Source organism: Pygocentrus nattereri, chromosome 6 (genome assembly GCF_015220715.1).
Source record: "Pygocentrus nattereri isolate fPygNat1 chromosome 6, fPygNat1.pri, whole genome shotgun sequence".
Lineage (NCBI taxonomy): Eukaryota > Metazoa > Chordata > Actinopteri > Characiformes > Serrasalmidae > Pygocentrus > Pygocentrus nattereri.
In genome coordinates, this window is record NC_051216.1 from 11,502,548 (window position 1) to 11,614,773 (window position 112,226).

The 112,226-nt window shown below is 40.7% G+C and overlaps 4 protein-coding genes across 5 annotated transcripts in view; 2 read left to right on the forward strand and 2 right to left on the reverse strand.

Annotated features, from left to right (window-relative positions):
- Positions 1-5,113: 5,113 nt before the first annotated feature.
- pofut2 (protein O-fucosyltransferase 2) lies at positions 5,114-16,823 on the reverse strand. The gene is made up of 9 exons (XM_017713519.2): positions 16,665-16,823; positions 14,324-14,574; positions 13,961-14,105; positions 13,342-13,452; positions 13,037-13,103; positions 10,897-11,022; positions 10,229-10,409; positions 8,963-9,086; positions 5,114-6,861 (listed from the first exon to the last, which is right to left on the reverse strand). Exons 1-9 carry the CDS (start codon positions 16,817-16,819, stop codon positions 6,708-6,710), a joined length of 1,314 nt encoding a protein of 437 aa, XP_017569008.1. The 5' UTR covers positions 16,820-16,823; the 3' UTR covers positions 5,114-6,707.
- Positions 16,824-17,096: 273 nt separating this feature from the next.
- hibch (3-hydroxyisobutyryl-CoA hydrolase) lies at positions 17,097-71,150 on the forward strand. The gene is made up of 14 exons (XM_017713518.2): positions 17,097-17,222; positions 17,878-17,920; positions 18,036-18,167; positions 18,407-18,491; positions 20,537-20,617; positions 20,703-20,755; positions 38,273-38,351; positions 51,899-52,044; positions 54,628-54,714; positions 58,674-58,732; positions 64,480-64,561; positions 69,507-69,626; positions 69,726-69,759; positions 70,211-71,150. Exons 1-14 carry the CDS (start codon positions 17,191-17,193, stop codon positions 70,324-70,326), a joined length of 1,149 nt encoding a protein of 382 aa, XP_017569007.1. The 5' UTR covers positions 17,097-17,190; the 3' UTR covers positions 70,327-71,150.
- A 17,419-nt stretch (positions 71,151-88,569) lies between these two features.
- On the forward strand, positions 88,570-91,963 carry mstnb (myostatin b). Its single transcript, XM_017713514.2, has 3 exons — positions 88,570-89,082; positions 89,601-89,971; positions 90,432-91,963. Exons 1-3 carry the CDS (start codon positions 88,572-88,574, stop codon positions 90,810-90,812), a joined length of 1,263 nt encoding a protein of 420 aa, XP_017569003.2. The 5' UTR covers positions 88,570-88,571; the 3' UTR covers positions 90,813-91,963.
- Positions 91,964-104,838: 12,875 nt separating this feature from the next.
- Positions 104,839-112,226, reverse strand: part of pms1 (PMS1 homolog 1, mismatch repair system component) — a 36,219-nt gene continuing 28,831 nt past the window's right edge. For both annotated transcript variants that reach the window (XM_017713512.2, XM_017713513.2), the window contains exons 11-13: positions 112,069-112,199; positions 107,367-107,527; positions 104,839-105,211 (exon numbers count right to left, since the gene is read on the reverse strand). In XM_017713512.2, the coding sequence (XP_017569001.1) occupies positions 105,014-105,211; positions 107,367-107,527; positions 112,069-112,199 (490 nt within the window). In that variant the 3' untranslated portion in view covers positions 104,839-105,013. The remainder of the gene's footprint in view (positions 105,212-107,366; positions 107,528-112,068; positions 112,200-112,226) is intronic.

Genomic DNA, 112,226 nt, shown 5'->3' on the forward strand with positions numbered 1-112,226 from the left:
AAATAGTGATGTGCATTAACCTTTTTTGTGTTTTCAATGTTTTGAACCAAATATTAATGTTTCATTTTGCTTATTTTGAGAGAAACTCTAGACAAACACCAGTGAACTAGCCAGCTAGCATCCTTGTTAGGTCTGCTGTCATGTTAATGGGTACAAAAGGTAGATTAAATAAACAATGGGAGTGATTTAATGTGACGCTGTATATAATGTATTCCATTAATATCCAAATCAACAGTTCATGGTTTTTGTAACTGCAGGTGACCTCAAATGTTTGTGAATTAAGATGGATTGTCATTTAATACATTTAGACAGGACAAAAGACAGGAATGGAGCCCACCAAAGGGACACTTTTAAATTAGTGACACAACTTTAAACTTTATCTACAGTGTAAAAAGTAAACCTAAAAAAATCGACTTCATGTGGTAACAAGAAACTGACCTAGTTTTATTCAACTAAAAACTACCTAGATTGAAAGAATCTTTCATTCAAAGTATTTATTTAGGTTGAATAAGACTAGTTAATTTACTTGTTACCACATGAAGTCCTTTTTTTAGGTTGATCTGACCAGCCGCCTTTTACAGTGTACAGCTTTCATCACAGTCAGACAGACGTGCTGAGATGTCAATGTGTTTGAAATGCATTTGTGTGAACAGACAGGTAATGTACTGTAAATGTACAAGAGGGGCCACACGTGAGCCTAAGTTCACCACTACAGCATAGCGTAACCAAAAGTGGCTCGACTGATCAACCTAAAAAATGACTTCATGTGGTAACAAGTAAAATAACTAGTTTTACTCAACCTTTGAATAAGCAATTCTTTCAATCAGTGTAATTTTTTTGAGTTGACAAACTAGTTTAACTGCTTTTCACCACATGAAGTAATTTTTTAAGTAGAACTGACGAGCCACTTTCTACAGTGTAGCTCTATTCAACCTAAATAAATACTTGTGTATGCATATAATTGTATGTGTTTAACTAACTCTACACCTGTAAATTCTACACAATTCTGACTTGTGGCTTCTTTATAAACTTAAAATTATTGTGTCATGATTGGTTATTTTGAGTTCTGCAAAAACAGGTTTATAATGAAGCAGTATTTCCAGTGGTATTAGGCATCTGAGGCATTTGGTTAAGAGCCCTGCAAGGGTTTGGGAATGTGTTACATTTATATAAGAGAGGGTGTTTTCCCTTTAAGAGTGTTTTTCCTTCCCATCATGAACAAATGACAATTTACCAGAAAGAGGCCAGGGGGAAACGGGTAAAAGATTGTAACCTATAACCCACTCACAAAATACTACACAATGGTACTCACTGTAAAAAAAGTGGCTCATCAGATCAACCAAAAAAAACAAACTACTTCATGTTGTAACAAGCAATTGAACTGGTTTCATTCCACTGAAAACTACGGTTGAAAAAATCGCTCATTCAAAGTATTTATTTAGGCTGAATTAAACTAGTTTATTTACTTGTTACCACATGAAGTCATTTTTTAGGTTGATCTGACGAGCCACTTTTTTTTACAGTGAATTTACTTTTAGAAATTTCCCTTGTTCATCCAAAACTCCACACTTTGATTAATATTAAAGTTTCATTAAACATTTCAAATATTGGTTGAATACAGGTTGTCCGGATACCAAAATTGAGCCATACAGTGAACAATTAGAATAAGATCTCATTGTTCTGAAGTGAACAGGTCTGGAAATCAGTGTGTAACAAAAAGTCTCATTATTGAAACACTTTGTCCATAATTCAAGAAACTTTTGGTAAAGTTTGAGCAATGTTATGATAGTTTAGGCAGAGAAAAAATGGAAAATTCAGTCATTGATTTTAACAGAATAAACATTGTTAAGGTAAAAGAGTTCAGTCTAAAGTCCAAGTCAGTTAAAAGCACTTGACTCTGATTTTGAGCCAGTTCGGTAAAATGACTCCTATAGTTTTCAACAGGTGTTTTTGCTAAAAATAATTAGGGAAATAAATAATAAAATAATGAACAAAATTCAATTAAATAAGGTAACTTTAATGTAACGTCAAGGTAACAAGGTCAAGTCAAATCAGTTTACAGAGCAGCAATAACAGAGGGTTGGGAAATGAAAGAAATGAAATGAATAGAACAAATAAAAGGAAACGTTACATAACAATTATGGATGGGTAAAAGAAAATGGTCAAAAAATACCTAAAAAAGAAATGGACAGATGTGTGATACAGATATTGGGCAGTTAGTTTAGTCATTGTGTGATGTAGGTCACTTTTCTCCATACCCAAGATGTTCTAGTTACAGCCTTGTTTTCTGGTGGATCACCTCCTTGTTCACCCAGAAACCACTGTGTTTGGTTTAAATCAAGCCAAATCATATATTAAAACTAAAAATTGGCAAAGCCCTCAAGCCCATAACATAAGAATTCAATCTAAAACACCTTCCCTGACTTTCAGTAGACCACTGTAACGGTAGACCAGGTGACCACACACTGCCCACTCACAATTTTCTCTGTGGAAAGCTCACATTCATTCTTTCAGGAATGACGAGGCTAAATGACAGCCAACGCTCACACTTCTAAAGCATTCACTCTTAAACTGTAAGCATTGTTCTGGCTGACTGTGTCACAGAAACCACCTTGACACGCCCAGCGATGTCTCGTGGTGCTCACATCCAGCTTGTGCACCATGTAATATGAGCACATAACTTTGTGAAAAAAAACTCTGTTCCATTTGCCAGCAGCCCAGACTTGCATTCAGTCTACTGGAGATACACAGAGGCTATATTGCTCAAATAAATGTGTGAAAATTGAGATGTTCTTGGTCGTGTCATTATGTTGAGGAAGTATGCATCTAATGCGTGTTTATGTTAGCTCTAGTCATGCCTGTTTGCTTGGAAAACTCCCTTAAGCATTTCTGTGCTGGAATGAGAGAATGTGCATAAGATTATGTGACATATGAGGAAGTTCTGTAGATCCCTGTTTGTTTGGATAACTTTCTTGAGCGTTTGCTTGCGTTTGAGACCTGAGAATATAAAACTGAAAATAATAATAATAAAGCATTTTTTGTCAGCTGCCATAAAATGTTCTTTCAGCCTGTTTTAGTGGTCATTCAGTTCAGCTTTGATTTTTTGTTATTTAATTAGAAACTAATTTTTTTTTAATGAAACTATTTTAGTTCAGTCATATTAATAAAAATATCTGACAAACTGATTTAATGTCCATGAGAGGAATGGACTCTAGGAGGCCCACCAAAAACGGATTGACTTGAAGGCACAATTCATCATTCTTTCTTCTCACGCATAGGGGAGAGCAGGGCTGGTCAACATGCAACGAGGATATTTATATGTAGTCAAACAGGTTCAGTCAGTATAATGTAAATTAGGTCATCTTCTTGTTTTAGATTAGCAACATTATCTGCAAATGCAGCAATCAAGCGCATATTTCTCTGGATTTACCCTGAAGGCTTTTACCAGTATATCAAGACCATCTGTACGAGACTGGCTCTAGACTTTTAGGGGACTCAGCAGATTTTTTTGGGGGGAGGTTCCCATCTTGCTAGCTGATATACTCTAAAATTAGAGGCTAAAATAATGACACAAGCTGTCATATGATTGGAAAGGAGAATCAATAACAGCCTAAGTATCTAAACAGAATTAACCACAGCCTGAATATCTAAACCTGGACTAATCACAGCCCCAGTATCTAAACCTGAAATAATCACAGTCTGAGGATCTAAACCTGGACTAATCACAGTCTGAGTATGTACACCTGGATTAACCACAGCCTGAATATCTAAACCTGGACTAATCACAGTCGGGGTATCTAAACCTGAATTAACCTTAACCTGAATATCTAAACCTGGACTAATCACAGCCTGAGTATATATACCTGGATTAACCACAGCCCGAGTAACTAAACCTGGACTATTCACACTCTGGGTATCTAAACCTAGACTAACCACAGTCTGGATATCTAAATCTGGAGTAATCACAGGATGATTATCTAAACCTGGATTAATCACACCCTGATTATCTAAACCTGGACTAATCACAGCCTGAGTAATCTAAACATAGATTAATCACAGCCTAATTATCAAAACCTGGATTAATTACAGTCTGAGTATCGAAACCTGAATTAATCACAGCCTGAATATCTAAACCTGAACTAATCACAGCCTGAGTATGTATACCTGGATTAACCACAGCCTGATTATAAAAACCTGGACTAATCGCAGTCTGGGTATCTAAACCTAGACTAATCACAGTCTGGGTATCTAAAACTGGATTAATCACAGCCTGATTATCTAAGCCTGGATTAATCACACACTGAGTATCTAAATGTAGAGTAATCATAGCCTAAATATTTAAACCTGGATTAATCACAGTCTGAGTAGCTAAACCTGAATTAATCACAGGTTGATTATCAAAACCTGGACTAATCACAGCCTGCATATCTAAACCTGGGCTAATCACAGCCTAGTAACCCAGTAACCCTGCCTGTGGAGTAAGTTGTAATATTTGCACTCATGCCGCTGTCTGCTAAACTGGTTTAAAAAGGAATGTTCAAACTGTTACATTCTCCCCTTAAATTCCCCTTAACTTTAAATCAGTTTCATAGCAGCAACTGAAGAATCCACAGTTGTTTCTGTTAATTACATGAATAATTAAGAATAATAACTTAATAATAAACAGTTTAAGAGGTTAGAATTATCATTCATTTCAAGTAATTAACAATGAATATACAAAAACTGACCATTCAAAAATTAATATTTACAAGAGTATTATATGTATTAATAATAACAATAATCACAATAAGAGTACGTAAAGAGTCATAATACAACGTCAGGGGCCTTAAAGACAGTCATATGACTTTGCCAGCCATGTTCACACCATTCTGGATCTGACTAGGCAGTTTTTACATGTGGCAACAGGGAACCTGGGATCTCAACTTGTGCTGATCACTGTTTAAATGGTGTTTACGTTGGTTATGCCCTGAGGAGCAGTGTGCAATCCCTGTGCTAGAATATTACAGTTCACTACTTTGTTAGTGAACTTCGATGCAGTCTATATTTATATATTCACCAGCCTTTGAATATGATTGCAACGATTTATGCAAGAAGGAGAAACGACTTAAAGAAAAGCTGTAAAAAGATATCTTTATCAAAAAATACACATATTGAAAAATGTACATCTTCCAGGTGTAACAGAAGGTTAAAAAAAATCACAGTAAGGTCATAGTCGTGATCAAGTCCAAAACCAAGAACACAGATACAATGATAAAACACAATCAACAAAAGCTTATGTAGACAGAAAACAACACTGTGGCTCCAGATGACTGGCATCGTTAAATGTTTTCCTGGTCACAAACATTTGAACGCAGCTTTTAGTGAAAGTGAACATACAATACTGTGCAAAAGTCAGAAATCAGCCTCCATTTCTTTCATTTTCAGTGAAAAAAGCACACATTTAATTTCAAAGGCAATAAAAAAGCAAAGAAAACATGTAACAGAACTATATATAACTAAATATAATATCAAATAACATTAATATTTCAGTATTAATCTTCCATTCTTTCCTAAAGTGTTACATTTTCCAAAGAAATCTGCAGAGATGTTTTTCCACACCCCCAAAGTTCAGTCTTAGAAGTTGGTTATTTTCTGTCTCTGACCATCCAAGTAATTCCAAACATATTCAGGGATACTGAGGTCTGCACTCTGGGGTGGTTCTTCATGACAGCTACACATCCTTTCAGACCCAAAGCACTGAGGTGTCTTCTCATAGTGGAAGGATGGACAGAAACACCTGTGGATGTTTTCAGATCTTTATTTTTTTCCTCTGTGTTGTTGATAGAAGCCCATTTTCTCAGTAGCTTTTGATCTTTTTTTTGAACTCCAGTTTTGGAAACTCCTGTCTTTTTTCCTTGGAATTTCTGTGGATTATCTCCCCAAAAATGAGTAGCTTGTACCTAATGACCATTTTGACTGTAAATGAAAAAAATGAAGGATGGTCTGGCTTTGGCATAGTACTGCACCACATTATTGAAACAGTAAATCAAACACTGCATACTCATTCGGTTTTGTTATGGTTATCAAATCCAACTTGAAATGTTTTTTCAGTCACATCTTAAATTTTCTAAACGAAAAAGGCACATAATGTAAGAGTATGTAAGAAAAATAAGAAAGCAACACAGTGTGAATACAACACTATCAAACAGGAGCTGATTTGTCAAACAGTACACACAGAGCTCCCTATTGTACACTTCCAAGACACAAAGTGTCCTGAAATAATCCGATTCATGAAAGAAAAGGAAAAGAACTGAACATCATCTCATATTACCTGAAAAACACGTTTGTAGATTGCAGTACACTGCAATTCAAAAATACTGTTGACCTCTTATCAAGTAGCATCATTAAGGAAAAAAAAAAAATTCCATTCCAAGATCAGCTCCAGAAGTGCTGGGGGGTTCCCACACTGTACATTATATAATACAGCCAAAATAAACCCAAAATGCAAAAGTTAAATAAAGCATAGCAGCATTTTAGGACTCACCTAGGGAAATGACTGTGCTTCATATAAACTTTATAGCATCCTTAATAAACTATAAATAATCTGTAATATGGAACCACAGTCTCAACCAGCAACGTTTCTTGAAATCTTCCTCCTGAAGTGGAACTGAATCCAACCCAGTGCTGTACAGAGCTTTTGTGTTTGGCACTTTGCATTCTGAGAGTTGTCAATACACTATTTTCCAGTGCGTAGGCTGCTCGCATTCTTTCTCAGAGTCACCACAGAAGCGGTTATATGTTGTTTTAGGGTCAAAGCCCAAGATCTCCCTTTCCTCATGGATTCGGAAGGAGAAGGTTGAAACTGAAGTCCCGATAAAATATCTGAAAAAGAAAAAAGGGAAGAAATAAAGAAAACGCAAAAGCAGGAAAAAAACAGAAAAAGAAAAGCGTGATGCCAGATTATTAAGAACGTTTAGGTAGGAATGTACCAAAATGGCCATAATTCACTTTTACATTCCCATTTTCTAGCCTCTCTTTCTTGGTTAGATTTAAACAAGCTGGGCTGGGTTGGCTGCTGATGAATTGTAAATGGTAGAGCGAGCAAAAGACTGACCGCTCTCTCTACCTCGCCCTGTTTCTGTGGCTGTGCCTTTAAGACTGATATGTAAATGACCTCTGTTCTGATTGACACTGTATTGATCGAAACACTCCTTATAACGTCAGTGTGAATGGGCGGGGCTAACTGCTGTAAGCCGAATAAGTGGATAACTGTAAACAAGTTGGCTTCCATGACATCATAAAACAATGAAAACAGCTTGTTTTTGCAGCTGAAGTCACTTTTCCACTGCATGGTAGGAGCTCGATTAAACTCGACTCTACTTGGTTTTTCATTAGGCAAAAGATGGTACCTTTTTTGGGTACCATCTCTGTCATGGTTTCAAACGAGCTAGGTCGACACAAAAAAAGTGATATAAAAGCACTATACACTACTGAAAGCATATGCTAACAGCAGCTCCCAGGTTAGTATAGCCTCTCATCTCGTCATCTGAACTCTCCTCTTCTGTCTTCCTGCCATCAGGCTTTGCTGAACAAAATAAGTTTCCTTCACATCTCGGCAGTTTCATTTGCTGTTGCTATGACGACCAGCTACACTGAAGGGATACTGTACGTGTATGACGTAGCTGGTACCAAAAGCAAGTCGAGTTGAGTCGAGCTGCTATCATCAGTGGAAACGCGGCTTAGTTTCCATATATGGACTGCAGGGACTGAAGAGTGAATGGCACATTTTAAAATTTTACATACTACATGAAACTTATATCAAAACAGTGAGGAAATTTCTATTGATGAAAAACCTACAGTACACATTAAAGCGGTGGACACCAATTTTTTAATGGAGGTAGGTTTACATTCCAATCAAGCAGAAACTATTTGTTTCCTCTTTTTAAATCAGTCAGTCTCAGTCTTCAACTAACTCATTATGTATATTAAGTGCTATTCTGCTTGATTGAAATTAAAAAATACAGCCACACCTGCTCTCTGCAAATATGACAGGTGATGCCTGTATTATGCCTGTATTATGCAACTAGAACGCACCCCTACAACATGTGACAAGGAGTGCTACAGGTAGGCCTATTGCAACAAAGGGCTTTGCTGGGTGTTTTTCCAGTTCTGCATGGAAAAAATTTTGACCATTCAGACTTAAAGTGGTGGCCTTTCAAAGCACTGCGACAATAATCAGCTGTAGCTTTAAGTGAAATCATTCACTCATCCACACCAACAGACTCGCTCTGATCTTACTGCACCTTCAATCTAGCAAATCTGTACTTACACATGTAGATTGACGTCTTGTACATCTTCTATCCATATCCTGTACAATCTGGAAGATTTCTATATCAGTATCCTATGAGTACCTGCATCTCATTTATTATATACCTCAGACTAACTGCACATACGGAATGTGTACAGCAGCACATTTCATAGTTATAAATTATATATTATTTCATATATATACACATACTGACTCTATATATTGTAAATATATATAGATATATATATATATTTTTTGTATTTGAATTCTATAAGGGGGCTACACACCTAAGATTTTCACTCACTTTCCACCCGTGTAAATGTGATGTGACAATAAATGTCATTTTATTTGATTATAATGACAGAAAATTCAAACTAATATAAAAGGCAATTTAGCCCAACTTACTGTACTGTCATTACTTCATTACTACTGGACGTACCAGTTTTTAGACTTAAATAAAATTCAAACCATTACGAAATGAAAGGGAAAATGTACTTCAATTATACAGACAAAAGTGACTTGGTAATTATACTCGGAAATGTTTCTAATTCCACCAGTCACACTGCCAAGAAGAGGTGATTACTTCCTCAAAGAACAAGAAGATTTTATCCCAACACTCTCCTCCTGTATGCGACAAAAATGCGTCTTAGGAAATGCCAGGGTGTGGCACTCTACCTGGAGTGAGCACAGATCCACTGATCTATGATGGCGACGCCTCCGTCTTTCAGGAGCTCCAGGTCCTCCCAGCTAGGCTCGTACCGCACCATCTCCGGTAACATTTTCCTCAACTTGGCCATCTCTGTAAGCAATCATAAACAATTATGATATAAAAGTAGTTCTAACATTTAAAACTCCTGTCCTACTGTGAAGAAAACCTCTCAAAATATAAAAAGTAAGCAGGTCTTCATCAAACACAAAGGAAAATGTATATAACAGTGATCCAAGTCAACAGTACATACACTTGAAAGCAGTGCTAACCTTTTCAAAATAAAGCTCTTTTTCCGGCAGATAATGGACAGTAATTTGTTTATTAGCAGTGATGTATCCGCTGATGTTGGTGCATATATATTTAACAAAATGTAGAAACGGGGACCAAATCCACTTGCATGTCAGAGACATAAAACATTTATAGTCAAATGCAAAAATTTGGGCATTCTTGGTCCAATTAACGTTTTTTTTTTTTTTTTTACATTTTCTCCCAATATGTTAAAATTAAGTTGTGCGTGTTACCTTAAGAACTGGAAAATGTTAAAATCGTGCATTAAAATTAGCTGAAAATGCCATTTTTTTTAAGCCATACTTGCAGATATTTTAACACAGTGCCCCAAATACACCTAAACATTCCGCTCTTCTGGAACACAATAAACACATCATCAATATCAGTTTGAAATATTGGTCAAATCAAAACATGAGTCTGATGCCAATATTTTTTTTAAACACCTATATATGTTTTGAAGAACACCCATTTTTTTGACTTAATGTGTGCACAATGTGCAGCTAACAGATTCTTCTGGAGATTCTCCTTGTGAATTCTGTTTCAGCTCTAAATAGACCAAACCTGATACTCCCAATCTGATGCCCCTGAAGGCTTAATCACCTGCAGTGTGTTTGTATTCATATACACGTGTGGTTATGAAGGGAGACCCTATGCAAACATTTGTCATGAGGAAAGTCATTAACAGAATTGTGTTAAACAATAAAGAAACATTATGATTGGTGACTAATCATATGATATAAAATATGCCATAACTTTTATACAGGACACATTTTATGTTTTAAATTCAGCAAAGTACAATAATTGTAGGTTTAAACAAAAACTTATTTTCACTTAGAAAATCAACAAAACATTGCATTTGGCATTGCACTGCATTTGACCCTAGGAATTAAAAGTAACCTTGCAAACCCAAACTATCACTACTGCCCTCTTCGGGTCATTTATACCTTCTTCATCAGCATCGGTGGCAACAAACACGTTCTCTAACTTGTTCTTCTTCATAAGGCTGCGGATCTTTTTAACCGCTCCTTTCAGGCTGGGCACGTCATCCCGATGGCCCCAGATGAAGTCCTTCCTGCGCAGGTGGACCCCCAGGTATGGACCTCCCTTAGCACTGCCCAGCTTGGCCTGCCAGAGACAGTCAGTTAGTGGTCAGAGTCTTTGACAGAATGTAACCTTATGATGTAAGGCGAAATGTTGACTGGTGTTAAAGTCAACAGGCATAGCTGATCACTCAAACCAGTGAAAAACAACAAAAGTCAAACATCTATCTTCAGAGCTGTTATTTAAAAGGACATCCCCCATAATTCAACCTAAGTAAGCAAAACATTGTGTCAGTCATGTTGCCTTTCAATGGAAACAGCTGTCTTCACTTCTACACACCAAGCAGGTCTGGTACTGTATTTGAAGCGTGTGAAAGAGGTTTTAGAAGACATGCATCACATTTTTCAAATATTTCAAATGTCACGGAAAGTCTCCTGTGGCTATGCTTTGCAAAGGATTTTCCATGGTTTACTGTCAAGGACCAAAAAGCTTTGGAAAAGACCCTCACTAAAATTTGACTCCTATGCAGGAAGAATTGATAACCACAGGGGAGTGTGTGTGTGATATTCACCCTCATACGTGTCCAGTCCTCATTGTACGGGGTGTGGTCCTTCTCGTCAGTGGAGTTGAGGTACTTAGCTCTGAACTGGTCCCCGATAACGCGCAGGTGCTTGGCAAACACCATACTGCGTCGAGTCTGAAAGACACAGCGGTTCTAAAACACTGACACAGGGGTTTCAAGCCATTGGAGAAAAATAGAGGTCAGCTTTTTTTGCTTATTTGAACACCATTTTTCGCACAAGTAGCTCTTGTAATTATACCCAAAAAGGCACAAATGTGTAAATAAACCATGCATTACAACATAAATCATATCAAACAACTTTCAGCAAAGTCCAGCAAAAACAAAAATCGGGATATATGCTATATACTCCAACCAGCCACTTAATAAAAACCACCTCCTTGTATCTACAGTCATTGTACGTTTTATCAGCTCCACTGACCATATAAGAGCACTTTGTAGTTCTACAGTTACAGACAGTCCGCCTGTTTTTCTACTTACTTTGTTACCCTGTTCTCAATAGTCAGGACCCTCACAGGACCACCTCAGCACTGCAATGACACTGACATGGTGGTGGTGTGTTAGTGTGTGTTGCACTGGTGCGAGTGGGTCAGACCCAGCAATGCTGCTGGAGTCCACTCACTGTTCACTTTATTAGACACTCCTTCTTTGTTGGTCCACCTTGTAGATGTAAAGTCAGAGACTATAGCTCATCTGCTGCTGCACACTTTGTGTTGGTCATCTTCTAGTCCTTCATCAGTGGTCACAGGATGGTGCCCACAGGACGCTGTTGGCTGGATGCTTTTGGTTCTCAGTCCAGCAGCGACATGGAGGTGTTTAAAACTCCAGCAGCACTGCTGTGTCTGATCCACTCAGACCAGTCTAACACACACTAACACACCACCACCACAACAGTGTCACTGCAGGGCTCAGAATGATCCACCACCCAAATAATACCTGCTGTGGGGCCCTGACTAGTGAGGACCCGGGTGAAAATATGTTGAGAAAGAGATGGACTAAAGACAGTGAGTGTAAATATAAGGAGGTGGTTTTAATGAAGTGAAATGGTTAAACAAACATATCTACAAATAAAACTTACTTATTGTATTAATATTATTTGCATTTTTGTGTTTATCATATATTTTCTAGCTTATTTGCACTAGCTAGAGATATATTTGAGCACACAACAAAGCACTATTTTGAGTAACTCTGGGTAAGAGTGTCTGTTAATTGCCATAAATGTAAATGTAAATAAAGCAGTTCACACACAGACTCTCACACACTCTCACACTCTCTCACACACTCTCACACTCTCTCACACACTCTCTCACTCACTCTCTCACTCACTCTCTCACTCACTCACTCACACACTCACTCACACACTCACTCACACACTCTCTCACTCACTCACACACTCACTCACACACTCACTCACACACTCACTCACACACTCACTCACACACTCTCTCACACACTCTCTCACACACTCACTCACACACTCACTCACACACTCACTCACACACTCACTCACACACACACTCTCACACACTCTCACACTCTCTCACACACTCTCACACTCTCTCACACACTCTCTCACTCACTCTCTCACTCACTCTCTCACTCACTCACTCACACACTCACTCACACACTCTCTCACACACTCTCTCACACACTCTCTCACACACTCTCTCACACACTCACTCACACACTCACTCACTCACACACTCACTCACACACTCTCTCACACACTCACTCACTCACTCACACACTCACTCACACACTCACTCACACACTCACTCACACACTCTCTCACACACTCTCTCACACACTCTCTCACACACTCACTCACTCACACACTCACTCACTCACACACTCACTCACACACTCTCTCACACACTCTCTCACACACTCACTCACTCACACACTCACTCACTCACACACTCACTCACACACACTCACACAGACACTCACAGACACTCACAGACACTCACACACATTCTAAGCTGCCTGGCCCTCAGGGTCGCAGTGGGGTGCTGGAGCCCAGCGGTCATCGGGCGGAAGGCAGGATACTAAAGCAGTACAAATAAATTATTTCTAAAATGTCAGTGGACAGTGGTTTGTATGAAACAGAGTAACACAGAAGTGAACTTACATCCCAGTAGTCTTTTCCTGCATAATGATCATGTAGCACGGTCTCAGCTCTGTCCAACAACACGGAGCTGTAGCAGAATGAAAGTACACGTATTACATTTTCTCCAGCCATTGTAAGGATAACCTGAGAAAACTACACCCAGGATCGGTGCTAAAGCATGACAGCTTTTGAGAACAATCCAGAAACACTTCCATTAGTAAATATTCAGTTAAAACAGAAACATGCTACAATCTTAACGATATAAGCAAGTGGTGGTCTACTTTAGACTTCCTTAAACTAAAAAGCAGGTCTCGTCAGTGACTCACGTAGCTGTGATATTTTCCTGCAGGAAAGGGGCTAATATGGAAGCATGGCCCTGAGCAGATAAACAGGTCACATTGAGCGCACGAGTCTCCTCGTAACCCCAGAACCAGCCTCTAGTGGGAGCAAGCGGAATCAATGGTGCATTTCTGAGATACTTCATTTACATTTTGCATAAAGTCACAACACAACATTGACAATTTATACAGACCAAATCTAAAAAGCTTTGAGCTGAACTGCTGCTTTACATTTCAAACACAAACAGCATGAACCATCAAGACCTATAAAAACACGGGGAATAGATTACTTGAACCCTGTTACATAACACTGAAATAATAGTGCCGAAACCATGTCACAGCAGATGACATTTGCTGTCATAAGGAGTCGATTTTGTTCAGTAATATAACAGTGTCATGACCATTACCGGTAACTGTCATAATACATGCATAAATGTTTGAGGTCAAATCACTGGAGAAAATCTCTCATGATAACTTTTGACAGATTATGGCATAAGCTACGACACATTTAGGGCACAGTTATGTCAATGTTATGTAGCAGGGTTCCAGTCAAGTGTTACCTAAACATGACTGTAAGGTTGCATGGCCATTGAGACCCTACCAGTACCTGTAGTAGCCTTGTTTGTCTTTGGTGTACATGAGGCGGTCAATGCAGGGTCGCTCATCCACTTTTTCCTCCCATTTCCCCTCAGTCCAGCCTTCAGCGTAGTTCTGCATCACTAGCACCTGATCAATGAAGGGCCCTCCAGACTCTAGAGCCACACACAGCATAAACATACAGCATACAGACAAAGAACGCATACAAACACAAGAAAGAAGACGAACAGAGAGAGAAGCACATACAAACTTCAAGAAAAATGCCAATGGACCACAATAATAATGAAGAATGAGAACTGCATATGATAAGTTATCATGAACAGCTGTCTTCTCGCTGGCCACCAACAGCAAAGTAATCAGACATGGAACTAACCTGCAATGAACTCTTCATATTCAATGACAGGCACATTAGTCTGCAGGCTGGTCAGGCTGAAGAACTCGGCCCAGGGGATCCGCACCTGGTGGACATCAGGGCTCTGCCAGTGGTACAGGCGCCCCCACGGGGGCAGCACCAGCACCCAGTCTCCCTGCTTGCGCAGGGTCTTCAGCAGAGACGCCATGCGGATGTATACATCACGCCGCAGGTTGAAGCCCTCTGGAGGGTTCACGTCATACAGCAGATAGCTGCGGATAAACAGAACAGGTAAAGTGAGGAGAAAATGAAAGTAAAAAAATTAAAATATAAGCATTTACTTACATTTGTACAATATTTAATGACAGTCTTACTTGTATGCATTCTGCACAGACACAGACACAGTTTAGCAAGACTCACACAAACAGTTGGACACTTTGTGAAGAAAAATTAGCAGGAAAATCGAAGTCTTTTAAATCAGGCCGGAAGCCAGAACCAAACTGTAAGTGCTGCATCCTTAACCAAGGGTGTCAGGGAGGAGAAATCTATGGTAGGTCAATACAGCAGTCGTCCTGACTACCTTTTCCAAATGCTCCACACGTTCAGGGGAGAATCAACAGCCGCATTTAAAGCAAAGAAAATGTGTCCGCTTGTCTTCCACTAGTATCCCTAAAATGGAGCCAATATAAATGATGCATTCAAACCTTCCTATGTTAGTCAGTGTAGCCTTTTATAACGGGGACACGCAGCTGCACAAAATGCAGTTTCACTTCTATTCATAAATATGTGCAGATATATATTAATGGCATATGATGACAATACTGACTAAATATGTGCAGCACCACCACACTGAGCACCGGCACTCCTCAGGGCTGTGTGCTCAGTCCACTGCTGTTCACTCTACTGACTCATGACTGTACTGCAAAGCACAGCTCAAATCACATCATCAAGTTCGCCAATGACACGATTGTGTTGGGTCTGATCAGCAAGAACGATGATTCAGTGTACAGAGAGGAGGTACAGCGGCTAACGGCCTGATGCAGAACCAACAAACTGTCTCTGAATGTAGACAAACTTAAGGAGATGGTGGTTGACTTCCGAAGAGTGTGAGGTGACCACCCCCCACTGAACATCACTGGCTCTGCTGTGGAAATCGTCAGGAGCACCAAGTTCCTTGGTGTCCACATCACAGAGAACCTCACCTGGTCCCTCAACACCAACTCCATAGCCAAGAGAGCCCAGCAGCGCCTCTATTTCCTACAGAGTCTGAAGAAGGCTCATTTCCCCACTCCTATCCTCACCATGTTCTACAGGGGGGCTATGGAGAGCATCCTGAGCAGCTGCATCATCGCTTGGTTTGGGAATTGTATTGCCTCTGACCGCAAGACCCTACAGCGTATAGTGAGGACAGCTGAGAAGATCATCAGGGTCTCTCTCCCCTCCATCATGGACATAGACACCACACATTGTATCCGGAAAGCCACTAGAATTGTGAACGACCCCATCCATCACTCACATGGACTTTTTTCACTGCTGCCGTCTGACAGAAGATACTGAAGCATCCGTGCCACCACTGCCAGATTCTGCAACCGCTTTGTTATGCAGCACTACACACAAGTTACTGTTTACAGGCTCTCTGTCTTTTTCATGATGTAGCAGAGACGAAATGAGAAGAGCAGAGATGAGCAGAGATGAACAGAAAAGAGCAGAGACGAACAGAGATGAGCAGAGATGAATAGAGATGAACAGAGATGAGCTTAGATGAACAGAGACAAGCACAGAACAGCAGAGAAGAGCAGAAATGAACACAGACGAACAGAGGAAGAGAAACGAGTAGAGACAAACAGGGATGCACAGTGATGCACAGAGATGAGCAGAGACAAGCTGAGATGAACAGAGAAGAGCTGAGATGAACAAAGAAGAGCTGAGATGAACAAAGAAGAGCTGAGATGAACAAAGATGAGCAGAGATGAACAAAGATGAGCAGAGATGAACAAAGATGAGCAGAGATGAACAAAGATGAGCAGAGATGAACAGAGATGAGCAGAGATGAACAGAGATGAGCAGAGATGAACAGAGATGAGCAGAGAAGAGCTGAGATGAGCTGAGATGAGCAGAGAAGAGCTGAGATGAGCAGAGAAGAGCTGAGATGAGCAGAGAAGAGCTGAGATGAGCAGAGAAGAGCTGAGATGAACAAAGAAGACCTGAGATGAACAAAGAAGTGCTGAGATGATAAAAGAAGAGCTGATATGAGCAGAGAAGAGCAGAGAAGAGCTGAGATGATCAGAGGTGATCAGAGAAGAGCTGAAACAGCTGAGCGGGTTGATGTTGGATCCTCTAAGCTGTGTTTTCAGAAACCTACCGCACATCTCGAGCTGTCGCCGCTACCGGAGACGAGGTCGGATTTCCAGCACGAAAGGCGTCGTGCTCTGATCCCAGAGCGGAGGCGGAGGAGAACAGCGCGGAATAAAACAGTAAAGCGTTAAAACTCAGCCCGGGCTGCTTCTGCTCCGCCATGACTTTAAGGCCACGCACTTCCGGAGAGCGCGCGGCGCGTCCTCAGTTGCCAGGCAACCGTCGGCCGCCGATGACGTTGATCTTTCCCCAGTTGAATTCGTTCGTTGACTGTAATTTGGATTATTATATTATGTTTCACCTGCTTTACAGTGACATTTTACGAGATAATCGTTTTTATTTTCTTTCGATGTTGGAAAATATTTTTAATAAATAGAGGGGTGAGGTGGGCAGCGCGGTCTCAGCCAGCGCTGTACCGGGAGGTGGCAGTAGTGAGGTTTCAGCTCCCGCCTACCAAAATAAGCCGGAGCTCGTCTCAGGGGCAGTCCTGCGACCGCTTTGCAGAAACAGTTGCTGAGACGCTTAAATCAGCGATGGCTTTGAGCGCCTTAAAGACTGCGCTGAGGTGAGCCGAGTTACCGCCTTTTCATTTGGCCGAAGTGTGAAATCCGTCTTACCTTCCTTTGAAATTACAGCAGAGGTGAAGTCACCCAGATGGTCTCCACTCTGCTCCAAAAGTATCCAGACGCCCCTTCCAATGTGTGAACTCAGCTACTTTCAGGTGCACCCATTGCTGTCGTTCAATTGCCCCAGCAGAAAGGGGCACGCTGGAGCAGCCGCACACGAGCCCGAGGTCACCGTGCCCGGTGCCAAGGCGTCAGGAAGAGGGGCAGCATTGGGCTGTGGAGCTGTGTTCTCTGGGGTCACGAAGCTCAATACAATACCTTTGGGATAAGCTCGCGATCCAGAACTGAGTCAGTACCTGACCTCACTAATGCTCTTGTGGCTGAATGCAATCAAACCCTCACAGCAATGTTCTAACATCTGCTGTAAAGCCTTCCCAGAAGAGTAGAGGCTGCTGCTACAGCAAATGAAAGGCAAACTGTCTACAAACGTCTAGAACGGGATTTTAGTTTTAGAGTAAGGATTGGTACATGCTCACTGAATAGTCTCTCATCTTAGCCTTGGGGATCATATCCTTGATTCAGCGGTTATGCTTTTAGAAGTGATGGATTAAAACTTGCAGAGAAAGTAACATAAAATGTTCTCCTCCCATTTAGTCTGAGATCTCTCTACAGATTGCAAAAGATACAAGCACACATGGTAAGTCCACGACTGCATGCTAAACACAGTACTGTAAGTAATATACTGCTTCAGTAATATTGTTTCTAGTCAAACCTAGGACTGTTTGCTTAAAGAATTTTGTCCACTTGACCAGATGTCCAGCAACACAGGAAAAGATGTTTTGTTGGAGAGAGTGGGGAATGCAGGTGTGATCACCCTGAACAGGCCCAAAATTCTCAACGCACTGAGCCTGGACATGATCCGACAAATCTACCCTCAGCTGAAGGTGAGAGGAGGCCTTTATTTCAGCTGCAGTTTCTTATTGATCATAGACTACAAAGACACCTATTCACAATGTAGAGATTATGTAACATATAAAGTTATGTCAGGTTTATAACCCTTTAAGAATAAGTGTCATTATTCTGTTAGTAATCATCATTAAATAGAGCTTGGCAAGAAAACTGAATCATTTATTGCACTGTAATTTGGTTTACCTTTACCAAGAAGGCTATCTTTTCTGTCTAGAAATGGGAGAAAGATTCAGAGACGGATATTGTGATCATCAAGGGTACTGGAGACAGAGCTTTCTGTGCCGGAGGGGACATTCGATGTACGTGAGTGAGAAAACTTCAGATAGGATGTTCTTAGTTGTGAAATGAATAACGGATGATGGAAAGGAGGTTTGGTGACCTCAGGGTCACATCAGGCCGCGAACTTCAGCTTTCGTTTGCAGCCGAGTGTGAGGCGGCCGGGTTGAGGATCAGTACCTCCAAATCTGAGGCCATGGTTCTCAGGCGGAAAAGGGAGGAGAGCCCTCTCTCTGGCTCTTTCCTCAAGTGGAGGAGTTTAAGTATCTCGGGGTCTTGTTCACGAGTGATGGTACAAGGGAGCGGGAGATTGACAGGCGGATTGGTGCTGGGTCAGCAGTGATGCGGGCTCTTTACCGGTCTGTTGTGGTAAAGAAAGAGCTGAGCCATAAGGCAAGGCTCTCGATTGACCGGTCGATCTACATTCCCACCCTCACCTATGGTCATGAGCTTTGGGTAATGACCGAAAGAATAAGATCGCGAATACAAGCGGCCGAAATGAGTTTCCTCCGCAGGGTGTCTGGACTCTCCCTTAGAGATAGGGTGAGAAGTTCGGTCATCCGGGAGGGACTCGGAGTAGAGCTGCTGCTTCTCCACGTCGAGAGGAGCCAGCTGAGGTGGTTCGGGCATCTGGTTAGGATGCCTCCTGGACGCCTCCCTCGGGAGGTGTTGCAGGCAAATCCACCCAGGAGGAGACCCCGGGGAAGACCCAGGACACGCTGGTGTGATTATATTGCCCAGCTGGCCTGGGAGCGCCTCGGAATCCCCCCTTGGAGAGCTGGTGGAAGTGGCTGGGGAAAGGGAGGTCTGGGCTTCATTGCTTAGGATGCTGCCCCCGCGACCCGAACCCCGGAGAAGCGGAAGATAATGGATGGATGGATGGATGGATGTATGGAAAGGATCATAGATGACATCAGATCCTCTGTAAATAATGGCCATGTTGTTTGAGTGAATTAAAGGGGAATTCCAATGTTTGTTTTTTTTATTCAAAATTTCTGCCTAATTCAGTCATAACAACATGTAAACAATCAACAAACATCCACTTTGACCTGTATTTAAACAAAATAATACAAAGAAAGAAGATACGTATTGTTTTATCCTTTCCCATTCATTTTTTGTGAAATACACACTCGCTCTGAAATGGATGTCTGAAGTTTGAGACAGGGCCAGTTTAAGACTAGGACCGTTGTGAAATGTTCAGAAGACACTTTGAAAGAAGTTAGGTAATCAAGACTTTGGTATAAAAGGTGCATCCAGAAAAGACGGAGTCCTTTATGAGCAAGGACGGGTTGAGGCTCACATCTTTGTCAAAAAATACACCAGCAAACAATCCAACTGTTTAAGAACAACATTCTTCAAGTGTTTGCAAGGATTTTAAGTGTTTCACCCTCTACAGTGAACAGGATTATCAAAAGACACCTCAGACAGTATTGAACTGTCAGAAACACTGCTGACTTCTCTGGGCTGAAGCTCATCTGAGATGGACTTGTGTACAGTAAAAATGTGTATTGTGGTCTAATGAGGCAAATTTTCATATTATTTATGGAAATAATGGACAGTTTGGGCCAAGGCAGTAAAGTACCATCCAAACTGTTCCCAGTATAAAGTTCATAAATCAGGGGTCTGTCATGAAATTGGGGTGAAAACATTGTTAATGCTGAACACATATTGGAGCAGCATACAGTGCTGTGCAAAAGTCTGAACCAATGACCTTAGCAGTGTGCATTTTACCAGTAAAAGCATCACCTATCATTAAGAGTAGATCCAAATAAATGTAAGTACAGTAAAAAGTAATGTGCATTTCTAATTTTGAAAGAAATTATTCTTTTAATCTTAAAGGAACGATTTTGAAAAATGTGTAGAATCCCTTTTTAAAGATGGTGCCAGTTTCACTACTGATATAAGGAGCATAGCATAAGGAAAAGTGGTGCAAGCCGTCTTGCAGTTACACATTGTCATAACGTTGCATGAATTTCCTGTTATGTTGTTTTAGTGAAGCAGTTACATTGTCAGAAACGTGTTGTCATTCACACTGAATGTGTTTAATGCCATCTCTGCTTGTTTCTAGCTCTCGCAGATGCTGGGAAAGTAGGAGATCCTTTAACACAAGACCTATTCCGTGAGGAATACACTCTGAACAATGCAATAGGTACATTCAGACTCTGAACTGTTGGCCACATGTACTGCTGATATCTGATTAGATCTGGTTATTTAATCCCTCTTTTGATTTTTAGGTACCTTTAAGAAACCATATGTGGCCCTCATCAGTGGAATTACAATGGGAGCTGTAAGTACTATATTAATATATTTTTTTTTTGTTTTTTTTTTTTAAACAGTATGCAGTCTTTTGTCTCCCCTGTTACCCTAAAGCACTACTGATCAGGAGGGCAGAAGCTGCGTGGTCCTCCTGGCCACTGCATCTTTTCAAACCACTGACCTCTCAGAATTATAAGGTGTCTGAATGTGCTCAAAGATGAAACTCTGAGCATCCAGCTGTGCCACAAGGAATGTCAGTTGGTGGGTATGGTGCTTGGAGATGGCAGAGAGCGGATTCTTGGTTCTTTTTCCTTTCAAAGTAAGCTTGTGAAAACAGGTGGCACAAAGCTCAGCTGATGCTCAGATTTTACCCTGTGTTATGCTGCTTTTTGGGCACTGTAGACTAAGCACTGACTATATTTATCATGGGCAGCACGGTGGCATGGTGGGTAGCGCTGTCACCTCACAGTGAGGAGGGCCTGGGTTCGATACCCCAGGGTCCTCTTTGTGTGGAGTTTGCATGTTCTCCCTGTGTCTGCGTGGGTTTCCTCCCACAGTCCAAAGACATGCAGTCAGGCCAATTGGACTTGCTAAATCGCCCCTGGGTGTGAGTGTGTGAGTAATTGTGTGTGTCTGTCTGTCTGTCTGCCCTGTGATGGACTGGCGACCTGTCCAGGGTGTATCCTGCCTTCTGCCCAATGACCGCTGGGATAGGCTCCAGCCAAAACCATTATTACTCTTCCACCAAACTTTACTGTTGGCACTATGCATTACGGTAGGTAGCATTCTTTTGGCATCCACTAAAAACCAGATTCATCCATCAGACCACGAGAATCAGCACTGCAGAGAGCATTTCCACTGTCCCAATGTTGCTTTGCGCCAGTCGTGCTGCCGTTTGACATTGCACATGGTGCTCTTATGTTTGTGTGCAATTGCTCGACCATATAAACCCAATTCATGAAGCTCAGTTCTTGTGCTGATGTTGCTTCCAGAGGCAGTCTGGGACTATGCACTATGCTCTCCAGCATTCGGCAGTCTCGCTCTGTGAGTTTGTGTAGTCTCCTAATTTGTAGATGAGCAATTCCTAGATGTTTCCCTTTCACAATAATAGCACTTACAGTTGATGGGGCAGATCTAGCAGGGCAGAAATGTCACAAACTGACTTGTGGCATCCTATCACAGTTCCAGGTTTCAAGCCACTGAGCTCTTCAGTACGACCCATTTTACTGCCAGTGTTTGCACAGCCTTGTGCTTGATTTCACCTGTTAGTAATCAGTGTGGCTAAAATACCTGAAGTCAATAAATAGGAGAGGTGTCCACATACCTCTGGCAATACAGTGTATTTCTGAAAATAACATATTTTCATGTTGTACCACTTTACTGCCACCAGGTGGCTGTCAGAGTACAATATTGGAGTCTGCAGTCAAGCATCCTGAGGGATTTTAGGCTGGATTCTCATGTTTTTTCCTGCAGTTTGTCTCTTCTAATCCCTTTAGAACAAATCTCATGGAAACTAAAGTGCTCGGCCAGCTTATCTTAATGGCTTGCTTTATAATGTTCTCACTTGAACAGAGATACGGGTCCAGTTAGAGCCTTAGGTCGTTTTTATTCATACTGATGTGATATTGTTGCTGTAAATATCTACAGTCCGTCTTCTTATCTGAAAGGCACTTAGCATCCTGTCCTGTCAGTGTGAGTGTAAGTATTTTCCCTGTTGTCTTTTCTCCTCTTGTACCAAGTCTTCGTGCTAGTTAACACTTTTAACTTGGGAAGTAATATGCAGTGCAAACTACATATTCAATTGGCCTATAGATGTAGTTCTCTGACATCTGCGTTGTAGTCTTTATGTAATATAAAATCTTCTTTGTTGTTTAGATTGCACTATATTGTGACGTCCATGATGTGCCATGACTCATAAACCCTCACTAATCCCTCAGATCTGCGATCTGCACTGTGTAGATGATCCAGTAGGTGGAAGCAGTGAGCTACTTTCAGCAAAAACACCTTGGTTTGTTATGAATTAGACGCTCTGTGGCCTCGGATTGGTCAGAAGGCCATACGACGTCAGCAGAACATGTTGCTGCCTATTTTTCTTTTTTTTTTCCCTTTTCCCCTCAGACCTCTGTGAGATTTGTGTGAAATTTGAACTGAAACATGATTTGTCTTTAGCTCGCCCACTATACACACTGTGCGTGCACTTTGGGTCAGTTTTGCTTTTTTTGTGTCATGTTTTTAACACAATAAATTCTAATCCAAGCAGTGCGATGGGGGCCTCAGCCACGTCTCAGGCAAAGCAATCCATGCTGTTGTAGCCTCATCTTAGCTGTGAGGAGGCTACCCTAGTCCAACACATGCTCAACTTCAGACATGCTGCTGCTCAGATTCGTCATTGCTCCCGTGTTTCTTCTTGGTTGAGTGATGCTTCTCAAGGTCAAGGAGCGCTAGGCTGGGTGGACTAGGCTTTGCTCGCCTGCCCAGGAGCTCAGGGCAGATGAGGATGAGGATGTGGAACTCCACGTTAGTGATCGTTTCCAAAAGCTCTTGCTGTACAAATCGCTGCATGATTCAAACACTGTGCTGAGACTAATTACTTGAGGTGGCACAAATCAGATACCAGGTATCAGAATCAGGCCAATATCTGCAGAAACTGGTGGATCTGGTAATGGAGGGATAGCAGAATGACTTTCGTCCTATTCTGTAACAAATCTGTCCTGAAATAGCACTCGCTCATGCTGTGTAATGTTTTAGGTGCATAGTTTTTCATGTGGTGTGGTAGTGTTTGAGTAAGTTTGAGCATGAAAGCCTACTTTTAGATGATAAGCTTAGGTGATGCACTTCAATTAAAAGTAGCGAATTTTTAAAGAAGTGGTTTTTGGTGAAAAATCTAATCTACACCGTTTTCCCCGATACAGTCAATCAGCCAAAACATGTTTAGTGTCCAAATTGTACTGTTTGTTGTCCAAATTATGTACAAGGTTGACATTGCTGACAAATTGTGAGAAGTAGAAATTGCAACCAACTTCTAAGACTTGGAGAACTTTGGAGGTGTGGAAAAAATATCTCTGCAGATTTCTTTAAAAAACTAAAAGCAATTCTCCCCAAAAGATGAAAGCTGTAATAGATGCAAAGAGTGGACACACTAAATACTAAACAGTTTGATATTATATTTGGTTATTGAGGCTTCTGTGTACAACTGTGCAATATGTGTGTGCTTTTTTCCTAAAAATGGATAACTTGATAACTTGGTCTCTGATTTTTGCACAGTACTGCAGCTGTTTACACATCTGCCCTACCTGTTGCCGTATGTGGTGGGAATGTAAGAATGTGCTGGATGTTCTCTGCTAAGGCATCACTGCAAATCCCAAAATAATGCACCACATAGTAAATAGGGCATAGTTTTGCCAAGAACATCAAAAAAGAGGCTCAACTGACCAGACGCACTAGCCAATGATGCAGAACAGAAGCCCTTATAACGGTGGCCTCTAACTGTCAGGTAACATATGAGCGAGCGCACATGACGTGAACACACTGTTGGGGTCATCGAGGCCAATGTGAGCAGAAAAGTCTTTGCGATCTAAAACAGGCTTTTGTTGTTTACTGAAAAGGCATGAAAGAGAGTGAGCTGAGTCTGGGTCAGGGGCTGCAGACGGTGGTTCGTTAGTGTCTTTAGCCTGGGGTTCAAGCTGATCTCAGGTGAGTGAGTATGCCCTAAAGTTTATATAGCCCCATATACGCACATCTCTACAGGAGCCGAAGTTTTCAGGTGACCTTCAGCAGGCTTCCAGTCCAGATAACCTTTGTGTGTTTCTATATGCTGCAGGACACACAGGCATTAAGGAGAGTGTTTATTGAAAAATCAAATATATTCGTTTGAGCCCTTAGCTCAGCTGTAATAGATCCTCCAAGAACAACTTTGTGCTTTTGTGTCTTTTTTAAAAGTGACAAGCTGCCAAAAGCCATAAAAGCATGTGTATTTGCCATTACTTGGGTGCTTTTTTAAATGTAGTTTAGGCAGGTTTAACTAGCACGACTCATTTTAATTACTGGCACAACTGGCTGATTTGTTCCCCATGGGTGGTGATATGACCTTTAAAGAGGAGTTTTTCAACATTTTGCACATCTTGCACATCTGGACACTTTATTTGGTACAATATATGCACATATATATCTGTGGTCATTATATGCCATCACCTGTAAATTGTTATACAGTCATTATTGCACTGTATTTCTCATCTCAGGTTATAGATATCATCACAGACTGTTGTGTGTATATATATTTTCTTTTTCTGTTTGTATATATGCCTGTAGATAGGATCTGGTTCATTTATTGTTGTTATATGTCTACACCCGTTTATGGTTACTGTACAGTGTTGTGTGTCTGCTACTGGCTGCCATCCATCCATCCATCCATCCATCCATCTCTACATAATTCATAATTAAGATGTAAACATAGTCACTCAGAGTGGTTCTGAAATCCTTAATTGTAGAGAAACTTACAGACTCAGATTGCTTTAGTGGGGGTGATAGAAACCAGGGATCACAGTGTCTACAACACAAATGCAGCCATTATACTGGATATTACTATCCAAAACCACCAGTGAACCTACACCTGTCTTGAGTTTTTATACGTAATGTTAATAATACTAACTTTGTGGTAAATTAAAAAAAAAAAGTTTTCCTTGGGGACTGTTTGGCATTGCAACACCCTGCATGTACTTCTCTTTTTAAAATATTTGTTTTCCAGCCACAAGCTTCTCTCAGAGCTATTCTAATGCAGTGTAGCACAGGCAGGGTATTCATAACAACTTCATATAATACCTTTCTGTGAGGGAGCCTTTAGAGGTATGCAGTGCTTCAGACGTCTGCTTCCTGTCACTACCACTGTGAACAATTCTGACTCGGCTGGTTTCTCTAAAAGAGCATTTCACATCAAACCACTCGGAATTACTTTCTGTGCATCCTAACGTTTTAATTACGTGTTTTGAAAAATGAGTGGGATTCTGTTTTATGGTGATTTACTGTTCATTTCTAACTTTTAGTTGTCATTCATTGTACAATCTAATTGGTGCAGGTAAGTTTGCAGAGTAAGAGAGTGACGTTAGAAGTTTTCCAAGGAGTAACCAGTTAAGTAATCTCATTTCAATTTGAGCAAAGTAGTGTCACGATTCGAGGGTCGGGGGCTCCCGAGTGGCACAACCATCTAAGCGTTGGCCCTATCATCAGGAGATCACAAGCTCGATCCCTGGTGATGCGAAAGCCGTCTGTGGCCAGGAGTCCTAGTGAGCGCAATTGGCCTCGCTCTCTCTGGGTGGGTAGGATGGCGATGGTAGTCAGTGCAGGCGTCTGTTAGCTGATGTAACAGATCTGGCGGTTGGCGCTTTCCTCCGAGCGCGTCTGTCCAGTGACGTTGCGTGAGCAGCAGTTCAAAAAGATGCGGTTGCTGGTTTCACAAATCTCGGAGGAAGCCTGTGTTAGCCTTCACCCAGCTAGCGCTGGTGGTGCCATGTGATTGGGGAGTCCTAACTAGCGGGTGGAATAGGAGACGAATAAATTGGGGAGGAAATTGGGGAAACGCCCCCCCAACACACAAAAAAACAAGTGTGTAGTAAAACTTTGGGCCTGGCCGTTTCAGGGGTTAAAGGGTTCTTTGCATTGAGAAATGGTTCTTCAGATTGATGGAGAGAGTGTTGTATATGATTCTATATAGAACCTTTTTGACAGGGGTTCTATATAGCACCAAAAAGGGGTCCTCTGTCGTTAGCACCCGCTAGAACCCTTTTCAGAAAGGATTTGTATAGAACCATCTACAGCACTTTCTTTACCGATCTGAAGAACTGTTTAATGATGCAGAGAATGCATTAATTATACAAAGGGTTCTTTTGAGTGTTCATGGTTCTATGTAGAACAGTCTATACCAAAGAACCCTTGAAGAGCCATCATTTTTAAGAGTGTACATTTGGGGTGATGGAGAAAATTGTGTCAATTTTGGCAAACATGTTGCGTTAAAACACAGAAGCATCATAAATTACAGTGATAAATGTCATTTTGTAACATGCACTGAATCATCAGGATGGCATGGTTTATTCTAACTTCCACTCACATATGAACATCAGGAATGAAAGAAGTGATAAATCTCGTGAGCAGGGTGTTGGATCAGACAGCAGGCTATTGGAGCACCAGCAGAGGGGCATGCCTTTGATCCTTGTCTCTTGTGAGTGAAAGGAGGCCACAAATGCTTCTCAGACACCTCCCTCCCATCACTCCTCAAGGGTTCCTCCTGGGCCTGATCGCCTCTGCATATTTACAGCCTTGGTCAGATGATGTTCTGGATGGAAAAGTGAGGAGACTGCAGCATGTGGGCGCTTGATTGGCACTAGAAGCTGTGATTTAAGATCTGAACCAGCTTTCAGCCAGAAACGTTCCACATTGGAATGAGCGTTTACGTAGCGTCTGTTTTGTTAGAGATGGATTGTGTTTTCTGGGTTTACTTCCAGAGGATGACCTGGAGCTTTCACCGCATCCATCAGACCAACAGGGTGCTTTGATGATCACAGTAATCTCTGAAATGCAGGAACAGGTGTGGAGCTCTTCTCCCTTTAGGATCTATGCTTTTAATAATGCAGTTACTGGTGCAGTTAGTGGAATTCTTATACGCTAACGGTTTTTGTCGACTGTCTCTTTGTGTAAGTTTGTCTGTTTTGTTGGTGTTTGTATCGGTATGTGTTTATTGTGCTGACTTAAAGGGGAATTCCACCAGTGTTTTGAAATTTTGTATAATTCAATGGTTCAGATGTAAGCAAAGAATATTTTTTTATAGTGGTGGTGATTGGAACCAGGGGTCATGATATCTACAACATATAGCCATTTACATGCTATACAAAATGATCCCGCACGTTTTACATGTGTTTAGGACAATGATCTACATACACTTTCTACCGTGAATGTGTTTAAAAAAAGTCTAAACATTCTCAAAATATCTATCTTAAATCATTGTTTCAGGCAGCATATTCATTTCCATTTCATGTTATCGCATTCTGAGAAGGAGATTTTAGAGGCATGCTTCAGACATCTGGTTCCTATCACCACTGCTGTGAACAGAATGAAATATTTTGAAAAATTGGGGGAATGTCGCTTTAATGGGTTGCAGTGGGCTCAAGTTTACAGCAAAATACTAGAACTCTTCCCTAGTTGGCTCATTGACTGAACAGGCAATTTACAGTACCTGTCAAATGTTTGGACACTGATGGAATTCTTAGACATTTGGATCAGTAATTTATGCTTAAATGCTTGAAATGTGTTTTTGCGGTAGATATAAATAACAAAGTCAATTCATTTCCAAAACAAATAGTATTCTGCAACCTGCAAGGCGTGGGCATGTTTGGATCTCCTTCAAGCCTGGATAAATGTGGAAAAAAGCTCCTCAGGTGTCGTGTCATGAAGCAGCATGAGAGAATTCCAAAGCTGCATCAAGACAAAGGAGGCTACTTTGAAGAATCCAAATTGCTGCTGTTGGAAGAAAACCTTGTTCATTTTTCAGATTTTGACAGCATTTGGAAATGCGTGTTCTCCTTTACATTGTTTGTAAATTTAATAAAGAATGGACTAAATGAGATGGCCAAAATGACTCCGAAAAGAACTCTGGTTCCATTGACTTGGATTGAAAGGAGCGTAGGGTTTTTCTTCCCCTGTAAAGTTACTAATTTGGAGATACAAGGTTTTCTTCCGACAACAGTGTAATGACTTTTATGCTGTTATTACAATGCATGTGGAAAATAGAAAAGATAAAGAACCTTCCATGAATTGATGTGTGCAAACTTTGGATGGGTACTGTACATCGATCAGGCATAACATTATGACCAGATCCTTGTTTCTACGCTCATTGTCCATTTTATCAGCTCCACTTACTGTATAGCTGCACTTTGTAGTTCTACAGTTACAGACTGTAGTCCATCTGTTTCTCTGATACTCTGTTACCCTGTTCTTCAGTGGTCAGGACCCTCATGGCCCCTCACAGAGCAGGTACTGTTTGGTTGGTTGATCATCCTCAGCACTGCAGTAACACTGATGTGGTAGTGGTGGTGTGTTAGTGTGTGTTGTGCTGGTCTGAGTGGATCAGACACAGCAGTGCTGCTAATCACCTCAGTATCATTGCTGGACTGAGAATGGTCTACCAACCAAAAACATGCAGCCGACAGCATCCTGTTGGCAGCATCCTGTGACCGCTGATGAAGGACTGGAGGATGACCAACACAAACTGTGCAGCAGCAGATGAGCTGTCGTCTCTGACTTTACATCTACAAGGTGGACCGACAAGGTAGGAGTGTCTAGTAGAGTGGACAGTGAGTGGACCACCCAAATAGTACCTGCTCTGTGAGGGTCTGTGGAGGTCCTAACCACTGAAGAACAGGGTAAAAGTTGGTAACAAAGCATCGGAGAAACAGATGGACTACAGTCTGTAACTGTAGAACTACAAAGAGCAGCTATAGAGTAAGTGGAGCTGATAAAATGGGCAATGAGCTTAGAAACAAGGACGTAATGTTATGCCTTATTGGTGTAGATGACTCTTTGTTCTTTCAGGGAAAATCGCACTGCGGTTTCACATATGAATTACCATGGATGTACACTTATGTGTTTATTCATTTGATTATTCATTGTTTATCTCTTTGAACTGAGTGGGAATGAGTTCATTTAGCACAGATTACTTTAGGCTCATGTTTGCTGGCTTGGTATAAATGCAGCATGATGATGCCCACATGGTGAATCATAATTAGCAAGTGAAACCACAGGACAGATGCTATAATGATCAGGAGTGTGAAATGGCAAACGTTACTGTTACCTGCAATGAACAGCTGCTTAGGACTGTTGCGCTGTGGCTGGTTAACTGCCCTTCTATTTAAAATCTCAAGGCGAGTCAGGGAGCAGCAGCTTCAGCTTTAAAATATGAACGCTGGCTGGTTGCACCGAGGAGTAAAGTGGTGGTTTGTTTAAAGGCCTAATGCTGAGCTGCTCCGAAGCATCACTCCTGGGTTTGTTTAAGGAGGTGGATGCCTAGCTGTGATAAACTCTGGAAAACACCAAATGCCATTTACCTAGATGATTCTTTCCACTGTAGAAACTGGTTTGGAAATTGAAAATGTCGTCTCATTTGTAAACAAACCTATATATTTGTTATCGCTGTAGCTGTGGGGCTCTCATTCACACTTAATGGGCCCACTTGTCGACTTCACTTGGACTTTAATGCAGTCTTATTTTGAAGAAATCTCATCTTCATGATAAAGTCTTTCCGAGTGTGCAGCTGGGAGATAGCTATCAGATGAGATGACTCGCAAAATATTTTTTAAGAGATCTTATTTTCCACATCAGTCTTCCTGATAAGAATCCGCTGCTTGCTGGGTGGTATTTTCCATCATGCAGAGATTGTCTGGCCCTGTGGACACAGAGTTTTCTGAAGAACCGCCGCCAAATATCTCAGAGAATTAGTAAGAGTTTCCGACGGTCCAAGACAAATGCGTGGGCAGGGCATGTGATCCTTTCTTTTACCAAAAGAGGCCTACGTGAAGATAAATGAAGAAGGATGTCTCCAAGTTTAGACTGTTTATAATATCACTCTGCGGTTTTATAGTCTTAAAAGCTCAACAGTATAAACTTACTACTTTTATATTCAAGATTACAGCCCTGTTAGTCTGATCCCTTCCAGTCCTGGTCCTGCTGTGATGTAGTGTTATAACGTTTAGTACCTTTCTTGCTCCAGGATATCTAATTCAACTCAAAAGGGACTTTATAATTAGCTACTGAGTTGAATCAGGGCAGTTCAGTTGGAGAAGCATTAAACTTGCAGTACAATGGCCTTACAGGTATCTTTTCCAGTATATTTAAAGCCCCAGGGAAATTAAAACCATATTTTCTCTCTAAGTAGAATAATCTTGCACTTATGGGCACACAATATACATGTACAAATTAAGCCCTGTGTATAGCATTCCTGTGCCCAATAAATCGCCATGTACTTTGCCAAATGTCTCCTTTTTTTCATGTGAACTACCTGCCACAAAGTTGATACGGCCTGCCCTGCCCTGCCCTCACTATGCATTTCCCACAGTCTCTCTCTGTTAGATTCGAAGGCAAACCACCAAGCAAAAGCTAACCTAGTAAACATAACACATCTAGCATTCATTTGTCCAGCTAACTAGTCATGCCAGCATCCGGTTAGTGGTTCGTCCCTCTGTCCAACTGGCCGAGCCAGCATTCTGTGTGTGTACGTTTCCTGGATGCACATCCAGCAGTGAAGTAAGGAAGAAACTCACCTTCTTTAAGATGTTGCTACATAAAAACGGGATCATTTTAGTAAGCTGTAAACAGTGGCGTCGACAGAACCACCTGTATATCATTGCTGTCCAAAGGGAAACCAGTATCTCCAAACTAGTAACTTTATAGGAGAAGAACTTTAGTGTAATTTAATGTAAAAAAGGTTTTATTTGAAATGATTTTGGGGGCATTTCTGTTTGTCCAATCTTCATGAAGTTTTCACTTGACATAAATGGCAGCTGCCAGGTTAAAATGATGAAGAAAAATAAAAGTCATCAAAAAAGGAGGTCCGTTTTTCTTTGGACCGCAACGATACGTAAAGCCTGTTTCATTCATTTCTCCAGATTCACGCTGTTGTTTTTCAATTTGCTTTAATGGAGCAGAAGGCAGAGAGTGTTAGGCAGAGGGAGGTCAATCAAGGGTATAAGGAACATAGGCAGATAGGTCAGATCAGTGGCTATTTCAGTTGTTATTTTCTGGCAAACTCCTGGGTGTTTAATGTAACACTCAGCTGGTGTATCAAACAAACTGTTTTTAGTATTAATTTACTCTGTGTTTGCTGGGGCTTTGTAGCATATTAGAGGAACCTGTCGCCACCCTACTCTTAAAATCGGTTGTCCCACTGAACTTCTTACGCCGCCAAAGATGTAAACGTTGGTTGTCATAGCCGTAGGCAGCAGCCTCTTCAGTGACTGGTCACTCATGATTTCTCGCTGGTATGAGGAGTTCTGGCTGTCATTTTTTTTACCCACACTTGTTAACTTGTGATATACAGGTCCTAGTCCTAGGAAAAACATCAGTTGATAAAGAATATTTACACTTTGTTGTTTTTTTTTTTTGTTTTTTTTATAAACGGTTCTTCACACCTACAAATTGTCTTTATATTGATGGGATTTTGGACTGATGCCAATATCTGATATAGATGGATATTGTGAGCTGATGCTGTTATCGGATGTTTTTCATATGCATGTCCGCTGATGCTGATATATAAACATTTGTAGAAATTGGACGACATCTACCTGGATTTATATCACAGAGGAAAATATCTTCAACTAAACATTCTGCAATTATGGAATACAATAAGTGCATCCTCAGATATTGGTTTGAAATATTGGTCAAATCTAAATCTGTGGGTGTCTGTATTTTTCAGACTGTGCATCCTGTTGATAGAATCTGTAGTAGGAACCATTCACTATGTTCCTACAGTTAAACCAAATTCAGTGTTTGATTTGATCCTTACGGAGAAATGCCGTTCCACAGAGGATGGGTGTAAATGTAGAATTGTCTGTTCTGAACTCCTTGGATAGCTTTGCCCCTGATCTAATAAAGGTTAATGGCTGAATTATATGGACCAGGCAGGGCATGTTGAAGGGTCACTGTGGCACTAACTTGTGCTCTGTTGACTGTCTGCTCATTATGCTGTCTGAAGCAGCGCTGGGTGCTGTTAGCCGTGCCTTTATTTATCAGGTTCTGCGCTATCATTACCCTGTGCTGGCTGTGTTATTATCTCTGCCATGTGCAGACACAACAATTGAATTAAGCCGACTGCTCCTTAATGGGGATGCGGTTTTGCCACAAAAAAATGTTTGTGTCATTTCTGTCTTTTCTTTGAGACCTTGCTGTACAGTGTTACTGTTTTGGTTTGTTTGTTTGTTTGTTTTTTAGCTACTGTGCAGGTACATTTTTCATTCATCAAGGTACGAACAGCGTGAATGTACCCCTAAATGTACAACAGTGGATTTAAGGTCCAGTTGTGAAGCTTAAATGTTTTTTCCCCAGGGGAAAAGTACGTATTTGTGCCTTTCATTAATGTTTTAAAATGGAACAGTAACTTAAAAAAGCCTGGAGACGTGGCGGGGTATGTGGAGTCAGTACGACTTATATTATTTCAGTGGATTAAGGTACAAGAAATGTACCACCCCAGTGACAAGAGGGGCACTACCCCAGAGACAGTTTCGTACCTTTTTTTCTGAGCGTGCTGTAGTAAGCTACAGTAATTTCACTTATGTAGTCGATGCAAAAGACTAGAAACTAGCAAACACATTCGTGCTGAGCGTTAATGTCAAGGCGGTTTTTATACATAGACGTGCAAATATAACATCTTATCTACCCTGTTCCAGTGGTGACCCATAACCATTAGAGTTAGGCTTTCAGTTCAGACGCACATGCCCAAAGTCAGTAAAGAATGGCATAATGATTTAGGTTAGCACCCACATGGGGTTTTTATTAATATGTTAGTACCAAGATTGCGCATGAACATTTTTTTGGCCAGTCAAGAATGAAAAAGAGCACTTGAAGCCTGGAGCTTCTCTGTTGTTCTTGAAGCTATTAACAGACATATATTTTACCTTATAAGTAATAGTTTTACAGTGACTATTTGAGCTGCTGCTACTGCTTCCCGTTTGTGACTGTAACTTAGACTATGGCATGTATTCACAGATAGTGACATATCGAGGACTTCCAGAAGGTCTAGAGTGACATTTTTTTTACTCACCAGATTCCAGGTTGATTCCATCATCAGTTCTTAGTTATGTTAGTAGTTAATATAACCTGTAAGGCAATTTTAATTACAGTCCTGTAAATATCTCCAGAAGAAGGACTGATACTACTGGTATTAGACCAGTAGTTCTCAGTGCTGAAGTCTCTCTGCCCTCATATAGTTTTACCTGTTCTGAAACACTTGACGCACCGGCAAATTATCAAGCCTTTTGTAAGTAGAATGAGAAACTACTGTTCTACATTGATAATTTAGCAGTGCTTATAACAGGGTTTAACTCTGTTGGTCATAACCATGCAGGTGTTTTGAGGAGGCAGTGTGTTTATCGCCGCTGAGGCAGCAGCAGCAGCATCATTAAGCCATTTCTCTGGTCCAGTTTGAGGGTAGGGTGAGGGTTGGGGGTGAGGAGCAGGAGCGAGGACTCGTGTCCTCACCCGCTCCTACACTGCAGGAGGAGCTGATGAGCCCACTGATTTAATGAGGTGTGCTGCTGGGACCGGCTGTCTGGAGGAGGTTTTCTAACGACTTTTTTAATGAAGTTTACTTTATGAAAGCTGAATGTTCACGAGGGAGTCATTTTTTAGTTATTTAATGAAGCTAAAAGATGATGGTGATTTGCTCATAGCTGCACACAGCTTTGCCAGCCAGAGTTGAGTTCAAGAGCCGATATTCTGCATTTTCCTTACGCATAAAATGGGCGAGTGGTTTTATGTGCCCAAAAACAGTAATAACATTTACATTGCTTTTCTCCGACCTCTCTTAATCCTTTATTATTAAACAGGATCTTTTTGTTACTGTGATATTTACATGATCTCTCTTTTGATTGGCTGACTGGTTTTGAGTCTTTTTTAAAAAGCTCCAGTATCCAAATATATGAAATATACTGTTAGGATTGGTCTGAAATCCTCAGAGATGTTAGAAAACATCAAGTTTAGCTGTTTTTTTTTTTTTTCTTCAAATATGTGGCCTGTCAGCCAGGAAAAGCACAACATTTAATCGTTACCCTCCACTCATGAAACTTTGTTACAGACTGCCAGCAGGAACGCTACTCCACGTCACTTCAACATGAGTTAGGGGAGCTGAACTGATGTAGGTTGAATGAACAGTAGGCACAGGCAATAAGGCAGTGCAATCAGGTATCATCTGATACCCCACAAAAATACTTAAAATGTGATAATCGGCATGTTGGGAAACTGACTGAGAACTACAGAGAACTGATTTACTGTCAAACTGTTCCTAAATATGTGTCCTATATATAAGCTTGCTGAATATGTTGGGAAGTTGGGGTTCATTTTCTTCTAAGAAGTGTGCAGGTGCACCACCTGTAGTTGCTACGCGCTGTAATGCTAGCTTTACGTACACCGAGGCTCTTCCCGTTCCCTTATTTTACTTTACATTAGGTGTAGCTCAAGTGCCCAGCATGGTCCAGTATGACTCGCTGCAGCAGGGAGCACTATTAGCAATTTGGCATGAATCTACACCAGAAGGAGTTCATTAATGTACATGTTTAGAGTGAACTACTGAGCTAAAAATACACCCCCCCCCCCTCCCCCCAGTAATCATTAGGCCTTTTCTGAAGGCCTGCGAGACGCTGAGGATTCCCCACTGTGCAACTGGAATCCTTATTTACTTATTCACTTAACACTTTTTCCTTAGTTGTTTTCACCGTTATTTGAGAATTTGGTTAACACATTTATCATAAAAGTATTACTGTTATGATAATATATATTAAATATTAGATTTATTGTGGTGCTTTAAGATTAGAGGCTGGTCCAGAAAGTGGATTTGTTTTATTATTAGATCAGTAATTCTCAGTCCTGAATTCTCTCTGCCCACAAATTGTTTTACCCATTCCAAAACAACTGACTCACTGTCTAATTATCAGGCCCTTCGTGATTTGAACGAGGAACTACTGTTGTAGCTTGGTGATTTAGCACCACTTGGCTTTGGAAATCACTTGCAGTCTGACGTTTCTCCAGCAGGGAGCGCAATTAGCACGCAAGGCGGCATGCATCTGCACCAGAAGGTGTTCATTAATGCATGTTTGCCGTAACATCTATTAACATAACAGGTGAACATTTTTGAAAGTTGTTGACTTACACCGTATTATGGTATTTAAAATGAGACTTTCATTAAACAATTTCATTGAAACCATTCATGTAGAAAAGCAAATCAACTAAGAATACAAGAAGGAGATCATGTTAATTATCTAATCATTTTAGATAACATCCAGGCCTAATAATCAGTCACATGTAAACGTGTATTGTGAAATCACAACCGCGTTGCCTTAGAAACAGTCTGTTTTTCAGCTTAGTTTCCAGGTATGAACTGGGCTTTGAAACTTGGTGGTGTTGACATGATGCATCTGACTCTTTTATTGCCAAAAGGAAGGATAACTCAGTTGGTCCCTTTAGGGATGACAGTGGCAAGCTTAGTGCTGCAGTTGCACACAGCTTTGTCAGCCAGAGGCGAGTTAAGGTTTGTGTAAACCTGGTGTCGCACGGCAATGACAGTTTGTTAGTAAGAGAAGATCTGTGGGTCTTATCAGTAGCCTGACATTTTCCAAACACCACAGATGACTTCATACAGTGAAAAATGCTCGTAAATTGTGACCTTGGCCTGTAGTTTGCCACTGATGTCCCTGGTGTGTCTCTGCTGTGTGTCGTTCCTATTTTGGTCAAGTTTATTTATTACTGTCAGGGAGATGTAGCTGGGAGGCTGCTAACAAGACGCCCTGACCTTTCCGCGGCGCACGTAAAGCAGGGTGTTGTTCGTTGCCTGCTGCGCCGGTCGAAGCAGCACTTTGTGTGTAACCCTACACAAACGGCCAAAACACCATCTGTGGGTGAGAGCTAAGGAAGAGCTAAGGTGGCCAATTTATTTGTACGTAAATGAGAAAATGTCATTGTTATAATCAGATAGATGCTGGACTTACAACTGAAAAATTGACCACATTTTTTCTGATTTTTGCACTTTTTTTTAATCAAAATCTCATATTTTTTGTGGTACTCATTGAATTACTTCAATACTGAGTATTTCCAAATTTTGTATTGTTCAGTATCAAGTTTAAAAGGCCCATATCATTTTTTTTTTTTCTTTTTACCGTATTTTTTTTGCAGCAGTTTTCCAACCTCTCTTATCCTTTAGAATTAAATAGGCTGTTTTTGTTGCTGTGCCTTTAAGACCTATACAAGATAAATGAGCACTGTTCTTATTGGCTGCTCTGCATTCAAAAAGCTTTCAGAGCTGAAACACTCCTTTTCAATGTGATTGGGCGGGGCTAGACTGCTAAAGGCCGAATAGGCGGAGCTATGTAAAGAAGGTGGTTCTCCTGACATCACAGAAACAACAAGTTCAAAATGTGCTGTTTTTGAAACCTAATTACCATAAATGGACTGTATGGACGGGGAAGTAAATAGTCCTTGGTCACGTGAGTCAGTTGAAACCTAAGCATTGTAGTGATTTATGAATTCTGAAGAACCTGAGGCAGCTAGTGTCTTTAGAGTTTTAACTCAGCGTCTGCTCACTGAAAGTGTCGGTTTGAGTTTAAATGCCGAAGAGTGAAGTCTGTCTGTCTTACTGGTCTCATCATTTTCACTCCTCTCATTCTATCTTGATGCCTCACTACTCAGAACGGATGGTGCGATCGTGCACCAAGTGCCGCCAGACACACAGTCTGTCAGTCAAACCGAATCTGACTCCTCTGGCGATATCACGTTCTGTCTCTGCTGCTGAGGCAGTACTGTCCTGACATTGGGTCTCAGACACAGCTCACAACCAGTTCATCAAATCCGGTGTCCCTCCTGCGTTACTATGGTAACAGCGCTGGGGGAGAGGCGGTGTTTTCTTGACGGAGCCGGTCAGTCCAGCTCTGCGCATCTGTTCGGGAGGGCATCCTCGACCCCTCGCCTCCAATGCGGTCTAATTCTTCTTAATTAACCACACTAACAGCGGATAGTGTAGAGGACTTGGCGCCTGTTCTGCTGTTCTCTGCATGTTTCCATATGCTGCCTCTGAGTTGACATGAGCCACTGATTTATTCTCTCTCCATTTGAGCTATTTTGTTTTTCTGTCTTGTGTCTTTTGAGCTGTTTATATTTGGTTTTATGCATTTATCTTTGATATGTAAAGGGCTTTGAATTACACCTGTGTATGAAATGCACTTCCTAAATAAACTTGCCTTTTATCTCTTGCTCTTTATCGCTCTCTCTCTCTCTCTCTCTCTCTCTCTCTCTCTCTCTCTCTCTCTCTCTCTGTCTGTCTGTCTGTCTGTCTGTCTGTCTGTCTGTCTGTCTGTCTGTTTTTCTCTCTTCTCTCTTTTTTGTTTTGCTCTCTCCATCTTTCTTTTCTCATGCTATCTCTGTCATTTTGACTCTCGCTTTCTCTCTTTGTTTCCATCTCCATCTCTTTCTGTTTTTCTCTCCCTGTCTTTCTCATGTTTTGTTTCTATTTCTCCCTCTCTCCCTCCACCTTTCTCTCTTCCTCCCTTGAGTGCGGTCTGTATGTTCCTCTATCTTTCCTCACTCTCCTCTAATTTTTCCTTTTCTGTTTCTCCTGTTTCTCTCCCCTTCTCTCTCCTCTTCTCCCTCTCTTGTCTATTTCTATCTCTTTCTCTTTCCCTCTTCTTCTTTCCTTCTCTTGCCCCCCCCCCTTGCTCTGTACCTCTGTCTCACTTTTTCTTTATCGCTTTCTCTCTTTATGTCTCTCTGTCTTTCCTCCCTCTTCATCCTTGTTTCTCTTTTTCCCCAGGGTTTTGGCCTTTCAGTCCATGGGCAGTTCCGTGTGGCTACCGAGAAGACGCTGTTCGCCATGCCGGAGACGGCTATTGGTGAGAGCCACAGTGGCCTGCATTTTCTGTCTATCCTATGAGACCCCAGTTCATTAATAATGCATTCAACCAGACAGGACCCACATATCATAGCCCATCCAGCCATAACAGCCCAGCTGAGCAGCATCTAGTTTTAGATCAGAAGCAGCAGATCAGAGACTAGGTTCATGTCCTGATAATCAGAGCAGCAGTGTTGCGTTGTTGTGTTCGGAGGCCGTTTTTGGAAACCTTAGACAACAGGATTGTTTTGGGTTGACATCAGTGCCCGGCTGCCTCTGTTCCTGCTGAACTGTGCAGCTTATCTTGGAGTTCCACTGGCTTTTAAAGAACCATCAGCCTACGCATGTCTGTGGGTGGCAGGATTGTGAATACACTGAGGCTTCACCTTTGTAGAATAGTGTTGTGCTGCACCGTCAGGGTTAAGACGGAAATAAAGCAGAAAACCATCCTTGAGTTATCACAGCATTATTTTCATTTAAAGGTAGAGAAATAAAGTAACCGTGTCCCTTATGACCTGGTCAGTGTTTGTCTCCACATGTATGTTGGATGGCCTTTCTGGTCACAGATATAAAGCATGTTCACTTCTGAGAATATTGTTCTTTAATAATGATAAACACACCAGCATGACCTTGGAAGGTTTGCCACAAAGGCTTATGATTTGCTTTTGCATCTTTTCAAACTGCATTTGAGAGCTCAACATGCTTGGAGGAGAACACTAACTGCTAATTCTCTTATGTCAGCTAACAGATGCCCACCTCAGCCATTGGCTCATGAGCTGCTGAATACTCTCATTTTATTGGCTCCCTTCTGAAACATCTGCATGAATTGGGGTGTGCTTCATGTAAATGAAATGTAAACAGATGTTGATAGGCTGGCACTTGATTTCACACACCACAGCTGGTTCGTCCTTTCATATCGTGTTCGTCTGTCATTGAAGGCGAGCAAATTTGCACTCCTTTTTATCCAACGTTAATGATAAGGGCCAGTGTTCCCAATCGAGCAGGAAGCTCACAGTGAAATTAAACAGGATGTATTTACAAAATTATGCAAATTCTAAACTCACAAGTTCAGCTCAAACCACACAAAGTCAAAAGTATTCCTTACTGTCTCGGTTTGTATTTATTAAGGGTAAATAATGTCTTGTTTCTTTAAAACAATGACGTATTACACACTTTCTCAAAGTGTACTAACGGTTTCTTTGGTTATTAACCATTATTTTGAATGACTAAATGAAAATCTTGAGGAAAATAATTATTTGAACACAGTTGTTTGTTACAGTGTTCCCCGGCCGTCGGCCGCGGTCTTCTCTGTGTGGAGTTTGCGTGCTCTCCACGTGTCTGTGTGGGTTTCCTCCGGGTTCTCTGGTTTCCTCCCACAGTCCAAAGACATGCAGACAGGCCGTTTGGACATGCTAAATTACCCCTAGGTGTGAGTGAATGTTTATGTCTGTCTGTCTGCCCTGTGATGGACTGGTGACCTGTCCAGGATGTGTCCTGCCTTTTGTCCAATGACAGCTGGGATAGGCTCAAGCACCCCCTGCGACCCAGAAGGAGAAGAGGCTTAGGTGTGTGTGTGTGTGTGTGTGTGTGTGTGTGTGTGTGTGTGTGTGTGTGTGTGTGTGTGTGTGTGAGTTACAGTGTGAACCAGAAACAAAGAAGGATTAAAAAAAAAAAAAACTTCACATACTATTCATGCACTTTTAGTGTTGGTGCACCAGATAAGTAGTTATGGCCACACTCAAAGGTGCAAAGTGTGGTAGACTGTCTGTCTGTAATTGGAACCTATATTTTAGTAAATCTGATCTATGGTCCTTGAAGAAGAGGGCACTACGTATAAAATGAGCTGTAATTCCTATACCGTTCCTTCAATATGGATATATAAATACACAACTTGAAACTTTGCTTTGTGCCATTTAATCATTGTCTTGTATAAAGTCTTGTGTGCAAATGTCAACAGCAAAAACTGTCACTTAGTGACTGCACTCACATAACAGCATGTTTGGCAAAGCCTTCTCTGTAGGTAATTGCTAAACCTGACAGATGGCTTTCAGCCCGGGGTGAATGCAATCAATTAGAGGCACTCCCTTAATTGGCATTACTACAGCTTAGGCGCCGGTGTTTTCACTGTCCTCTTTCTTCAGTACAGTGATTCCTCACCCCCCACCCCCACCCCTGCTGATGGTGCTGTTTATCTCTCACCCCAGTTTTATGTGGAAACTGTACAGAGGGGCTGGAGAAGGGTGGGAGGGCACCTGTCAGTTGGCTCCCCTGGTTGGAAAGCATGGCGTGCTAAAAGCAGCCGATAGCCGACAGTACAAGGCTTCTCCTGCATGTGGAAGGAATGTGCCCTGTTGCTCCGCAGCAAATCAATCCGGCGTTAAAAGGCACGGGAGGCCAAGCCCTTGCCAGCCCATCCCCTCACTCTTGCCCAGCGTGGTTTCCTTTCATGACCTGTCAGCTGGTGTCAGTTACGTGGAACTCTCTGCACTCACCCCTTCCAGCTGCTCGGCTGCTGAGCTGTGCTCAGTGGGACTCCACTTCAATATGCTGTGCCATATTTTGCTGGTTGATGGTAGATAGGTCTAATAAGATGGACTTCTCACTGTCACCACAGCATCGGGTAGGTTTTTTCACTCAATGTGTCTGTGCCGACAGAAAAGGGATTGCCTGACTGACATGCAAAGTGGCCACCCACAGTACTTTATTATTATGCAATGTACCAAGCAAGGCCGCGGCAAAACAGTGCTACAACAAAAATAGACCAGCATAAAACAAAAGCCCATTAGCAAGAAGAGTTTACTAGCAACTAAATGCTTCTAACAAACCTCTGAATAACTTTTATAGATGCTACACAAGCCTTTCTTCTATTTAGTGTATACTTCTGTGAGTAGGGCATCTGACATTGACATTGATGGTGCGTTGTAAACGTGTCACAATTTCAATACGATACCAAAAAAATTTGAATAAAACATTTGACAGGGTATGGAAAAATGTTATGGCTCCACAGACTCTCCTGAGCGTCAGTTGTTTGCTAATTTTCATGAAAATAAGTGTAATTTGTCAAAACTGGGCATCTCTTTGTTTTTGTATTGTCTGTAGCTCAGCTGCACACTTTTATAATATAAGGTTTTTGCACAAGGATGTGCTACTTTCATGCTGTCTGAATGAAACCAATCTCTGGTGTATCTTCAGAGTTCTAAATCAAGAATTTAACTCCTAAAATATCAAAACAAGTCAAGTTTTCACGTTGATTTGAGGTTTGTCAAGGTGAGCAGCCAGTCAAATATTTTGGTAACACCTTATTTTGACAGTCCTCTAAAGGTACCTCTCCAAAAACAGCTTTGGTTTAAGCACTATAGGACCAGGTCAAACATACAAAACTGCAGTATATCCATTATATATTATATCATTATGTCTTAGTATATCCATCATGTATCAGCATAGGACCGAAGTTTCATTTCGGTTTAAATTTATATGAGAAAGCTCCAAATTCAGACGTTCAGCTGTCACCAACATAACACAATAAAAATTCAAAGCAAAAAGTCCTTGCTAATTATTTAAATTTAACTTGGAAATAAGTTGGATCATTCTTCACAAATATGCTTGAGTAGAGGTAAAATTATTATAATTGAAAAATACAAATCCAGCAAAATTTTACACAAGTGCATCAGTAAATGTAACAGCTAACTACACGTGATTTTAGCTTATCTACAAATCTTAAATTGTTCATCATTCTGTCTGGTGAATCTCATTAGAGTACCAGCATTGGGGTTAGGAATGGGTGCAGGACTGAGTTTAGGGAATTTAGGGTCAGAGTGAGTGTTGGATCGTGGTTAGGGATAAATTTAGATGAATTTAATAAACTGAATTAATATTTTGCTGAATGTGAGGTGAAGATAAAGTGAGCATCTACAAAGGGTCTACAGGGTCTGCCATTCCAGAGGCATGCTTTACAGTTTATTCAGAATTGGAGGTAATGAATTACAGCTACAACTACACATCTGTAATGATGTTGCAGAGAGATTGCTTGCACAGTTTCAACATATGATCTGTGACTTAATTTTATGACTATTTTGAAGAAACCATTATGTTGTTTCACTCTCCACTGTCATACTGCCATCCACTCTAGCAAGAGAGCCAGTAAAGCACCTTGTTGAACTGGAAAACAGTTTGGAGGACTTTTCATACATCAGAATGCACCTCAGAGCTTACTGTGACACAGGCCTAGACATAGTAGCGGTAAATGTGTTGGCTCTTTTATATACTTTAACTAAGTCTCTGGAAACTGTTGTCATTTAAGGATGTTCATACATGGCACCTAGTATGATGTGCTGTGGCTGAGTGTTATAAACTGTTGAAGGGGCCTTTAGACGAAAGAAATGCAAAATTTAGTGCAGTAAATGAAAACTAATGGAGACTTCATTCTAAGTCTGGTACTGTATAGTGTCTTCTTTTTTAGCGTGTTATTAAGTATTCCTTAAAAGGGGAATAATACAGATTTTTCAAAATTTCAGTATAATTTGGTGGTTGAGATGTAAACAGTCATTCGGAGTGGTGTGGTGATGTGAAATGGTTCATTGAAGAGAAAATTACAGGCTCGGATTTCTTTACAGTGACGATTGGAACCAGAGGTTATGATGTCTACATGCAAATATATGCCATTTTATTTGCTATCCAGAATGCTCAGTTTTTATATGCAATGTCAAATGCGAAAATAAGTTACCTAGTTCATTCGTTTGCCTCACGTATCCCAGCATCAGAGTTGGGAATGAACTTTTTTGTCCATCTGCCACCGTGGCTGATGGATTCCTAAAATCTGGCAACCACTTAACTTTTTATTTTTTGTTTTACCAGCCAACAAGTAAAAAGTCTAAAAAAAAAAAAAAAAGGAGGACTTATATTGCCATTCATAATGGCCTCCTTTTTTCGCAAATGCGTGGGCATTCCTAACCAGCCTGCTCATCTTATCCTACTGGGCCATCTTCAGGCTGATAAGTGCCTTCGTGGCAGCCGTATCATCCAGGGTGGATTTTCCCTTATATCGTTCTTATCTGAATGTGGCATGTGGATGATTCATGGTCTTTTATGGCTTCTAATTTTGGGTTTTAAGTCCAACAAGGAAGCTGTTAGTTCTTTTATTGGCATCAGAAGCTTGTTGATGACTTACCAGACAGATATGTCTCCTTGTAAACTAACTAATCATGGGACTCTCCATTGTCGTTTTTCCTCCAGTTCTCAAAAAAAAACACATTTTTGATCTTCACTTCTGTGGCTTGTGTCTACTGCTGGTAGTTTTTTTCTGCTGACCTCTTAACCACTGTGATATAACAGCACTTTGTTTTTGTTTGTTTTCTACAGTTTTAGACTAGCCTACTTGACCTGAGGTGATTCCTTTTAACCGTTGGATGGTAGCTGGTTGTTCTATACTCAAGTTGCCTCGGTAACCCTTTGTGCCCTCGCGTTAAAATGTCTGAGAGAAACAAGCAAACTTGTGATTCAGTGTCACAAATTGGTCTGTTACACTTGTATTATTTGTTTGTATGTGCTGTTTTTGTTTGCCTGCCACTATAGCTGGCATGTTGAGCAAATTCACCCACCACTACACAAAATCACCCACATTTGGCGGTTCTAACCCACCTCTCTGAGTATCGCTCTGTCATGAATGGCTTTAAAAATGTTTTAGATCAGAAGCAAATCTGAAAACTATCATGAAACAATGTCTCAGACATCACGCAGCTTTTGAAACCAGTTCATATAACTTTCTGAGTTTCTCTAGAAAGGAGATTTTTACACCAAACCACTCTGAATGACTTTGTTTACATGCTAATGATGTGATTATGCAATAATTTCGACAAATAAAAAAAAAAATAAAGAAAATCGGTTTCTGTGCAAGTACAAATGAACATAGCTGTGCTACTTGTGTGCTACTGCAGTATCCTCTAGCTGTGAAATAGGATCATTTTGGTGTATATGAGGTGTGAAAACACAGGCAATTGTGGACTCTGGCTTTTAAAGAACCTGTTCTGTCAGCACCGTAGGATTGTTAGAACCACTCAGAGAGCAGAAAATGCTGACTGCAAATGCACTCTTGCATTATTTATAAACTCTGGTGAGTCCCAGATGGTTGTGGGGGGCTTGAAAGAGATTGGTCCAAATATTAAAAAGCAGAAATGCTGTGTTTTCATCTCACTAACGTTTTTTGTTCATATAGTGAACCCAGACAGATCTTTACGTGAAAGTTTGGGCAAATGTAACAGATATTCAGATATTCTGTAAATTTGGTTGTTGTCGTTCACACGTGCTTCACTGGGAAGGTGCTGAAGTGAACGGTCATTAGTCCTTACAATGTCACAAGAATATAAAGTACTGTGCAAAAGTTAGAGACTACCCTTCATGCATTTAATTTCCAGGCAAAACATGTTTTAAATACAAGTTAATTCTGAGAAATATAAAAATTCCCTTACATAAGGAAACAAAAAGTAAAAAATTGAATAAAAGTGGGAAAAAATCTTTCAAAATCTGCACTTGAGAAAATTGTAAAGGGCTCCAAACAAATGCACAAGAGCTGATAGACACCTAAACTGTCTCCAGATGAACAGCTCTTAAACATCCATATTTGAGAGAAAGAGGAGAAAATCAATCTGCTCCAGATCTGAACACATCCACAGGTGTTTGTGTCCATCCATCCACTGTGAGAAGACACCTCAGTGCTATGGGTCTGAAAGTGTAGTGTGTAGCCAGAAGAACCTCCCTGAGAAAAGGCAAAGAAGAAAATTGCTGCTGGTGCTCTCAACAATGGACTGAGCCGACCTCAACATCACTGAATGTGTTTGGGATCATTTGGATTGTGAGAAGCAGAAAATGCAACCAGCTTCTAAGACTGAACTTTGGAGGTGTGGAAAAAGATCCCTGCAGGTTTCTTTGAAAAGCTGAAAGCAAGTCTTCCAAAAAGAATGGAAGCTACAGCACTGTGTGAAAGTCTTAGGCACCCAAGACACATTTTCAAAATCTATTTATTTGTGTAGTTTGTGTTTATTTGCTGAGAAAAGTGTTAATATTTGAATAAACAAAATTTATAGAATATTAATTAATAATCTCTCTCTCTCTCTCTCTCTCTCTCTCTCTCTCTATATATATATATATATATATATATATATATATATATATATATATATATATATATATATATATATGTGTGTAGTTAAAAAGCAGCTCCTGCGTTGACCAATCAGTGCTTCAGTAAATTGAGCTCATTATGTAATTGATTGAAGTCTCTGTGGCGGCTGTGAAGGTGTCAAAGAAAAATATGGACCCAAGAAATTCTTGTTGCTTTTTATTGTTTTTATGTTTATTTGAATTATGAATATGACTTTATTCTAATGTTCATTATGATAAACTCACTGCTGAGCTAAATTGTTTCAAAATTTGCTTAGATGCCTCAAACTTTTGCACAGTACTGTATAATGTTGGCAAAATGTGGTTAGTTGTTTTTGTGCTTTTTAGCATTTGGTACTGGTACTGAAAATGAATCACTTGTACTTAAATGCCATTTTGAGTGGAAATCAAGTAAGTAAATTGGTCAGATTGGTCTCTGACACCCCTGTATCACTTTCTTCCCCAAGCTACAAACAATGTGAATGCACCCTTCAAAGTTACAACGTGGACCTAAGTTTTAAAGGTGCACTGCATTCACTTCACCAGGAGAAAAGCGTGCATTTGTAACTGTTCATAGCATAAACCTCTTATAGTCCAGATAGGATGTATGAAGTCAGTGCAACATAAAAAAAGAAATCGCAATGTGATTCAATCAACGTCTTTTTGCTTTTCCAGCTCTCTTCCTCTCTTTACAGTTTTCCAGCAAACCTTGATGTGGCGGAAATCATGTTCAATACAATGAATGCACTGCACTTCAGCCAGCCTCCAACACACACACACACACACACACACACACACACACACACACACACACACACAGTTATGGCAGTACAGTTTAAATGCACTGCTATGTCTTAATGAAAGGCCTTGTGGTGCTCTCGTCCAAGCAGCAGTGAGTGTCCTTCACATCAGGAAGTGCTGCCGCACTGACACATCCAGTGTGTGTGTGTGTGTGTTTGTGTGTGTTAATGCATAGGAGAGTATATATGAAGGCATACGCTTTTGTATGTTTCTGCATATGTACGCTCTCAGGAAAAAGGTACGACACTGTCACTGGGGCAGTCCCCCTCTTGTCGCTGTGGTGGTACCCTCAAGGGTCCATCCCAGTACCTTTAGTCAGGGAACATTGTACCAGAATCCATTGAAACGATATTTTCTAAGCTGTATTGACTCCACACACCCCGTCTCATCTCCAGGCTTTTTATTACAGTGCTCTGATTTAAAACATTTGGTTATGAAAAGGTACAAATATCTCCTTTTCCACTATGAAGAACTCCTGTAAGGTACACCACTGGACCTTAAAACCACTGTTGTACCTTTGAGGGTGCACTTACATTGTTTGTACCTTCATGAATGAATCATGTACCTGCCTGATACCTTTATTTCTAACAGTGTACCCATTCATTGTCAGTTTGTGTATCAGGCCTGGATCATTATGTTAACAGCCTCTACTTCGGCTGCCTTTGTTGGTGGTCATGGAAATTTTCATCACAACGTAGCAGGTTACCTGAAGACTTGGCAGCATCACGACCCAAAAATATAAAAGCATATTTATATATTTTTATTTTATTTAGTTTGTCTTTTGAAAGAATGCCTTTTAATGTTCTTGCCCAGCTGTATAGTCTGTCGCTTGCAGTATGCAAAACTATAATCAAGTGGTTCTAGGAACAAACCTCTTGAATTAAATATTTCTGTTATAATGTGCTACATGATAAATTTGTGAATATGATGACATCTGGGGGGAACTGTATTGGCTTTCCCTCGTTGCATAAAGACAATATTAAGTGGCCAAATAATACATTTTCCAAACGTGCTGTGTCTCGCTATGTCATAGTGAAAGCTTGTAGCCTATTGCTGACAAGACAGCAGTGCAGTTATATCCAATACCCGATAACGCTACAAAACAAACAAATAGCCAGATTGTGCAAACATTAAGAGGAACACAGATTAGCATAGACACAGAAACCAGTGCAACAACTAAATCGAACTGTTTAGATGTACATAAGATAAAAAAACAAAACCAGCAAACTCAAAAACTGAAACTAAGCAAGCTAAAGCGTACTGCCGTGTTTGGCTTTGGAAATGGTCTCGCTTTTGCAGATCTCTGCACATCTTTTTAATATGTGCTGCTTCAAGTTCAAACAGCTGTTTAGATTTTCTCATAACTGCTTACCGGTGTCCCCTAGTGGCATGACCCCGGGGCACGTGCCCGTAAAACCAGTGGGATTATCCCATCCTGAGGTAGAAACTGAGGTAGACCTTTCCATTCCAGTTTACTTCAGGATACTTAGGTGTGATTATAAAAGGACTCTTTATGCATTAAATTTGAACAATTTACATTTGTTGTCTTCGTTATTATATTCTTTATATTATTTACTGTTGGCTCAGATGAATTTGGATGTAGCCTGTATGTATGTATAGCACATATCTATAGACCAATATCTTGTTTACTTTTTCATAGGTTTAGAGGTAGTGAGCATTCAAGGCATGTAAATGGCTGCTCATGTCAGCCCTAAAAACTTTCCATTTTTGACATAATTTGAAAATGCCTGTTGCCCTTTACATTGTGTGTAACTTTCATGATGAATGGACTAAGAGAAATGACCCAAAATGACTTGGAAAAAATTCTGGTTCCCTTGACTTACATGTGAAGTCAAGTAGGTTTTTTCCTTCTCCTGTGAAGTAACCATTTTGGAGATACATGGTTTTCCTCCGACAGCAGCAAACTGTTTTTCCCTTCTCCTGTAAAGTTACAACATACAAGGCAGATGTGTTGATGACACTGGAGATATGTCTTTGTGGTTGTACCTATGAGCGCATATGTGTATGCGCATGGACACGTACTTGTGTGTACGTGGGCTCTATGCCCAAAGGCCATAAGCTGTTAATGCCATTAAGAGAAGATGTGTGTGAGGCCTGCCTGTAGCACTAATCCTCTTTGGTTGTGGTTAGGTTCACTGCCTTGTTCAGCACTCTGAGTTGACCATCATGGCTCTTCAATCCCAGCGTTAACTTGCTGTTGTAGTTTGCTCATATCAGGATGCATGTGGAATGTGTTGAACAGTATTGGTGACACAAGTGGTGCTGTGTCTAATTGGGCTTAGATTTGAGTACATCTAGCACTACTGATTTGTTGGACTGGGAAGTGGGCCCTGATGTCTCTGCCCTGAATCTCACCCCAACCAAATGGGGAGAGGGCTTTAGGGTAATCTCTAATTACCCAGAGAGGGGCCTGTTAGCCTCAGCTTTCAGCTGTAGTTAACTGTGTAGTGATAGTGAAAGAATTTGATGAAATATCATGCGCTGCCATGTCACGGGATATACCAGCGCTGGCCGCATGTTAGCGGGCATGACGTATTCAAATGTGCAGAATGCGAGCCACACGCCACTCTCAGTTTCATTCACCCTCAGCTCGTCTTACTCTGAGACATCCTTGTTGATGTCTCCCATGCCTCTCTATCTCTCTCACCCCTACAAAGCTGTGCTGGGAATACTCACGGAATGTAGCTGCCTCAAACGATAATTCTGTCCAATGATTTCCGTGCTGCATCCAGATTTTTACAATTATAGTTCTGACTCTGCTGTTCAGTGGCTTAGATGTTTGAGTGTCATGCATGAATGTTGCCAAATATATTTAGTCTTTCAGGCAATTAAGTGTTCAAGAAGGAACAAGAGTGAAATTCAAGAAATAAATGTTACGATTGTAAACATTTATAAACACATTTATAACATGTTATAATGCATTCACAAGGCATTGTTTACATTTATATTTAAGGCATTTGGCAGATGCTCTTATCTAGAGCCATTTATAATTTCACATTTTTTTTTACACAGGTAGGCGAAGGTAGTGTTAGGCATCTTGCCCAAGGACTCTTATTGGTATAGTGTAGGGTGCTTACCCAGGCAGGGGATTGAACCCCAGCCTATAGACTAGAAGGCAGAGGTGTTACCCATTACACTATCCAACCACAACACACTATCCCAACCACAACATTATAAACATGATTATAAATATATATAAGAATACACTGAATTACACTTTATAGCTAAGTTTATTATGCAATATGAATTGTTAATATAATACATTATAAGTAGTGTTAATAAGATGTTATACTGTCATGCCAAACAAGTCAGTCCCAGCTTGGAGAGTGTAAAGTAAAGACAAATACAAAGTTTATTTACACCCTGAGAAATTTTATTTCTCAGCGCTGGTGCTGTTAGGGCTGCATCTTCAGGGCTTCAGTCCTGAATATTCAGCTGCTCTAAACAGTATAATATTTGATATGCAGGGTTAAGTTAGTGCCAAGCTAACAGTGGTGGACATTTCCCTCATTGGGTAAACACTGATGACAGCACTAGTTTAAACTCTGACATTTGAAGCCTGTCATGTGCTTTATTGTGTGTGTTTTAGCCTTTAAGTAAATTCAAGTTGAAGCCTCTGAATTCTTAACGCTGGAGGAGGCTTTAGTACAGTATACTTCACTCTACTTAGAGACAAATCTAACTTATGTGCTCTGATAATGTATGAACAGTACTTATGATGCATTATTTTAACAATTCATAATGCATAATAAGCAAGGCTGTAATTTTTTTATAATGTAATGTCATTTTTATAAATATTTATAGCCATGTTTATGATGCCTCATGAATGCATTATAACATATTATGAATGAGCGTTTATAGATGCTTACAAATGTGATATTCATAGAAAGTGTTACTATTATAGGTAATAGCTTAATGAGCTGAAAACCATCTGCTGCTTGTTTTTATCCATTTGTTTATACATAGTCATGTCAGAGTTATTACATAATCACCTGAACGTAGTTCTTTCAGTTGATCTCAAATATTTAAGTTGACTGCATTTATTTCCACTGTTGTTAAATTCACAATCGTGTGTTTACTTCACAACAAACTGAATATGAATGAGTTGCGTTTATTGCATTTATTGGGTCTTACAAAATGAAAAAGTACTGACCGGTTCAGTAACGTCTTTACATGAGTAACGTTTGTTTGATGTTTGTTAATAGCACCTTTAGAAGGTGGGGGTAACGTTTGGTTATTGATGTTTGGAATAAAACTACCTTGATAAGGCATTTATGAAAAGTTTCAAATTAGATTATTAATGGTGATTAATTAGGTCGTAAACATCCTTAAAAAAGGATCAGCCAACAGTTATAACACTTTAATAAAAAGTTGAACAGTGAGCTGTTATAACTGATGAATATGAATATCAAATGAACTGTACACTGAACCATTGTTAATTGCAATTATTTAAATGGTAATCCTTTGTCCGTGAAAATTCCAGGATTGTGACTGGCCTAGCTATACAATGGTGGTGCTGGTGTTGGTTGTTTACAGTCTCTTTTAGTTGGTTTTTCATTATCAATTTATCATGATAATGATTTATGTCATCATATTGCCTACTCAAGTTGTAGTCTTAACCACCTGGGTTTCCAAACGCTGCTCCCACCCCCCAAAACCAAGGTAACCCCGTCCCCACCCCAATGCCCTGAACCCATAACCGACCACCCCCTTTGGATTAAAGAGTATTTGTGTCTTTAAATCATGCTTTTGTGTGGGTCAAAGCAAACGAGTGAACAACGCAGCTATAATCTGCATTTATGATATTGCATTTGCAGCCTGAAATCAGGTCAGGCGGACTAATCCTAACATGGGGGGGAGGTGGTCTGTGTCTGCTCTGGCTTTCGTGCTGCGTGAAGGCGCGAATGCCATTTTTACAGCCACAGTTGCTTAAAAACATCAACACATTGACCTTTGAGATAATTGGTTTGTCCTGTACTGTTTAAAAGACAAATATTCTATTATTAAAAATGCTTGGAAATTGTATAATTGGCTTACAGTTAGGCTTTAAAAATATATGCTCTGACATGCTTTTATCAGGAAATGCATGCTGATTAAGACCTCGGCCGTACATCTAACAGGGCTAGTTTTTTCCATCGTTTAATTGAATCGATTTGTCTCTTTGTGTTTCTCACCAAAAGTACAAGACACTTGAGAGAGGAAATGAATCCTAATTTCCGTGCTGTGGTGGGATTTGAGAGCGTTGTCTAGTCTAGGCGTTGGCTGCCTGGACATGGTCCAGAAGCGGTGACCGAGCGAGATCTTGTGCGCTGTTTACTGAGATCATAAACACACAGTGGACGTGGGGGACTGTTTGAGGTCTTTTGTGTGTATTTTGCTGCACAAATATTAATAATAGGATCAATCAGTCTTTGCAACTGACAAAATTGAAAGCGGTGTGTTTATAGAGGACTGCAAGTGAGGAAGCAGCACACTTACAAATTCAAGAATGATTCAACGGCATGAGAAAGATCACGGCATGCACGGCTGAGACTCAGTGATGACCTCACACTCTCTGCTTGTGTGTTATAGGGTTATTCCCTGATGTCGGAGGTGGCTACTTCCTTCCAAGGCTCCAGGGAAAGCTGGGGCTGTTTCTGGCCCTGACTGGATTCCGGCTCAGAGGCCGAGACGTCCAGAGGGCAGGAGTGGCCACACACTTCGTGGAGTCAGAGAAGGTACTGCAAAAAGAATATCAGTGGTGTTTTTAGGGCTGTTCAGCTGGACGTTGAGTAGCATAACCATTAGAAGTCACAGTCACAGCTGGCAATAACGAAAGCAATATATAATATTAGATTCATTGTTCCTCACTCATGTAGATCATTGAAACTAGCAGATCAATTCTGTGGAAAGTGCAGATCCTAAGCTTTGACTCAACACCACTTTCCTGTTCCGAAGAAGAAGAGGTGATATGATTCGTATTAGATGGTAAATTATTGTTGCTTAATTATTCTGTTAGTGGCACCCCCTTGTGGAGAACTTTTAGCCTGCTAAACATGAGTGAGCTTCATGAGGCACTTCACATCAGACAGTTAGTAGTCAAATGTTAATTCATTAGATAACTATTAATTAAAATTTGTGACTACATTGAAATAATTATGTAAATTGTGTAAATATTATATAACAACAATAATAACACTAGATATCTAAAGGATAATTAAAGGGTACTTCTACTGTTTTTTTCAAATATTAACTCTTGACATGTAAACAAAAGCATTCGGAGTGGTTTGATGTTGAATGTTCTATTGTCGAGAATCTTACTTGAGTCAGAATTGTTTATAGTGGTGTTGATGGGAACCAGGAGTCTGAAGTATTTAATGCATCTAAAGGCTACATCACAAAAAGCTACTGCATGAAACAATTACAAATGTGCTTACAGATACCTGGAAGATTATTTTACAATCATTTTGCAACGAGCTTTTGCTTTTTTTTTCCCCACATTCCTGGCGGAGGGGTACATACAGGGCGTTGTGACGTGAGGCATGTCGAAAATAGTAAAAAAAATGTTGCTTTACTACTGCTTTAGCATTACATGTACGACATGTATAAAAACTCAGGAGACACATATAGGTTCACTGGTCATTTTGGATAATATATAAAATGTCTCCATTTGTAGACTTTGTGATGTCCACCACAGTAGTGGAATTCCTACATCAACCCACTCTGAATTACTTTGATGACTCTGTTTGCATCTCAACGATTGAATTGTAGAGACATTTTTAAAATCAGCTTACTTTTATTCTTAAAATCCCTTGAAGGGTCAGTCCTATCCACTTCAGCGTTTGGCCTTCACTTGGTTTCTGTTAGGCAAAGAAATGGGGCGGGTTCACTGAGTCAGCATGTTTTTTGGTCAGTGGCCTGTAGGCGGGGCAGCAGGAGGTAGCTGGGCCCTGGCACCTAAACCAGCTCCTGTGCCAGCTTCAGGCAGCAGTGGCTATGCTGAAGCGCTGGCACTGCCGTGGGGAGAGAGAGAGGGCAGCGCAGGCCAACGCCTACAACTGTCCACTGTCCAAGGACAGCCCGCTAGCAGGAAACAGCAGGAGCGGTACACAGAGCAGAAAAAAATACCAGCTCAGGTTCAGACCTGTTTTTGGTCATATTATAAAATCATATTATAAAATAGTTCAAGTATATTCAGAGCATTAAAAGTAAGGAAAGGCTGTAATACAGTTAAAACAGGTAGAAAGCCAGTCAGCACACTTAATTTATAGGGAAATATAATCTTAGAATAATAAAATAAAAAAAATAGAAAATATAAGAATAACACTAAAACATAGTAAAATCATAGTAAAAAGTACAGTTATATGTGCAGAGTTTAAATAAAATCAAAGTTATATGTGCAAGTATGTGGAGCAGCGCTTCATAAAGTGCATGTTGCAAGTGACAAATGTTATGATGTAAAGTCATTCAGAGTGGATTGAAGTGGAATTATTTTAAATTGTAGAGAAACTAATCAACTTGACTTTCTTTACAGGCATTTTATTTACTGTCCAAAACCACTAGTGAACCCACACATCTTAGAGTTCTTACATGTAGCGTTGACGATGATAAAACAGGGATAAATCTGCAAAAATATGTTTTCATTGGGGACTATTGAAAGTCCCCAATGAAAAAAAAGCCATAAGTGGATTTTAAAAACACATTTTAGGGCAAAACCTTTTCAGAACTGTCATTAAACAATGTCTCCGACATCAGGAAGTTTATTGGTAACTATATCATGTACTAACTTTCTGTTGACCGCTCTGAATTTCCATTTAATTATACAGAAAAATGTGAGAAATTGGTGAAATCCCCTTTAAATTTAATGAAGGATATTTTTGATGGTCAATGCACTTTAAGCATTTTCCATCCAAATAAATGTATTTTTTATTAATCCAGATGATGTAGTCTAAGCTCTTTCATTTTAATTTGTAGCAGTTCACATAATAAGGGAATCTAAAAGTGGCCTATTATGCTCAAACTACTAAATCACTCTACTACGCCACGGGAAGAACTACACGGGAAGTAGTTCTCTATTTATTTGCGGCACAGTACTGTATTAATATAGTGATTAATCTGTTCCATATGAACACAACTAATCCATACGCATGATGTAGATTTAGTTCATGAAAAGAGAACCACAAATTCTCTGTCTCCTGACATGAAGCCTGTTTCTCTGGTACATTTGTGGCCCTTTGCTTGGGTTACATAAGCACTAGACTGTCATATTTGGCTCTTGCTGTGTCCAAATAGGTGTGTTGAATTGGTCTCTTTGCTTGCAGCTTGGTGCCCTTGAGAAGGACCTGGTTGAACTGAAGTCTCCCTCAGTCAGTGACGTGGCTCAAGTCCTGAACACCTATCAGGGACAGGTATGTAACACAGGCCCATTTGTTTACTTCCCAAACAGATCACACCTAAGGCCTCCACGCTCTGCCACCTGTGCTCTCACTGCCACGTTCTGGCCACTGCTGTGACACTGAAGGACGCTGTCTGACAAAACTTTGGGGACACCTCATCTTTTGACATTTATGTTAGATGTTCACTGACGTAAGAAAAGGACCTGCAAATACTTTATATGAGAGGTTTGTCTTAACCCTTAGGACCCGAAGCAAAACTATAGGTAACTCAGTCTTCATAACTTCAGAATGGTTTAAGCTACAAACATAATACATATATTGGGACATTCAGCAGACCTGCCCCTAACTAGCAAGCATGATGTAATTGAGCTGTGTTGTTATCATCAGTGAATAATTTGGCCTGGAAAATCACCCTAAGATCCTGATATTATTGCTCTGCTTTTTGGCCTTCATATTCCAACACATTGGAGAGTTACATCTGCGACATGATTTACACATCAGATCACTCAGAGGAACCTGCCATCACTGGCCAGAATAAGAGAAACCAGCTTTAACATCACACAATCCAGGAATATGGCACCATACTCAGCTATAACCACTGTAAAAGCTGCTATTAGCTCTCTGCTTTAGCCTTCATTTGGCAACAAAGGGGTTAATGCGCTGGGTATTTTTTCACAACACTCAGCTTCACATGTATCAGATCATGTTTATCTTTGATATGAAGAGCAGGGTTTGCCTAAATCACAATTTGGCAGTTTTTGTTTCTGAACTACTGTTAGAACCACATATTGAAACTCTTTTAGTCCAGATGTGTTTAAATGCCTGAAAGGTTTGAGTGCTGACGAGGGCTGATATTACAACAAGTGGATAAAATGGCACCATGCCAAAGCTAAGGCCTGAAATGATCTGAACAGTTTCGGTTTAATATGTTCAGCCACTACAAAACAAGCATAGGTAGAGTGAAGTACAGAAGCCAGGATCTCAAAATAATGCCTTATTTTTATTTTTCATTTTTACTTTATATATTGAAATATTTACATATTTTTCTCAAAATATTACCTTGAAAGTGACTCATGACTTTTGTCTTGAAAAATTGACCTTGTATCATAAAACAGTGACTTTGAACATTTTAAGCAAGTAATTATTTCAGGATAATAAGCCATGATTATGAGATGTTAAGTCTTGATGTTGAAGGTTGTAGTAAATCATTATTCTGATATAGTAAGTTAATAATTTCAGAAAATAAGTAGTTCCTGTGAGATCCTAAGTCAGAATCTTGACCCACTGCTGCCAGAAATTGAAGAAAAGAAGAAGAAATTGTAGGGAATTTTTTTTAGCTCTGCCTGAACCCACAAACATATGACGGGCAGTGTATATTTCTGTGTATTTCCATCGTGAGTTTCTGATGTACCCTACCATTCAAACGTCTGGAATTACTTTCATATTAATATATAGAAGGTATTTTAAGATGTTTAATTCTATATATATTTACTTTAAGTAAGTACAAAATAGTCTCTTAATTGTATTCGAACTTCATTCTCAATGTTATACAGCTTTTTTGGTTTGATCTACAGCTCTGCTCTGTGTGTGTTTGTTTGTGGTGTGTGTGTGTGTGTGTGTGTGTGTGTGTGTGTGTGTGTGTGTGTGTGTGTGTGTATAAATGTGTGTGTGTATATATATATATATATATATATATATATATATATATATATACACATTTATACACACACACATAAATATATAATGGTAACTTTACAGGAGAAGGAAAAAACACTTTCAATGTAAGTCAAAGGAACCAGACTTTTTTCCAAGTAATTTTTGGCCATTTATTTTGGGCCATCCTTCATGAATTTTACACACAATATAAGGGCCAACATGCCTTTTCAAATTATGTCAAAAACTGAAAATTGACAAAAATAGAGATACGATGTTCCAACAACAGTGTGTGTGTGTGTGTGTGTGTGTATGTATGTATGTATGTATGTATGTATATATATATATATATATATATATATATATATATATATATATATATATATATATATATATATATATATATATATATATAAATAAAACACGCTGTTATTGAGGATCTTCGGTGTGAATGGCTTTCAATGGGTATTTCTGTGTAATGTCTCAAACCATGTGTTGTGGTTTAGCTATTTCAGAGCTCAAAGTACTACAGCCTTATTTTATTGGCCTTGTGCTGTGTGACTTGTGCAAGGTTTTTGGCCAGTTTGTCATTAGCACCATAAAGTTAGAACAACAGGCTGCTTGGGGATTATTTAGATTCATAATGTCAGATTCTGCATCACACAGCTTTCCAGAAATCTCTGTCAGAGGAGCCGAGGGGCTGGTGGTGGGGCATAGGGGCTTTTCATGCACACATTAGCATTCACACAAGCTCTGCATCATTCAGCTGATTGAGACAGTATCGTTACTGGCCCTGAATTTTCCAGAATTATAACATGATACACTTTTATCACATTTCAACCAATCGGGCGTCTGTTCTGAGCCAGTCTGAGGGTGCACTTTATTTAGCCTCTATGTTGTTCGATACCTTTGAGTACTGCAATCTTCTTGTTCAAGCTTAGATAGGTACAATGCGAATGTGAATACTGATACCTTAGCATCATGTGGTGGTAACAAGATTTTATATTAATTATGCATTTTGAAGCAAGAGTGTTATTTTACTTTCTGTTCATATAATTGTGTAACAACAGTAAAAATGTATGTATTGTCTCTCTCGTCATAGATGATCAATCCAAAGCATATGCATTTAGCAAAATTAACTTGAGTGAGGAGGATATATAACACCCTGGGAGAAGAGGATGGTATTAAAGTCATGGTTCTGCCAAATTTACACTACAAAATTATCCAGGCAGCCCTTCTAATTAGTGAATTCAGTACTTTAAGATGCACCCATTGCTGACACAGGCATTCAACTGTGCACACGGCTTGTATAATCTCCATAGGAAATGGGACGCTCTCTAACAACTGTACATGAGCCAGGAGTCATCATCCTCCAGTGCTGTGCATTAGCTATTAGCTATAAAGCTCATATTGCACACAATTATACATTTCCACCAGTCTCCAAATTCCCAAATGTTACATAGTGCTGCTTTAAAAAAATAAATAAATAAAGGATCACAAGTTAATCAAAAACACAAGTTAATTCCATATTATATTCCTGTTTTGAACTTTACCACTCCGTCATGCCTGCACTCCTGCTGGTGTGGGTTTCCGTGCTTTTAAAGCTACACAAAAACGCTACTTAAGAGCTAGTAGTGTGGGAAATCTGAAATACTGTGAATAAAATCAATTCTGTACCGTTCACAAAATGAATATTAAACTTTTACATGCTGTTTATTCCACAGTTAAAATGATCCTTCACCGCACATTTTATATAGTTTTTTCTGTGCCCAAAAAAATTAGTGCACCTTTTATAGCGTATTTAGAGTATTACCAGCTCAAAAGGTTTACATACAGCTCTGTTCGATTTTAGACCAAACTAGTGCTTTAATCAGAGCTGTCAAGAAACCGACTGAAGTAAAAGTGTTGGTTTGGATGTAAAGGGCAAGAGCTGTTTCTCGATCAGCGGTCTTACCCTCTCTTGGAAGTATGTACTGTATGTTAGGATGTCTGCCTCAGTGAGAGCAGAAGTGTGTCTGCTGATTCTGTCCTGTCTACGGATGGCGGGCCTGGTGTAGATGGAGCTATTTTGTATTCAGCATGACACACGCTGGCACAGATCATGGTTGGTTCAGTCTGTCATCCTCACACTCAGACTAAGAACTGCTGAATGGAGTGTAAAATAGTGCCCGAGAGGACAAAGCAGACAGAAGGAAAACGCACACACTCCCATGCTCGTGTGGACAGTGCAGCACAGATAATTTGGGAGAACTGTGGAAGCACATTCCTGTGTATAACTCAGTTTGGCTTTAACAGAGACTATTGTGTCGTGTCCCCAGAGCACCCTGGATGCAGAGAAGCCGTTTGCCTTGCAGCAGCACACAGGAGCCATTGATAGGTAAAGCTAAACCTTCTCCCGACCTCAACACATCCCCACTCTGGTCCTTCCCATAAATCACTCTTTTCTTCTTACATTTCTACTCAGAAATAGAATGAAACCAAAGATCACCTTTAAATAATGTAAAAAATAATCTGCTTCTACAAATGGAAACTAAGAGGTGAAACTCTCCACTATATTACGCAAATGTCCTGAGAGCTTTTAAGCTGCTTTTGGTTTGTTCGTCGGTATTGGATTGCTACTAACAATCCTTGAGTAATTGTCCTTATTTGAGTATTACTGAAATTGAATACTTTTACTTTTAAAAAGTTACCTTTCTAATAGAAAAACATACTTCTACCTCATATATATATATATATATAACAAGCACTTTTGAAGGTCAAATATATATATATTTGACCTTCAAAAGTGCTTGTTACAAATCTTAAAGGCCAAATTTTTCTCTTGCCAGTCAGAAATAAATTCCTGTACATTTTAATTGACTGTTTTTATGAAAACAACAATGTTCTTATCATTGCACATGAAACTGCACACAAGTATGCTGTTTTTTGTGCACCGCACACCATCAAACTTTTAATTTATTTGTTAAAACATTGACATTTTACATACTTTGAGTTTGTTTAAATGGAAATACTTTTTGACCTTCACCTTCACACATGGAGGCTCCAAACCTCCATGTATAATTAAATGTGATTTTGGAAACCAGTGTTGGTAGTAATGTGGTACAATTAGCATTTATGGTAATTATTTTTTGCTCTAATGAACGTGTGGGTGCGTTGAATTCGTATCATTTTACAGTTGCTTACGTAATATGAATTGTTATTTGCAATACTCATATTCTCTAAGAAAGCAGTATTAATTATGCACACTGTGTAACAGGGAGCGATGTAGCGGAGGTAAGCGACTTTTATTGAGGGCAAATCCAGGTTCACGGTCAAGACAATCCAGGTTCAAAAAGCCAACACGGATAGATTGTGGTTCAGACTTGACAAACAGCCAAATGCAACAAACCAAGCAAACTGCACAAACACAATGAGCAAACAACGACCAGCGAAGACAAAGGGCAAACACAGGGCTTAAATACACAGGGATGACAAGGCACAGGTGAAAACAATCAGGGGCGGAGTTACAAAACCAAAGCAAACGCACATGGACAGGACTGGGAGGGGCCAGTCGTGACACACTGCATGTATATCATGCATTTATAGTGGAAAGCACCATAAGCTCAGCGAAACGTCAGTCTGTTGAAGCATCTGTCCATGCTAATATGTATTATATGGATAAAGATCACTGCCCTAAACACGGCTAAACAACCTAAACAGATTTTATTTTGGGGCAACTGTTTTTGAAGCATTTGGCAAGATTCTGGGTTTTCAAACAGCATCAAGCATTCACAGTTTTTATCAGCAAAACCTGTCTGTCTTGTTTAAAGTCAGGGATACTGACATGCCTTTTGAATGATGTTAACTGTTGCTGGCAGGTTCTTTCAAAATAAAGTACTAAGACGAGCATTGGGGTTGACTAGTTGGTGCTGATTTGTGTGGGTAAGGCACCCACAAAGTAAAGTAGTGTGTAATTAGATTACTTTTAACAAGAAATGATCAAGTCATCAACAAAGTCATCACAGTTTGAAGGAAGTATTTCGTCATTTGTAATTGAGTTCCTTTTTTTTTTTTAGTACTTACCCCAGTTGAGAAAGTACTCAAAATACAAAGTGCTGAAAAGAAGAAGGCCATCAAAAGTTTGGAGACGCTTTGCTCTCTTTTGAAATTTAAATTTTCTGAAGCAAAACCTACAAAAACAGGTTTTGTGTCAAAAGAATGATGACAGTTTTCCTTTCTGTTGTTAAAAGTACATATTGAAACTCTTTGGGCCTAAAGGTGGGTTAAACACCTGAAGGGTTCAGTGCTGACATCACAAGAGGATAAAATGTGCAGCCCGTACGAGACACGGTCACTAATATTGTGACCAATATTTACGTGTGAAATTGTTCAAATATCCAGTCATGACAAAATGACGAAAACAAAAACATGCTGAATTACATTGAAAATAGGTAAAAAGTTAGTGGCCACTGTACAACTCAAGATCTTCCCTCTCACCCAGAAAGGTGTGTGTGGTCTTAATCATGTGTGGCTTCACATCGAAATATGTAATGGTAAAACTGCAGCCTCACTGAGCACCGATCACCTGAGGATGAGAAGCGGCTTGACGTCAGCCGCCTTCACACCTTCGATTGATTTAGTGCTCAGTCCCTGTTAGCAGCCTACACTTACACACACATTGACACATCAAGGGTCATAGAGACTTGATTTTTACAAGGAAAATCTCTGTATAATTAAATGGTTCAGGTGAAACGAAGTCATGTGGTTTGATGTCAAATGACCCTTTCTAGAGAATCAAGTCAGAATTGTTCACAGTGGAGGTGAGAGGAACCAGATGTCGGAAGAGTTTAATGCTTCTAAAAGCCCCCTCACAGAAAGTTATTACGTGAAGTGGTTATGAATACGCTGCCTATGCCTGATATATAGTTTTGCAATACTTTTTGTGGATTCAGTTCATCACAGCCATACATGCAGGGGGTTGTAAGGCAAAACTATACCTAAAGAAAAATGATTCTTTCATATTTGTTGTTTTTACCATCATCAACATCACATATAAAAACTCAGAAGACTCGCTCAGATTCACTGGAGGTTTTGAATATTAAATAAAATGCCTGTATTTGTGGCCTTGACATTGTGGACCCTGCTGTCTTTCACCAGCACTGTTGGTAAGATTCTGTTTGGCATCAAATCGCTGTAAATGACTTTAGTTTACGAGGACACAGTTATGTAGAAATGTTGAAAAATAAGTGGAATTCCCCTTTAAAAGTGAAATTTAGATCTCTAGAGTTACTACTGGTGTTTTGCTGTACTATTTAAATGAAATTTTGTAATTACATTTACGTAATTACATAACTACAGTTCATTACATATTTACTCAAATAATATTTACATTCAATTGACCTTTGGGATTGACCATTTCAAGTCAAATTTAAGAAATGCCTGCTTATTCACACAGTCATATGCAAAAGTGTAAACGCCACACTTTGCTGATTTTCTAAGTGAAAACAAGTTAACACATCCTCTACTGTTAACAGACTTAAACATCGCCTGTTTCTGCTCATTTTAGTGCATATTTTTTCTATTCTGTTTATTGGCTGAGCTTAACATTTTGGGAAAATTAAACTTTTGTATAGTCCACATTTTATGTTTCATTTTTTTCCAATATGATATAGTGAGCAAATAAATAGTAATTGTGCATTAAAACATGCAGACTGGTGTTCTCTGTTGATGATGTGTTATAACTTATTTACAATCAACAACAGCATGTCATTTAACCAGGGGTGCCCAAACTTTTGCATACAGCTGTACCATTTGAATGTAGGATCAGAAACCGAATTCCTCAGCTTATTACAGTGTTCCAGTGAACAATGAGTAAGAGGTTATGTTGTAATCACAGGCAGTAACTGCAGGTTCACCTGGACACTTCACGAGAAGTTTCAGTCATAAAAGGCGGTTCATTCCTTCTGGACTTCAGACTCCTGATCAAAGGCCCAAAATTATCAGCAGTGATCAGCCCACTGCTGCTCCGTCTGATGGGTTGACAGCGCTCCAGAATCCCGCTCTGTCACCCTGCCTGACAATCGGCTCATCTCTGCTTCAGGGGGTTCCGAGTGTTTAGCAGAACAAATTATTAATGAGCAACAAAACTCTATATTTACCTGTTTGGCTCAGACCCATGCAGAGTGTTATATAAGGAGCGATGATGCATTATGGAGCCACTCCATTTCCACTGTGTAAGTGGAATGACTAATTCTGCTCGACATCATCTGTTAGTTTACTGCAGTGCACATAGGTCAAAGGGAGCAGTTGCATTCCTCCGTATATCCGCCAGGTATCTGTTTCATGTGTACAGTCAAATGCAAAAATTTGAAACCTTTTCAGGGAACAAACAGTAAATATGACATTTTTTTTCCTGTAAATTTTAGTGCACAACTTCTGTTTATTTGCTAAAAAAACCATACAGTATAAAATGCAGCATCACTTTTTCACAAACCACATTTTATGTTTCATTTTTTTCTCCAGTATGTAACATTAAGCAAATAGACAGGAATTTTGCATTGAAGTGTTCAAAAGTGTTCTCTGTTATTTTCAGAAAATCAACAAAGCATGTCATTTGAACAGGGAGCCCAAACGTTTGCATACAATTGTTCAAAAAATCACTGTTACTATAGAGCGAATACTTCCTATCAGTGGTGGACAGTAACTAAGTAAATGTAATTCGTTATTGTACTTAAGTAGTTTTTCTGTGTATCTGTACTGAAGTTTCTCCATTTTGGGCGACTTTTTCCTTTCACTCCACTACATTTCAGAGTCTAATATCCGACTTTTTCCTCCTACATTTTAAGAAATCTGTCGTTCCTTTTGGTTTCTGTGTGTATAAAAACGTAACATGTCAAAACGAAAGAAGTGCAAAGCCAGAGCACCAATCAGGGCCCAGCGGTCACTTTGTTTAGAGCTGGTTTTGACCTGTTGGTCATACCGACCCAGTGCAGCACGCGGTTCAACGTCAGCGCAGCAGCGTAAAACTTTGGGAGAGTCTGTTCAACATAAATGATGAAGTAACCTAACTTTGTGTAAATAGAGCTCAATATAGAAATATGTCCACATATGCAGTCGAGACTGACGTGGCTTTTTTCTGAATTTCTACAAACACCATTTCATTTTATAGTAAATGAGTTTGGGCTGGTTTATGTTTATGAACAGACGCCTACAGATCAACATAGTAAAGGAGCTCATCTGTGATCCTGAGTTTAAAGCCAGTTTTTATTCAACTTAAACTTGGAACTAAGTTGTAAATAAATCTTAAACTGAAACTTTGCTTGTGTGTAAAAAGTGATTTCAGAGCCACTCGGTTCTCCCTGATGGAACCTGTTTACCTTCAGTGTTTTGTGCTTATGATCATTTTAATAGACGTCAGCGTCACTAATTAATGACGTTCTATTAAAAGACTGGTTTACCAAGAGAGACGCTGGAGGACTTTCACCTGAAATGAGTTCATGAAGCACGATTCTTGTTATAAAAATTGTAGCAGGTCATTAGAGTCATAATTCATCTTTTAGTACTTTTACTTTCAGTACATTTGAAGGCAAATACTCTTGTACTTTTACTCAAGTGGAGGTCTAAAGGGAGGAACATCTACTTTTACTGGAGTAAAATTTTACCTTGGGTATCTCTGCTTTAAGTCAAATGCATGATTTGTGTACAGTGAAATATTTAAAAGCACTAAAACACTGAAATTCACTACAGGGATTAAATTCATGGAATTGCATTGAACCTCCTATATTTCTTTAGAACACCACAAAATGAACTACACTTTAAATAAATGTGATATTAAGATCAGCACTACAATTGTTCATACTTGTTCCAGTTATAACTATATAAACATGTTGTCCTGGAGTTTTGCGTGTAGATATTTGCCTTACAGTACAAATAGTACAAAATGCAGTGTACAGTGTAATAATTCAGGGAACTGTGGAAGTAAATTGCTACAATCTCCAAGCAAAACATGAACACAGGACATCACGTTTACACACATGAATGCCACTGTGCTTTATACCACATTACATCATTAAGACTGATAACCATTCCCGCCATAATATGCACAGGCCTAACCATCCTCTGCTGGTGGCCCTGTCTGTCTTGCAGGCTCTTTAAGGCCAGCAGTGTGGAGGAGATCCTGGAGAACCTCCAGAAGGATGGCTCTGCTTTTGCACAGAAGCAGCTAGAGGTGGGTCAAGGGGCTGACTCTCTGTTTTCTCATTCATTAGCAGGCCACGTGAAAATAACTGGCTCTATCCAAAAACCATTCTGTCATGCAAAATGAAGACCTTCTCTCTAAATCCAAATGTTTTAAGTGTTTTAAAAGATTCAGTTGAGAATTTATTTGAATAGCACTTTTTACGTGGAGTGTGATGTCACAAAGTATATTTACAGAAATTTGGATCCAAGGGTATTTATTTAACAGTTTAAGCACTCTACTGTAACACTTTAGACATTGCATAACAATGCTAATAATAATAAAAATAATAATATGGCTTTGTGTGAATATATTACAGTAACTACTTCTTTAATTAATCTTAAGTATTTCTGTGTTACTGTTGTTTGTCTTTGGCTTATTAAAGTGAAGTGGGGTCATTAACACATGAATTGATAAAAGCCTAAATTTCATTTTAAAATATAATATTTTTAGGATTTAATTACACTATTTCTGCTGAGACTAGAAAGGATTTGACACGTAAATGAAATTGATCGAAATTGATCACCTAGAACAGGTCACTAATAGGTGGACCGCGGTCCGAGTCCGGACCCATTCGCTGTCCTATGCGGACCTGGACCTATAACCAATAAACTATGGTCCTATTTTAATCAGCGTAGCTTTCTAGCCTTTGGGAAACTCACAGACCAATCGCATGCGTTGTAAATATTACACGTGACGCTACTCAGCCAATCAGATCTGTGCATTACGATGAGCACTAAGACTTGAGTGAGTGACACACACAGGACAGGGAGGAGGCGAGAAACAGCAGTCAGAGAAGAAAGTGAGTCAGAGGGAAGTTATTTCACATGTCCTGCTCTAAAAAGTGAAAACTGACAATAAATGTTGTTGAAATATGACTGAATTGTACTTTATTTGATTTGACATTCAGCTGTTGACTGTATAAGATGTTGATATACCTACTCAGCTACTTCAGTACACAGTATATGACACCAAATAATGATGCAGGTTAGACATTATGACGTTTCGGACATTTGTCTGAGGAAATTTTCTCTAACTGGACCTTATTGGATTTTAATTAAAGACCCTTGATCTAGGATATCATCATAGGGTCGCAGTATCATGTTGGACAGCCCCTTTTGAAGATTTTTGGTTTTGTGCTATAAAAAAAATAAATCTAAATTGACTGCTCTTCCAGTTTATGACACCTGGTTGTGCTTTATATGTGCATTATAAACTCATATATGGTGTAGCAGTAAGTAAATGGTAAATGACTCGGCTTATGCATAATCAAATCCAGGAGTCAAGCAGCGTTTGAAAGTTTTTTGCAGCCTTTAGGCTTTGTTCAAACAGAAATCAATCACAGCAAACCAGATCTTTACGATTCCAATTTCATTCATCCATAGCCACTTTAGCGAATGATTACATGCCAGTAGTGTGTTCAACCCTGGCAATTTGATCAGGTAAATCAGGGAAATCTGATTTGACTGTTTCACAGCGCTGTCTGAGCATGGCTCGAGAGCACTCGCCAGCCAAGTACAGTCCATGCCTCCATTGAACAGTGTGTGGGTGTGATGTCTTTACGTGTCTCATTACAGGAGTGATAGCAGCACATAAGCCTTTAACAGGGTTAGGCTTTTCTGCTTCCACTTAAAGAGGTGCAGCTTTCTCCCACTGCTGGGGTAAAACACGAGGATAATGATGATGGTAATGATGATGATTTTCACTCTATTGGATGTAGTGGATATGGGTGTTGCCTCTTATTTCATCTGAAAGCCCCTCTTTGCATGTGTAAACACTCTTTGCGTAATGGCCTTCAATTGAATTGCAGGTCGGTCAGTATTACAGAGATGTTCTGCTCCTTGTCTTGAGGAGCTGATGTGCCCCGCATCTCAAAGCGCTTTATAGCGTGAGCTTGTCAGACTGGAGTCGGCTCACAGGATGTTGTGCAGTGCAGTTGCAGTTGGACGGTGCTTCCATGTTTTCCTGTTGCTTCATGAATAATTGAGAGAAATTCCCTTTCTTCCAGTTTCAATTAAAAATGCATCAGAAGCACTTGACAGTGATTTTGTGTGAATAAGCATTAAGGCTAATGCAAAATTCTGTTTCTAGTTTACTGTGATGATGAGTGTATTTTGATAGGCAACTGTCATATTTTGTCTTTTCATATATAAAATAAAAGAAGTGCTTCCATTGTAGTAGCTTCTAGGGAAAAAGTTGCGTTTTGGGGGGCAAGAAGGTCTCTTTAAATGAATGAATGCTATTAGCAAATAATGTATCTGCAAAAAAAGTGTAAATTAAACAATTTTACCCTTACCTCAAATGTCATATGTTAGCCAGATATGTTTGGTGTCTTTAGCGAAGCTTATACTGCACAAATTAGCGTCATGCAAAGTGAGTCATGCCTGAATCATTGTTTGCCTTAAAGTTGCTAAGTAGTCTAAAAAAGATCTGCTTATGAGGATTTTGACACTGTATGACACAGTGCTGTCTATAAAAGTGAACAAAAGTTTGTTGAATAGCAGATTTTTTTGGCACAAAGAGGAAAAGTAAGAGACCACCCTTCATTACTATCCAGTCAAAACTGTCATTAGGTGCATTAATGACTCCTAACAACAGTGCAAAACCTGGTGGACACCAAAACTGTCCCAATCAAATAAACAGTACTTAAAGCCCATTTACACCTGATCACTTCATGTGAATAATATTTGGATTGTATCTTGATAAGATTTTAACTACATGCATTTACAATTAGTAGGCAGATGCATCTTTGTTTAGTTGGACTGAAATCCAATTGGGATGCAGTATGCAAATCTGCTTATTACACTGCCACCAGTTACCAGTTGTTTACTCATTCAGCCTCTTCGTCTGCAGTTTGTTTTGCACACTAGTGTCTTTCCATATTGATATTAAGCTTTTAGTTTCGTCTGGTCCCTCCATGACATCCTCCATGATTACCTTCCTCGCAGACACGGATCACAAGCCCTGTGACATGCATGGGGGGGAGTTTCAGCTGTACTGGGAGGGGTTTGTTTGTCGAATGCGTGCCAGAGAGACGGATGTGTTTACAGTGCTGTAATGTGTGGCTCAGGTTCTTCTCAGACCGCCTCCTAAAGTGGTTTGAGTGATTGGATTTGTATCTGTTTTAAATGCATGCTGGGTGCTTTTATACTTGCATTTTTATGTGGCTTGTCTTATCCAGATATAATCCTGATACTTAAGACACATGAAGTGACCTGGTGTAAACGGGGTCAAAGCTTTTATCTTTGAGACAGAGGAGACAATCAGGCCTTTGCTTCAGATCTGAAAACATCCACAGGTGTTTCTGTTCATCCTTCCACTGTGAGAAGATGACTCAGCACATTGGGTCTGAAAGGATGTGTAGAAGAACTGAGAAGATAAATGGATAAAAAAGGGAATACAAATGAAAATCAAACAAAGAAGCTGCTGGTGTTCTCACAACAATGGACTGACCACCCCAAAGTCCAGACCTCAACATCACTGAATGTGTTTGGGATTACTTGGATTGTGAGAAGCAGAAAGTGTAACAAATGTCCAAGACTGAACTTTGGAGGTGTGAAACTAAATCTCTGCACATTACTTTAAAAGACTAAAAACAAGTCTCCTCTAAAAGTGGACACAAAAAAAAAAAACATTTGTTTTAGCATCAGGAAAAAACATATGTATACACTATATTGCCAAAAGTATTCAGTCACCCATCCAAATCATTGAATCCAGGTGTTCCAGTCACTTCCATGGCCACAGGTGTATAAAGCCGAGCCCCTAGGCCTGCAGACTGCTTCTACAGACATTAGTGAAAGAATGGGTCGCTCTCAGGAGCTCAGTGAATTCCAGCGTGGTACCGTGATCGGACGCCACCTGCGCAGCAAGTCCAGTCGTGAAATTTCCTCACTACTAAATATTCCACAGTCAACTGTCAGTGGGATTATAACAAAGTGGAAGCGACTGGGAACGACAGTAACTCAGCACGAAGTGGTCGGCCATGTAAAATGGCAGAGCGGGGTCAGCAGATGCCGAGACGCATAGTGCGCAGAGGTTGCCAACCAAGTAGAGAGCATCGTGGAATGAGTTTCCATGACCGAGCAGCTGCATCCAAGCCTTACATCACCAAGTGCAATGCAAAGCATTGAATGTAGTGGTGTAAAGTGCCAACACTGGACTCTAGAGCAGTGGAGACGTGTTCTCTGGAGTGACGAATTATGCTTTTCTATCTGGCAATCCGATGGATGAATCTAGGTTTGGTGGTTGCCAGGACAACGGTACTCGTCTGACTGCATTGTGCCAAGTGTAAAGTTTGGTGGAGGGGGATTATGGTGTGAGGTTGTTTTTCAGGAGTTGGGCTCGGCCCCTTAGTTCCAGTGAAAGGAACTCTTAATGCTTCAGCACCAAGAGATTTTGGACAATTTCATGTTTCCAACTTTGTGGGAACAGTTTGGGGACGGCCCCTTCCTATTCCAACATGACTGCGCACCAGTGCACAAAGCAAGATCCATAAAGACATGGATGAGTGAGTTTGGTGTGGAAGAACTCGACTGGCCTGCACAGAGTCCTGACCTCAGCCTGATAGAACACCTTTGGGATGAATTAGAGTGGAGACTGTGAGCCAGGCCTTCTCATCCAACATCAGTGTCTGACCTTACAAATGCGCTTCTGGAAGAACGGTCAAAAATTCCCATAAACACACTCCTAACCCTTGTGGAAAGCCTTCCCAGAAGAGTTGAAGCTGCTATAGCTGTAAAGGGTGGGCCGACGTCATATTAAACCCTATGGATTAAGAATAGGATCTCACTCAATTTCATATGAGTGTGAAGGCAGACGCGCAAATACTTTTGGCAGCATAGTGTATAACTTGTACTTAGTATGGTTTTGAGTAAAGGGAAAATTGTGCAAATTTCAAACCAAATTTGGCCAATTTATTTTTGTGTTTTGACTGCAGACTTTGGCTAAGATGTCTCCAACTTCGTTAAAGCTGACCTTTAGACAGATGCAGATGGGAGCTGGTATGAGCCTTCAGGAAGTTTTTGTGATGGAGTACAGGCTCTCCCAGGCCTGTATGGTATGTAACAACTCAGAACATTTTCTTACTACATTTCTCTCAGTGTGCTTTCCATCTGTTAACATCTTTTATATGTTAATACTTTGGTGTGTTTTGTAGAGAGGAAGTGACTTCTATGAGGGGGTGAGGGCAGGTAAGCTCAGTTTACTTACTTTAATGTTTTTAATTCAAGAGCTTGTCGAAGACACTTAAAGTCAACCTGAAATCAAACCTGACCCTTTTCCTTATTAGTCTACGTCCCTGTATCTTCCTTTTCGGCCTATAGCAGTTGAGCCCCACCCATACTCGCTGAAATAAAAGGAGTGTGTTTTCAGTGAGGCGCAATACATGGCAGCCAATCAGAACAGAACTCATCTACGTACCAATCTTAAAGGCAGAGTAACAAAAACAGCCTTTTGAATTCCAAGAGAAGTACATAAAACCACACAGATGTCAAGGAAACCTACACATACAAGAAAAATATATGACACAGGCCCTTTAAAGCAAACTATGCTCAGTTCACAGTTCACAGTTCACAGTACTTTATTAGTCCCCAGAGGGCAATTCAAGCCATTAAGTGCTATTTTCTTCTCATCTGATTGCAGTGATAATTGATAAGGACCAGAACCCTAAGTGGAAGCCCTCGACCCTGGCTGAAGTCACTGAGCAGTTGGTGGAAGAAAGCTTCAGATCTCTGGGAGACCGAGATCTCAGACTGTGAAAACTACACCAAAAAAACGACTTTTAAAGTCTGTTTATGGTCCATGAACTTATTAAGAAATCAGAGCAGTCGTATTTTTGTTGAGTAAAAATTGCTGATATGAGCAATAAATGTCAAATACACCAAGCTACAGAACAGCCCCTCTGAGATGATGAACAGCTGAGCCAGTGTTTAAAAAATAGTATCTGAGGATTGTGGAACTCCGTAGATCTTGTCTTCCTTCTTTCTCTAGTATATACGGGGCAGTAGGAAGCTAAATCTCTAACAATGGGCTCTTTTTCTTTCATACTGTGTCCTCTTAGCAAGGCAATTTGGTAATGAGCCACTGCCATTTTCTACAGCCCAAAGTTTATTTCTGGGAAAAGCAGCAGTAACACGACCAAACTGTGGTTTATATCCATAAAAACAAATCAGCCGTGACGTGTGTAAATATTTGTCTTCCGTAATGAGTGAAATTAACCATGAAGCACTTGGATGAAATAACCACAATGCTGGAACATTAAATAAACAACTGGCTATTTATTACACCGTATTTACACAAACAGCGAGTGTGACCAGATAGTTTTAATAGAAAATATAAACAAAAATGGCTTAAATAAACGCCTTCATGGATTTGAACTGATTGACATATAATTCTGACCTGGATGTGGATCATTAAGAATATTATTAAATGTTTGTTACATAATATTGCAATGAGTTTGTTTTCATAGAAATTCCACTTTAATCTTTTAACTGGACATATTTAGAAGTGATTTCAAGCAGTGCTTTCTTTGGAAATCAAGTGGCCCCTTTCTTCATGATAAAAAAAAAAACACGTCTCAAAACTTGTGTCTTGAATCTTTTCTGTCCGGAAAGCTTATTAATGAGTTGATCCACAGAGTCAATTAGACGTCTCCTCTGGCTGGCGACAGAGCTGCTAATCTAATGATTGAGTTGCCAGCGCAGGGGCCTGCTGTCCACTGTGTCCAAGGATAACACTCAAGGGGGACCAGCAAAACTGAGAAGCACCGCAAAACAGAGCTTTTCACTTTCTCCATGCTTAAAATTCAGCACCTTGAATAGTTTTGTAACACTATTAGCACCTTTTTTTCTTTGTTAGCTGAATCCTCCTGTGTCTGACTGAGCAAGAGAGACAATGAAGGAATCAGTGGACACAAATAATGAAAGCAGGAGGCAGCAGAGTGCAGCGGAAGGCATTGACTTCATTTATTGATGTCACATTATTTTGCATTGACTTCATTTACTGATGTTCTCTTTTTCTCTTTGCGTTATTTACAAAGGTGAGGCTGAGTCACTGCTGACCACAGATACAACACTGCGTTTTCTTAATGTAAACTGAAATGATAGCATCCAGATAGGAGCGACAGCATGTGCTTCAGTTTGACACACCTGACAAAGCAAACTGGTTTCCTGTTGATCAGGTAGACAAAATCACAGAGCTAAGTACAGAACCGTTAAAGAGGAATTCCACCAATTTTTCAAAATTTCAGCCTAACGAAATCATTCAGAGTGGTTTCATGTGAAATGCTCAGGCTTAGAGAACTGATAGTGATGGGAACCAGACATCTGAAGTGTTTCTTGCCTCTAAAAGCTCCTTCTCAGAGTGCTATTACATGAATTGGTTATGAATATGCTGCTTTGTCCGAGCCTTTTAAAAATGGCTATATTAGTGTTGTAGACAGGGCGACCCCTGGTTCCTATCACCACCCCTGTAGAGGAATCTGAATCAGTAAGGTTCTCTACAGTGAACCACTTCACATTAAACCACTCTGAATGACTCTGTTTACATCTCTACGATTGAATTACGCAATGATTGAAGTTTCGGAAAAATTGATGGAATTTTAAGAATCAGAATGCAGTCCTTCTTCCTGAATAATGTGAATATGAAAAAAACAAAACAAACCCAAAAAAGACAAAAACAGCATATGGACAGTTAGACAGTTGGGGTCTTTCTTGGTATTATCTAGCACAGTATTATCCTTCCACAAAAAAATAAACACAATTCAGCTAACCTGATGGTTTCTTTGTTCTTTACCTGTAATTAGAGTTTAATATGAGCTGCTGACTGTTAAAACAGTGCTGATAATGAGATTGGCGCCGGTGGCACTTCCACAAGGCAGGATTTCCCAGTTAGCTAGATAACCTAAGCCTTAAATCATACCTGTTCAGCAGGAGAAGAACATTTAGAGACATTTCTATGGGACAACCAACACATTTGTCTTAAGTTATCTAGCTAAACTAAGAAATCCTGCTTTGTGAAATACCCTCTGGAGATTAACCAGGATCAGATTAAACCTGTGTTTTTGCACTGCTTAGAGCTGGATCCCGGTTCATCTCTGTGCTGCTAAGCACCATATTTCCTAGGTGTGTTCCATAGCAGAGTGGAATGGACTTGCTGTTGTCTGGCTTTGTACAAAAAGACCTCAAATTGACATCACTTCTGCAGAAACAAACAGTCTATCACTTTTGTTATTATTCTAGTAGATCGAGATTTCATAAATATTTGAATACCTGCAAAATGCTATTTAAGTCGTCTTAAGCAAATCCCAGCCCTCTCTTGACTCAAAACACTTGTGGTTTGTGTAGACATCATTTGGATTTAAAGGGACATTGGTAACTTTAGGTCATCATGGCACACATCATTAAGAACTTGCCTTAAATCCCACTCAAAAGAGCAGATTGTGCTTGTATTACCACACGTTAAGGACTCTGGCTTGTTGTGGTCCCGTATCTAAGCGTTTCAGCTAGTAGTTCGGCAGTCTTAATAGCACAAAGCTATTTTTAAGTTGACATGAATTCCTCTGACATGGCATGGCCTCTGAGGTTTGCATATTTTGAGCGGCAGCAGTCTGTGCATGACAGCCGAAGAGATCCCTCCACCTATAAGAAGCATTATTTGGTCTGCACAGACTGTAAAACACCAAATTACAAGAGAAGACATCTACTTAGAGCGGTGCATTTCCCTAATTCATTCCTTTGAACTTATTACCTCATGTTATAGGGGCACAGGGCAGATCCTGAACCCGATGGCTTACATTTGCTCTGCTGTAGCAACGCTCCCTTTAGAGTATTTGGTCTCAGTGTCCATGAGATCCTTATTTTAGTATCTCAGCGCTCCTGCTCATGAAAGGGGCAACGACATGATGAAAAATGTGCTTTCTGCATCTTTTCAGTCAAGGGTCTGGCAAACACCTCCTGCTCTGTTACTGAGAATGCATTTTCCCAGCACAATGAATAAAGAAATGCATTTCATTTATTCAGGTAAAAAATGTGCAGTGCTGTGCAAAAGTCAGAGACCACCCTTCCCTTTGTTTATTTACTTTCCAGTCAAAATGACCATTAAATATAAGTTAGATATTTCTGGAGAGGTTAAATATAAGATCCGCTTACATAACGAAGAGCAAAGTCTAAGAAAGATGAGTGAGTTTCCAAAACTGAAGGTAAACTTCGATTTATTTTGTCAATTTACGTGACAAAATAAATACACTTTTTGACACTGGCCCTTATTGAGGGCGGTCATTTATTAGACTGTATTGGCAGCTCATTCCTTGTTGCTGTCGTGAATCTAGTGTTACAACAGATCAGAAATGAGACGCTAGCAAAAATGAGACGCCTAACAACCGTCTGAAATTCACCATCAAATAAACATAAAAAAGAGGAAAATTTGCAAATCAAACAAAGAAGCTGCAGTCCAGACTTCAACATCACTGAATGTGTTTGGGATTATTTGGACTTCTAAAACTGGCAGAGTGGAAAAACAGTTCTGCAGATTTCTCTGGAAAACTGAAAGCAAGTCTCTGAAAAAGAATGGAAGCTGTAATAAAGGTAAATGGTGGACACACTAAATGCTGAAAGATCTGATGGTATATTTAGTTGTTGAGGGCCCTTTTGGCTAGAAATTAAATAAATGATGGGTGGTCTGTTACCTTTGCACAGTACTGTACATCATTTCCACATGAATAAAATGTATGACTTCACACACTTTTGTCTTTCAGTGTACTTGTGTTGATGTAATACGTTTTATTCATGTGGAAATGCTTCACACATCTGCACCAAGCAAATTCAACGCATTACTTTTCCCATTGTCCTGCTGCTCCTTAATACAACTGCAAAGACGATGAAATCTCTGATTGTGTGCTGATCCAAGCAAACACAGAGACTATGATCTAAAAGCAGAGACCAAAGAGAAAGGCCTATTAATAGCGCCATTGGGAGCAGCGTCAATTTGGCCTCTGCACATTTGCCTTGGCTCACCAATTAAAAGACCACGCTCTGAATATGACACGTTGTACTGATAAGGAAAATGAAAAATATTACAGAGGCATTCTGGTGCTTTGATAGCATTTCTCTTGCTTCTTTTGCAAAGTCACATACTGACTCAACTATACTGAACAGCTGACCAGGCCAGAATACTGCCACGATGCCATTTCCCAGGCAGCCAGTTGTACGAATGATGTGTTTACAAAAGGGTGTCCAATCACCAAACAGTATTTCGTCTTGCAATCCTGCAAGTGGACTCCACTGGCCTGCTTTTTGTCAGTCCCAGTGGCTCTCCTGACCATAGGTAAGCCTTCTGTTGGAATCTGATGACACTGTTTCTGGCCTTCATGGCAGGTCACATTCAATGTAGGGGATGTCACTGTAGCGGCTGTCCACCTCGGCCCATTGCTGCACAGCCCGCGCCACGATTTCCTCGGACAGCCTCTGGGCGTAGTCTAACAAGACCGGGTTGACACAGGGTGAGTCCTCCGCTGGGTCCGTCTCTGCGTATACCAGCACGGCCTTCTCCCCTCTCTTCTTGCCCGGCCTGCCGTCCACTCTCTCCGATGAGCCGGAGTTCTGAGTGGGATCGCTGTGCTTGGATTTGACGCATCCCATGATATGAATAATGTAGCATTGGGTTGAAAGCCAATATGAGGAGGATAGTAAGAGATGTTGAGGCTAGCAACAGCAGCAGTTGTCAGAGTGGTCCAGACGATGACCCATCAAGCTCACTCATGGACGCATCCCTGCCAGAAGAAGATGGAGAGTTTCAGTGATTAATGTCAGTGATCTTTACTTGACAGAATAAATACACCTTTTGACACGGTCATTTATTAGACTGTATTGGCAGCTCTGTCCTTTTTGCTGTTGAGAATTCAATGTTACAACAGATCAAAGCACAAACAGTATGGAAAGAACAAGCTAACAGTAAGAAGTGCTGCATTCTTCCGCGACTAATTTCAGTTGCGATTATTTTCTAGAAATTAAGATCCGGGCCTGATTTTTGGCCGAGGAGACCAGGAAATCCCTTTTTTCTGGCCTGACTGCTGAATGTACTGTGTCAGACCGACAGCTGTGGTTGTCATATACACAGCACATAAGTACTTGATTGCTTCTGACATTCCAAACTGATCTACAGGCAGTTCACAAGCTCCATGTTATTAGGTTCAATATTCCCACTTTAAAACAGTGTTGTTGATAATGTAAGCTATAATAAAACCTACAGCTCTTGCTGTTTGAAAATTGCGATCGCAATCTTTCAAATTTCAATTACCATATAGAAAAAATACATCTCCTTAATATCTCTAATATCTCTATCTTAATAGTTTCAGAGTTCAGGACTTGTATTCACAAAGCTTCTCAAAGTAGGGGCACTGAACTAGGATCAGATTCCTCTCATTTTTACAATCATATGGTCAGAAACAGACCATAGATCAGCTCTCCTAGTCTGAGAAGCTTTGTGAATATGGGTCCTGACTAAGTCTATCCTACTGCTCAAATGTTTCTCTTGAGAAAAGGACCTCAGTAATGTCAAATCTCCTCTTTGGGTTTAGTAGAGATCTCAATAAAGTCATACTGGGTATAAGTCTGTCTGGGTAAAACAGTCTCTTAGATAGGAGTAAAGAAGCTACGCTCAAATTATATGTGGTCCCAAATCAGATACATAGCTGATTCATGGCCATGCAACCTTAATGAGAATCATCAGATTATAATGCATGTGTTTTTCCCACACAGTGTGTGCGCCACTGTTCAGTGTTAATGTGGCAGCATCGCCTAACCTTAAGTGAGTGCCAGTAAACAGTATAAAGCAGGATAAAAGTATCTGACCATTTTTGCCTTCACATTATTAATGAACAGCTAAAAACAGGCAAAGCAAATGATCTGGATCCCAGTGCATCTTCGAGATGAACTGGACCCCATTCATACCTGTACTCAGCACTGTCCACTTTTGATAAAAACACAGATTTATGTTAATACGAGGTGTGAAGAGGGCTTTTCGGTTGTGCTCTTAAATCAGTAACATAACTGATGTGGCCATGCAATACAAGGAGAACGGTGTGGTCAGAATTTTTTTGGTGGTCATCATCCAGTGTGGGCAGCAAAAATGTTTGCATGGAGCAGAGATGTGTTCATACTAGTGATAAATGTGCCTCTTGACGCAAATGTGGACCATCAAGGCAGAAAGATCAGATCTGAGCAAAAAGTCTGAGGCTTGTAATGTGAATGTAGATCAGCAACATAATCGATGAGACTATAAACACGACCCAGAGTAAACTGACCTGGGCCTTATGCGAAAACAGGACACGGTGTTGCACGCTTTGTTGAAGCTGACTTCATTGTACAGACCAGCATATCCTGTTATATGTTCCTTAGGGACTGCAGTGGTCAAGCTCCTTTAGTACCACTAAGTGCAGGTACATATAGATACTTTCTGATCTTATAATGGTGTGGAAGAAATATTATAATGGGGCTCTGTAGGATCTATTATAGACTTAGATAATCTCGTGGGCTTGAGGTTAGGGAACCAGCCTTGCAACCGGAAGGTTTCTGGTTCAATCCCCTTGGCTGACAGTACATGACTGAACGAAGCAAGGCACCCAACCCCCAGGTGCTGTGGATAGGGCTACTCACCACTCCAGGCAAGTGTGCTCACTGCCCCCTAGTGTGTGTCTTCACTAGTATGTATGTGGTGTTTCACTGCACGGATGGGTTCGATTTACGGAGGTGAAATTTCCCCGCTGTGGGACTAATAAGGATCACTTAACTGAATCAAATAGCCTAAACGTTATAGCCTTTATTTGATTGTGTTATTTTTTTTTTTCTAATTTATTTTCCGCAGTCTTCCTCAGGAGCTCATCACAGAGGGGGTTTACAACTAAAACATCTAAATATGCACTTTAGCTCAGCTACAGGTGAGACACTCCAGTGGACAGGTGTGCATGTCTACTCTTATCAGTTGACATGCAGTGTGCATGTGGCTCTGGGTAAATAAAGGAGGAAACTGCCAAACTGGAGGTTCTAAACGCTTCAGTGAACTACTGACTACAGGTTTCAAACTGTTTAGCAATAATGACATTTAGTGAACACCACAGTACAATGTCACAAAAACATTTACTGAAAACTGCACACTTTAATGTCCTGTAATGATTTGCTGAAAACTACATCCTTACATATATACACAGTGATTAAATGCAAACAATGTTACTTTAGAAACACAGTAAATACTGTAAAACTTGTTGTTTTGAGGTTTACTTGCTACCTTTAGGTGACATTTACTGAACGCTGCACATTCTGTCCTTTAGTGATCAACTGAACACTACATTCTAATGTTAATCATTTACTGAACACTGCACATGATTTACTCAACACTGCACATTCCACTGTCAGTGATTTACTCAACACTGCACATTCCACTGTCAGTGATTTACTCAACACTGCACATTCCACTGTCAGTGATTTACTCAACACTGCACATTCCAGTGTTAGTGGTTTACTCAACACTGCACATTCCAGTGTCAGTGATTTACTCAACACTGCACATTCCAGTGTCAGTGATTTACTCAACACTGCACATTCCAGTGTTAGTGGTTTACTCAACACTGCACATTCCAGTGTTAGTGATTTACTCAACACTGCACATTCCAGTGTTAGTGGTTTACTCAACACTGCACATTCCAATGTTAGTGATTTACTCAACACTGCACATTCCAGTGTTCGTGGTTTACTCAACACTGCACATTCCAATGTTAGTGATTTACTCAACACTGCACATTCCAGTGTCAGTGGTTTACTCAACACTGCACATTCCAGTGTTAGTGGTTTACTCAACACTGCACATTCCAGTGTTAGTGATTTACTCAACACTGCACATTCCAGTGTTAGTGGTTTACTCAACACTGCACATTCCAATGTTAGTGATTTACTCAACACTGCACATTCCACTGTCAGTGATTTACTCAACACTGCACATTCCAGTGTCAGTGATTTACTCAACACTGCACATTCCAGTGTTAGTGGTTTACTCAACACTGCACATTCCAATGTTAGTGATTTACTCAACACTGCACATTCCAGTGTTAGTGATTTACTCAACACTGCACATTCCAGTGTCAGTGATTTACTCAACACTGCACATTCCAGTGTTAGTGATTTACTCAACACTGCACATTCCAGTGTTAGTGATTTACTCAACACTGCACATTCCACTGTCAGTGATTTACACAACACTGCACATTCCACTGTCAGTGATTTACACAACACTGCACATTCCACTGTCAGTGATTTACACAACACTGCACATTCCAGTGTCAGTGATTTACACAACACTGCACATTCCACTGTCAGTGATTTACTCAACACTGCGCATTCCAGTGTCAGTGATTTACTCAACACTGCGCATTCCAGTGCCAGTGATTTACTCAACACTGCGCATTCCAGTGTCAGTGATTTACTCAACACTGCGCATTCCAATGTTAGTGATTTACTCAACACTGCGCATTCCACTGTCAGTGATTTACTCAACACTGCGCATTCCAGTGTTAGTGGTTTACTCAACACTGCACATTCCAATGTTAGTGATTTACTCAACACTGCACATTCCAGTGTTAGTGATTTACTCAACACTGCACATTCCATTGTCAGTGATTTACTCAACACTGCACATTCCACTGTCAGTGATTTACTCAACACTGCACATTCCACTGTCAGTGATTTACTCAACACTGCACATTCCACTGTCAGTGATTTACACAACACTGCACATTCCACTGTCAGTGATTTACACAACACTGCACATTCCACTGTCAGTGATTTACTCAACACTGCACATTCCACTGTCAGTGATTTACTCAACACTGCACATTCCACTGTCAGTGATTTACTCAACACTGCACATTCCACTGTCAGTGATTTACACAACACTGCACATTCCACTGTCAGTGATTTACTCAACACTGCGCATTCCAGTGTCAGTGATTTACTCAACACTGCGCATTCCACTGTCAGTGATTTACTCAACACTTCACATTCCAGTGTTAGTGGTTTACTCAACACTGCACATTCCAATGTTAGTGGTTTACTCAACACTGCACATTCCAGTGTCAGTGATTTACTCAACACTGCACATTCCACTGTCAGTGATTTACTCAACACTGCACATTCCAGTGTCAGTGATTTACTCAACACTGCACATTCCACTGTCAGTGATTTACACAACACTGCACATTCCACTGTCAGTGATTTACACAACACTGCACATTCCACTGTCAGTGATTTACTCAACACTGCACGTGTCTAATTGCATTCTCATGTTAACGATGTACTGAACTCTGAAGTTTTGTACATTCCAATCATAACTCATTTATATAAACTTCACATTGCAGCGTCTGTAATTTAGTGAACGCCGAAAACCCCAATGTCATTCAGTGTTCAGTGACTTTTATATAACAGAATGTTGAGACTTTACTGACTAATTTCCTGAACACTCCGTAACTCATTGAGTGATCTGCTGAACCTTCCATATTTAGTGAGACACCGCACGCTGTACGTGCTGCTGATTAATTAATGAACACGGTCCAGCCTGCGGTGGTCTGGTGATGTACTGAACAGTCGCCCTGAAGTCTCAAGTCGTGCTGTCTACGTCACAGTCGAGGCAGCTGTACACCTTTAACATGGTAACAGGTGAATCGTTATAACGATCGCACTGCTCGAGCGGTTTGGACGAGATAAGGAGAGCAACGTGAGCTCGACGCGTGCCAGAACGAGCGCAGCTCATACGGCGAAGAGTGCGAGCAGGAACACGTGTGATAAGAGCTTCAAGGTCAGCTGGGCGAAAGCAGCTCTATACGCGCATTCACGATGTTTTACTGCATGTCCTCGTCATTATCCCGCGTTCAGGCCTGATGCAGGAACGCTTATACATCCAGAACCCAACACAGAGCGTAAATCTGGTCAGAAATGGGCAGAGAGAGCACATACCTGCTGACACGACTGAGGCAGGCATGCTGTGGAGAGGCTATAAACACAGACGAACCCGCGTCCCCGCCTTATCCGGGCTCCATTTACATGGAAAGACTTATTTGAGGGAAATGTCGATGTCTAATCCGGATCAATAGGACAGTCTGGGTCTTCTCGCCGGTTTGGTTCTCCTCAAACGGCTCGCAGGCGTCCACAAACTCACTGCAGGGTCTCCGGTTTGACTTCAGGGCGCACTTTGGCCCTCGGAGTCTCCAAAGTTCACGCTGGTGACTGCAGCGGTCCAGGCATCCCGGAGATGGTGGTTACGTTTCCATGTCGTGCCCGTGAGTGAGCGCGTTTGTCTCAGGTCCTTCCAGGCGCCGGTACACCGGTCACTTCAGTCGGTCCTGCTGAAGACGCGCGCCGCGTGCTGAAGTCTGACCGCCTTTAGTGCGCGCTCCTGGGGAGCAACATGGATCTCACCAGTAATCTTTCACCCCAAACAAATATTGTCGAGACGCATTGTAAAACTGGGTTACTGCAGCTTCCACGGTCGTTGCTCTCCACGGTAGACTTTAATTTGTAGAATCGCGCCACCTGGCGGCCGGACTGGAGCACTGTTTTATGACAGTGGATTGAGGTGAAGTGGGACACGTTTTGGCAAACCTGAGTGATGCGTTAAAAACACTGACCCCGGTTTATGTAACATGAGTCTCATTTCATTTGTTTTCCCACCAAATGCTGCGCCTGTTTGAAGGGGAAGTCCACTGTTTTTTGGAAACAAGAATATCTACAGCCCAAGCATAGCCATTTTATTTAATGTCGTCAAAAATCGTTTAGTTTTCAAAAAAAAAATTAGTTTTCTGCCTAATTTGAGCTCACCAGCTGTCCTTTACATTGTGGGAGAATTTCATGAAGATTGGACCGATACAAATGCTCCAATATTGCTTTGAATAAAACCTCTTTAAATGAATGTATATTGGGAAATATATATATATAACCATGAGCACTCAAAGAACCCTTTGCATGAATAAAAGGTTCTTTGCATGGTGAAATGGTTCTTTAGATTAATTGACAATGTATTGTAGATGGTTCTATGGAGAACTTTGGACCAGCACTGTTCCCAGTTGAACCCTCCTCCAGCCCCCACTAGATCTCACACACCTACAGAACATAAACTGTGAATTCATCACCGTGTAAAACTCAGTCCATCTCTATAGTGTAAAGCTTTTTTGCTTTTCTATTTATAATGTTTATACTGCTAATTCCTCACCATCCCATGTGTAACATAAATCAGTACCTCATGTGCAATATTCAGTGAAATTTGGATGAAATGTCCAATATTTATTTATCATTTTTATATTGTTAATGTTTGTGAAGGATAGTGTTCATATTTTTATCTTACTTTCAGTATATTGTCTATATAGTAACAAGTAACAAACCGTAAAAACCTTGTTCTTCTTTTCTTGAGTGCCTTGCTCTCCCTTTGTTGCCGTAGCACTGTGAATTTCCCCGTTGTGGGGCTAATAAAGAATTATCTTATTTTATCTTCGCCATATTCCCAACCTTTCACTGTTTAATCTTCTCCTCAGCCCCAAGAATGCAATTTCACGAGCAAAATAAAGAAAAACGGAAGCTGTGGATTCACGATTGGCATCAGTACAGAGAGCTATGATGATACACAGTCGGTCCATGTAAGTTCCTCTCTAATGTGAACACTGAGGAGCTTGAAGCTGCAATGGTGATGGGGGTGTGCACTTTCTCCTGCTTCCTGAAGTCCACTATCAGCTCCTTGGCCTTGTTTCCATTGAGAGAAAATTTGTGGTCCTGGCACAAGTTTGTAAGCTGACCTCTCCGTAAGCCATCTGGAGATCAGGCTTACATTGTCATCTGCAGTTTTTATGATGACACATCAGTGAAAATCTAAGGAGTCAAGTTCACAAGTCAAAGTTTACATGAACATTGTCAGATTTTAACTTGGGGGTCAAATTAAAGTCAATATATCAGTTACCAACAAAACTGTTATCAACAAAAGGCTGACGGATTCAAGACTATTCAAAACAACACTATATAGCGACGTGACATCGCTTTCAGGTCTGGTGATGGTGCACAGTATGGCGCTGCCAGAGCTGAGTTGAAGAGAGGGATCAGGAAAGCCAAGATGCAGTACAAAACAAAGATTGAACATAATTTCAGGACCAACAACACAAGGCAAGTGTGGCAGGGAGTCCAGCATCTCACCCACTAGAAGCCCAGCAACACCACACTGGCTGTAGGTGACTCTACACTTGTGGACAAGCTAAACAACATCTTCACACGGTTCGAGGTGGAAAGTTCAGAGATCGCAGCAGCCAAACCATCTGGCTGCAGCAGCTCCAGCCTCACAGTGCAGGAACATGAGGAGAGGTGCACACTGAGAACGGTGAACTCTAGGAAGGCGGCGGGACCGGATGGAGTGACTGGGAGGGTCCTCAAAGAGTGTGCTGATCAGCTGGCTGGGGTTTTCACTAAGATCTTCAATGCATCACTGTCCCAGTCCTTCATACCACCATGTCTGAAGCCAGCCATAATTGTACCAGTACCTAAAAAGACCAGTATCAGCAGCCTCAATGATTATCGACCAGTCGCTCTGACACCGATCGTCATGAAGTGTTTTGAGAAACTGGTTAAAGGTCACATCGTGTCCTGTCTCCCACCCACACTTGACCCATTTCAGTTTGCATATAGAGCTAACAGATCAACGGAGGATGCCATAGCAACAACACTCCACACCACCATCTCCCACCTGACTTTGACTTTAGCTCTGCTTTCAATACCATATTCCCAGAAAGACTGACTGTTAAGTTATTGGACATTGGTCTTTCAGAAAACATCTGCTACTGGATTAGAGACTTCCTCTCAGATCGCGTACTGAGAGTTAGAGTTGGTCCAAATCTCTCCACAGCTCTCAGACTCAACACCAGATCCCCACAGGGCTGCGTGCTGAGTCCTCTACTCTATACCCTGTACACGTACGACTGTGTTAGTAGCCATCCAGACAACATTACAGTTAAGTTTGTGGATGACACCACCCTAATTGGACTTATATCTGATGGTGACGAGACAGCATACCAGGAGGAGGTCCAAAGGCTGGTGGTTTGGTGTTCAGACAACAACTCAGTCATCAACACCTCCAAAACTAAAGAACTCGTTGTAGACTTCAGGAGGAGGAAGTGCGATTTATAGACAATCTGGATAAATGGGGAGTGTGCGGAGAGGGTATCCACTTTCAAGTTCCTGGGGGTACATATGGACGCAAACCTCCAATGGAGCTCCAACACCTCAGCGGTCGTGAAAAGGGCACAGCAACATCTTCACTTCCTAAGGATCCTCTTAAGAAGGAACTGCTGACTGTTTTCTACTGCTGCTCCGTGGAGAGTGTGCTGACATTGTATCTCTGTGTGGTTCTCCAGCTGCACCACGGCACGCAAAAAGGACTTACAAAGGGTCATCAACATCGCCCAAAAAATCATTGGACATCCCTTACCATCCCTTAAGGAACTCTACAGCAAACGGTGTCTCAGAAGGGCAGACAGGATTAAAAAAGACAGCACACACCCAGGGAACCGAATGTTTGAACTGATGCCATCTGGCAGACGTTACAGACAAATGAAACAATGAAAAACAGACTAAAAGATAGTTTTTACAACAGGGCCGTAGCTCTGTTATACACAAACATGTGACTGATCTGTTTAATACAAACATGTGACTGATCGGGTTTTGGTTCAGTGTCATACTATGCAATTAACAGTTCATTTCAATGGGCCAGTGCAGTTTCTAACTGGAAAAATTCAAAGTTTGATGGGTCATGCGCAATCATTTTTTTTTTTTCTTTTGTTTACGTTTTGTTGAATGTAAATTTGTGTAGTATTTAAATTATTTTATCTTATTTTACTTTTCTCTTTCTGCTTTTTCTTTGCACCAAGAGTGGGGGTTTGTACTGCAAGGGCACGAGTACAATGTACAGTTACAATAAAGTTCATTCATTCATTCATTCATCTCTGTCATTGCCACTGTGGGGCCAGAATGCCTGCTATAGCACTATGTAACTGTAGAGGAGTGGGTACGAAACCTCTTGCGAGAATTGAGCACCATGTCACACAACAGCAACTGTGGCCTTAAGGAGTAGCTCGGTATTCCCAGTATTCACGTTATAGCAGCGGCTGTGAAGAGACTGAAGAAGACGTCAGAAGAAGCAAGTAAGAGACCGGAAAAGAGTAATTCTAAGACTGCCCGTTACCCGTCAGTGAGAGCTAAAGGAGATAAAAGGATGCAAGACATTCTAATGACTAACTGGATGAATTCATCTCACACCAGAAAGTTTGGTCAGTCTTTGTCAATCTCACACCAAATAAGTAACATTCTGTAATAAAAACCCTGTAATTTTACTTTAGCTTGTAAGTCGACATGATTCTTTCTCTCCTGATGCTGTCTTCGCTGGTGTTGTGCCCAATTTCACCAGCAGAATCTGACTCTCCTTCGTGTGCACACACGTCACGCAGGCTATATGGACCCTACAGATTACACTTGAGATTTCAGTTATTTACACTCAGCAACATAGAAATCGAGAGTGTAATCTGTAGCATTAATATGCCGCCATGCACATAAAGGGGAGCTCGTCAACATATGCACGTTTCCATGAGGGGGGCACAAAGTGTGATTTGTATTTACAACAGTGGTGTAAAAGTGACACCTTGACAGTAGTTTGGTCTGAATTATATTTTATGGTTGAAATTTTTTGTATGAATATACAGATATTTGTTCAAATCAAATCACGTTTATTGTCACATCCACACAGGTGTGTGCAGTTAAGTGAAAATCTTAGGCGTGTAGTCCCTTTCACAAAAAATAAACACAACGATATACACTAGTATTGCATTGTTTATTAAGTATACTGTTTCTGTAGTAAGAAATAAAAAGCTATAATATATATAGATGTACACATTTCTATATTTGCAGTTTGGTGAGTCTGAGGCAGATAAAAAGAGATGCAGGATATACAGGGGATAAAATATTATCATATACATACACACTCACCGGCCACTTCATTAGGTACACCTGTTCAATTGCTTGTTAACATAGCTAATCAGCCAATCACACGGCCGCAACTCAAGGCATTTAGGCATGTAGAGGTGGTCAAGACAACTTGCTGAAGTGCAGACTGAGCATCAGAATGGGGGAAGAAATGGGATTTAAGGGACTTTGAACGTGGCGTGGTTGTTGGTGCCAGACGGGCTGGTCTGAGTATTTCAGAAACTGCTGATCTACTGGGATTTTCACGCTCAACCATCTCTAGGGTTTACAGAGAACGGTCAGAAAAAGAGGAAATATCCAGTGAGCGGTCAGTTGTGTGGACGACAATGCCTTGTTGATGTGAGAGGTCAGAGGAGAATGGCCAGACTGGCTCCAGATGATAGAAAGGCAAAAGGAACTCAAATAACCAACCAAAATCTCTGAGGAACGTTTCCAACACCTTGTTGAAAGTGTGCCACAAAGAATTAAAGCAGTTCTGAAGGCAAAAGGGGGTCCAACCTTTTCCTAGCTAGGTGTATCTAATGAAGTGGCCAGTGAGTGTATGTTATACATATATATCCCAGATAATGCAAGATAAAGACAGAGAATCTATATGTTTAGGTGTACATGTGCTAAATTTGACGTTTCAGTAAAGTGCAAAGTGAGTCTGTATCAGGGTGTGAATGTGATGTGATGAACTGTCCATGGAGATCACGACGAGGATGATGCAGATTAGAAGAAGTTGTCTCAGAATTGGCTGCTTCTAGAGTTCATACTCCTCTAGGTCCTGGCGTTCAGCAGCTGTGAGAAAAGGCAGTGCCTTGGGTGGTGCAAAAACAAGTGTTCCTGCACACATGGATGGGTCAGATAACATTTCTTGTTTTATTTTATTTTATTTGGTCATTTGTGCATGTTCAGTGGCTAATCAAGCAGCCAGTGCTTATATCTGATGTGGATTGCCCCAGCAGAGTCCTTTTCTGTCTTCAAACGTTAACTGAAGACCCATCTCTTGGTGAATAAATTAACACTAATCTAGCAATTATTGAAAAGTATTGTATTGCATTGGTCATAATTCTGTATTTTGTATCTTTCTTTCTAGGTATCAGGACTAGTTTTTGTTTTTGGTAGTGTCTTAGCTCAAGGGTACTTTGGACTCTAACCTATTTGTTCTGGCTAGAATATATTCTCTGATTGGTACAACACAGCACACTTCTAAGTCTTTCTGGATAAGAGTGTCTGCTAAATGGCATTAATGTAATTGTAAATGTGTACATTTTAATATCTGACAGATGTTTTTCGGGTTCATATTGAAGACGATGAAAAAAACTTTATTGTTGCTAAGTATTTTTCAATTTCTGAGTGTATAAGTCACAGAATTTACACCTACATTATTTTAATATCCCTCATTGTGGCAGCAATATATCACATGTTTTGAAGCATGTAAATAACCCCAGGCTCAAGTACATCCTCAACACAGCAGAGTTAGTTTTAGCACACTGTTACAACTGTCCCTCAAAGTAAACCATGACAGTCCATCTATGTAGATAGATGAATATTTTTGTCTATCAGGCTAAAGTTTCTCCAGACACCCTGGACAAGTAGATTCAAAATTAGAATAAATAATGCAAATCTGAGGGGTTAGAATGAAATTAACATGAAATTCATCTTAAGGCCGCACTACATTAGACGCATGTTACAGTATGGTGAGTGCGTGCTGCTGCAAGTCACCCTGTAAAGCCTGAAATGCTAATTTGTAGATCAGGTGTTTGGCTTGGATTTCACAGGACTTTCTTGATCCACACCATGTCTTTACACATTAGGTCTCGAAAAGCAAAATCAATGTTAAGGTAGATATGATGACAATAATAGACAATTCACCTGCATCCTCAGAAGACACGTCATTCACCGAGGTCTGTGTCCTCTTTGAATTCTCTTTCAATGTACTTGCAATCATCAGATTGCAATCATCAGATTGCAATCATCAAGATTGCACTCTCGGCTCCATCAGGGGACATCAATAAACAAAACTGACTGTATGACTTTTAACTGCCTTGTTCATCTTACTCCCCTTAATGCTCTTCAAACACACCATGACCAAGTCTGTGTCTACGCTCAGGTTTATTCACTGCTAAGCCAGAGAGCGAACAGTAAAGCCGCCAAGGCTTAATCTACAGGTTTGTTTCCCCCAAGACAGAGGCACATTCTTTAAAAAGCGGAAAGGCTTAAAGAGAGGAGCTTAAGTTTTCTGGAAACGATAAACTCTGGGACAAATTTTCCGAATTTCTCTGTTATTCTCCTCATTTCAATTCCAGATGAGCTTGTTTGAGGGTCTGCGTGCACTTCTTGATATTACCAGTAGATGGCAGCCAGTCATATATTATAAAAGCTTGTAATATAATCAGTACAAAACGGTCCCATAAACGTGTCTCATGTGTCGTGTGCAAACATAAAGAGACGCATGTTCACCAAAGAGCAGCTCACGAAGTCCCAAAAGGTTTAATAGAATATCAGAACTTTGTTTGAATCTGAACATCTGTTTTTTTTTTTAATTCTGGGCCTAAAAGAGCTCAACGGGGGGGGGGGGGGGGGGGGGGGGGGGGTAACAAAGTATTAACATACTGTCATTTACCTGCTCCCTGTACTCTACCGCTGTTTTCTGGCCTGAAAAAGGCAAGTTTTTGGGGAATATACACACAAAGGCCTGTGCATATGGTCTACTGCAAACCAACACCATATGCAAATAATGCAGAGGTTGATTGGTGCACGAAAACAGCGCAACAAACGCCACAGTTTCCCATCACGCACGTGTTCTTAGGATCTCAGCAGAGCCTCGTTTCAGGAGTCCTATCTCTTTAAGGTTTTTCACAAAGTCCGGCTCCCGTCCATTAGATTTAGTGGTGCCGGGCCCAGCCAATGGCAGCCCCGGACGACAGCGCCGTGGGTTGCAGTATAAAAAGGCCTGGCGGGTTTAAAGCATGCCACCTACCTGCCTGGTGCCCCGGTGCATGGCGCAGTTCGCGCTCGCTGCAAAAAAAAGCGCAAAAAAAGAAAAAAACCAAGCAGCCGTAAAGCCGTCGTCCACGCCTCGGATCATGCATCTCGCGCAGGTTTTGATCGCTCTCAGCTTCTTGGTTGCCCTCGGTCCAATGGTGGAGAGTGAGCTCGCGCCGACGCAGCAGCAGCAGCCGGCCGCGCGCACCGAGGAGGAGAGCGAGGCGCACTGCTCCACGTGCGAGTTCAGGCAGCACAGCAAGATGATGCGGCTCCACGCCATCAAGTCCCAGATCCTGAGCAAGCTGCGCCTCAAGCAGGCTCCCAATATCAGCCGAGACGTGGTCAAGCAACTGCTGCCCAAGGCGCCCCCTCTGCAACAGCTGCTGGACCAGTACGACGTGCTCGGGGACGACAGCAAGGACGGCGTGATCGAGGACGACGACGACGACGACCACGCCACGACGGAGACCATCATGACCATGGCTACGGAGCGTGAGTGGCCCGTTTTCCCGGTGCTTTTTTTTTTTTTTCGATCAAAATTGGTGGCCGAAGCGCGTTTGGCACGCGACGGCTTTGCGCAAGAAGGTTTCCATGCATTATGCCGCAGACACGCGCCAACAAAAGAACAGGAGAACGTGTAAAAGCTGCCTCTTCTGCGCACTTAACGCGAGCGGAAAGTTAGTCGCGCTGTCTCGATGTATCGCGGCTTTACGCACGGTGACCCTGGAGCGCGTAAAAGCGCACTGACCTCATCTTAAAACATGCTGTCCGAATGAATTGTGTAGCCGCCAGAATAAGCCTGTATTGTCTAATTACTGCTAGAAATGTGTCCATTCACATGATAAACGTAGCATAGCAGCTGGCTTCGTGATGTCAGATGTTGAGGCACATTCGAGGTCTTTCTGAGGGCTCGAGAGGAAACTTTTCTTTGATTTAAAGCCTTTTAATGGTTTATAAGTGCAGTTCTCGTGTTTGCCTAACAGTCTTCTTTTTTATCTCTCATTTTCTAGCCGACCCCATCGTTCAAGTAGACCGAAAACCAAAATGCTGTTTCTTCTCCTTCAGTCCGAAGATCCAAGCGAATCGCATCGTGAGGGCGCAGCTGTGGGTGCATTTGCGCGCGGCGGAGGAAGCGACCACCGTCTTCCTGCAGATCTCACGTCTGATGCCCGTCACAGACGGAAGGAGGTACATAAGAATAAGGTCACTGAAGATTGATGTGAACGCTGGGGTCACGTCTTGGCAGAGCATTGATGTAAAGCAGGTGCTCACCGTGTGGCTGAGGCAGCCCGAGACAAACTCGGGGATCGAGATAAATGCCTACGACACGAAAGGGAACGATTTGGCTGTTACCTCAGCAGAGGTGGGCGAAGAGGGCTTGGTAAGTTCCTTCAGCTTCCCTTAAAGTGTCATTTTGAATGGTCAGTTTAGAGCAGATAAATGATGCTGTTTATGAATGGATTGATCTCTTGGTGGATTCATCTGTTCCTCAGTTTATATATATTAATACATAACTCGAATAGCAGTCATAAAGCAGTTACTGGATAAGTCAGCAGTTACTGGATGGTGTAGTGCTGTATAATAATCCTTTTTAAGAGCAATAACTGTTTAGGGTTAACTCTAAGTCTAGAGTTTATAATGTTAAGCCATTATATCAGGACCTCTGGAGCTAATCGAATGTGAATGTATCGGTCAAATTTGGCGTTAACTAATTAGAATAGACTGCTTCAAGTTTAGCAGTAGATTGATAGGTAATAATGTTGAGAGCATCTCCTCCTTTATTGTCTGTGAACCTTTTTACACGTTTTCAAAGAATCAAACCTCTCCTTTTTCAATGACAGTTACCCTTCATGGAGGTCAAAATCTCAGAGGGTCCCAAGCGATCCAGGAGAGAGTCAGGACTGGACTGTGACGAGAATTCGTCGGAGTCCCGGTGCTGCCGGTATCCCCTCACGGTGGACTTTGAAGACTTCGGCTGGGACTGGATTATTGCTCCGAAACGCTACAAGGCCAATTACTGCTCGGGGGAGTGTGACTACATGCACCTGCAGAAGTACCCGCACACCCACCTGGTGAACAAGGCCAACCCCCGCGGCACTGCCGGCCCATGCTGCACCCCCACCAAGATGTCCCCCATCAACATGCTTTACTTCAACGGTAAAGAGCAGATCATCTATGGCAAGATCCCCTCCATGGTGGTGGACCGCTGCGGCTGCTCATGAGGGCGCCCCCAGGCAGGACTCGATCCGTCTCAAAACCCCCGTTCCCCCCGGACGTCCCACCACAACACCCATCAACCATTATCAGTGCTTTCCGCGAAAGAAAAAGAACACTGTGCAATAGAACCAGAGTAGCAGCAAGGATGCTCATCCGTTCACCGAGCACCGCTTCACTTTCACTGACTTCTTTTCATTCTTCTTTACCCTAAATCTTTATATCTCGGCCACAGGGGTCAGAGGTTACATGGATGTACTGGAGGAATGTCATGCTGGTTGGACTTGGGAATGGACAGCAAGCTTAAATTACGGCATTCTCTGACAAGCATTCATCTGTTTGATGTTATGAATTCAACTGTCATTTATATGCTCCCCCTCTCTCTCTCTCTCTCTCTTTCTCTCTCTCTCTCTCTCTCTCTCTCTCTCTTTCTCTCTCTCTCTCGCTCTCTCACTCACTCTCAGTACAGTCGTCGAAGCAAACAAATGTATTACACAAACGTTTTCCACAATATCCATTTAGTTCTCTTCTTGCTACAACAGCTGTGCAACAATATCAATGAGCTTGTTTAAGTAAAGTATCCAAGAGCAACAGAGAGGGACTCAAGGACACTTAACACAAAAAAAATGAAGCTTGAAAACCTGTCGGAAGAGTTAGGCAGCCTGAAACAAGCCTTCATGTACCATAAAACACAGAACACACTGCGCAATCTGATATAATTGTTAATTGTGTAACTCTTTTCACTATTCAGCTGTTCGAAATGCCCTATACACTTGAACTGTTATTGAAAATCAGTATTACTGGACAGGAGGACTTGAACCAGTGGCACTTTGAATGCAGTCTATATGTTGAAATGTGTTAAAGACAGAGAACTTTTGAAAATAAGTATGAATGTTAATACCGCGTCACTTAACTCTCTGTCTTCAAACCACACAGTTTGCACTATGGCAGACCAATAGAAAGAATTGGTTGCTAAAAAAAATGTTGTAAAAACTGATTTTGATATGTTTGCTAATTGCATTGTATACTTGCCATTGTTTCCATTAACAGTTGCCTTTTTTAACCTCTGTTAGATTGTGTATAATACAGCACATTAGCAAAAAATGTACAATATCAAATCTATGTATCTGTTAAAACAAATAAAGGTGCTTGCTTTATATGTTTAGCTGTATTTTTTCACAAGCTTAAAGGCCTTTGTTGGACTCCAAATAGGGCAGAATCTTGGGCAGAAGCTTAGGCTCAAAGCATAATCTCTCATAATTCAATCATGAAATACATGCAAAGTCCGACCATTTGAACTTTCTGAGAGTTTAACGGTACGAGATGAAAAGTGCTGGACTTCTTCAGGTCACTTTTCAGGCCATGGCATGCTGGTGCCAGGTAGGAGATCACAGTCAGTGTTCAGTAAACTGAATAGTGCTTTTGTGGATGGGTGAAGAGCTTGGGATTAAAGCTGCTTCTCAACAGTCTTTGGCCACAAAATAAAACAACCATGGTGCACAATTCATGAGCAACCAGCGTTTTCCACAGCTGAAGTGTTTTACACTGTGCTCAAAGTAAAGATAGATGCTGTCAGTCTTTTTCGGTTGCATGCTTTGGACAAATGCTGCTTTTCCTGCGTGTTTGTGTGGGAAACCCTTCTTGTTTTTTAACCTTGGCTCCCTCTCGAACACAAGCGTTCCACCCTCATTATTGGAGCGAGATGTTGTGTTATGTAAGATCAATTTGACAAAAAAAGGCAAATCGTTTTACAGCACGGAGAAAGGACTAGCACATGAATGTTTTGACAGCATGGCTAATTGGAGCGGGTCCTCACTTCCGGCCAGAAGAGGGCGAAATGAGAACTGCCGAGATCCACTTCCTTTCCTGCTGTGAGCTGGACAGCAGCCATGGCAACCAGGTGGGACATGCACAGAAATGAACAGAGGGTTGTGGGAGATTAAAGGTCTTGGAGCAATAACATTGCTCTCCCTGATTCTGCTGACATAATATACTTCTGGATGTGCTGTCAATTTGGCCTTGTCTTTGTGAGTTTTGCAGAGATCTTACAGACTTTGGTTTTAAGTTTCAAATCCATGCAAGTAGTTTTGCAAGGTTTTGCTTCCTTCTGAGTTGCAGATAATTCCTTGTTTAGGAGGGACCTTCTTCCCAGTTGGTTCTACCACTGCCAAACTTTGAACTACTGGCCTCATTTTACAACTTCAGCCACCAAAAACAGTATTACAAAGGACAATGCACTAACCACAAGATGATGAATCATGCCTGAGAGGTATAAGGAGGCAGGATTTGTTGCAGTCACATAAGCCAGAGGGTCCACACTCTATTCCTGGGGACCCACAGTTTCATGTACCCCAACATACCAAATCCAACTCAGCAGGCAATTATCATACCCTTCATGAGTGTCATAGATCGGGTGTCATGTCTTTTAATCATACCGGGCAGCAGGTTCCTAGAACTGGATTTGAGAACCAGTGACTTAAGTCAGGGGTACTCAATCCTGGTCCTGAAGGTCTACCTGGAGAGTTCAGATACAGCATGCCTGCATATAATATTCAGATATCCTCTTAAAACCTTAATTACCTGGATTAAGTGTGTTAGATTAAAGTTGAAGCTCTACAGGATGGTAAACTGGGACACAACAGATTCATTCCACCCACTGCCACAGTGGAACTACTGTATCCAGACATCCTCACAAAACTGAGAACAGGTGAAAACAAGTCTACTGGTTGTACATGGTCAAGCATTTGTCACTCCATCATGTAGAAACCTGACTGGCCTTACGATCAGATTATGGCCAACTACATTTTAAAGGACTCCTAGCCTTGGCACTGGCGTGTAGCATTTACATCTTGGGAATTAACCCTTAATACCAGAGGTAGATCACATCTCTGCCCTGCCAAGTGGTATGAACCAAACACAAGCACGGGTTCATGTTAAAACCTGTACCAAACACATCTGTATCTGCAATGTTTACGCAAGGGTACTGAATGCTTGTTTTATGGATCCAAGCACTACAATAGTGCTCAAAAACACCCGATTCAACTCATCAGTTGATTACTACTTTTAGTTGATGCATCAGTGATAACAGGTGTTGAGTGCACAGCATTCCCTCCTCCCTGTGTGCTGTGTGCAGCAGGACCCATATCATGAATCATGTCCAGCATAAACATGATTGATTTGTTTTCTTGTACGTTTGACTTTCCTCGCTCTCTCTTGTGCCAGTTAAAAACGAGCAGGGTGTGATAAACAGGAACAGCAGCGACGCGGCTGAGTGCTGTTACATCTGTCGCGCGGGAAGAGGCGTCTGCGTCTTGCTAGCACCTGCAACTGCTGGCACATTCCCAGGCTGACAGGTGAGGAAGTGAGTGTGAGAAAATGGGAAGCTCCTCTGGGGCGCAGCACACTCCGCAGGGAGAAACACATAGCTCATCTTAGTCTGCAGGATTCCCCGTATCCGTGCTGTCTGCAGGGGACCTGGGTTAAAAGATCAGGGAAAACACCATGAAGAATAGGCAGAGGGACAGATGCCAGTTGCTCTCAGACATCTGCAGCCTCACGCTAACAATCACGCACTCCGAGAGAGACCGGGGACAGCTGGAGAAGCGTTTGTTTGCTCTAATGAGTTAAAGGTATGGCACATTTATAAAGAACACAGTACAATATGGGCAAGAGAGAGAAATGATTCACTTTGCTCTAATGGACATCGTACGTGAAAGTTAAGAATTTACAAGGATTTACATGGTGTAATTAAGTGAAACGAGGAATGCAGAAGCAGTTTAATCAAAAATGGCATTTGAAGTACTTGGACCATTATCCACATATCCAAAGTTTTTCAGGTGATGCCCAGCATTCACTTTTGCCACTCTACTCAATCATAACGTACCTTTTGCAATGTAGTAATCACCTCACTAACCGAGGAAGATGTGATTTAAGAGCCAGGTGTACTCCTGTAGTAGTAAGTCCACCTCAATCCAAAGTAAGCAATGAAAAGCAATAAAAAGCCGTGAGCCCCAGGCCACAGGATGCAGATGCGTACCTGCTGATGGCTGGCTGTCAGTGTTCCTGATGGATTTATCCAGTGCATCCACACCGGGCCCTGCCTTCAGCACCACTTGTTTTTTCACTTAGTTGAGAAATCGTTGTCCCCCCAAATCCTCCCTCCCCACCCCTTCCAAAACTGTATTGACCCTTGTGGAACTGCCATTTGATGAATTACATCGTAAAGCTTCCGGATGTTTGTGGCCAGGGGCGTCTAGGTGTCCTGGTTTAGTGATATGTAACTCGAGATTGCATTAGGGCTTGGAATGAGTCATTCCGAAACGTTTTGTCCATAAGCGCAAGTTCATTTACAAGGCTCGTTAATGACTGAAGTGGAAAAGGTCCGTGGCAATAAACCACAAGCGTCCCACTGGGCCAATGACTGACAGTGATGGAGGATAGATGCTCCTCGGAGGAGACAGAGAGATGCCTGGATCATTTGGAAAAACGGAAACCTGTCCCCACCTGTGTCATCACTATGCCTGTCAGACAGCTGGATATGCAGGAATGCGAAGTGTCTTGTCATATGGAGAAGCAGTTTTTGTTGCATTATTGGAAATTATAATGAGGAATCAAGGCAATTAAACTTTTTTTAAGCATTTAAGGACTGGAACCATAAATCTGATGAACGCGTGTACCATTTTAGGATTCTATGTTGGTTGTTGCGTAAGTCTAAAGTGGCAGATACACCTTGATAGCCTCAAAACTGCACTTCAACATACGTCTACAGAAACGTCTACACATGTATGTCTCAGATCCGACTGTGGTAGCTGTTCTCTGTGCTTAACCCATCCTCTGTCTCAGGGATTTGACTTGTTTCAAGATGATTACTTGCCTAGACAGTCATGTCAAGAAGGATCAGTGCTCTCTTGTCCAAAACAGGCAGACCTAATTCAGAAGCCTTACCTATGAGATAGGCCTAAAGATGGTCACTGACGTTTAAGCTGACGGGACACCTAATGAATCAAGAAGTATATCCTTGGGGAGTCAGTTATTCAGTGAGTTACACTGATACCAAACAGGGCCCGTTGGGCCTATCAGGTTTGCTGGTCAGAGGTTCAGTTGACGCAGCCAAACAGGGCTGGTGTACCACAAATGATCCTCAGACCACATGCTGTATGTAATACCACTTATATGGTGCACTCACTTAATGTAAAATATTGAAATCCAGTATTTAATTTAAACAAAACAATGTGCTTAACCTCCACAGGCCCAAGCAAACATTTTGCTCCTTCTATGCTGCTTATATTTCATCTTTATTTGCATATCTTACCAGGCACAAGGAAAGGTATAAGCCTTCTTATAGCTCATAATTCTAACGCTAATAAAGTCTCTATAGAAAGCATGAGAAGCATAGTGAATTTATATACACGGGACTGTGCCAAGTACCTTAGGACTTACACAGAGAGCATTATTGTGGATGAGATGGAACAGACAGAGGAGAACAGCTGTCACAGAGGAGGTTCATGTAGGAGACTAGCTCACTTTGTCAGGGCTTTACTAAGGGTTTTAACTGCACCAAAAGGGAGAGCTGACCCCAGGTTGAGATCAAGAACGTGAAATTTTATCATTGTAAATGGAACAACACAGGCCTTTCGGTGGAATCCATTAAACAAATCGCTGCTGTCGGAACAAAACCTTATATCTCCAAAATGCTAACTTTACAGGAGAAGGAAAAAACACACATAACTTTGAATGCAAGTCAATGGAACCAGTTTATTCCAAGTCATTTTTGGCTGTTGATTTTGGTCCATCGTTCATGAAATTTCCAGGCCTACATGCATTTTCAAATTATATCAAAACAACAGCAAAATGCTAACGCACACATCAGAGTGCTAACCATGTGTCTACAATATTTGTGTTTGTTTCAGCAAAGCAAAAATGTTTCATAAACTTAAGCAGAAGATTCCAGTCATCCTTGTTTTATCTGAGCAATGACTCCATGGTCACTAAAGGTACTAATGGTAGCTAAAGATTAACATAGCATGCAGTCGAGCTTTCCCAGCTTTAGGATACCCTTCTACAGTAGCCATAGGGACACTGGTGTTAAGAGCTACAGTAGCTCGTGACCTCTGTCCCCTTCTGTAGAAGCGGTGGGCTGGGAATCTGGCAGCCTCCCCGACTACACCACGCACTCCAGTGTGCTAGATCCTCCCACAGTACTTTCCCTTCACCTTGGCCAGCCATCCAGGCCATTATTAATGAATGCCACCTGACAGATAGTTGCATATCGTCCCTGAATATACAACATGTTTCAGAGACTTGCACTTTGACCACGGTGTGGTAACTTTAGCAAAGCCAAACACAGTGCTAGTTTCCAGAATTAGGATATGCCCTTTCTGAAGAGTGAACCATAACTATAAAAATGAGATTTCAGCAAACTTAAGATTAAACCATTACATGCCTGCTGCATATGTAGGGCATTTGAGTACACTTCTGACATGTAAGTACACACTGATCCCAGCATACTAGGCTAAGAATGAACTTGGATCTAGTATAGTAAACAAGTGCATTATATATATTATACATTATTCTAGTTTTCACAGCTATATGTATATATAAGTGTGCGTATATGTATAACATAACATTTAAAAATAAAAAAATGTTATACTATCATAAAGTCAAATTCATTTTCTAATGAGTTTCCATATTCCTGAAACTGACCACATAGTTCCACTGTTCAGGACCATGGTCAATTTGATTATCCGAAGGAAATGCAACTCAATCGTTCACTTTATGATAATATTATAGTTAGCACAGTGAACGGTCAAACCGCAGCACACGTCTAAGCTTTCACGGCCCCACGGCTGGAGCTTCAGCACTCGCGCTCACATAGCTGCAGGGTGCAAATTCTATAAAGAGGCAGAGGGAGGGAGTGAGGAAGGCAGGCCTGTGGGGTTTGTGGCACACAGGGACCTCATTTCTCTTTGACCCTTGTTTGAGACTTCAATTAAACTGGAGAGTATGTGTGCACTAGGCTCTCTGAGAACAGCCAGGACAGCAGAATGGAGCTATAAGTGCTGCATTTTGCCCCAAGGGAATATCAGGGTGATTAGCTGGGATTAGCTGATGATCATCTTCTGGGTATGTGACCATGCAGTTAAAAAGGTCACACTGGATTCATTTTACCATATGGAACACAAGTTTCCTGACTTTTTCACTAAATGAAAATGCATAAACATGACAATTGATGCAGCTTAATGACATTAAATAATCTGATGGTACTGGTTTTCATATATCTTTTAAGTGCTTCATGTTTGGTTGGCTGTAGTGTGGATGGCAAAAACGTTCAGTCACTGTAAGCATTTAACAAGCTCATCGATTCCAAAACAAAATTGTATGTACTGTACATTATGCTGTATACTATGTTGTCTCCATATTGGATAGCTCATGTATAGACACTTTATATTGAATACTGTAGATTGCAAAAGGGCCAATGACAAAACTCTGAGGGACACCAAAGTGTGCTTTTAGTATCTTTCTATTATATACTAAAGCGAGACTTGATAGGTTTCATTCCAAAACACATTATAGCTCACTTTCAAGAATTTTCTTTTTTTCAGGATATACATTGTTAAGGGTATGCTTTACACATACCCCAAAATAAATGGATATACAGTATTTTTGGAATGAAACTCTAAACTAGGTGCTTCTTATATTGGACAACACATGTATACACACAACACTTTTTAACAGTAACAACAAGACTTTAGGAAGTTTGCACATTAGGAAAGGTGGAGGAGGGGATTTAAGGTATGTAGTCCTCATTTTAGATACTTCAGACTGATCAATCTGACCAAATAAATAAACATAAACAAATAAAACAAGATAGTGATGTTATGCATAACATAACCTAATATTTGAGTCTACATGATTATCTTTTGCTGTTTTATAGCTGTGCTTGCAGGATGTATAACAAATAAAAAAAAATACACACCATTTTTGAATAATTTGGTTGTGAAATATTCATGAATTTGTAATCTGAATTTTAGTTTTAAACAACAAATCATAGCAAGACATGCTATCTAACCACTTTTATTTAGTATGTGAAAAAAGGCATTTTTTATTAATTGTAATTTATTGTGAGCCCTTAAGCTTTTCTAGTGTGAACACTTGAATTAATGAAATGTTGATGTTTGTCCCTAGTCATCAATCATTTAAGCTGTTCCAGGGTCAGTCCTTTTTGATTTGATGTTTGCTTCTATTTGTCTCTCCTGTCATCATCATAGCTCTGCATCACAGCCTATGCCATACATGGATATGACGTGCCTGAGAAAACGCCAGATCCCACACCTGACCCAGCAAACCCCATTAAATGACTTCATCCCACGCCACTTGGCATGTGCTTCCACATTAGTCAGCCTAGCACTTACTGACCCTATGGGCACTGTTACTTAATCGGTTTATATTTAACCATGCTGTCAAACACTCAGTAAACTGCACTTGACTTTGTGGGCTTCTTGACACATCCTGAATAAACATGTATGTACAAAAAAAAACACATTCATCACAAGATGATGAATGCATGTAGGTGTTTAGATACTCTGCCAGGGTCTTTATGTGAAAGTGCCAAATTAGCGAGAACAGACTCAAAGTGCAGGGATTTTGTGCTCCTTCTAAAAATCACTGTACTTCTTAGAGGAAATTAGAGTCCTACGATGATGACTTGATGCTGTCAACACTTACTCAACACTCACATTTCCTCTCCAACGGGTTAACTGGTTCTTCAAAGCACATGGCGGAAATCTTTAAGAGAGGGAACCAATCACTTTAATTGTGGCCTGAATTCAGAATGCACTTTGGAAGGTTAGGTTTCCAGCATGTCAGAAAGGCTAAGCTCTGAGCCCAGGTTTAGACTGGACAGACCAGAGATTTGTTTCAAAGGCTCGAGCAGGTTAAATGACAAAGGCCAAACATGCTTTCACAGCACTGATACTTAACACAGAGCACATGTTTCTGGGGTTCCTGAGCGTGGAAGGTAATTGCTTTATGGCAGTTAAGTGGCATAGTACGGTCACATGAAAACATTCATCAAAGTAATTCAGGTGGCCTCAAATGCCATATTAGAGGGTGAACTCCGCTCCTTGATAAAATTCTGTCAATTACGGCCTACCTTTGCTTCTCCCATAAACTAGCTACCTGGCGCCACAACTGGTGTGAACAGCAATTAATGTGCTAAGCGGGAATCACTTTGCAACCAGCTAAGAAACAGTATGGATGCGGACAAAACTGCGGAGAGCAGGTGTAGGGAGAAAAGCATGGCGCTTTTGTTGGAAGAAAACCTTGTATCTCTAAAATGATGATTTTACAGGAAAAGGAAAAAATCTACTTTACTTTTAATGTAAGTTAGTGGAACCAGATTTTTTTACCAAATAACTCTGGGCTGTTTCTTTTGGTCCATTCTTCATGAAATTTACACACAATGTAAACAGGCATTTTCAAACTATGTCAAAAACTGAAAAACGGCAAAAATGGAGATACGAGGTTTTGTTCTGACAGCAGTGATGAGTAAGGTATGTAGAACATGACACAACTAGACTGTAGATCAAATGATCGGAAGCAAAGCTAAATTTTTAAAGAATAAACATAAAACTGTGTTTCTTTCAGCGATATGGACAGCAATATGCAGAACTGTGCTATTACAGGGATCCCAATACGATAATACACAGGACGATGCTGCAATGAACTTCAATATGCATTCCTTTCAAGACCACCTTGTATTAAGACTGCCCATACTCGCCTGATGTTTTCTCCACTTGGAGAAGAAAACAGCAAGGTGACAGTCCAATGTGACCGTGGCTTAACATTCCTTAAATTAGATTATATATTTGCCTATAATGACATACAAACCAATTAGGCCAATGCCTCTGATAAAACAGACACTGTAAAGCACAGAAAGTATCTGAAGAGATACTATATAGAATATTATATACTGGCTGTTATCAGCCATCAATAATACCTCTGTCCATTAACAGTATGTCATATAGCATCTGAGACCACCTAAGCCAGTCTATTTGAGATTAACTAAGAATTCACAGTCTAAAGCAAGTGTATAATTTCGGCATGCAGTTTGCACAACGCTAATCTGTTGGCTTTGAGCTTCCATTTAACCTTGAAAGCTATATTAGCCTCATAGCTTCACTGAAAATCTTAAGAATCAAACTTTGGTCACCATGTTTCTTGGTTAATCAACTAATTGTGCTACAGCATTTCATACATTTAAACATTTCAGGGCTATTTTTTTAAAGGATTAAGTTAAGTGATACTTTTTTAAATCCCACAAACAGGAAAATTCCACCTCCACATTTAACGTATCCGTGAAGTGAAACACCACATACACACTAGTGAATGCACACACACTAGGGGGCAGTGAGCACACGTGCCCGGAGCGGTGAGCAGCCCTATCCACGGCGCCCAGGGAGCAGTTGGGGGTTAGGTGTCTTGCTCAAGGACACCTCAGTCATGGACTGTCGGCACTGGGGATCGAACCGGCGACCTCCAGTCATTATAACTTAGTCATTAGTCATTATAACAAACCATAATAAACCAACGCTAGCTGAGAAGCTAATGATAACACACTACCTAGCAGTGTTTCACCATTTATCATGATGATAGGCAAGTAGCTACAACACCAGCTACCTAAATTAGAAGCTATGATGCATGTTCTGGGTCTGGTTCAGTTCGGTTTTCTTCAGAAAAATTCTGACAGCAAATGGTAAAAAGGAAATAAAGAATCCATTGCACTGCCACCAAAAATGGTAACAGCATGAAAAAACTTGTATGAAATGAACTATTAATAACAAGGTTAGGTGACCATGGTAGAGATGGCTAGCAAGCAAGATGAGGTTAGCAGTTAGTGTCCCAGCAACACTTTAAGTAACCTAAACTACTTAAGTGAGCTGGTGCTGTAAATTAACTCAGAAGGTAAATAATACTGTTCCATTTAAATAACAAGCTTCCTAATGTACAAAAAATGCCTACTAACACTTTCTCTGAGTATGTAATGAAGTCCTGCTTGAGGCAGTATCAGTTGGCCTACTGTACGTATAATAACTGTACTAGACACGTCTTTCAACACGACCTAGGGAGAACCCCTCAACATTATGTGTTCATTTTAAGGAACCCTTATTACTTCCTTTGAGGGGTTAAAGTTGTAAATAGGGGGTCAAACCCATTTATTTGCTGACTGATAAAAATCCACCTTTAGTAGATTACATGACTGATTGTTAGATTAATAGGCTGTACCCATTACTACAGAGGCCTTCAGGTTATAGCAGGTTCTGAGCATTACTACCTGTATATAACATGGTATTAAAGGCAAATACACTCATTTAAAATATTCAGAAGCATGGACAAAAAAGGAAAGCGATGTAAGCCATATGACGATAGTATCCTATTGGCATTAACATAACAGTAATGCTGCGGGTGTCTGCACATGTATTAAGGTCACCAGATTAAAAGTGGTGATTGACTCGGTTGGTTAATGCTGCCATACAAAATGTCAGTTTGTTGCCCAATGGTTAACTACTAAAGTTTGCTATGCAACATCCAAGGTAAGACGCCTATGTGACCAATGTAATGTAACCCTATTGATAATAAAGATGATATTGATGATAAAGAATAATCTTCTGCTTGCTTTCTAGCACTTAAAATTAATAAAATTAAATATACAATTAAATATACAACTAATAAAAAACATTCACTGGCTGTCATTTGTAGAACTTATCTACACGTCTGCTACATCAGTCAAACTTTACCTTAACTGTTAAAGGAATGAGGCAAGGTAAATGAATTTAGATACTGAACTCCATGGTAACATCTACAGTGAAGTTCACGTGGAGTTGATTATGAGCTGGAAAACCACAAACCATATGCTCACAGGGCGCCAACGGTTCGAGCCTTTCTGCATCTGAGCTTTATTTTCAGCTGGTAATTGGAGGTCCCTTACTGTGACTGTGCACTTTTCAGCGAACCCCAGACCCGATCTTATTTAGTTTTATGGATCCCCAGAGTCAGCTTTGGTGATGCACGTTGAAGGTGCTGATTTTGGGGGTAGAGCAGATTTACAGCCATGCTGCAGCAAATTTGGTGGTTCACTGGCATCTACTGAGGGGTCATCGATTTGCGCTTGTTTTCTTTTCTAAACAGTCGTCAACAAAGCAAACCTTTAAAGGCTGGGTGCTCAATTACTGCTGTTGGTAAAGTGCCGTTTACCACCATAAATGCATGCGAATGAAAAAGACCTTAGACACAAACCCACTGACACCATGGAAAACCAATGTCTTTTGGTTTAAGTTGCATCCCATATCATGATTTTTCATGTTTCACCGCTCTCTAGAGTCAAATAAAATTAAAATGCCTTGTTCAATACTAAGACTCTTAACTGAATTTAAATGAAACATCTATGGAGAACTGCTGGATATAGGTTCACCTCTAAAATAATGCCCCTATTTTGCGAAGGTTTAGTTTAGCTAGAATTTTTTTTTAAACAAATATATAAGTATATGGTCACAATCTATAATTAGTGGCTTTGGCCATTTTTGCCACACCCACTGCTAACTGGTACATAAAATCAAGCCAGGGGAATCTCCACAAACTTGTAGAAGCACAGGTCACACCGAAAGCCCTGCTAACGCTGCCCTGGTCAACTGTAAGTGCTGTTATTGTGAAGTGTAGCCTAGATGTAGCTACTGCACGCAAGCCTAAAATCACCATGGGTTTTATGCAACCAGCACAGCTGTCTTTTTTGTGGAGCACTACAGGCCTTCAGCATTTTATCTTCACCAAATAGGCCTTCAGTGACAGTTGTAATGGAGGATACTGGTTGCAATCATGCAGTTAGCCTCAACCATATGATTTATGATGAACTTATGAAAAACAAAGCAGTTTAACTTTCTAGCAGCACCTCGTTTGCTAGTTAATAGTATATGTTTCAGTTTCTGCTTAGATATCATAACCATAGCTTAACATCACAGCTGACCTTTTTCACCTGCAGAAAAACCCAGTGCAAATACAAAAGTGAATCTCCACAGCAATACTCCAAAATCCAGTGGAAAGCCTTCCTAGCAGAGAAGTCACTGTCATAGCAGCAAAAGGCAACTCCATATGTCCACAGATTTGGAATGAGATGTTCAACAAGCACATATGGATATTGTGTTGGAGTGTCCATATACTTTCGGCCACAGATGATTTTATCACAATTTGAATTCATTTTTCAGGCACAATTCTGAGGCTCAGTTCCATGACAAAGTGAAATAAGCCCTTATCTCCTCTTCGCGTATGTGTCTTCCATTTGGCACAACCTGAATATGTGGGTAACCATTTGTTCTTTATCATAACTCCGTAACCTTGACAAAGCCTCCAAACCAAGACACAGAAAAGTCTCTTTTCCTGCTCTGGACTCAAGGCTGTGTTCTACATAAGGAACAAGCAAGGTCATCGTACGAACCGAGGAATCCCTGAGCAATCGCTGAGCCTAAGGGCTTATGGGAGATAAGCATGCTTGCACTGTATATCTGGCATGTGTTCAAACAATCATGGATCTCAGCAGGTACAGACTCATGCTGAATCCGGTTTCTTTCTCCCAGAAAATGGAGCTCACCTCTATTGCAAGTAGATTAGTGAAGCACTATACTCAACCGTTGAGTGACAAAGTCAAGATAACCTGTTCTTGCAGAGCCGTCGCTCAATATTATAAAAATATATATTGTCGCTGTCAAATCAAAACCATGCATCTCAATTTTTGTCATTTTTCAGTCTTTTACATATTATGAAAATGCTTGTTGCCCTACACATCGTGTGTAACTTATGGGATGAATAGACCAAGAGATATAATCCAAAATCTGGCTTCACTGATTTACATTAAAAGCAAAGTAGGTTTCTTCCTTCTCCTGTAAAGTTACCATTTTGGAGGTTTTGTTCCAACAACAGCGATATGCAAGTCTGACAAATATTATTTGTCATAACATTAGATACAAACAAACCAGGACACTTGCGACATGTCATTATATATGTAATAGACCATGACTGAACTCGGATTAAGTTCAGATTAAGTACAGTTCAGTTCAGAATATTGCAAAGCATTAAGAGAACAGTCCAGTCAAGAGTTGAACAAATGCATGTAAGTATACAGTCAACACCAACTACATCTCATACTGAAAAATCTAAATACTCAGTGAGTGCTAGATATGATCTGCAGAGCTTCCTGCTCAGTTTCAGGAACATCAACCAGGTCATGAAAAAATGGCCGTCCATGAAGGCAGACCTCTTGCTTCTCTTCAAGCTCTTGTTTCATTCGAGACAGCGTGTTTGTAACGTCCTCTCGGGATAAGCTCAAGGGCAACTGCCTGGCCAGCCTTACGGCTTCCCCCTTAACAAGAAAGAGAAAAAGAAAAGGTTATTCTTGGTTAACCAAAGTGCTAAATCAATCCCCTATTCGGTAGCCCCTATTCCCCCCCAGATTTACACAATTCTCTCTTTCAAACAAGACAAGACTGAGCTGAAGTTCGCTTCTTTAGTTTTGAACTAGAGCTACAAGGCTAACGCAGCTTGTAGCTCTAGTTCAGTTGGAGGAAACAGAATCACTAACCAGATGCATCACAATTCTATCTTAAAACATTGTGAACTGATCCACTACAAGTCATAATGCGATTTTCATATAGACTCTTCGTCTCCCATACAGTAATATAACCCGCTGCTCCTAAAACATTATAAATTAGGATACTTTGGTGCCACACAGCCTGGAGCTGGATAGAGCCTGGAGCTGGAAAGGCCTGAAAACATTGTACACATACCCTGTGTAAGAATGTGCACTTGTTTAATAACCAGCTCATTGCTGAGGAACTGGCTAACAGGCTAAACTAGTAATTTTAGGTAATTTAGTGCAAGGGTGAGACATGGATTTGGAGCTCACTCATTAACAGAAGCATATGTTGCAGTGTAGAGGTCTGCATGAGACTGTTTTTCAGTCCCACTCCTGCCAGACTTCATCCCACTCAGAGGCCTCTCTCCCTCTCCCGCCCACAATCATAATGTTTTGGCGCTCTTCTGCCGGTGCAGTTCCATCAAGGCAAACATTCAATATTTGGCATGATCTATTCACAAATACATCATTCTCCGCTAAAATAACAATGTCATCGGGCTTACTGTGAAGCAACGGCACCATACACCATTTATTCCTGGTAAACACAAAGCAAAAAATAAACCACAGAACAGTTTTTTTGTGTTTCGCTGGGCTGGGCCGCTGCGTAACTTTATCATTTTACCATCTTAGCTGTAAATATGTCTCAGTATGTCCTAGTGTAGGCCAAAAATATAGCTTATATAAACAAAAAACAAACTAACTTTGCTCTGCTTTAAGCTTTAGTTCAGCTATAGCCACTTTTCTCACATCTCCGACAGGAAACTTTACCCCAAACGTAGAACAGTTTCTTGTAAAATGTCTCTCAACATTAGATTTTTTACGAGGCTGAAGTCAGCTTCTCAATCTCCAGCTTCTTCTTTGAATTTTTCACTACCACCTTAAATGGTGCCTCTGGCCCCAGAATGTAACAGCTGCCCCATTTAAGAGTTCAGCTTTGCAACTTTTTAGTGTTCGAGAATTTCTCGCTGCGGACTAGACTAAACCAGCTGGAGTGCTTATAAATGCATAAGTCAATTTGTCTCCAAATTACTGATGTTCATCTTAAATCTGTCTCTGTCTTTTCATTAGCTACTAGCTTCGCGAGGCTGTTGTCTGTGTTGCTATGTGACCAACAATCTGTGCACCAACCTTCAGGGTTAAACGGTGAATTAAGAGATATAAATTTATTCCAGCGTTTAAGACCGTTTACTGTTAAAACTGTTAGGGCTTTATTTTACTGCAGAGGATTCTTTTATTTTTACATACAAATCTAATTGGAGCCGCAACACAGCAGTAAAAGAGCCCCAAGTTTCCACCCCCCTTTAGACTATTCATTAATTGCAGGATTTCTTTTCATGTGTGCTTAGTGCCGCCTCCACCTGCAGTGGGCAGGCTACAACTCCCACACACAACATGGAAAATCAGTCCCGTGCCGCAGGATATTGTGTTGGGTCCTGCGGGATGCAGAAGTTTTTCCAGCAGAAGGCACTACTGTCACGCAAGTCAATTTTTGTGTGCATCATTTGAAGAGAAGAAACCGTTGATGTGAGGTTCTCTCTGCTACTAACTAACTGGTGCACCAGAAAAATGGACAAAAGAACATTTCATAGCTAAAACCAATGAAACAGCCGTCTTGAAGCATCTACTTTTGCATTTTGAAAGGTAACCGAGTCAGAAACCCAACAAGCAAGTCTAACTACATGTGATGATTTAGGCATGGAGTTTGCTTGATGCAAATTGGTGGGGTGTATGCTTCCCTTACTCATTACCTGTAAAGTTGATGGAAAACATTTGGAGACACTATAAATTCTTTGCTGAAGTATCTCTTGCAAGCATCACTGAAAAGGTGCATTTCATCCCCTTAAAAATGTGCAAACTACAACCTGAGGGAGGTGTTTCCCACCTCTAAGTAGTTTGAGACTTTGAGAGGCCTGCACTGCTGAACTGTCTTCGCATCCTGTTCTTTCACAGCTGTCAGGATCTCCCTCAGGTCCGCGATGCCGTAGAAAGGCATGCAGTCAGCCATACCTGTCACTTCAACACACTTCCCCATGGAGGAGGAACCTGGCCAAAGAAAGCAGCGAGCGAGGATTAATATACTCTAGGTACAACCTTCTCCAGGAAAGAATAATAAATAAATATTTTGATTTACACTCTGGTCAGAGACCAAGGCAAACGGGCACAGCACCAAATTAAGCACTAAATGACTATTACAACGTCACCACTGACTGGAAAGAATCACGAAGGTGGAGGAGGTTTTCAGCAGATGATTTAGAGATGATTTCTTTTCCCAAGAAACATCACAATGAAGATATCCGCACTTGCATAAACGCACGGAAAGGATATCAAGGAACAAAACCACAAAGTCTCTTGATAACACGGTCTGGCTAAATCTGATACAAACAAAGGTATAAAACACATGGCGCTACTGTAAGGCAAGCGATCTGCTACTAAATACAAAAAGAAAACAGTACTGTGCAAAAGTGAGTGAACATCCTTTGATTTATGTTAAGTTATTCATTTTTCAGCAATACAATGCAACATTGATGTTTTCAGTTTTATTGCATCCACCCTTCACCTTTATTACAGCTTCCATTCTTTTCAGGAGACTCACTTTCACTTTTTCAAAGAAATCTGCATCTCCAAAATTCGGTGCAGTAATCATCAGTCCATAAAACCTTACTCCACATCTCACATGTCATGTTCCAGTGCAAATCTCATTCTTTTTTGTCTGTCTCCTTTTCTCAGTGAGGCTTCTTGACAGCTACTCATCCTTTCAGACCCATAGCACTGAGTTGTCGTCTCACAGGGGATGGACAGACAGACACCTGTGGATGTTTTCAGATCTGAAAAAAAAGAGTGGAGCTTGATTTTCTCCTCTCTTTCTAAGACGAAAGCCTTGCTGTTTATTTGATGGAGACAGTTTTGGTCTCTACCAGGTCTTGCATGGTTGTCAAATTCCCAATTTCTCTGTAGCTTTCATTCTTTTTTCTGCTCCAGTTTTGGAAAACCTCTAGTTTTTTTTTCCACTTGTTTTTCTGTGACTTTCCTCTTCCTCATGTAAGTGGATTCTCTTATATCTAATCACCTCAGAAAAATCTCTTTTAGAGAAAAAAATTGTAAGGCAGCTGAGGTGAGTTTGGGTAGTTGTTTGTGGGAACAGCTTTGGTTGGAAGGGCACGTTCTCCCCGTGTCTGCGTGAGTTTCCTCCGGGTTCTCCGGTTTCCTCCCGCAATCCAAAGACATGCAGTCAGGCCAGTTGGACGTGCTAAATTGCCCCTGGGTGTGAGAGTGTGAGTGACTATCTGTGTCTGTCTGTCTGCCCTGCGATGGACTGGCGACCTGTCCAGGGTGTATCCTGCCTTCCGCCCGAATACTGCTGGGATAGGCTCCAGCACCCCCCCGCGACCCTGACGGAGAAGCGGCTTAGAAAATGGATGGATGGATGGATGGATGGATGGATGGATGGATGGATGGATGGCACAACTGATTTTAAGACTGGAAGTATGGAAGTGTTAAAGTGGCAGGCAAAGAGTGCACAAACGTAAACAATGGACAAATAAATGTGGATAGAACTGATGTTATAATAGGTATTAGAGGCTTTAGTGTAATTTTCTGTTAAAGGTGTCCTGCATTTTTCTAACACCAGAAAAAGGAATAGAATGTGCTGCGATGTCGTAGTGACTATTCTTATGTTCACTGACTTTCAGACTTTGCATGTGCTTTTTACTATCTCTATTAGTGCCTTGGCTTTAAATAGGCTGTAACACAATCCTAGTAAATATCTAAGCTCTTAATAGTACTTAAGTTTTTTTAATCTTTTTAGTTTTTTACTGTGGGTCTGCAACTTGAACTAATTCAGTAGAATCATTCATATAAGTCCATCTTTTCACTGATACTTTTCAATTAAGTAAGAAAATATGCCAGTTTTGTTAACATATGACAGCTAGTTAGAAACATCTTGGTTATTCCATGCAATCCTGAGCTTCACGTTCCTTGGTATGAAGTATGAAGAGCAGATTTGGCCTGAATAATGATCTGACAGTGGTATTTTCCAAATTACTGTTAACATCTCATACTGAAATTCTTTTGCGCTAAATGTCATTTCAACACCTGAAATTGTTGAGTGCCGACATCACAACAACAGAATATTTACAAGTGATAGTTTTCCTCCTAATAAACCTATTTAGTCTTTAAAATGTTAGGCAATTGCAAACCAACAAAGAAAACAATGTCATTTGTGTAAAAACACATTTTGAAAAGCTAGTTTTGTTGGGCAGCATAAACTCATACAAATACAGTTTCTTACCAAACAGTTTTGGAAGGCAGAGTAATCTGGTGCAGAGCCTATCCAAGAGCTTGGCTTGATTTTAAGAATTCCCCTCATTTGAAAAGGGCAGATTCCAGTATGGTGCAAACCCACTGAGTTGGGCACAGGCTTTGGCAGCAGGCCAACGTAAACCAAAATGACCCATACCAGCACCAAGACAGCACACAAACCAGCAGGGCTAGGCATTCACGGCTCTCCACAGCCACAAGGAGAAATAAGGTCAAACGAACCATGAACAACAGCAGGAAAATTCTCTGGTGCAGTTACGAGATGGATGGCAACTCGTGTCCAATCCACGGGAAGAATTCTTGGCTTAGTTACGGAGGCCAATTATCAAAATATGCAATGACATAACTCATGATTAAAATCACTGGCTTCTCACAGCAGTCAGGCATTGCGAAGGAGTCAAAATCTTACAAACGTGAAACAACGACACATAACCCATCTAGCCACAAGTGAATGACTACTTCAAACTGTAGCAATGCTTACATGTATATGCAATGTTATTCTCTGCTGCCCATTAAGCATCTTTATCCACTGTTTTATACATGTAGTAACGGATCTACTGGCACACTAACGCTTTTGAAAGCGGTGTATGCTTCACATTTCAGTTGAACATGATGGGAATTAGGAAATAAACACATCAACACGAACGACAACACGGGACATTTCTTTCATTTTTCTCTAATCCAAAACCGACACAGCAACTGACAGAAATAATTGACCATAATCCTGTTATTCAAGCCGTTATGTTTGACATTTCTAAATTATTTGTGAACTATGGCATTAATGATGTCCAGTGGGCTCAACCTTTGGTAAATCAAATCGGACAATCCTTGAGACCTTTAAACAGCATGACCTTAGGAATAATAAAGGCCCGTTTTCTGGATCAGCGAGTGCTACTGCATGTACCCGTATCTCCTGCATTATATGATAGGAATAAACAAGGGCAAAGGGGGAACGTTAAATAAGTTCATATATTTTAATGGCCATCGAGTGAGCCTGTTTTGCTTCTAGGGAAAGAGGCTTAAATCATGAAGGAGTAGGAGCCTGTCCTGGAGAGCAAGCCCTTTTTTTTTTTTAAAGCAAGCTTACATTGTTAAGCGCACATACACTGAGGCACAGAGAAAAAGAAAATGCTGACAGTGCACTTTCCATATGTGCAGTTTATTCTAATAGTGACCTAACAGCAAGCACTATTAAGGGTAAGTGACAGCATCAAATGTTCCTATACAGCTGTATGTATGTATATGCTCAGTTTGTTGATATTGTGTCCACGGATTGGGCGAGACAGACCTTCCTACCAGTGAAACCACTGTCCACAGACAGCACATGACACGACTAGAATCCAAACCAGATTTGCAGCTTTAGGTTCAATATGTAGCGTCTATATCAAATATCATTCTCAGCTTTAAATTTATTCTCTGATACCATGTGTGGAGGACATAATGAAAAGCTTTGTGGAAAAGGTTCAGTTTAAAATTTGTAAAAATTTTTTAAATTTAAAAAAATTTAAATAAAAAAAAAAAAAACTCTGGAAAAAAATGAAGTTTTTGAAAATAAATGCCTGTATCACTCCTAAGTCTATACATTCTCTTATATATTGTTCCCCCCAAGCATCTCGAATTTTGAGGACATTAAAGCTGCACTACGTAAGATTCTTTATTAAGAAGTGAAAGCAAAAATGTAGGAGTCATACTGTAAAGCTTTAAATAACAATTTAAAAGTTAGAAACACTGGACTTTATGTACTAATGTCACACACACACACACACACACACACACACACACACACACACACACACACACACACTTAAAAATGCAAAACCAACATGCTCATGAAGATGTGATGGCAATAGCAGATAAACATTACAGACCAATTGTCTGTGAACTTTACTTGATGTCACTGGCTCCTGCTATGACTACAGAGTACCCAAACTACTATAAAATACTGACTTGTACTTTATGGCTGTTTTGGCTGAAAATTAAATAAATGAAAGGTGGTCTATGACTTTTGCACAGTACTGTACTAGAGCCCAAACCATTTGTCTACCCTACCTGACCTGTACATAAGCCAATATGTACTAATATCCCTATTTGACTATGTGACGACCTCATAATTAAAATGACACAGTGATATTCCGTCATAAAAATGAATGTAGGACTGAACAAACAGACTTGGCATTTACTTTACCTATGCAAAACAATATTAGGCCCAGGGCCTGTTGGGATGCCAATGGCGAACTACAAAATGACGACCGATGTGGTTGGGTTACCTGGAATGATTCGGATTTGAAATCCATTTGTCACCAGCCTGGGATCAGTAAAGTAGATTTCACCATTTAAAGATGGACTTGCCTTCTCCATACTCATAAGAATGTCCAGGTACTCAGGCCCACCAAGGACACTACAAAGAAAATGCATTAAAATGGAT

Coding starts and splice junctions, on each gene's coding strand:
- mstnb (XM_017713514.2), top strand. CDS start 88,572: ATGCCACCTACCTGCCTGGTGCCCCGGTGCATGGCGCAGTTCGCGCTC. Junction 89,083..89,600: donor CATGACCATGGCTACGGAGC/GTGAGTGGCCCG, acceptor CTCATTTTCTAG/CCGACCCCATCGTTCAAGTA. Junction 89,972..90,431: donor AGGTGGGCGAAGAGGGCTTG/GTAAGTTCCTTC, acceptor TTTCAATGACAG/TTACCCTTCATGGAGGTCAA.
- hibch (XM_017713518.2), top strand. CDS start 17,191: ATGGCTTTGAGCGCCTTAAAGACTGCGCTGAG. Junction 54,715..58,673: donor TGAACACCTATCAGGGACAG/GTATGTAACACA, acceptor TCGTGTCCCCAG/AGCACCCTGGATGCAGAGAA. Junction 69,627..69,725: donor GGCTCTCCCAGGCCTGTATG/GTATGTAACAAC, acceptor TGTGTTTTGTAG/AGAGGAAGTGACTTCTATGA.
- pofut2 (XM_017713519.2), bottom strand. CDS start 16,819: ATGGCGGAGCAGAAGCAGCCCGGGCTGAGTTTTAACGCTTTACTGTTT. Junction 13,453..13,960: donor GACAAACAAGGCTACTACAG/GTACTGGTAGGG, acceptor TGCTCCCACTAG/AGGCTGGTTCTGGGGTTACG. Junction 6,862..8,962: donor TGGATCTGTGCTCACTCCAG/GTAGAGTGCCAC, acceptor TTTCTTTTTCAG/ATATTTTATCGGGACTTCAG.